This window comes from Panthera onca, chromosome A1, assembly GCF_046562875.1.
Source record: "Panthera onca isolate mPanOnc1 chromosome A1, mPanOnc1 haplotype 2, whole genome shotgun sequence".
Taxonomy (NCBI): Eukaryota; Metazoa; Chordata; class Mammalia; order Carnivora; family Felidae; genus Panthera; species Panthera onca.
In genome coordinates, this window is record NC_138339.1 from 238,582,118 (window position 1) to 238,716,898 (window position 134,781).

The 134,781-nt window shown below is 45.9% G+C and overlaps 1 protein-coding gene and 1 long non-coding RNA gene across 3 annotated transcripts; one reads left to right on the forward strand and one right to left on the reverse strand.

The window, feature by feature from the left end:
* Nucleotides 1–1,185: 1,185 nt before the first annotated feature.
* On the reverse strand, nucleotides 1,186–4,909 carry LOC144616656 (uncharacterized). The gene is made up of 2 exons (XR_013556124.2): nucleotides 3,340–4,909; nucleotides 1,186–2,691 (listed from the first exon to the last, which is right to left on the reverse strand). It is a non-coding gene; the product is annotated as an uncharacterized LOC144616656 (long non-coding RNA).
* A 245-nt stretch (nucleotides 4,910–5,154) lies between these two features.
* LATS2 (large tumor suppressor kinase 2) lies at nucleotides 5,155–81,248 on the forward strand. 2 transcript variants are annotated; one of them, XM_078447667.2, is made up of 9 exons: nucleotides 5,155–5,356; nucleotides 6,140–6,300; nucleotides 17,606–18,175; nucleotides 68,386–68,518; nucleotides 69,599–71,046; nucleotides 72,097–72,679; nucleotides 73,958–74,140; nucleotides 75,899–76,005; nucleotides 78,923–81,248. In XM_078447667.2, the coding sequence occupies exons 3-9, from the start codon at nucleotides 17,837–17,839 to the stop codon at nucleotides 79,415–79,417; spliced, it is 3,288 nt and encodes a 1,095-aa protein (XP_078303793.2). In that variant the 5' UTR covers nucleotides 5,155–5,356; nucleotides 6,140–6,300; nucleotides 17,606–17,836; the 3' UTR covers nucleotides 79,418–81,248. The 2 variants fall into 2 exon arrangements, with proteins under 2 accessions (XP_078303793.2, XP_060493541.3); XM_060637558.3 differs by lacking the exon at nucleotides 6,140–6,300.
* The last annotated feature ends 53,533 nt before the right edge of the window (nucleotides 81,249–134,781 follow it).

Genomic DNA, 134,781 nt, shown 5'->3' on the forward strand with positions numbered 1-134,781 from the left:
TCAGGTCACGATCCCAGGGCCGTGGGTTTGACTCCCATATCGGGCTCTGCACTGAGCATGGAGGCTGCTTGAGATTCTCTCTCTCTCTCTCTCTCTCTCTCTCTCTCTCTCTCCCTCCCTCTGCCCCTCCCCCCATACTATCTCTCTTTTTTAATTAAAAAAAATAAAAAATTTAAAAGAAAATAAAATTTAAAAGAACCCTGGTGGTAGAACCCATCAAGTAGGTTTGTATTAAATAAAGGCTTTTACAAAATAAGATATGAAACATTACTGGTCATTCATCTACTGCCTAGCAATCTATTACTCTCTTAAAAACAGTAATAATCTACTTGTATCGAAGTCTGACTTTCTACAATATAAACCCTTTGGGAAATGTCCAGAAACTGAAGAAGCAAATGGCCTTTTAACAGTTGAAACAGCCATCACAAAGCCCTCATTCCTCCCTGCAGAGGAAGACTTCTAGGAATAAGTTCTATCAGCTGTTTCTGTATGTACAGGTTTGATAAGCTAAGTAATCTTCCTTACCTAATAGCAGATTAGCAAAGCAATCTGCTAAAGCAGAAACCTAAAAGCAAAAAAATGAGTAAGGTATGGTACGTTACTAGAGACTGGGGTCTCGACAGCAGAGTTAAAATACAAGCTGCTCACCTAACAGAAGCAAAACAATTAACTGCAAAAAAAAAAAAAAAAAAAAAAAAAAAAAAAATCCCTCAGAACAACCCAAACAAACAAGGAGAGGAGGAATGGGACTTGTTTAATGGGTAAGAGCTTCAGTTTGGGACGATGACGTTCCGGAGATGGGTGGTGGTGATAGTTGTACGACGTGGAGATAATGTCACTGAACAATACACTTAAAATTGGTTAAAATGATGACTTTTATATTATGGATATTTTATCATAATTACAAAAAAGGGTAAAAAAAAAAAGAGTTCATCATTGAAACAGAGTCCCCAACTAACAGAGCTGAAATGGTTAATCCTTTCTTTGGACGTTGCTACAAGTTTGTAGAATGGAACAATCCAACCAACAACCAACCAGAGATGTCCTTGGCTGACCCAAAGTCTTGATTCGGAGAAAAAGGTGGTACTTACACTTTGATATTTGAGATATTAAAGTGCATTCAAGAGCACCTGGGTGGCTCAGTCGGTTAAGCGTCCGACTTCGGGTCAAGTCATGATCTCACAGTTTGTGGGTTCGAGCCCCGCGCCAAGCTCTGTGCTGACAGCTCGGAGCCTGGAGCCTGCTTCGGATTCTGGGTCTCCCTCTCTCTCTGCTCCTCCTCCACTCACACTGTCTCTCTCTCTCTCTCTCTCTCCTTCAAAATTAAATAAACATTAAAAAATTAAAAAAAATAATTCCGTAAAGGGCATTGAATACATTCAAATCGATAGTTAAGACGTTCTTTGCATGTAGTCTCAGGGGAAGAATATGGTTCCTGTTCCTGTGGAATTTATAAACTACTCAAGGAAACAAAATACCTGGGTATAAAACAAATTACATCAGTGTGCCTCATCTTCCAGTTTTGTAGGCCTTTTAGGACCGGATGCTGCTTTCCAGGCACTAAGGCATAAAGAGGCTGAGCCATAATCATTCAGGTTTCTTGCATTCAAAGCCTGGGGAAGGGGTGGCGGGCAGGTAGGTAGTCTGATGGCATCCTCCTCGGGTGCCTCAGTGAGAACCTCTAAAACATCCTGGCCTCACAACCGCGGGGGCCGTGCCTGGGAGTGGATTGCCCCTTGTGCTCGCAGCGGCTGCTTCTCTCTGCTCTGGCTGCTGCTGGAGACATGCCTTTGAGTTCTTGTTCCTCCCTCTAGAACGCCCGCCCCTCCTCCCTCAGATGAAGCATAAGGGAGTTATTTGATTTCAGCTTCCTTCTTTATAAGTACACTATAATCAAGACTTCCTGAGACCCGTGTTTTTAAGCTTTGGAGCCAGATCTACCAAGGTTTGAATCCCAGCTCTTAGATCTTGGGTGAGTCACTGGGACTCCGTGTTTTAGGATCCTCTTCCAGAAAATGGGGTTCATAACATAGTTGTCTAGAGGATTAAATGAGATAATACACAAATTTAGGGCAACAGCTGGTATAGAGTAAGGATGCACACATACATCTATATACATGGGATGTTAATTATCTACACATTGAAACATTGCCACTGCGGTAGGCCTCGTGCTCAGCTGGACTTGTGTTCTCTTCTTCTCCTCTTCTCAGCTCGATGAATTGTGTGGATGTACTTACTTAGTTGATTATTTAATTAAACACAATTTTTGTTAACTATTCTATTTAGAAGTATTAAGAACTATCAGACAGAAACCACCTAAAAGGGTGAAATAGGTGACCGAGATTAAAGAGTACACTTATCATGTTGAGCACTGAGTGATGTATAGAATTGTGGAAACACTATATTGTATACCTGAAACTAATGTAACACTGTGTGTTAACTACACTGGAATTTAAAAACTTACAAAAAATTTTTAAAAAATGGGGAATTGGGGTGGCTCAGTTGGTTAGGTGTCCAACTTCAGCTCACGTCATGATCTCATGGTTCACAGGTTCGAGCCCTGTGGCAGGCTCTGTGCTGACAGCTCAGAGCCTGGAGCCTGCTTCAGATTCTGTGTCTCCCTCTCTCTCTGTCCCTCCTTCACTCATGAGCAAGCGTGAGCATGCACGCACTCTCTCTCTAAAATAAAAACTTAAAAACATTTTTGTTAATTAAAACATTTTTTTAAATAAAGAAAAATCAAGTACATAAAAAATAATAAAATAAATGAAACAAAAATCACCCAAAATCACTAAATCCAGAAATTACAACTTTTAACATTGCTGCATATTTTTCTGGACTTAAAAAGAAAAAAAAAATACGTATGTACGTATGTTTAAGTTTTTTTGTATTACATGTTATATAATAGATATTTTTGTATATAGCTTTTGAAAATAAATATATATACTTATATTATTTTACAAAATTGGATAGTGTACTCTATTATGTCACTACAAGGCTGTCAGCTCCAGCAGGGGATAAATCATGTGGTTTTGCTCTCCATGGTATCCCCAGTGCCTGCTTTTAGCCCATGACTCATAGCAGTACTCAAAAAATAAAAAAACAAAAAACCCAAAGGAATGAATGACTCCACATCAATAAACACATACCCAGAAAAACAATAAACATGACCATTAATCACAATATCCTCCTGCATAGGTGTGTCAGTTTCCCTAAGCAAGCTTCCATTTAGAAACTTACTTGTTTCCACTTTGTTTCCCATATATATTTGAACATTTTCAAAAGATTTTTTTCAAAGAAAGGCACAAAGGATAACACAGCACGCATGATTGAACCTACTTGCCCGGAATCCACAAATTTTAAGGTTTTGACAGTTCGGCATCGCTTTTTTAAATACAAGAAGTAACACACTGGAGGTAAAGTTGAAGTCCTCATTCTTCCCTCCTCAGTCTGGTTTCCCTCCTTCCACGTAGGCAACAGCTGTCCTGAATTGGGTGCATCTTCTTGAAGTCTCCATGTCTATACTCATAAAAGTACGGGATTAGTATAGGTTCTGTGGTATTTATTTATGAATACGGTATCATAGTATATATATATATAGTTCTGCAACTTACTTTTTTCCACTCTCCAATTGAATTCTCTCATTCATCCTTTGAAAAGTATACAGCTAGTTCATTCACTTAGCTCTATTGTCATGTGAATATCTACCTTTTATTTTCCCACTATTCCCTATTGCTGGATATTTTACGTTCTTCTGGATTTTTCACTATTGCAAACAATGCTGTAACTAATTACAAAATTTTGTAAGGGTTTTTACACATAATTTTAAGGTCCACTAAATTCCTTTTATTTACAATATTTCTTTGACCAAAAAAACAATTTTTTTAAAAATTTAATTATGTTGACATCTTTGAAGACAGCAAGGGCGGGACCTTAAAACACACGCAAAGAAGAATGTCAACCAGCCCAGCCCGCTGGGGGCCAGGGAGGAAAAAGTAAGGTCGCTGTGGGAGTGAAGAGGTACACAGGTGAGGGCAAGAGGGATGTAATTACGGAGTATCCGCGGGGGACCTAACCGCGCAAGATGCCTGGATAGAGTGCGGGACAAGACTGAAAAATAAAATTGAATTCTAAGTTGCACAAGAATGGTTTCATTACCAGAGCTCAAAGCGGAGGGAAAACAGGAGGGCTATGTGGGAAGATCCCCTGGAAGAGCTAAGGCAGAGGCAGGGCTGGAAGCCTAGGTGGCAGTGAGAGAGGCGAGAGGCAAGAGGACAGGATGACAGACGGGGGACTGGTAAGGTCGTGAAAAACGTCCGGACACGATGACCTTCGTTACCGTTTCTTTTCAAATTAAAATTTAAAAACTTCACAAGAGTTCGTTAATGAAAAAGGAAACTGGATTTGCTTTTACAAGGATGCTAGTCCCTACCATCACCTGCCGCAGTCTGTGGGTGGCAGGCAGTACGAGCTCTCATCTCCGCACAATCCCCGCATAAGCCCTGTACCACATCCAGAGCTCACAAATGGAAAGGCAGTCGAGGGGCTGAACTGCACAAGTCACTGGCTGGTCTACGAGACCGTCCACATAGTCTTGAAACACGCGCATCGCGAGACACTTCCCGCAGACAAAATCGCCACAGCAGGGGGGCTGCACTGAATTCAAACCGATTACATTCGGATACACATCCGGACGTCCTTCTTTAGTACTCGATGCCACGGACAAACGGCTGTCTGTCCTCTTCTACCCTTACTCTCAGCAGCTGGCGTCTGCTCGGTAACTCGGTGGCTCCTTCAGGCCTGTTCACTTACTTTCTCCACCAAGGCTGGTCTGAGATGCCTAACGGCGGCTTTGAGGACGGAGTTACCAACTTTTATACCAGCGCAGTCGAAGGGGCAGTACTGGAGCCGGGGGCGGGTGACAGAGGGGCAGAAAGGTCCGCGAGCGCCGGCGGGGAGGCCGCGGGCAGGTGGCGGCGGGCTGGGGCGGCCGCGACCGGGAGGCAGGAAGCGGCGGCGGGGCGGAGCGGGGCGGGCCGGCCGCCGAGCAGCCAGGGCCGCAGGCGCCCCGCCCGGGCTGGTATGCGGCCGAGAGTGACGCGGGAGGCGGGGTCACGTGACGCCCGTGGAATGCCAACAATGTAGCGAATGTCCCACTTGGGTCTGCGCGCTGGAACCTCGGCGTGAGCGCCCCGGGAAGATGGAGCAGCCGCCGCCCGCGTCGCCGCCGCCCGGGGCTCCCCCGTCCCCGCGGGGCCAACAGCAGCTCCAGCCACCGGCGCCCGGTCCCCCGGCGCGCGAGGCCCCGGAGCCGCGGGCGAGGACGCCCCGGAGGGTGTAGACCGCGCCCCAGGAGGTGAAGGGGCAGGGGCGGGGGGCGTGCGGCCAGGGGCCGCGGCGGGGCGGCTGGAAGTTTCCGCGGGCCGGCGGGGCCCTGGGGCTCCCCGCGCCCACCCTCGGGCCGCCGCGGGCCGCGGCTCCGGGAGGGGCGCCCGACTCGGCGGGGCGGCCGGGCCGAGGGGCGGGGAGCGGGGCGGCCGAGGAAGTTTGTCCCGAGCGAAGCCCTGCGCCCTGCCCCCCCCCCCCACTCCCCCGCCCCGGCCCCCGCCCGGCCCGGGCCCGGAGCCGCCTCCGCTGGCGGCGCGTCGTCGCGGGCCGTCCGGCGTCCGCGGGGCCGGGCAAGTTGCGAGCGAGCGCCCGGCCGGCGGGGCTGCGCCGCTTTGTTGTGCGCCGGGCGGCGGCGGCGGCGGCGGCGGCGGCGGCGGCCGGGCTCCCGGCGGGGCAGGGGCGGCCCCGGGGGGAGCTGGGCTTTTACCCCCAGGCCGGGCCGGGCGCGGCCGCGGGGCCCGACAGCGCCGGGATCCCGCGTCCACCGCGCCGCCGTCTACGGGGGCCGCGCCGTCGTCCCTGCACAGGCCTCGGCGTCGTGGCCTCGCGGGCCGTGCGCCCGTCCCCCCCCCCCCCCTCCTCCCAGCGGGCCGCGCCGCCCGCACGGCCCCCGGCGACGCCCGGCCGGCGCGCGCCCCGACCTCTCCGAGTGTGCCTCCGGGTCCTCGCGGGTCGCAGCCCGAGCTTCAGGGGCGCCTTCTCGGCCGCGAGAGCGGCGGCCGTTGCATAACACGCCTTTCCTGCGCCCTAGTTTAGCCGACTTTCTGGAGCTCGTCTTTTCTGATGCAACCTCACGTGCAGTTGGCTCCCCTGCCGGACCCCGGAGGTGCGGATTCTGAGTTAAGGCGAGTTTTGCCAGTCGCTTCTGCGCAAGCCTGCCTTCGGAACCTCTGGAAGAGCATCTCCCTCGGGGTGAAGTCTGGCGCGCGGGGTTGGGCGGGAGTGTCAGCCTGGAGCAAACCTGTAGTTTGTTGATTCCGAGTCCCCAGTGCCCCAGGGGGAGGAGGGGAAGGCCGGTCCCCGAAGGAGGTGCAACTCACCTGACGGCGCGGGGGGGCCCCGGTATTCGAGGGCTGCTGGCCACCTGATCTGAGCCCTTCGAATTAGAAGTGTTTTTTTTTCTTCTTGCAAGCGTAACGGTGAAAGTACCCTTTATTTGTAGCTTTGTGATGACAAAATGTTAAACAAGAACTTTTACATTTTCGCACTATGTAGGGTATAAGTGAGCGTGCTCTCAATATAGTTGTAATCTAGACTTTAAAAAAATCGTTTAATAGTGCTGTTAAGCAGAGACTATGAGTTTGCAGGTAAAAATTCAGGGGCCAAAGAACGCATTTCCCAAAGTATTCGGCAAATACGTTACATTTTTACAGGAATGTTTACCCACATTTTACTAAGAAACTTAAATGTACTGAAATTTGACATGAAAGTCACAAAACGTGTGTTGTCTTTGTACAAGTGTTCGGTTTAAACTTAAAGTTTAGTAGATGAGGGGCCTTCCTTTAACAATGGCTTATTGTTAGGAAATTTGTATAAGTACATCTTGGTCCATATATTTAGTTGAATCTCGGGGTAAATCCCTCCACGATGGACCACCGATTTTGAGGGCTAAATCAAGAGACTAAGAGGCTTTGTATCTTTTAATTTTTTGTTTAGCGGCTGTTGTAGTAAGGTAGTAACAACAATCTTACAAAATAAGAATGCAGAGACTGTTTAAGAAAGTCTGTTTTAAATTATAATTAACAAGACACTACGTTATTCAGCGTCTCCTAAAATTTGGACTCATTATCCAGGTATATAGAACACTGTTTAATGAATACACCAGCATTCCTTTGAAATTAAAATTGCCGAACATTTAGTAAATCTCCAAATGTCAAGCCGTTTAAGATAGTATCTGCAGAAGACATCATGCAAAATTATTAAGGTCAATTACTAGAATCATGAAATTTTAGAATTGGAAAAGATTCTACTAGCCTCTGCATCTAGTTGGAAATAGTTTTGACCTGAGTGTAAAATGAAACTGTACTTGTTTCTTTCCTTAGCAAATCACAGGGTTGATGGGAGGGACTTTCCTTTGGTGGGAGGGGAGTGTTTCTACAATAATATGACTTGTTATTTTAAATGCTGTGTTGTAAATAGCCAGCCCTAGGCTCCTAGATCCCACTATTCTGGGGGGGGGGGGGGGGAGGTGTTGAAGCTGATAAATTCGCCACAAACACTGGGTAGGATTTGGAAAGCTTGGGGGCGGGGTGTTCTGCTTTGTATTGGAAAAACCAGACCAACACAGTTTCGAAAAGCCGTTTTTATATTTTATTTCATGGTGATGATGTAAAACTTCTCAACAGTATTCCTTCCTGACCTCTAAAAAATGGCTTGAAGAAATACAGAAGATAACTCAGCGCATTTAATTTGTCTAGACTGTAAATCTGTTTAAAAAGGAGCAAGATATCCCGATAGGCAGAGTAAAGGGGTCGGGCTTGGTAATCCCTAAAGTGACTGACTTCCAGCTGAAAAAAGTCTCTGAATCTCCTTCCCTTTTAAAAAAGCCTATTGCTCAGTAATTCCTCTGGACAGATCTGGGCCTCTGTGGCACAAGTCCAGGGGTCACCGCTCCTATTGGATGTCGGGTGGATGATGCTCTAGGAAGCAGGCCATTATTACACACGGCGCCTTTGAACGGCTCTTGGTATTTGACCGTAGCCCTGCTTGGACCACCAGTTTCATTAAGTGTTAGCTATTCTCTCAGGATTGTTTTTTTTAAAGCGACTGTTATTCGATTTATCGTTTCATGTGGAAGTATTATTCAAACGGGTTAATAGTGGAAATAAAGATAATGTTGGCGATACTAAAATTAGGACAGAAATGTGACATTGCTGAATGTTGGCCGGTCACCACATGAAAACAAAACCTGATGTTGCTTACCATCTAGACCATGGCCACCTAATGGTGACAAGCAGTTTTTTAAGCTAATTAAATACTTCTCGCTCATGTGCTAACGTTTGACATTCAGAGGAATTTCTCTGGAGGACAAGTGAAACATCTCGTATTTTGTAGCAGTGGTGTAAGTTTATGGACAGCTAGTTATTGTTCTATTTTGGCATAGTGTAGATTCTGTAGCCTCTAAGTTAGCAAGGATGGCAAAGATCTGACGGATGTAAGTTGGCTTTTGACTGGAGTGGGCCTTTGTTGGAGTATTGGCCTCCCTGCCTCCAGGCAGTTTTCCTGATCAGGAATGCTAAGGACCAACGGGTTCCATTACTAATTAACCTCATCCTCCCTCAGGAGTCTCACTCCTGTGTTTTCATTAAATGTACCCAGACGGTACCTGCGCCCTCCCCGACACTGTCTGCCTGTTCATCTTTCTCTTGTATGTTTGAGCCTTTTCACAGGAAGTTCCAGGCTCTAAGAATAGCTTCACACTTCCTTCATCAAATCATAGCCCTTTAGCCTTTCCAGTTTTGCTGAAATGATCCTTTCTGTAACAGATTTTTCCCAAACAGGCACATGTACTCGGATTCTTTGCACAGTCACAGTGTTACCTCTGTCCATAGCAGGGGCTCTCAAATGGGATGGGTGTCCCGACTCCCTAGCTGGCGTATGTCTGAAATTTGGAGGGGGAGGAAGTAGGGCCTTCCCAAAGATTGAAAACCCTTGCTCGGGTATGGAGTTGAAGATAAGGAGACCCATCCTGTACAGCTGCTTGCTTGCTGTTAGGAATGCTGCAAATAACGGATAATAAATTTATCTACAACCTGGTCGCTTGAGTAATCTTGAGTACAGACTTCTGTGGTTCCATTTTTTTTTTATGCCGTTGCTCATAATGCATACGTACATATCCTACAGATATCGGGTGCAGAACTATAGAGAATGTGATGGTTTGTTTTTCTTCTAGATAGTAAGCTTATTTAGAGGTGAGACCTTGTTCCATCTGGGTGAGACCTCATAATACCCAGCAAAGTTTTTGGCACACCTATGGCACTTCTCAGCCCACTACAGCCTTGTGATGGCACTGTTTTGGGGGGGAGTTTTCTTGGATCCCCAGAGGAATGTAATCATTGATTTCCTCCAAGACCCTCGTTATGAGGGGTATGGCCCCCGTTGTGTGGTTTCCTGGCCTGGACACAATGGAGAGGCCCATCAGCGTGGTGGTTTGTGATTCTGACGTTCAGCATCTGGTTGGAGGCCTGGCCCGGCCGTCTGATGTAGTTTCAGCTTTGCTAGTTAATTATGAGAAGGATATGATTTCAATTATAAGTGGAATTTTAGTCCCAAGAAATACCATTTAAAAAAAAATGCCAATGTTTATCATTAGTGTGGGTCTGGTGGATTCTGTGGTTGGTGCTTGACAGGCGTTAAGCAACCGTGGGTCTACGAAGCACTAAGAGAAATCAGACTAAAAGTTCGTGAACACCTTTAGCACTTTCCAGGATCGGGATTGGATTTGATGGCACCAAATTAATAGACGCTTCAGATAATCGCTCGTAACAGTTGTCTATGAGCCACCTGTACTGAAGTAGTTGTCTCAGCTCCAGGTTTGAAAATGAGGAGTTTTTGTTTTGTGGGTTGTGCTGTAGTTTTAAAATTCTGGAGTCTTATAGTTTCTTTTAAAGCATGTTCAAATCGATTGATGATACCAAACAAATTTCTAAAACCAGATCTACCTTACCTGGTACCCTCATTTCTTAAAACCCATATCCACGAGGCCCTAGGGTCGTCGTGTTTAGGAAATTCTTGATGAAAGAAGTTATTAAAATGATATGGCGGTGTGTCAGAGGAACTAATTTCCAGCTGCAATCTTAGTTTAGTGAGTATTCCCACGAAAAATTCTTTCCTAAGTTCATAATTTGGCCATGAAATCAATTGTCTTCAAACTAAAACCTAAAATACAAGGTCTCAGGCTGCGAAAATACTTTCGTTCTTTATGAGACTGAAGGAAAGTTTCCTGCTTTCCAGATTGTTCAGGCAGGAACACAGTTTACCCAGAGGTGCTATTTTACATATTGGCCTACGGAGACAGGACAGTGCCTGTGGTGGTCGCTGGGCCAGCGCTTGCTGTGAGACGACGGTGGAAGATGGAAAGAACATGAGAAGAGTGGGTGCTGACCTCCTTCCCTGCCACGCGGAGGGGCTCTCCTGGGTGGTGGGTTTATGGGGTGTCACCGAGTCATTCTTTCCACTTCTCTGTAGTTTGAAAATTTTCATAATAAGCTGTTGAGGGGCAAATAAGAAGAAAAGAAACCAAGACCTCTGATCACATTCTGTTTAAGGGTTCATCCACTTGGTATTTTCGGCTCAGGAATAAATATGGACGGCAACACAGAAATGCTGGTCTCACCTGTGCTGGTTGGCTTTATAACTGGAATGTTTGTGGGAAGCTCGAGTGCCTAAAGCTGCCAAGTGTCTTAGGAGCATGGCTCTGCAGAAGCTGTTCCCTGTCATGTGTTTCAGCGTCCTGGTGGCAGGGTGGGGGGGACGGTGGGGGAGACGGGGGGGGGGGGGTGGCCAGCATCCTGGCAGTGAGGGTGACGGTGGGGGTGACGGTCAGCATCCTAGCGGTGGCGGTGGGGGTGGGGGGGTGGTGTCCTTGCATGGGCGTGTGTGCCATCGGCAGATTAGACTTCACTCCGGGAGGGGACTTTGCCCTCCTGTCAGCGCCCCATCCTGAGGTCCAGTCTCTGCATGTGTAGCTGTGTTTAGAAAGGGAACCATTCTCCAAACGCTAGTTAGCTAAACGTGAATAGTTAGATGATTTTTCCCCATTTTTTATGAAAGTGAATTGTACATAGTACGTGTCATTTTAGCCACTCACAGTGTATAATTCAGCTGCATGAGGTACATTCACGTTGGTCTTGGAATCGCCACCTCCGTCTGCCCTCCAGGCTTTTTCATCATCCATACAAACACTCTCCCACTAGACGGTAGTTCCCCATTGCCCTGGGCCCTGGTCATCTCCATTTCCGCTTTGTGTCTCTCAGGTTGCCTGTTCTAGATGCCTCATTGTAAGCAGAATGATGCAGTATGTGTCCTCCTGTGTCTGGCTTATTTCACTTAGCATGATGTTCTCACGGTCCAGCCATGTAGTGGCCTGTGTCACAGCTGCGTTCCTGTTCTTGGCTGACTGACGGACTGTAGTTGTGCGACTTTGATCATAGTTATGTGTGAGCTTCTCTCGGGGATGTTTCGTTGGGGCCGCGTCTTAAGTCCCGGGGCAGAGCTCTGCTGTTTCCTAGGGGCCTCCCATGTGCACCGCCTTGTGCCAGCCGTGTTCCTGCACTGCCTGTACCCCACCGCAGGTGCTCCTGTCCCCCGGAGCCTCCCGGGGAGGTGACTCCAGGGGAGTCCCACACTATACGCTGTGATGGCACTGTGGGAAGGCTGGGAGTGGACAGCAGGGTCTCTGAGATCGGGTGGGCAGGAAGGTCCTTCTGCGGAGGGGAGTTTTAAGCTGAGAATTCTGGGAGGCATAAGTGAATCGGGCTGGGAATGGTATTTGTTCCTAGCAGAGACAACGGTCTTGCCAGGTTCCAGACGTAAGGAAGAATTTGTTGCTTTTAAGTTGCCCAGAGTCCTATAGATTGAACCGGATTCTGGCTGGTCGGGAAGCAGTCGGCTTCTCGAAACTCAGGTACTGCTCAGAACTGAACATCCTGGGCCCGGCTGAAGGCACGTGTTTTAAACATGAAGTCAAATGACTTAAGTTTTTCTCTCTCTGTGCTTTTCTTTTTTTTTTCTTTTTTTTTCTTTAAAAAGGAAGATACTTTAACTTTTGAAGCACGGTTATCGAATATTTAAAGAGGAGGCACACGGAGTGAGCATAAAATACCCGTGTTTCTACATTCAGTTTGGTGCCTTTTCCACTGAGCCCGTCTGCAGTTTGCCCTGGTGTGGTCTCTTGACTTGATTAAAGCCGTTTTTACTGATTCTGAGTCCTGAACTTACTAGTAACTCTAATAATTGGCCAGGGTGTTGTGCGTTACAGAGGAGAGTGATGTCACGGGCGGCTTTACCTGTGATCTCCCGAGCAGCCCTGTCAAGGAGACAGAGGGAGGCTTGTTGCCCAGCCGGAAACCGAAGCTCCAAGAGGGGAAGTGTTGGCCCAGCTCACGGAGCCAAGTGCCAGAGCTGGGGGCGGGAGTCCGGCTTCTCACCTCCAGCTGCTGTTTCCTTTGCACCGAATGGCAGTCTTCTGAATCAGCCTCCCCCAGACGTGTCCTCACTTCCCCATAACTGCCCTCCTCCGTCCCCACCAAGGCTGCTTTCTTGACGGTGCTCCCTGTGCCGACGGTTGTCGTGGCTCAGAGGACGGTCCTGCCATCAGCTCTGGTTTCCAGACCAAAAACCTGGCCGCCTCTTCCAAAGCAGTCCTCTAGTGAACGTCACCAACCCTGCAGGTTCTAGTTCTTAGCTGCTGTTGAACCCACCCACTTCTCTCCGTTCTCCGGCTGCTATTCTGTTTCAGATCCCCATAATTCTTTGGGAAGACTTTTACTGTCACATTAGGTAAGTAACCAATGCTCCCCTCTGTCTCCCATCTTAGACTCTGAGCGCCTTCAAGTCAGAGGCTTGTCATTATTTTCTGCTTCCCTAAAACCTAGTAATAGGACCGCCTTGTGTGAGTGTTCACGTTGTGCACGGTTCAAGGGCCTTGCACGTAAAAGGGCACGTCTCACGTCGTGTAAGTGCTCACTTCCGTGAGGGCGTGTGCAGCCTGTGTGCAGACTCTGGGGCACTCATAGATTACCTGAGCGGCAGCAGGGAGTTACCTGCCCGGGTAAAGTCACGTGATGCACACGATACGCACATATTCTGGACAGTACATACGATCACATCTCTCCTCTGTCACCTGCCTTGAAGAACCACCCTCCTTGTGGTTCAGACTTTACCTGCCCCCCTCACTCGGGGTGTGTGATAGATCGTGACATGTGTCCTCAGTATGTTTAAGAGCGAGCCGGGCCACTGTCCACAGAGCTCTGGAAAGCTCCCCAGGGCAGGAGCTGCTCGCGTTGTACGACAATACAGTCGCAAAGAACTTACTTGACAAAGGGGCATCTTTTTATGGCCCCGCAAAAGTACCGCATGAACCACCAAGGCTCTGCCCGCAGCTGCGCAAAGTACTTGATAGGGCGGTGGGAGCAGTGTCGTAGAGCGGGCCGCGGACTCAGCGCCTCAGATCTGGGGCCGGGGCCGTGGGGGCTCAGCAGCCTTAAGGCAGCAGCACAGTTTGCCGCAGCTCCAGACCGGGACCGACCCACACGTCCTGTGGTGGCAGAGTGGATGGCCAGGATGTTCACACAATGGAACACGACACGGCAGTGAAAAAGGGGCCCTCTTGCTGCATACCGGGTATGTGAATAGCCAAACGGTGTTGGCCCAGATAAGCTGGACAAAGAGTACGGAGCGTGGAATGCCGCGGACATGAAGTTCAAACACTGGCCAGGCTGATCCTTGGTGCTGGAAGTCGTGACCGCGGTTCCCCTTGAAGCGTGGGTCTGTGGGAGGCTGGGGGCTTCTGGAGTTGTCGTGACAACACTCCTTGATCTGGATGCTACGCATCAGGGTGTGTTCTCTGTGAATGTTCGTCGATCTTACGAGTTGTTTAGCTTAAGAAGTGATGTCAAACTTTACCCCCGCCCCAAACAAAGCCTTACTTCTTCCCCAGCTTTCAGCAGCTTTCCGTTTTTTTTCTAAGTTTTATCATTTTGGGAGAGAGTGGGGGAGGGGCAGAGAGAGAGAATCTCAAGCAGGCTCTACGGTATCAGCACAGAGCCTGACATGGGGCTCCGTCCCACAAACCACGAGGTCATGACCTGAAGCCAAGAGCCGGATGCTTCATTGACTGAGCCACCTGGGAGCCCCAGCTTCCCATTTTGAAAGTAAATTCCAGAGGTGGCTCTTAAGCCTCAGGACCAGCCAGGGCCTCCCTCACCTGCGTCTGGCTCCCCTTCCCTCTGCCGGTGTGGCTGGGCAGAGAGGGCGCCTTGGTTTGGCTTTCTCACGGCTCCTTTTTCCTCAGTCTGGACCATCTCTTGCGGCCCTTGCCCTTCTTAGCTGAGTGCAAAACACCTCGTACCTTCTCCTCACTCTGCTGATATCGCCTGAAGGTAAAATGAGGCTTATTACAGACCGCTGCTCCCTAAGACATGCCAGGTGGGAGGGATACGAGCTCTCCATTCACTCACCTAACTGCTCTCTTTCGTGGACAGTCACGAGCTACGTAAATGTCCCACCTGCTGGTGGCTCTGTTGATGTCTTCAAGCCCTGACACCTGGCCAAGGTGTAGCTAGCTCCGAGCCCTCTTCTCCTCTCTCCCTGGGGTTGCTGCCTCTCACCCAGGCTTTCTTCGTCTACCTGGTGTGTGTGGTTGTCCCTTCCAGTTAGATTCCAGACTCAGTTCTTTAAAAGGGCACTTCTGGCCATGTCCCTCCCGAGCTCAACCACAGACAACGGCTCGCCACCATCTGCAAGGAGTGCAGACAACGCGTCCACGGAGGTCCTTCAGATGGAGCCCTGTGCACCTCCAGGGTCTCAAGCCTCCATCACCCTCCAGGAAAAGCCTCCACCCAGACGTGAATGTGAGGGCGGGGCCTGCACACTTCCTGTCCCTCTGCTCCTTTGCAAATGCTGTTCCCTCTGGCTGGAGTTCCATTCCTCCCTACACTCAGGTCCAGTTGTCTCTGCTTCAGAGCTTTTTCTGGCTTTCTCCTTTCTTCACCCATTTCTTAGATGGTTTCTTTTTTTTCTCCTTTGGGCATCTCTTGTCCTTTGAAGCTGTTTATTTGGCTCCCTCACCCTCACCTTGCCGAGGCGGAGTTTTGTTCTTGTTTGTCCCAGCAGTGCCTGAGAGTTCGTAGGCTTTGGATGAATGTTTGCCAGGTGGGCAAGTGGGCGGATGGCACAGAGATGAGTCGGTGGCAGAGGAAGCTTGAGTACATTTCGACTGCGAAGAAACCCTCCCTGATTATGTGTTGTGAGAAGATAGTATGATTTACGTCTTCTGTATTTTAGTTTTCAAAGAAAGGGTAAGAAGACCCTAGAGATGGGAAACAAAGTGATCTGTGTAAATTCCCACAGGAAAGGAGCTAAGTCTCCTGCCTGTCCTCAGACCTATCGAATCACTCGGGACCCTCCATACGTGCTTGGCAGCTCCCTGAGAACCTCTCTATTTTTGCTGGAACGGGAACCCCTGGTTTTAGAAAGTTAGGTATTTCAAAACAGATGCTTGGACCACGAAGTCACTGAAAATGAGTGTGGTTACAGTATGCCCCATTTTACACCAATTAAGCAGAGCTCTGGGTTTCTGGCTCCCTGCCAACACTGTGGTCCAGGCCCCGGGGAAATCTCAGCAGCTCTTGGATCTAATTGTTCCCTGTCTGCAGAGTCTTACAACAGTCGTGTCAGGGACTGCTGTGTGAAACGTTGTGTATCAGAACATGAATTCCATGTTGGAAAATGTGTTGAGTCTGGTTCTTACTTCGTAAATAGACTCTTCCATCAGTTTCATTGAGAAAGTGATAGAACTTTTCAGACCTTCCACCTTCCCACCTGTAAGAAAAGAATAGTAATTTTGATGTCGTTTCTTCAGGTTTACGGCCATGTGTGGTTATGAGGTAGATCTACGTAAGTAAATTCACATAGAACTCTCAGAGCCCAGCACCTAGTAGATACCGGATAAATACTGGCCATCAGTTTTTCTTCGACGTGCAAGTGTCTGGGAAGCAGACTTCCATTTTGCAGTTCTAAAATTCCTCGCTGAAACAAAAAGTTCACATCCCGCCGCTCCTTTCCCTTTAAAGGGTGCTCTTTTTCGAGTCAGTTTTTCTTTGCTGATTAAAATGCAAAATGCTTATCCTTTACAGTTTGCTCCCCGAGTCCTATGGGCTAAAAGGAGTGGAACGAGTGAGGGCAAAACAGGAAGGAAAGGGAGCGGGCCCGCCGGAACTTGGGGTGTGAGCCCAGCGGCCGCGCGGGCCTTCGCTTTTGCCACCGTGGGCACCCGCGCTCGGGTCGCGAGAGCTGACGACATAAGCCGTGCTCACACGAGTGGCAGACGGCGCGGTTCCCCCAAGACCGGCTGTGCCGCCAGGGCTCCGGGGCCAGACGCATGCGCGCTCTTTCTCGCGCTCTTTCTCGGCGCCCCCCACCGCCCTCTTGCCAGGCTTCGTGCTGTGCCTCGCGCGGGGAGTCAGAGGACTCGCTCAAGGTCACCCAGCCGGCAAGTGGCTTGGGCTAGATCCTGCTTCCGGGGGAGCGGGCCGCCAAGGGCAGCATCTTGTTTTCTGAATGCAACAACAACGGAGTCAATTAGGCCTGGGGGAGGTCTCGTTCACTACCGGAAATGGCTTTGGGGTCTCTGGCTCTGCGCGTGGGGGCCGTTTCCGTGCTCAGGTGATCCACACGGATCACCTTTACCGGTACAGCCGCTTGTCGGTACGGTCGCAGTGCGCTCTGAGAACGGAATCACCCTCGTGATTTTACCAGTCCCCGTCCGCGTAAGGATCAGTGTCTCCAAGAAACGTATTTTTATTTTGGCATTTAGGTCAAAATGCTGACAAGAAGGTGACCGTTTTATAAAAAAAACCCAGGGAGTTGTTACCTTCAAAGTCTCATAACACATGGTGTTAGAACTTCTTTCACTTGCGATATAGGACACTTTGAATGTGACAAGTTTGTGGCGTCTTTCAGGAAGTCCGGGAGGGCTTTACACGGCAAGCTTTGCAAAGACATGGAAGGACCACAGGTTCGGGTCGGGGGAAGGGTTAGTAAAGCCACAGAGATGAGAGACAAAGGTGTGTGCCACGAACTGAGTGGTTATTAGGAACAAGCCAGAAATCCAAGACCTCACGTGGCGGGTTTAACCCTAAATACTCAAGCTGCAGGTTTCAAAGTGAAATTCTGTTATAATGAAGTATTTCGAGTGAACGATCCGTTAATACTACTTACTGTTCTTACTCTGAGGTGAATATTTGTAAGTAATATGAGCTTGTGGAGATTTACTTTATTACAGATTACATGTTACAGGAAACATCTTGGGACAGCCCTAGAGGTCATGGGCGCGGACTAGAGCTGAACACTATTTTTATCATTTCTGAGAGGTGATGTGTTCTTTCTTAATCCTTTCAAGTGGAATATTTTCAAGATCATTGCCCGTTTCTGAAAAGTATTGTCAACAGTATGTGAAGACCATCAATGAGTATGTTCTTTCCATTTTCTTTTTCAGATAGTGATGATCTTCGGAATGAAGTCTCTGGAAAATTTTAGGTTCTCCATAGGAACTACAAATATTGAAGGAAAGAAAATTTTCAAAAGGAAATTATTTTGAAAGTATGTTTACAACTAACTGATACTGTTGACAGTTTTTTTTTCTTTTTTCTTCTTCTTCTTTTTTTTTTTTTTATAACAAAACACTTTAAGAAGATTGTATTTATGGTAAAAGGAAACTGGACTAACAATGAGGCCAAAGACTTTTCCTGCCACGACTTATTCTGGAAACAGCCGCCAGCGACTGCAGGAGATCCGAGAGGGCTTAAAGCAGCCGTCCAAGTCTTCCGCTCAGGGCCTGCCGGTGGGACCAAACAGTGACGCTCCCCTGGCCGCCAAAGTCCTGGGGGGCAAGGATGCTGCCCGGCAGCAGCAGACGAGAGCCACCCCGAAGTTCGGACCTTACCAGAAAGCCCTGAGAGAAATCAGATACTCCCTGTTGCCTTTTGCTAATGAATCGGGCACTTCCGCAGCTGCAGAAGTAAACCGGCAGATGCTGCAGGAATTGGTGAACGCGGGATGCGACCAGGTGGGTGCACCCGAGGCTCCCGCGGGGGCAGTCACAGTAAGCCAGCCGTCGGAGCACAGTGGAGGCAGCCGAAGGTCCTGCGGTTGCCCCTCCAAGGCCCCGACTTAGCTACTAAGAAAAGTGTCTCCGGGTCAAAATCCAACGCCCTTCCGGGGTGCCGTTGTATTGTTTTCCACCTTCTCTCCAGAAGGGTCTCTTGGCTGCTTTTGCTTTGCAGGCAGGATCCAGACACTTGTGAACTCGACTGCAATGGTACCACGTGCATTCTCGGTTCTGTCCGTGTAAAGTGGTGAAGGGCTTTCACACTTGCCCTTTCTTTGGGGTTTATTTGGGCTTATTCTGAACGGTCATGGGGAAGACACTGGCTTCCCTTGTTTTTGGTCTGTGCATTTTTTTACTTAGTGAAGGGGAAGGTTGATTAACATGAATTGGCTCTTCTTAGACTCTGTTTTCTCCTGGTGTGTATACTGGTAGAGGAGATGTGGCTATGTTAGGGAAGTGAGCAGGCTTGAGAGGTCATCAGACTGGTGGCAACACGTGTGGTCTGACTGTTCGGTTGCTTAAGAATAAGAGACACCTTAATAAGGAAGGAGGTGGTACCAATAACATATAAGCACACAACCGACAGCTATGCATTTATGATCCTGTTGTGATTGGCATAGCTACGTAAAACCCAGGTTGAGGGGCAGGACCATGTAAGATGGAACTAGTGTCCGGCCAGGTAAAAATGTCTTTAGTAAAATGGAACTGGTAAAAATGTAATTGCCTTCTAAAGGGACATCTGAAGGCTAATGCTTTGTTACCATCTGTCGTCTTAAGAGTCACAGTTGCATGAAAATGGAAATAAGCTAGGCATTTTTGCTGCCTTGGAAAATTAGTAAGATTTCATGCTCAAAGCATATCAAGATGGCTTGAGCACTTTTAGTTTCTTAGAAATAACCTAATTACCTACTCCCGGCCTCACAGTCACAGGAAAAGGCTAACAATGCCCTCTTATTTCCAAAAGCAATCGCAGCCTTCTGGTTGCAGGTGATTACCATAGAACTGAGCTAGAGAATTTACATTTTTCAGATGATATGTTTGTGAAACTAATCGTGCTATTTTGCAGGGCACTTCCTTGACACTTTGGGATATGCTGGGATTAACTTGTGTAAAGCAAGCATTGTTGAGTTGAAAGTTGCTTTTATAAAGCACAGGATCATGAATAATGTGGTGCCGAGTGTTTTAGCAGTGGAAGCTGACAGCAGAGGCATGACCTTTCTCATTGTGAAAATATGAAGTTAAACACGCTGCCAAGTGCTATCCCCTGACAAACAGAACTTGATGGTTTTGAAAGTAGGAAGGAGCAGTCCTGGGGAAATACCAGTAAGATCGCAGAGACTTCTGAAACCCAACAGCAAAGCCTAAAATCTTCTGTAAATCGCTTGCAAACAAAAGAGGTAATCAGAGCAGGGTGTTCTTTGCAGTTGTGTTTCAGCTGTGGTAAAAAGAAACAAGTGAAGCAAATAATCCAAAATACAGGTGGGATCTCATTATGGCAGAATCCATTAGTGATAATTACAGTGCAAGAAATAATGGAGCCGGTGCTGTATCCAAGACAGTAAAATACAAATATAGTAAAATTAAGCATCGTGACACCAGTGAAGTTCCCATCAACATTTAAGTTATGTTAATTGCTGGCAGAAAGGACTCCATTTGCCGTATTTAATGCTCCTGAAATAATTCAATCACTTTAGTGTGTAGTGTTACTTTGTAAAGTAAAACAGTTCTGCCTTCACCCTCACAGTCCACTTTGGACCGTTTTGGGTCTGTATACAGGATGCATTTTGCTTTTAGAGAATTCCGGTCAGAAAGTCCTGACGGGAACCCAAGTAGCATGTGTGGAAGGGACCAACAGTAGCTCTAGAGTTCGGTCTCCCACAGCTCAGATGATCAGATCCGGTGTAATAGGCACAGAGACTTCTAGTGTTGCAGCTGTCCTTTTTCCTTTGTCTCCTACTATATTGCCTTTTAATGTAGGTTCGGTTATGTTCTCTTGTATTTTGAGTTTAAGTGTCATTTTTAGTCCTAATATTAATCAGAATGGCAGTAAACTCCAGGTTTTCCCGAGGTCTTACACACTTTTATATGCACCATTTTATCCATCGTATATGCATGCGCACACATTTTTCCCCATTTTACTCGACCTGAGACTAACTGGAAATATTTGCCCGACTGTTTATAAGGGAGTGTTTTCTTTTAGGCTTTTCGTAATAAAACAAAATTTACATAAGAGAAGTACATGATTCCTAAGTGTACAGCTGGGTGAATTTCACCCAGTGAATTACACCCATGTAACTAGCATGTACTGGGTATATATTTTAAAAAATTATTTTTTTAATTTAAGTTATCTCTGCACCCAATGTGGGGCTCAAACTCACGATCCCAAGAGCAAGAGTCGCATGCCAGCCAGGCGCTCCTGGGTATGTTTTTAATTGAAATGTCTTTAAATAGAAATTTCTAGAAAAAGACTAAGTATTTTCTGTGTAATGATATAGTGTATATGTCAAATGATAGTGTCTAAAATATTTCACACATACATGACTAAAGGCTTAGGAAAATTTCTATACAAAAAAAGGCCAATAGATTAATATTCCTTATGCAAGGAGCTGTTCTTTTTTTCTTTTCCTTTTTTTTTTTAGAGAGAGAACACGAGCAGGGGAGGGGGGAGCAAGAGAGAATCTCAAGCAGGCTTCACGCTCAGCACAGAATCCGACGAGGAACTTGATCTCAGGACCCTGGGATTATGACCTGAGCTGAAATTAAGAGTGGATGCTCAATTGACTAAGCCACCCTGGCGCCCCTGTTCTTTAACTATAGATTTAAGGGGTGCCAGGGTGGCTCAGTTCATTAAGCGTCGGCCTCTTGATTCTAGCTCAGGTGATGATCCCAGGGTCTTGGGACTGAGCCTCTCTCCCTCTCCCTCTCCCTCTGCCCCTCCCCTGCTTGCACACAAATGCTCTCCTTCTCTCTCTCTAGAAACAAATCAATTTAGATTTAAGGAATTGTAAAGATAAGTTTTTTGGTTATGAGTGTCATGTTTTGTATCATTGGATACTTTTAATATTGGCATAGGTAATTAAATTTAGCATTTACTTTATCTTATAAAATTTAGTTTCAGTTTTTCTTTTAATGGTTTCAAGTGATGATATATATTTTTTTAATATGAAATTTATTAAATTGGTTTCCATACAACACCCAGTGCTCATCCCAACAGGTGCCCTCCTCAATGCCCATCACCCACTTTCCCCTCTCCCCCACCCCCCATCAACCCTCAGTTTGTTCTTAGTTTTTAAGAGTCTCTTATGTTTTGGCTCCCTCCCTCTCTAACCTTTTTTTCTTCCTCCTTCCCCTCCCCCATGGTCTTCTGTTAAGTTTCTCAGGATCCACATAAGAGTGAAAACATATGGTGTCTGTCTTTCTCTGTATGAGTTATTTCACTTAGCATCACACTCTCCAGTTCCATCCACGTTGCTACAAAAGGCCATATTTCATTCTTTCTCATTGCTGCGTCGTATTCCATTGTGTATATAAACCACAATTTCTTTATCCATTCGTCAGTTGATGGACATTGAGGCTCCTTCCATGATTTGGCTATTGTTGAGAGTGCTGCTATAAACATTGGGGTACAAGTGCCTCTATGCATCAGCACTCCTGTGTCCCTTGGGTAAATTCCTAGCAGTGCTATTGCTGGGTTGTAGAGTAGATCTATTTTTAATTTTTTGAGGAACCTCCACACTGCTTTCCAGAGCGGCTGCACCAATTTGCATTCCCATCAACAGTGCAAGAGGGTTCCTGTTTCTCCACATCCTCTCTAGCATCTATAGTCTCCTGATTTGTTCATTTTGGCCACTCTGACTGGCATGAGGTGGTATCTGAGTGTGGTTTTGATTTGTATTTCCCTGATGAGCGACATTGAGCATCTTCTCATGTGCCTGTTGGCTATCTGGATGGCTTCTTTAGAGAAGTGTCTATTCATGTTTTCTGCCCCTGTCTTCACTGGATTATTTGTTTTTCGGGTGTGGAGTTTGGTGAGCTCTTTATAGATTTTGGATACTAGCCCTTTGTCTGATATGTCATTTGCAAATATCTTTTCCCATCCCGTTGGTTGCCTTTTAGTTTTGTTGATTGTTTCCTTTGCGGTGCAGAAGCTTTTTATCTTCATGAGGTCCCAGTAGTTCATTTTTGTCAAGTGATGATATTACCAGGTTTTTCCCTCTTTCTCTCCCTGACAGATTTTAATTAATTATTTATTTTTTAATGTTTATTTATTTTGAGAGGGGGGAGGGACCGAGAGAGAGGGAAAGAGAGGGTCCCAAGCAGGCTCTGTGCTGTCAGCACAGAGGCTGACACAGGGCTTGTTCCCACGACCGTGGGATCGCGACCTGAGCCAACATCAAGAGTCGGACACTTAACTGTGTGAGCCATCCAGGTGTCCCTCCTGACAAATTTTTAAAAACCACTGATTTGATTTTGCAGTGGTGTGAATACGCGTGACACGTCTGCTTCTCAGAAGCATGTGATTTGTGTGTTCTTACTGAATTGCGGCGGGTTAGCAGGTGGAAGCGTCTGACGGGGCAGGCTCGCCACACTCCAGGCTTCTCGGGGCGCATGGATGGACGGATGGCATGGGGGCCTCGCGGTGGCAAGGTTCCTGTTCAGTAGTAGCCTGCGCTCCGTGGAACAGCGAAGCATGGTATCACCTTGTGTCGTCCAGAGGAAGACTTCGATGAGAATTTTCTCTCAGAAGCGAGTACCAGGAGACATTTTTTGCTTCTCTGGAGCATTTAGCACGTGCACTTTCTCTGGGGACCGCCCCATATCCTGACCTTCAGGCACCTCCCTTGTTGATCCCCTGTGAGGGTTGCCAAGTCTGGCAGCTTCCAAGACTCTTTTAGGGCCCTGGCTTTTTATCGCTATATTCTTCTAGGCCTGAATTTCTGTGTTAGCATCAATTTCCTAATCCTGACTTAATCCAGTTTTTCCTCACTTTATTGCGAATGTTTAAGTGACTTAAATCTTTATTGGAATGAAGGTACGAAGAAATGTAAACAAACACATTGATTGATTACACCAAATTTGGCCTAAGAAAAAAGCCCACGGTCAGGCTGTATATTCAGAGGCAGGTTTCCTGAGAATAATGATCACAGCGCCAAATAAATCTGAGGTGATCTGGTTAATAGGAAAGGGGTGGGGGGAGTGAATTTCTTTGCATTCTCAAGCCAAAAAGTGTAGAAAAGTCCGGTTTCTCAACCCATTCCACAAGTTCTTCCGGGACCCTGGTCCTTTTGCCACAAGAGTGGCACTGCACAGGGGCAGGGCCTGGGGGCCTCAGGGACGAAGGGCAGACACTGGTGTGGACCCCTACCTCCTGGCCAAGTACTGCTCCGAGCACTTGCACAGCTAACCTCGCTGAAACTACACAGCAAACATTCGAGATGCATTCCCGTGGACCCCAGTACTGCCCAGGACACTGTGGTACGTGATTGGAGGTCTCTCCTCTGCCCCCCTCCCCTCCGCCCCCAGCTCCTACTGACCTTGTATCTTCGGTAAGGGTTGTTAGACGTGCTTATGACACACACTGGAGAGGACAGACTTCAGTGTTCCCTTAGTGTGGTCATGCAGAGCTCTGGCTTTAACTTGCGTGTTGCTGGCCATTTTCTGTGTTGGCTCCTGTGCGCCCGGTCCTGGTGGGCGTTTCTGCTCCGTGACTTGGCCCTCTCCTTTCCCTCGTGTCCTCTTGCTCTCTGGGGCTGGCGGCACTTGCTCAGCCCTTCCTGTCCCCAGGACCCCTCGCCCACCGGCCACAGGCCCCATCCGATCCTCTCCAGGGACGCCCCGCCCACTGTACGCACCGGCCCCGGATCCCTGGCCCCCGGATCCCTGGCCTGGCCGCCGCCGCCCGCACCTTCTGCTTCGCGTGTTCCGGGGGCCTTTCCAGCTTTTCTGTTGGCTGCTGACACCGGCTTCCACCTTCCCCTGCCTGGATCCGGGCACCTGGCGGTACGGTTCAGCTCAGAGCCCTCCTGCAGCGGCTTGAGTCTTCCGCCTGGGCTCCAGCTGGTCCTACTCGGACCTCCATAGTTACGCGGGGGCTCGATGCCTAGCGTTGTGCGGCCAGGTGGTCACGCTGTCGTTGCACTTGGCCTCTGGGGACCGCGTCCGCCGGGCGTCCCGGTGCCCGGGGCCGTGCGCGCGGGGCGAGTTTGCGCACGCGCCGTGGGTGCAGCCGGGCCGCTTTGCCGAGGCGGTTCCCCCTGGGCCGGCCGCGCAGAGCCCTCGCCGACTCGGGGCTCGTCGGGGCTGGAAGAGGACAAACACCACCCGGCCTCGTAGCGTGTTTCGCTCGGACGGGAGGCGTCCTCCGGAAAGCGCCAGACGTTGACCTAGAGAAGTGTTAACCCCGGAGTGCTGTTCTTTATCCTGGTGACAAGCCCTGCCTCGAGATCATTTCTCTGCAATACAGGGGTTTTGCTAATGAAAGAAGAAGGAGTTTAGATAACATGCACATTTCCTCCTTGTCCCTTCCTCTGGGAAGGGAACCACTTTTCAGGGTTACCAGCACCCACCCGGTACTGCCCAGAAATGTCAATAAGAGGAGAAGGAAAAAAGAAACACTTAAGTTTAGGAATGCCAGTAATGTGACAGGAAATTGTATTACAATGGCTTTTGGGTGTAGCAGTTCCTTGCTTTCCCCCTCTTTTTTTTTTTTTTTTTTTTTTTGCCTTTGCCTCTCAAATTAAATGTGGCCTTGCGAAAGATAAACTGTATATTTTATTAAAGTCGGCTATTTAAAATTCATTTGACAAGACGCAAGCACATCATACCCTTGTTTTATACCCTCCCCCCCAACACACCACACAAGCCTCCCCCTAGTTTTGAAAGTAGTATGTGTTCGTTGTGGAAGCTTGAAAAATACAGAAGAGTGTAAGAAGAAAAGAAAAATTGCTTGTAGTTCTGACAGCTCAGATATGATCACTCTGAACATTTTGGTATAAAAGTGACCAAGTTTTTTTCCGACTAAAGGAATTTAAGGAAAGGAGGGACGTGCCAGGTGGGAAAAACAGTATTTGCAGGATGATCCCACTTCTTCCTTTACAAAAAGCGTACGTGTATAATCTGTCTCTTCTCACCCCCCTTACCCATCGTCGCGGCCAGTCAGTTCCCTGCCAGACTGTGCCCTGCGTGTGCACACACCCCCGCCCCGTCCCCCCACCTGCCAAGCCTCCGCCTTTGCCTGATGGTGCTGCGGTACCTCCCGGCCCCTCCTCATCTGTTCCCTGCACAGAACCCTCCCCGTAGTCATTCTGAAAAGGAAAAGATCCTGTCATTTCCTTCTCGAAACCTTTCCACTTCACTTGGGATGAATTCCTGACCCGCAGGCAGGGCCCGTGTCACAGCCTCCGGTCACACCCCGTGTCCTGCAGTTGGTGCTGTGGCCCCAGGGCTTCACTGCCTTCCCTCCCACTTCCCAGCACTGGCCCTGTCTGGCCTGAGAACTGCCTACTCCTTTTGAAGCCTTGCCTTGCTGTCACAGATTCAGAAAAGTAATTTCTGACCCCCCTAGTCTAAACCAGATCCCTCTGTTTTATTCTCTGTCATTCCAGCAATTTCCCTTCATAGCGTTTATCACAATTTGTTCCTGAGTGTTTCATTGTGTATGTTGTGTAATATCCATTTGTCTCTTCAGAGTTAAGCCCCGTTAGGCAGTGGTTTTGTTCTGGTCTTCATTCTCCTGGACCTAAGACTGCAAACTCTCAAAAACATCTGCTGTTTAAACGGAGGGACGGATGATTTGTTATAAACGTTTCCATTTTCAACACCTATATTGTATTCCACTGTCCAAATGGAAGTTTTATAGCTCATTGTAAATAAATGGTGTGCACGGGTAAACCGAAGCACGTTAAACATTTTGGAAGCTGACCCGAGCAAAGATGACTCCGGTTGGCGGCCGCAACTCCGAAGTGGCTACGAGTGCTCCACCGACAGGTGCTCAGGGAGAGACTTTCGTGGGGGAAGAGGCTTTCGTGGGGGAAGACGCAGAAGCAAAGCAAGAGGAGTATTTGCGTGGCACACTTCAGCGGTTACCTTGTTCGGGAAAGCCCGGCCAGCTCTGGATGGTCAGTTGTCCTTAGGTTCCGATTCCCTCTCCTGGTGGCATCACGGGCACGGGTTTGCTTTGCTCGCATCGATGGAGGCACAGGAGCGCCTTGGTGTGATGGCTCCTCGTTCAGTTAAGGCTGTGATGAACAGCCTTTTGCATAAACCTCCATAGATATCCCTGACTGACTCAGAAAACATTTTAGAAACGGAAGGATTAGGACAAACAAGTACTCGGACAACTGGCAAATTCCGACGGTTTCTATTTTGCCAAGTTTCTTTTAAACATTTTTTAAACTGTTTTTCTGTTTCCTACCCTGCCAACAATGAGTTCTGCGACTCCTACAAAACGACACCTCTGTTTGTCAGGTTGGTGGTTTGTTCTGCATTCTTAACAGTGGCAGTAGGCGTGTGGTAATAGACAGTGGTGACAGTTTTGCAGACGTGAGTAGCGGAAAACTGCCATATTTTGAGGGGAGGCCCTTATTTAAGTGTCTGAGATTGGATCTATCGCCCTCTTTTTTTTTCTTTTCTTTTCTTTTTTTTTTTTTGCCATTTACTTATTTTGGGGGGAGACCAGACAGAGTGTGAGTGGGGGAGGGGCAGAGAGAGAGGGAGACACAGAATCCGAAGCAGGCTCCGGGCTCCGAGCCATCAGCACAGAGCCCGACACGGGGCTCGAACCCACGAAGTGCGGGATCATGACCTGGGCCGAAGTCGGATGCTCAACCGACTGAGCCCCCCGGTGCCCTGGTCCATCTTCCTCTTAAAACAGGATGCAGAGTCTAGTACATCAAGACCAAAATACATCTCTTGAGGAACACCATGTCTCTCCTCCCTGTGCGTGGCCCACCTGCTAGCCGACTCGGGAACTTGTCGTCCTGGAGAGTAGTTGGCGGACAGGTCGGCGAGGCCTGCCCTCTGGGGAGAAGGACAGGCCGTAACAAGCCCAGGGCAGCAACATCTGGACGTTCAGCTTGGTGTGTGCCCCACAGTGTGTTGCGTGCCGAGCGGAGCTCTCTGGCTGGGTTTCGGGAACGACGGGCTACGAGTTTGCGCAGGTGTTGGGTCTGGCTGCCCTCGGGGGCCCCGGTCCTGGCCTCCTCTTTGCACAAGCTTTCCCCTTTATCCAAGCATGCGGTACAACTATTCGTGTTCTCCATATGTGCCATAATGTGAAGAATGTTGGGAGTCACAAATAATTGTTTACCTAAAGCCAGCAGCTTCCTACCGGGGTGGTTATTTGCCGTTACAAATATGGCCGTGGCCATTAGGTGGCTCACGCCACCCTAGTAGGTGATCAGTGAGTATTTTAATATGTTCCATTGCATAGCGCTTTCCCCCGGCAAGTGCTACAGAGGATGTGGGATAATTCTACGGTCCTCCTTTTCCCTGCGCCCCGTGGGTTTCCAATTTGGGGAACGTTGGAAAAGTACTGCTGCCCAAGCCCCAGCATTAGAGATTGGATTCATTTGGTGAGGGGTGGGCCCTGGATATGAGCCCTTCCTGAGGCGCCCGGATGGCGACGAAGGCGCAGCCACTGCCTGCAACCTCAGCTCTGCGTGGAACTCGGTAGAGTGGGTCCTAGGAAGTGGCTCCGACATCCGAGTCTGATGTTTGCGTGCAGTCCGTTCAGGGCTCCCTCAACTGTCCCTGTCATTGCCAACCCGTTGTGAGATAACTCAACAAGGAAATTGAGGGCTTTTTTTACGTCCTTTGACTTTTCATGCAGTTATTATAAATTTCAAACTTAACGACAAAAAAGCCACATTCGTTATCATAGTCACTACCCAGCTGCTCCTTATTTTGGTGTTAACAGTTACCACCAGGGTTTCGTAGTTCTCAAGTTTAACGCAGAATACGTTCGTCATGCAAGTTGTATGGAAGTTCTACTCATCTTGGATTTTTAGAATTTTCTTTAGTAAGTATATTGGGAAGGGAGATGTTTTTCATAATTGTTTTTCAGATTGGTGATTTTCCACTCAACAATTTGAATTTTTGTAAGTGTACTTGATGTCTTTCCTGGAGATACGGGAAACGGTAGGAAGTTTCTCTTCCCTTGATGCCATTCTTTATGCCCTCCCCCTTACCCCGAGCGTCTAGCATAGCTGTGGCTAAACGGTGAAGGCTCAGCAGAGATCTCCAGCTATTAGAGTTGGACAGACTGGATTTCAGTTCAGACGGAGCTTGCTCGGAGTATGGTTTGGGAATCGAATTGAGCTGCTGGTGGCAGATCCCTAGCTACAGAGCTTAATAGCCATAGGGGACATGATGAAGGCTGGAGGTTGGTAGGACACGGCCAGCTTGGTGGTTCTGCAGTGTCCTCAAGGACCCAAGCTCCTCCCCTCTTTTGGTTCTGTTCTCCGTAATTCAAGCCTTCCATCTCCAGTCAGCGATGCTTGCGGGAGGCAGGAGCACAGCAGCCAAGATGCCCATCTGGCGCTGGCTCTTCCTTGAGGCGCGTTCCTCCACGCCTCACCTGCCAGAACCTAGTCACTTGGCCACAAGAGGTTAAAGCAGCCTTGGAAATGTGTACTTAGCTGGGCACATGGCTGCCCCTGATAGAACCGGGCTTCTCTTAGTAAGGAGGAAAGGATCTCGGTAAGTCAGGCGATGGGTTTGGTCAGGAGACCAGAACATAGCCACGTGTCCCGCTGGCCGTCACCACAGGCTAACAACTTACTTGTCTGAGCCCACAGTTCTTCATCTGTACGCTTTGGGTAACCATCAGTCCCGGGGTAGGAGTTGTGCTGCAGACCAGAAAGAACGTAAAGCGCCCGGCCCGTGGTGGGCACACAAGGGAAGGTGGCTGAACCACAGTGCTGTGTGTCATCGGTCTGGGAAGTGTGTGAGGTGGCTGGAGAGCAGGGTTTCAGGGAGCTTCCCGGGGACGGCGTCGCCCTCTCGCCAGCCTTAGTGGTAATCACACGGAGGAGGTTTGCTCTGACCTGTGCAAGGCGTGTGCTCTTGTGGCTTTGATATCTATCCGGTCAGTCACGACATTAGAAGAATTACCTTGGGCAGAAATAAAGGTTGTTTCAAAACAAGTGATTAACGGTACTGACATTTCTCCGGCCAACAAGTAAACATTCATTGTAAGTTTAAAGCAATTTCGTTGGGTTATGAAAGCTTCTACTGCACAGAGGGCCGTTGTAAAGCTAGTGGCGTTTGGCATCTAGAAGGCCCAGGCATGAGTGGGGTGCACTGGAGCAGATCGGCTTCTGTGGCAGCCGTCAGCCTCCAGGGCCTTAGAGGAGGCTTCTGGAAAGTGCGTGTGCCCCTGTCACCTCCTCCTTCTCCCTGGACGCCACGTGGTTCATTCAGCTCTGCTGCTCTGGCGTCCCCACTGTTCCTCCAGTGTTTTGGGCTGGAAGTGTTCACGTAAGAGGCCCCCTCCTGTGTCTGGCGATCTGTTCCGAAGTCCTGTGTGCTTGGTTCCAGTCTGCCATATTTGGTCTCCACCTTTTGGGCCAAGGGTCCTGAGATCTCCAGTAGAAAGAGGACTCAAGTCAGCAGAGATGCAGCCTGCCCTTCCTTCAGGATTTCACTGGTACTTTCAGAACTCTTCCTCCTACAACATGAAACGTGTGCTCTGTCTCTCCTTTTTCCTCTCGCTTTCTCTCAAGAAGGTCTGGGAGTGGTTCATCAAAAAAGTTGAGATCTCTGTCGTTGACTTCTCTTTGACTATAATCTCTACTTCAGTCACCAATGAATACTTTCCCCAGTTCCTATTTTTTTCTCCTGTGTAGCTTTCACATCCTTGTCATTGCAGTGCTAACACCCTGCTCTCTATCTAGATTCTTCTAATAGTCTCTTTGACCCAGTATCTCTTTCCTAAAAGGTGACAGTCAGCCACTCCCTTGGTATCCACTCCCGTCTTCTTCCTGCCGTCTGATCTCCACTTAACTTACCAGACTTCGTTATCTCTCTCGTTACCCGTACAGCCCGCCTGCTCCAGCTGTGTTTGCCTCTTTACACAAGAGGCAACTACCACCAAGCGGTGCGACTTTCTCCCACACTGGCTTCACTTGCTGGCTTCGCACTCCCTGCCAGCCCAGCCGCGTCTACCCACTCCCGCCCCACTTCTGCCATGATTCATCGTTGTGGCCTTTCCCAGCACAAGCGGGGCTCTCCCTTTTCTGAATTCCTGTTTCTCTCAGCACCATCCAGGGAACCGTGGTCTACACGGTCTTAGGGACTATCTAGCCCACAGGACTCTCTACACAGTTGAATTAACGGAGACCCAGAAAGATGATGTGGTCAGTTTAAGGCTATACAGCAGGTGAGGGGCAGACCCAAAGCTAGAAGTCTCTCAGTTTTACCCATGAAACTTGAAAGAGAAAGAGAGAAATAACTGTCACCCTGCCATTTATAAGAGGAAGACATTTTCATATAGTAGAGTTGACCCATCAACCCACTGTCCAGGGATAATCACTGTTATTTGGCCATATTTTATTTATTTATTTATTTATTTATTTATTTATTTATTTATTTTATTTTATTTTATTTTTTTAACGTTTATTTATTTTTGAGACAGAGAGACAGGACATGAGCAGGGGAGGGGCAGAGAGAGAGACACACACAGAATCTGAAACAGGCTCCAGGCTCTGAGCTGTCAGCACAGAGCCCGACACGGGGCTTTCAGTTCACAGACAGAGAGATCATGACCTGAGCTGAAGTCAGATGCTTAACTGACTGAGCCACCCAGGCACCCCTACCATATTATATTTCTTTTTTGTTGTTTTGGTTAACTCTTTATTTTGGAAAAAATTTAAAAGTACATTAATATTTATCTCTGGACAACTTTTTAGAAAGTACGTTACTTAATTGAAGTATAGTATCTAGGATATTTAATAAACATATCAGGCATCGTTTCATTTATCACTCATATAAGTTTTTATTATTTTTAAAAAATGTTTATTTATTTATTTTGAGAGAGAAGAGAGAGCACGGGTGAGCGGGGAAGGGGCAGAGAGAGAGGGACAGGGAGAATCCCAAGCAGGCTGTGCACTCAGTGTGGGGCTCGATCTCACGACCACGAGATCATGCCCTGAGCTGAAATCAAGAACCAGACACTCTACCTACTGAGCCACCAGGTACCCCTATCACTCATGTATACTTAAATGTATCTCTAAAAGACAGAAAAAGATACAAAACACAACAATAAAAAACATAATCACAATACTGTTAACACATTCAACAAAATAAACATGTAGGTTTAATTTTAACATAATTTTTATGACTACGTGGTTGGTATTTTAGAACTACTTTTTTTTTAAGACGAAATTTATTGTCAAATTGGTTTCCAGACAACACCCAGTGCTCATCCCAGCAGGTGCCCTCCTCAGTGCCCATCACCCACTAGAACTACTTGTCAATGAAACTAGTATATTTGAGCAACTACTATGTGAATATCGCTTAATCCTCTCATCAAGCCCATGCGGAAGGTTCTGTCACTGTCAGCGTTTACAGAGGAGAAAACTAGTTCACAGGTTACCGTGCACATGTCAGATAACGTGTCTACTAAGTAGTGACACTAAGAAATCCAGATCTGGCTGTTCCTTGTTTTGTGTCCTGAATTCTTTTCCCTCCACATTTATTTACAAAGCATTTCTTCATATCAATGAAAACATTAGTCTAAGACGTTTATATGCCGTCGTGGTGGACTGCCATCCGCCAGAATTTAACAGTTCCCCAGTTTTTGGGCAATGAGATTATTTCAAGGTTTTCGTTATTATCAACAAAAATCTAAGTGAAATCACTCCAGGAGTCTTGTTCTGTAATTGTTTCATGCGAGTTAGTTTTGCCCAGAGGTTGAGTAACATTCAGTAGTAGTAAAAGGCAGAATCAGAAGTGAACCCAAATCATGTCTGCAGTCCTTTGAGCACATATTTATTGAGCACCTATAAGGTGTCATGCACTGTGCTAAGCACTGAGGATTCCGAGAGGCCTGAGGCCTGAGGCCTGAGATCCTTCCTCAATGCCTGGTTGCTTCTGGCTGGACTCTCTCATTTACCAGAGCGCTGAAGTAAAAAGAAAAGCTGTCCACTGAGAATTCTATATGTAGCAGAACTGTCCTTCAGAAATGAAAGTGAAGACCTTTCTTTGGGGCGCCTGGGTGGCTCAGTCGCTTAAGCGTCTGGCTTCGGCTCAGGTCATGATCTCACGGCACGGTTCGTGAGTTCGAGCCCCGCGTCAGGCTCTGTGCTGACAGCTAGGAGCCTGGAGCCTGCTTTAGATTCTGTGTCTCCCTCTCTCTCTCTGCCCCGCCCCTACTTGCGCACTCTCTCCCTCTGTCAAAACATTACCATTAAAAAATTTTAAAAAAATAAAAAAAGTGAAGACATTTCCAGAGAAACAAAAATCTGAGAAAATTTGTAACCATTTGCACTAAAAGAAATACAGGATATACAGGGAGGAGTGAAGAGCACTTGGAATACTAAATATCAACAAGTATGAAAGACTAATTTATTCCTTTCTTTCTCTTAATTTCTTTAAAAGACATCAGTATTTAAAGCAAAAACTATACTGTATCAGTGGGTTTATCATACATATAGATATAACAGTACCTATGGACAAGGGACTGAGTGGAATTGTATTATTTTTTTTAACTTTTTTTTTAATGTTTATTTATTTTTGAGACAGAGGGAGCCAGAGCACCAGTGGGGGAGGGACAGAGAGAGGGAAACACAGAATCCGAAGCAGGCTCCAGGCTCCGAGCTGTCAGCACAGAGCCCGACGTGGGGCTCGAACCCATGAACCATGAGATCATGACCTGAGCCGAAGTCGGACACGTAACTGACTGAGCCACCCAGGCGCCCTGGAATTGTATTATTTATTGCAAGGTTTCTGTGTTTCGTCTGACATAATTACAAATTAACATTTAAGTAGATTGTGATAAATTAAAAATGCACATTGCAGTTTGTAGATTGCTCTAAGAGCAATTCAAAGAGCTAAAGCTAGAGAGCCAATTAGGGAATAAAATGGAATACTAAGAAAATTTTGATTACCATGAAGGTAATCATGAAGGCAGGGAGGGAGGAACAAAGGAACAAACCACAGATGAGATAAATAGGAATGACAGGCTTACATAAAGCCATGTTAATAATTACATTTGCTCAAAGGGGTTAAGCACTCCGATCAACAGTTAGAGGTTGTCCTACTGTATTAAAAAGCAACTATATCCTGTCTATAAGACACACTTCTCTCTCTCTCTCTCTTTCTTTTTCTTTCTTTCTTCCTTTCTTTCATCCTTTCTTCCTTTCTTCCGTCCTTCCTTTCTTCCTTTCTTCCTTCCTTCCTTCCTTCCTTCCTTCCTTTCTTTCTTCCTTTCTTCCTTTCTTTCTTCCTTTCTTCCTTCCTTTCCTCCTTTCTTTCTTCCTTTCTTCCTTCCTTCCTTTCTTCTTTCTTTCTCTTTCTTTCTTTCTTTCTTTCGTCCTTTCTTCCTTCCTTCCTTCCTTTTTTCTTTCTTTCTTCCTTTCTTCCTTCCTTTCCTCCTTTCTTCCTTCCTTTCCTCCTTTCTTTCTTCCTTTCTTCCTTCCTTTCTTCTTTCTTTCTTTCTTTCTTTCATCCTTTCTTCCTTCCTTTCCTCCTTTCTTTCTTCCTTTCTTCCTTCCTTTCTTCTTTCTTTCTTTCTTCCTTTCTTCCTTCCTTTCCTCCTTTCTTCCTTCCTTTCCTCCTTTCTTTCTTCCTTTCTTCCTTCCTTTCTTTCTTTCTTTCTTTCGTCCTTTCTTCCTTCCTTTCCTCCTTTCTTTTTTCCTTTCTTCCTTCCTTTCCTCTTTCTTTCTTTCTTTCTTTCTTTCTTTCTTTCTTTCTTTCTTTCTCCTTTCCACATGTTTATTTTGAGAGCAATAGAGCACACATGTGAGCACGTGAGAGGCAGAGAGAATCCAGGCAGGCACTGTGCTGTCAGTGCAGAGCCTGACGCGGTGAACAAAGATCGTGACCGGTGCTAAAATCAAGAGTCAGACACTTAACTGACTGACCCCCGGTGCCCCCAGACACACTTCTTAAATACAAGGACACAATTAGACCTCAAACAAAAGTCTGGGGAAAGATAAGCCATGCAAACAGTAAGCATAAAATAGATGTAGTGGCAACATTAATATCAGAGTAAGTGCCCTTCAAGATGAGTGCTACTTGAGACGAGGAGGACCACTTTATAATAAAAGGGCCCGTATATCGGGAAGATGCAGTAACGAGTGTGCATTTAAACACGAAGCTTCAAACCATGTGAGGTGAAGCAGACAGAGCAAGAGCAAAGGAAAAATCAGCAAAGCCCCAGTCCTATGTGGGGCCCGGCCCGCCTCTCAACAGGTGGTGGGGCAGGGAGACGAGTATCAGTAAGCGTGGAGGAGACCGGAACATCGTCAACCACTTGAACTTCGTAATTGACATTTGTAAACATCACAGTAAATGCAGAATCAGTGTTCTTTTCTAGTGCGTGTAGAATGTTCACAGGTGGACCACTTGTTGAGAAAGAAGTCTCAGTAACTTCTCAAAGATCGAAATCTTAACAGTATGTTCTCTGACCACAATGAAATTAGATTAGAAAAAAGTTAAAATCTTTAAAAGCCCTGAATATCTGGATGTTAAACAGCTCCTATCTAAACAAGTCGTGACTTAGAAAAGAAATCACAAAGGGGGGTGCCTGGGTCGCTCAGTCGGTTGAGCATCCGACTTCGGCTCAGGTCGTGATCTCACAGTTTGTGGATTCGAGCCCCGCATCAGGCTGTGTGCTGACAGCTTGCTCAGAGCCTGCAGCCTCCTTCAGATTCTGTGTCTCCTTCTCTCTCTCTGCCCCTCCCCTGCTCATGCTCTGTCTTTCTCTGTCTCAAAAATAAATAAATGTTAAAAAAAATTTTTAAAAAAAGAAAAGAAATCACAAAGGAAGTTGTAAAGTACTTGTTCTGAATAACTATATATCAAAATTTGTGAGATTTTGCTAAAGCAGTATTTAGAGGGAAATTCATAGTTTTAAGTGTATATTTTAGAAAAGAAGCCTAAAATCAATTATCTAACCTTCTCCCTTGGGAAGATAGAAAAAAAGAACAGTAAATTAAACCCAAGGTAAGTCAAAGAAAAGAAACAATAAAGAAAACAAACTATAAGAACAAATAAGTTGGTTAAACGTCCGACTTCGGCTCAAGTCATGATCTTACAGTTTGTGAGTTCGAGCCCCGCGTCGGGCTCTGTGCTGACAGCTCGGAGCCTGGAGCTTGCTTCGGATTCTGTGTCTCCCTCTCTCTCTGCCCCGCCCCCACTCACACTGTGTCTCTCTCTGTCTCTCAAAAATAAATAAATGAAAAAAAATTTTTTTTTAATTAAAGAAAAAAGAACAGTTGAGAAAATCAGTGGAGCCAAAAGCTGGTTCTTTGAATAGATCAATAAGATTGATAAATTTCTAGTCAAGCTTACCCAAAAAAGTAAATAAGAAAAAAACACAGAGGAAGCAAATGACCAATTTCAGGAATGAATGAAGGGATATTACCAAGGGGCCTAAAGACACTAAAAAGATTGTAAGGGAATATGTAAACAATAAATTCGTGATCTAATAAATGTGACTTAGATGAGATGGATGGACACATTTGTTGGAAGACAAAAACTACCAAATTAAAACCAGAAGAAATAGAAAAATCTGATAACCTAATACCTGTTTAATTCATATTAAAGTCCTTCCTACAAAGGGGTGCCTGGGTGGCTGTTAAGTGTCCAACTTCGGCTCAGGTCGCGATCTCACGGACCTCACAGTTCGTGAGTTCAAGCCCCTATCATGCTCTCATGTCAGCGCAGAGTCTGCTTTGGATCCTCTTCCTCCCTTTCTTGCCCCTCCCCCACTGGTTCTCTCTCTCTCTCTCTCTCTCTCTCTCTCTATCTCAAAACAAATAAGTAAATTTTAAAAATAAGATCCTTCCTACAAAGAAAACTACAGGCTCAGATGCTTCACTGGTGAATTCTCTTAAACAGTTAAGGAAGAAGTAATAGTAACATGAGCCAAACTTTCTCACAAAAGACAGGAGTAGGGAGTGGTTCCTGACTAATCTTATGAGACCAATATTGCTCTGATATCACGACTTGACAAAACCACTGAGGACAACTATAGACCAATATTCCAGTATCTTTTATAAATGCTATATAAAGGCAAACATCCTAACCAAAGTATTAGCAAATGCCATTCAGTAAACATATATTAGGACTGAATGGAATTTATCCCAGACATGCAGGATTGTTTTAACATTAGAAAATTGATGTAATTCACCATGTCAACAAAGTGAAGAGTAAAGCCATCTCCATAGATGCAGAAAAAGCATTTCACAAAATCCAATAGCCATCCATAACGAGACTGGGGATAAAAGAGAACTTCCTCAAATTCCCAAGGGGCACTTGTGTAAAATCTATAGCAAACATCACATTTAATGGTGAAATTCTGAGTATATTGCCTCCAAGATCAGTAATAAAGTATGGATGTCTACTTCTGTCTTCTATGGAGGTCCTGGCCAGTGCCTAAAGAGCAGTAAAAGAGAAAAGTACACATGGGTGCCTGGGGGGCTCGGTCGGGTAAGTGTCCGACTTCAGCTCAGGTCATGGTCTCGTGGTTTATGAGTTCAAGCCCCATATCGGGCTCCATGCTGACAGCACAGAGCCTCCTTGGTATTCTCTCTCTCTCCCTCTTTCTCTATTTCTCCCATGCTCTCTCTCAAGAAAAAGGAAACTTAAAAAAAATAAAAGTACACAGATTGGAAAATAAGTAAAATTGTCTTTATTTATATTTGACATGGTCCTTTTGTAGGAAATCCTAAGGAATCTATTACCAGAACTAATAATTTCCTGCAAAATAACTTAGCATGGTCACAGGAGAAAAGGTCAATATGTCAAAATCAGTAGTTTTCTAGCAACACTGGGAAATTGAAATTTAAAATGTGATTTCATTTACAATAGCATTTAGAAATACGAACTACTTAGGGATAAATTTAACAAAATGTGTACAAGACCTGTAAAAAATATAAAACAGCACTGAGTTAAAAAAGATCTAAATAAATGGAGTGAGATACCACGTTCATGGATTGGAAGATTTAACATTGTTAATATGGCAGTTCTCCTCAAACTTATCTGTACATTCAGCACAATTCCAATAAAGCCACAGCAGGCTTTTTTTTTTTTTTTTAATTGAAATTGACAGGCTGATTCTAAATTCATATGTATTACAAAGGACCTAGAATAGCAAAAGCTATATTAAAAAGAACATAGGTAGAATACCTAAACTATGTAGTTTCAAGACTCATACTAGTTAGAACTTTAGATTATAATAGATTCTAGAGCTATACAATAATCAAGACAGTGTGGTCATAAGGGTAGATAACACAAATGAGTGAAACAGAATTCAGAGTCCAAAAGTGGGCTCACACTTACATAGTGAACTCATTTTCAACAAGGTTACCAAGGAAATTCAGTGGGAAAGGAAAGAAGTTTTTTGTTTTTTCAGCAAATGGTCCTGGGATAAGTGGATAATCTAACGGACAAAAATGAATGCTTAACTCTACAAACTCTACACCATTCACAAGAATTAAGTCAAAATGGATTATAGACCTAAATACAAACTACAAAAACTTTTAGAAGACAACATAGGAGAAAATCTTTGCAATCTTGCAAAAGGTAAAGATTTCTCAATCTAATATAGAAAGCATGGACCACCAAAGAAAAATTGATAAATGTGACTTTTCTGAAATTAAAAACCTTTATTCTTCAGAAGACATCATTTAGAACAACAAAAAGTCAATCCACGGGATAAGAAAAAATATTCCAAGTTCATATATTGGATGACAGACTTATTTTGGGAATATATAAAGAATTCTTAGAATTTTTTAAAGTTTATTTATTTTGAGAGAGAAAGCATGAGCGGGGGAGGGGCAGAGACAAAGGAAGAGAGAGAGAATCCCAAGCAGGCTCCGAGCTACCAAAACAGAGCCCAACACAGGACTCGATCCCACAAACCTCAAGATCATGACCCAAGCCGAAATAAAGAGTCTGATGCTCAACTGACTGAGCCACACAGGCATCCCAAGAATTCTTACAACTTAATAATAAAATGACAAGCCTTTAAAAATGGGCAAAGATTTGAGTAGACACTTCACGAAAGAATATACAAGAATGGCTACTAAGAACATGAAAAATACTCAACATTATTAGACATCAGAGAAGTGCAAATGAAAACCACAATGAGATACAACTACATATTTGTTAGAAAGGATAAAATTTTACTTTTTAATTTTTTTCATGTTTATTCATTTTTGAGAGAGAGAAACAGCATGAGCAGGGAAGGGGCAGAGAGAGGGAGGGAGACACAAGAATCCGAAGCAGGCTCCAGGCTCTGAGCCATCAGCACAGAGCCCGACGCAGGGCTTGAACCCACAAACCACAAGATCGTGACCGGAGCTGAAGTCAGACATTTTACCGACTGAGCCACCCAGGCGCCCCCAAGGATAAAATTTTGAAGTCTGATAACACCAGTGTTGGTGAGGATGTATAGCAACTAGAATTTCCTTAAATTTACGGTGGAAATGTAAAAGCATTTCTTAAATGTATACCAACCATACGTCTCAGTCATTCCTCTCAATTATTTCTCAAAGAGAAATGAAAACCTACGTCTACAAAAAGACTTGTGCATAAATGTTCAGAGCAGGTTTATTTGTAATAGCCAAAAACAATAAACAGCTCAAATGTCCATCAACAGGCGAATGGATAAATAAATGCTGGCACGTCTGTACAGTGGAATACTATTCACCAATTAAAAGAAGCCTGTGGGGACCACTTACGTACGCAACACTGTGGGCAAATTTCAAAATCAGGCTGCATGAAAGATGCTAAACACGAAGTAGGATTATATAGGATTTTCTTTTCATAGTTTTTTTTTTTTCATTGAAACACCTTCAATAATTTTTTAATCTGTATGTTTACAAAGCTCTTGCAGGAAAGGAAGCCCTAACATATTTCTGTTTGGCAAATGAAGAATACAAAATTAGGAGAGGTAAACAAATTTAGCCACATAAGCTCCGAAACATAGTTGTGTAGTTTGAACCTAGTTCATACTGAAACTAGAGTCTGGGCTTTTTTTTTTTTTTTTTTTTTTTCTTTTTTACTGTAACACACTGCCCTGTGCAGTTTAGTGAGGATTTGGTCCTGAAACCACGTGTTGGGTTTTTTTGTTTCTTTTTTTTAATTTTAACTTGTTTTATTTTTTAAAATTTACATCCAAATTAGTTAGCATATCATGCAACAATGATTTCAGGAGTAGATTCCTTAGTGCCCCTCTCCCATTTAGCCCATCCCCCCTCCCACACCCCCTCCAGTAACCCTCAGTTTGTTCTCCATATTTATGAGTCTCTTACATTTTGTCCCCCTCCCTGTTTTTATATTATTTTTGTTTCCCTTCCCTTATGTTCATCTGTTTTGTCTCTTAAAGTCCTCATATGAGTGAAGTCATATGGTATTTGTCTTTCTCTAATTTCACTTAGCGTAATACCCTCTAGTTCCATCCACGTAGTTGCAAATGGCAAGATCTCATTCTTTTTGATTGCCGAGTAATACTCCATGGCATGTATATCTGATATCACATCTTCTTTATCCATTCATCCGTCGATGGACATTTGGGCTCTTTCCATACTTTGGCTATTGCTGATTGTGCTGCTATAAACATGGGGGTGCCTGTGTCCCTTCGGAACAGCACACCTGTGTCCCTTGGATAAATGCCTAGTAGTGCAATTGCTGGGTCATAGGGTAGTTCTATTTTTAGTTTTCTGAGGAACCTCCATACTGTTTTCCAGAGTGGCTGCACCAGCTTGCATTCCCATCTTTTCATAATATTTTAGAGAAAGAAACTAATTTGTAGTGACAGAAAGTAGATTAGTGGTTAATTAGGGTGGGGTGGAAGGAGGGAGTACCACAAAGGAGCACTCAGAAAATGTCAGGAATGATGAAAACACTGTGTGTCTTGTGATCATGGTTTTACAGTTGTATATATCTGTCACACTTACTGAGTTGTCCAGTTAAAATGAATGCAGTTTGTTCCTTCTCCCCCTTCCTACAGCCTAGAAGACGGTGGGGCAGCAGATGTAAGTTCCAGAGACCGTTATTGATCTTGGGGGCACTGCTGGTTTTGGCCAGTACTTTCAGAGGTGGCTTAAGGATGATCAGGCCAATTCTTGGGGAGTGGGGGTGGTGACAGGGAGAGATGGAGAAGCTCTTCCAAAATGTCAAGCAAAATTAAGGACAAAAGCGAGCTGTACTTTACAAAGCTTAAGGACAGGGGCACCTGGGTGGCTCAGTCAGTTAAACACCCAGCTATCAATTTCCGCTCAAGTCATGATCTCACGGTGGTGAAATCGAGCCCCTACATCAGGCTCCACACTGGGTGTGAAGCCTGTTTAAGATTCTCTCTCCTTCTCCCTCTGTCCCTCCCCCACTCGCATGTGCAAGCTCTGTCAAAAATAAAAATAAAAAAAAAATAAGAAGCTTAAGGATAAAGCCCTAATCCAATCCTTGCCGGAGTCAAGACTGATGGAAAAGCCCACCCCAGATCTACAGGGCCACATGGCCATCAGGGGCATGTCTCCACAGCTCAACACCCCTCTAGCCTGGAGCATTATGTGAGGCGTCATGGCAAGAATTTCAGTCCATCCTCCTCACCGTCCTGCCACCTATGAGCCAGCTGACCAGCATGCATTTACTACTGTTCTAGATGCTGCCATGAACAATGTCAAGACCCAAACCTAATTTTGAGTCCAGAGCTCACAAAAGCCAAGCAGAAGAATTTCATGGTATGCTACCTCATACATATGTCATGAATTAGAGGGAAACACCTAAATAATCATACATGGAGGAAGACTCTGAAAGGTAGTTATTGAACGAGATCGTTCCACTCATCTGGGTCCCTGTCCTCTCCAGGAACCCTCCCATAGGTGTTCCTGCCAATATGTCCATGCCTCACCCCCCACCCCCACAGCCACCAACAAGAAACTCTTCTCTGCCAGTGTATGTAAGTTATGCTTCATTAAAGATACAGGGAGTAACATGTATTATCAATATTAACAATATTGATAATAGTTGATAAGAATCTGTTAAATAAATAAGAACCTGTGAACAAAGCAGAACCAAACCGCGACTTGGGGAGAGTAGTCTGCTGGGTTCTGCGTAACTGTTGAGTGGCCTAGTGGACACGGCTGGAGCTCTTGGGCCACGCTGCCTGGGCGGGGCCTGAGCCACTCATGGCCGCGGAGCCCCGGGGGTGTGCCCCATCTGAGTTGAGATACGTGAGTCAATATATACCCGATTTGCAAGACTTCATGAGAGAAAGAGAATGTGAAACCTCTCTGTGTTTTTAATATTGGTTACATGCGGAAAGATATATTGCATGAAAGAACACACGTTAGCATTAATTCCATTTGTATTTCGGCTTTTCTTAAATGCGGCTACGAGAAAAATGGAAATTACCACGTGACAGTGCGGTGCTAGTCAGTGGTAACAGCGAGGTGGGGCATCCTTCGGTCACGCCGTGGTCGGGGCCAGCTCCCTAGGGCGCTCTTGCTTTGGACATTCTCCGCTCGGACCGCTTGCTTATAAGTGTCCTCGCTAAAAGTTCAACCATCTTAGAAGGGGCAGCTTTTATACTTTTATTGTCATTTCGTTACTTCTAAAACGGTAATCTCTATTAATTGTAGAAAACTTCAGGCACCGTAGGTGAATAAGACAAAAGCCATTGAAAACTTTACTTCTGACAAGCAACCACTGGTCAGAGTAAATTTTTTACCATTAATACGTTGATTTATCCCTTCAGTCTTTTTGTATGTATGCATTTTATAGCAAAACAGAGAAACTGGAATCGCATTGTTTCGCGGTCTCAGTTTACCATTTCCTGAGCTGCTGCTTCTCTCCATATTCCGCTTCCTTTTCTTCTTGGGTTTAAATCTGTTTGTGTTTTTTTTTGTTTTTGTTTTTTGAAACCGACGATTTAACTTTTCTCTGTGAAAATCTATACATTTGCCGTGGGGGCCCCTCCCTCACAAGGTGCCAGGCTGCCTGCTTGCCCTCTTCCCAGGCCCCCTGACTGTTTTCTTTCTGCCAGCAGCACAAAGTGTGTCGTCTGCTGGACCTCCTTCCAGTCCTTTTGGAATTTTAAGATCTTGTTTCATTGTTGACCCCCAACTTCAGAAGCCCGAGGGACCGGACGTTCTCCTCGGGAACAGCGGTTTGCTACCTGATGTGGGTTGGTTACGCCTCGCAGATGGTTCTGGGTGGTTCTGGGTGACGTGCTCACACCCCGCAGTCAAAGTCCGGTCAGTGAACTTGGCAGCTCGGGTTCCAGTCTGCAGAAAGCAGAGGTCACAGAGCGGAAGCCTAGGGATCTCCGTCTTCAGCAGTGGCGTTTTTCTTCTACTCCCACACACTACCTTACAGTTAAAAAAACCAAAAAAAAATAGGTTTCCAACTTTCAGAAACCAGGATGCTCCACATTAAAATTTGGAATTTTGGCTTCCCTGGAAAAGGAGAAGCCCAGGACCTGTCTGTCTTGTACAGAAGCTGGTCCCAGGGCTTCTGGGTGACCTGTGAGCCCTCTGTTCAGTGTTGAGCTCTGGGTCAGTGTTGACACGGCCGAAGTGTGGTCTAACGGCATCGAGACACGAAGCCCCAGAACGGCTGCTCGCCGGAGACAGCAGCGGGGGTGGCTTCGAGGCGGCACTGGCCACCACCAGCCACCTGCAGTCCTGTGTCAGGCCCCGTCGCTGGGGCCGGGCCAAGCCCTCTTCCCTCTGGCGGCTCCCTACTCCCCTGCCAGCGGTTCGAGGCTCAAAACCGGCCGCTCCGCTGCCTCCTGTGTTTGCTAAAGAGGGGAGATCAGATGCCTGGGGGGGATGTATGCCATCAGCCGTTGGCACGGCATGCAGAGTAAGAAGGGGAAAGTTCATGGCTTATCATGTTTTTAAGTTTTTTTTTAATTAGTACTTATTTTTTAGAGAGAGAGAGACAGAGCATGAGTGGGGGAGGGGCAGAGGGAGAGACGGAAACACAGGATGTGAAGCAGGCTCCCGGCTCTGAGCCGTCAGCCCAGAGCCCGACGCGGGGCTCGAACCCACCAACCGCGAGATCATGACCCGAGCCGAAGTCGGACACTTACTGAGCCACTCAGGTGCCCCATGACTTTAATTTATATGTGATCAAGATGATAGATGCGTCTCAGAAAAAGTGATTATTTCTTTTAAAGCCAGGATATTATGGCCCCTCCCGCCTCCCTGAAGAGTAGCTGGAAAATCCCTTCGTGAATATAATGAAGACCTTTTACTCTCTATCACGGTGAATAATTCTGTTTATATCAAGTTCAGTTTCCCAAAAACCAGCGAATGAAACTCCCATTTTCATATCTAAATTGGTTGATTGTTTAATATCTTCAATACCTCTCATCTCTGACCCCCGCTTGCTCAAATGTTCAATTTCTCGGACTCGGGTGGCAAGCCCGGGATTCCTGGAAGCACCTGGGATGAAAAGCTCAGTTTTGCCTTTGGCAGAACTCACTTTGCCTCTCGGGAAGGGGGCGGCGGTTTGGACTGGGGCACAGGGGAGCAAGGGCCACGCGGCGCCTGCTTTCCGACAGCGCAGTCTGAAGGTGGGGTGTCAGGGAGCTTAGCGGCAGCGCCAGTGGGAGAGAAGAGGTAGAGGGTGTGTTGGGGGAAGGGTAGAACCTCAGGGCAAATGCTGGAAGCAACAGTTCTCAGCCGTGAGCAGTTAGACTCACGGGGAGCTCTGGGAACATGTGCGAACACTCGCGCTCTCTCTCTCTCTCTCTCTCTCTCTCTCTCACACACACACACACACACACACACACACACACACACACAGGCTCGCACACCCAGCCCCAGAGGTTCCGATTTCATCCGTCTTACTTGGGTTCCGGGCCTTGGTATTTTTAAAAACTCCTCAGCAAGCGTGGGCACCCACGGGGCTAGTCTTCTCGGCGGTCCTCTGTTTCCCGCCGGGCTCAGCACCCTTTGCTCTAATCGCTTTGGTGTCACAAATGAAGTCCGCTCTTCTGATGTGGGGACGGCAGTGTGGAAAGGCAGTCCAGGGGCGCATTTTGGCTATCTCGGTGTGCGGAGCTGAGAAGGCTGGGAGGAAGGACCTTTCACCTTGCGCTGCTTGGTACCCCGGCTGGTTTCTGGGGTGCTGTGCAAGGCGCCCTGGAGCCCTGTCGGCGGCCGGTGGACGGGAGTGTGCGGGGTGTGTGTGGGACCAGAGCAGGCCGTGCCCCGCCAGCCTGCTTTCCGGGCCCAGCGTCAGGGGCCCTGGGACCTGGTTTCGCTTTTCCAGGTCAGTGCCTTATCACCTGCTGCTAGTGAGTTCCTTCCGCATCATTGCAGACCCCACAGGTCACAAGAGGCTCCAGATAGGGTCGTCTGTTCCCAGTCAGGAAGGAACTCGCTTCCCTGCTTCTCAAATAAATCCTCACTCTCGCTGACCTCTTAAGTCCTTGTACGTGCCCGAGGGAACGTCCTAGGGTCCACAGACCTTTCTGCCCTGTGAGTTTGCAGATCTGCTGACCGACTAGCTGATGGTCCTCCGTGGGAGTAAAATTGATCCTGGAGAATCGAGCCAGCCCAGCCGATGCCTTCCCACTTCTACGTGGCGGCTCGAACGTGAGAAGATAGGAGAGGACTGTGGCACCGACACTGAAGGGAGGGCATTTTCAGAAGTCTCACGTCACTGGTATGAAGAAATGACTGCTCCTTTTGGTGGAAGGGTTGCTGATGGCCCCCAAGCATTTTTGGTCAAGTGTCTTTCAAACTGCAGAGCGAGATCCTCGGATGGATCAGACAAGCATTTTGTGGCCTGTGAATCACAATGCGGAGAATCGCATCACACGTAGATAAGGGCACCTTGTCGTGAAATTGTGAGTCCCGGTGTAAACAAAATGGCAACCATACGCACTTCTGTGTAGAGTGCGGACGGTGACGCGGGGACGGGCTCCGTGTTTTACTCCATCACCCAGCTGCTGTTCAAGTGCTGGGCACTCTGCTAAGGGCTTTCCTGATGGTTTGTCCCCTCCCGTGACTACTCCGCTGCTTCACTTTCCTTAGAAACCTGAGAAAGAAGGAAAGAAGCCCTTCCAACGAAGACGAATTTGTTTCCGGTTTTGCTATATTCCACGGGGCGTGTTTCTTTCTCCGGAGTAATTTGGTGTCCCACTTAGGCTTCTCTCTGAGAACAGATACGTGGCCAAGGGCTGGGCAGGTATTGTCCTTTGTCCTGGGGCCCCTCATGTCAGGGAGGTGGATTGGACAGGAAGCAAGGGGGCAGTCATGGGCCCTGCTGTGGTAGACAGTTACTTTAGGTTTTCTTTTTTTTTTCTTTTTTTAACTATTTTTTTGATGTTTTACTCATTTTTGAGACAGAGGAGAACAGCGTACGAGCAGGAGAGGGCAGAGAGAGAGGGAGACACAGAATCCGAAGCAGGCTCCAGGCTCCGAGCTGTCAGCACAGAACCTGATGCGGGGCTCCAACCCACAAGCTGTGAGATCATGACCTGAGCCAAAGTCGGACGCTTAACCGACTGAGCCACCCAGGCGCCCCTACTTTAGGTTTTCTGTGGGGTTTTACGAGCAGGAGGTTTTCGGCTCATTTCTCAACTGTGAAGTGAACAAACCAGTCATTTGCTATTGGTGTGGAGAAACACTTGTTTTTACTCGAGGTCACAAGAGAGGCTGTGCTTCGTGTCCTAGTATTTATGGCAGATTGCTGATATTTCCTGGTTGTAGGACAAGGGTGAAATAAGAAGAAAGATCGTTTTTTTCCTGGCTACTTTTAAAGGAATGAACTGGTATAAAAAGGGAAACTGCTGATCCTAGAAAATTGATTTTTTTCTAAAGATTTTATTTTTAAGTAATCTCTCCACCCGACATGGGGCCTGAACTCACAACCCCGAGATCAAGAGTAGCGTGCTCAACCTCCGGAGCCAGCCATGTGCCCCCAGAATTAATTGTTGACAATCCCCGGAATTCTGTTTATAGCACCCACCTTGGAAAATGTTTAAAGTTGGGCGTCAGCAAAGCCAAAGGTATTTTGCTTGTTGTCCTCTTCCAGAAGTTTATAAGTTTTATTTGGGTTTTAGGTGAGTTACTGTGCATCATGTGGATTACTGTGCAGGTCTGCTAGGTGTCTTTCATTATGTGTGGATGATTCCTTCACCACGTCTCAGAAGTTGTGCAGAAGAGAGGGTACCTTGTCTGCTCTCTGCCAGAGTCCTGGTCCTTGCCGTGTGTGAAACACAGACCTTCATCCAGGGCAGGGTCCTAAGGGTTACAACCACCAGCACAAAGTGAAACGCACCAAACACAAGCACCCTCCCGCGGTCGGTCCTCCGGCTGGCTGTCCCTTCATCTCTACAGCCGACGTGGACTTTTTCCTACCAGCATCTGACGTCTGAACTCCGACATGAAAGAATAAAGAAAGTGCCAAAACCACGCTTGCCGAAGTTCGCTATAGGTCATTTCACGGTAACCTAGATGTTACTGGACCAAGAGGGTTAGACAGTTTTAGCTAGAACACCAGGTGTTTGAGCCTGAAAATAAATTCCTAATGTCACTGATGCAGCGTGTATTAGGGAGGGCCTGCTGTGTGCCAGGCACTGTGTTAGGCCCCCAAGGGTACCGTAGTGAACATACTAGACCTGATGGCCCCTCTTGGGGCTTACAGCCAGCCAGCCGACAGATGCATTTTCAGTACCTTTTTCAAAACTAAACTGTCACCGGGGCGCCTGGGTGGCTCCGTCAGTAGAGCGTCCGACTTCGGCCCAGGTCGTGATCTCACAGTCTGTGAGTTCGAGCCCCGCATCGGGCTCTGTGCTGATGGCTCAGAACCTGGAGCCTGCTTCCGATTCTGTGTCTCCCTCTCTCTCTGCCCCTTCCCTGCTCATGCTCTGTCTCTCTCTGTCTCAAAAATAAATAAAAACATAAAGAAAAAAGAAATTAAAAAAAAACTAAACTGTCACCAAACAGACGAGATCTTAGAAGAGCTCAGATTGCCCAGCTGGGTAAAGACTGTTACGTGTTGTTTGTGAATTTCTGAGAAAGGAGTGTTCATGTGGTTGAGTCTCTAAAGTTAAACCACTCCACACACATTTTTTAGAGGATCGTTTTCATCCCTTGCCTGGCCCCGTGACGTTTGTTTGTGTTGCTCAGCTTGGATAGCGGCAGAGCTGGCTCCAGAAACGGACCGTCCCAGTTCAGCGAGGCCAGCAGGACGCACATGAGCGGACGAGCTGCTGGCGTGTGCCTTTCTGACGCCCTGACCGCGACCAAGGCGGGCATCGCTGGCGAGGGTGCTGCCTCCACAGCGCCCTGAAAGAGCTACCGTGAAACCCTCCCGGCGTGGAATTTTGTAATACACATCAAACATATGCCTTTCATCCGAAAATACTTCCTTCGTGGCCGTTCCTTAGCAAAGGTTACGCTGTATTCATACTCGCGTCTCGAGCTAAGCCAAACCATACGGCAGTGCAAACGGGCTTTTTTGGTTTGTCGAAGCAGACTGCGTGACTGCTTTCTTTGGCTGCTGTGTCTCAGTCCTGGAACTTGTTTCAGATAGATCATTTGACCTGAGAGGATAGCCGCTTGAATTGCTAATTGTCCTCTGCGGTTTGCTCCCATCTGAGAGCACGAGTGAGAAGGAAGGCCGCTGGGCTCGCGAGCGCCACACACGGCCCATCCGTGTCCCCGTCCCCGTCCCCGTCCAGGGAGCGTCCAGGGATGCTCACCGGCATCACAGACTTCGTATTGTCCTGTTCTGGTTTTTTAGAATAATTCTCTTCTTATCCGTTTGCTCCCCCTAAAGCGTTTAGCCTTTTAAATCCGCTCCCTTATTTCATTTTTAAATGAGCTACACAAACTTCATGGAGGACAAGGACAAGGACGTTTCAGAGAGTAAGAGGAAAGAGCATTCCAACATAAATGTGAAAGGCGAACCGCTAAAATGGAACTCTGCTGCGGCCTTGAAAAAAGGTCAAGACTTTGTATCACAGACTTCCGAGTGCAGCTTTTCAAACAACCCCACCTTTACCTTTTGCCTGCCTGTTTTAGATCTTGTCTACAGAGAATTCGACTCTTTCCATGCGTTTTGGAATTAGCACACGCTGGGTTTCGCTTTTCCGAGGTATGATAGTCCTGGCTCAGGCTCGTTGCTTACACCCTGAGGATGGGCCTATGACTTGGCCATCAAGTGAGGACAACGGTCCAGGTCCCACCGGACCAACCTCATGCTTCCGTAACTCTAGCGAGTAGTTACCAGTAACCCCTAAAAGCAGCCCCCACTGCACCTAAGTGCTACAGCTGGTTGACGTAACTGGCCTGAGTGAGCAAGCAACGAGAATCGTTAGGTGTAGGAACGTTCCCCACCCCCAGAATGGAAGTCCCATGAGCAGAGGGACTTTGGTCTGCTCTGTCACTGCTGCAGCCCCAGTACCCAGAGCAGGGCCCCTTACTGGTTGGTGGTTTAGTAACTGTTCTGAACAAACGAAACGTTAACAGCTGAAATCCCGAAGTCGTTGGCTTGAACAAAACCCTGGACCTCAACTAGTTGTTCTGTAACAGAAACAGCACCAGCTTCTAAACACGAGCCCATCCACGATCAGGCAGAGAGCTGTGTTGTCTCTGTCACTCTACGTGAATTACTGATCTGTTCTAGTCTCGGTTTTTCCGTCTCAGAACCGTGGTGGGTAATTCTCATTTCACAGGGTAGTTGTGGGGTTGACGGGAGATGATTTAGGTAAAGGGTCCTGTACAGCACGTGGCCCTCTGCCAACGTCATCCTCTCAAGCTGCCCATTTCCTTCAAAAATCTACCAAACTGCTTATAGTTGTGGGCTGTGGCCGGTGGCATAAATGGCATTTCCTAAGAATTCACTCTGAGGGTCGGAGCACTGTTAGGTAGAAAACAGGAATAGAAAATTTCCTCGTGGGAGGGCTGACGCTTCTGGCAAAAATTAATAAGTGCAGTGTTCTATCATTTTTGGAACTCTTAGCCCTGTCCTAGCCTGCTGGTGGTATTTTGCCCCCAGATTGTCGAGACAGAAGCACAACAGATCTTGAAATTCCTGGACCGGGGCAGAGCCTCCCAGCAGTAGCGTGTACTGAGAACTGTTTCATCATCCATCACATGGGGTCACCTGCCGTTCAAAACCGCTGTTTTCTCAGAGAAAATGTTAATGCGCCTAAGAAGTTGTGCATTTTCTGATTTTTTTTAATCCGCTTTCTGCCACTTGTGGGTCCAGTGACCAGTTTAAGAACACGATCCTCCCTGAAACGAGAAACATTACTTCTAGCCACGTCTTTTGCAGCCACGGGTCAGCGTGCCTTCGCATTTGGCGAAGGTCTGAGACCCACGGGGGGGCGGAGACGATGTGGCGATTCTTTCAAGCAGAAGTTGACACACATTCGCCGCGTCGACAAGTCCGTGTCGGCCTTTGATGGGCTGAGTGAGGGGGAGCAGACGTTTCAGAATAGTGGCCAAAGGAGAAGCGAGAGGAAGCAGGAAGGGTCACAGGTCCCCCAGGGGGTGTTTGGCGCACGTTTATGGAGAGTCATGCTGTTGCCACCGCGAGGCGGCTACCGTGAACGTGTGGGATAAGCTGTGATTTCGTAAGGTCTCACGAGAACAGGGTCCTGTCGCAGATACTGTTTGATTTGTGTTGACTTCCTGTTGGAAGACTTTCCCGAGGGTCTGGTGATCGGGGCTGTTCATATTTGGGAGTGACGCACTGAGATGCTGAGTGGAGGGACTGTGGGGTGGGGCCTGTTGATGGGCTCTTCACTGTAGGGAGATCAGGCAGAGAGCCAGTCCCTCAACTGTCTGTTTCTGGAGGCTCGTCTCGGGGACACTTGGGTTTTTCCAGGGGAGCCCCTCAAGTCTGTGAGGTGCAGGGGGGATGGGCAGTGGCTCTGGGAGGTCTGTCCACAGGACAGGAGAGGGTCGCTGACGGGCCATCGTCGATTCAGCATGTGTGGCCCAGTCTCTGCTTCCTTCTGGTGCTTCCTGTCTGCCCCTGGCTACGGTCTCCGATGCCCGTGCTTCTGGTTCAGTGCCTCCTGCCCAGGGTGGGGACCTGAGGACACAGGTGCCCTGCATATGGACCTCCAGCAGAGCACCTGCTTTCTGCTGCACACCTCACCCTCCCCTGCCCTGTGGGCTCACGTCACGCGCTTGGGCATCTGTGGGGTCCGTAGCTCTTCTGCATTTAGTTCTGTGTTCTACCAGCTACTGAGATCCCTTCTTCACCGTGATTGTCGTGTAAGAGCTACGACGAAAACGAAACGTAAACCAAGAGTAACCAGACTTGCGGCTAATGCACCAAGCATGAGCTGAAGTCGTATATGTATCTTTGTTACCATTTTTTGTTTGTTTCTAATATTTATTTATTTTATGGAAAAGGTGGGGGGGGGAGGGGGGCAAGGGACAGAGAGAGAGGGAAAGAGAGGATCCCAAGCAGGCTCCCAGCTGTCAGCACAGAGTCAGACGCAGGGCTTGATCTCAGCAACCCTGAGATCATGACCTGAACCAAAATCAAGAGTCAGACACTTAACCGACTGAGCCACTCAGGAGCCCCTGTTGGTTTATTTTTACTTGGCAGTATAGTATAAATGTTTTCCCATGTCATGAAATTTTATTCCCTCACATTATTTTTTTTAAAAACGGTGTTGTAGTTCACTATATGAATGATAGACATTAGTTTATTTTGGGACACTCAGTCCATTTGTAATTTTTCACTCCATAGGCAACACCCAGATAGATATACTTCTAATTAACTATTTCATTCCTAGCCATTATTTGCTGGGCCAGTTGTCCACAGACAATTTGAATTTGAACCAATTTGCAAGAGGGATTTCAGACAGTTGCCTGAGAGGAGAAGGTGAGAAGATAGGAGCAGGTGCAAAGGAAGAATGGGTTATTTGAAAAGGTCTCAAGGACACTGACTCGGATGTGAAATGGTGCTTTTTTCCTGCCTTCCAAGAACTTGCAAGGTGGGGGGGAAACCACGGGATGAAGGGCTGTGCTTTTGCACATGTGTTCGTTCACTCGGTACTTAACCAAACAGTGAGCAGTCCCTGTTTGCTAAGCACAGTGGAATACAAACATGAAAATGACTCAGTTTTTGGCCCCGAATGCTTACAGGATAAGGAGGCAGGACTGTGAAGAAAGACCGTGGGACAAAGAGAAACTGGGTGTTGGTTTTATTGTTCAGTATATTTGGTGATGATTGATGATGATGATGTAATCTTTCAAACATTTGTAAAAGGAGAATAAGAGAACATTTCCCCCCATTTGTCTCAGAGCCTTTTTTTTTTAGTTTTTATCTTAATTCCAGTTAGTTAACATACGTGTAATCCTAGTTGCAGGTGTGCCGTCTAGTGCTTACCAGTCCCATGCCTCACGCAGCACTCATCGCAGCAGGAGCACTCCCCAGTCCCCTCGCCTGGCGCCCCGTTACCCCCCCCCCCACCTCCTCTCTGGCAACCCTCAGATTGTTCTCTGTAGTTAAGAGTCTGTTTCACGGTTTGCCTCTCTCTGTGTTTCCCTTTGCTGCTTTGTTTTGTTTCTTAAATTCCACACAGGAGTGAAATCACATGGTATTTGTCTTTCTCTGACTTGTTTCGCTTAGCACCATATTGTTGTAAATGGCAAGATTTCATCCTTTTCTACGGCTGAACGATATTCCATTGTGTGTCTTTGTATATGTGTGTGTGTGTGTGTGTGTGTGTGTGTGTGTGTGTATCTATCCATGATAGATCACCTCTTCTTTATCCATTCATCTATCGATGGACACTTGGGCTGCTTCCAAAATTTGGCTATTATAAATAATGCTGCTGTAAACATTGGGGTGCCTGTATTCTTTTGAATTAGTGTTTCTGTATTCTTTGGGTAAATACCCAGTAGTGGACTTACTGGGTCATGGGGTAGGGTAGTTCTACTTTTATTTTTTGAGGAACCTCCATGCTGTTTCCCAGAGTGGCTACGCCAGTTTGCATTCCCACCAGCAGTGCAGGGGGCTCCTTTTTCCTCAGTATCCTCTCCAAGACTTGCTCCTTGTGTTGTGGGTTTTAGCTGTTCACAGGTGTGAGGTAACATGTTGCTGTGGTTTGGATGTGCATTTCCCCAGTGGTAAGTGATGTCGAGCATCTCTTCATGTGTCTGTGGACCATCTGTATACCTTCTTCAGAGAAATGTGCATTTGGTGTCTTCTGCCCATTTTTTAATTCGATTATTTGTTTGTTGGGTGTGGAGTTGCAGAAGTTTTTTTCTGTATTTTGGACACTACTGCCTTTTAGTTTTACTGATTGTTTCCTTCTCTGTGCAGAAGCTTTTTTATTTTGATGTAGTCCCAATAGTTTATTTTTGCTTTTGTTTCCCTTGCCCCAGGAGACATCTCTAGAAAAATGTTGCTACGGTTGATGTCGGAGACATTACTGCCTGAGCTCTCTTCTGGGATTTTGATGGTTTCCTGTCTCACATTTAGGTCTTTCATCCATTTTGAGTTTATATTTAGGTGTGGTATAAGAAAGTGGCCCCGTTTCATTCTTTTGCATGTTGCTGTCCAGTTTTCCCAGTACCATTTGCTAAAAAGACTGTCTTTTTCCCATTAGATACACTTTATTACATATTATTCATCTAATAATTGTGGATTTATTCCTGAGTTTCCTATTCTGTTACAGTGTGTCTGTTCTACGTGTCTATTCTTGTACCAGTACCATACTGTTTTGGTTTCTACAGCTTTGTAATAGAGCTGAAGTCTGGAATTGCAATACTGTTTCAGAGACTGTTAAAGGAACCCTGCATTACATACGTAGTCAAGCTTCTCTGGCTTCTCCAACCTTGATCTGTCCCCTCCCTTCCCTCGCATACCATAACCAATCTACGCTGTTGTTTTACAAATTCAAAAAAACTCTATACGATATGATTTTGCAACTTGCTTTTTTTATTCAGCGTGTTTTTGAGATTTTTCCTTGTTGATAGAAGAGGCTGTAATTCATTTTAATTGCTCAGTATTGCACTGTGTAATTAGATCATCCCTTATCTATCCATTACTCTGTTGACGGACATTCAGATTGATTCCAGTTTTCTTTTACCAACAGAAGTGCAGTGAGCATTCTTCTGTATGTCTCCTTATGAACGTGGAAATTTCTCTGAAGGATGTTAGGATGTTAGGGTCACAGGATTTGAGCATCTTTAACTTTCCTGGATATCGTCAAAGTACTCACCTACATGGTTACACCAATTCGCACTTCTTTCCTCGGTTTATCAGGGCAGGTCTCTGTCCTTGCCAATACCTGGTGACATCAGACGTTTTGTAAGTACCACGCGCTAACCAATTGCACCACTGGAGCTCCCAGACATTTTAAATACATGTCAATCTGAGGGGTGTGAAATAGCCCCTTGTTTAAAAAAAAATGCAGTTTCTGTGATTACTAAGGACATCGGACTTTTTGTTGACTGCTTGGGTTTTGAACCACCGATGGCATGAACTTGAGACGTGATTACTCATTCCGAGCCTCAGTCTCCTGGCTTTCATAAAACGTGAGTGCCGACATTTTGGAGTCATTCTGAGGGTTGGAGACCACATGCACAGTTCCTGGCTCTGTTTCTGTCTCAGTCTTGAGTCATTCTTCCAACAACACCCAGAAGGCTGCCCCCACATTGAGGAAGACAACCCCCCCCCCCCCCACCACCAAGGGCTGTGGTCTGGAGCCAAAGGAGCCAGTAACCGAGGCCCTGTGGGAGCTGAGAGGACCCTCCTGAGAGCCCAGCAGGAGGCCCAGCAGAGCCCCTGCCGCCGGGCAGAGCATGTGGACAGCCAGTCGGGTCTGGGGTGTCGGCCGACCCCCTCTCTCCCTGCGTACCGTTAGAGTCCGTTCGCACAGTGGCCGCAGCGACCCTTTTAAAGCAGAAAGCAGGTCTTGTGCTCTCGGGTGGCTTCTGATCTCACTCGGTGAAAGCCAGGTCCTCATCGTGGCCTGTGTGCGCGGAGATCCTGCCCGGTGGTTTGTCAGCGCTGAAATGCCGAAATGAGCCTGGGGGACCAGGTCCCGCACGTCGGAACCACGACGTGGAGGGGAGAGGAGGGGAGGGCAGGGTGCCGCTGGCAGCTGGGGTGAAATCAGTTGGATCGGCTGGTTTCACGTAAACGCACTGCTTCCTGTGAGCAGCGTCCCAGTAACTCGGGGCCTGAGTCTCAGCACCCTGACCCCCTGCTCTGTTCCAGCCACCCCGAGCCTGCTTTTTCCTCAACAGTCTTTTGCCTGCCTCAAGGCCTTTTAGTCACTGTGCCCCCTTCCTGCAGAAACCTTTGGGCTCCCTCCCTCCCGTCCTTCAGATCTCTGTCCACATGTTGCCATAATAGAGAGGTCTGGGAACATCCTTTACTTATTTTTGAGATAGAGACAGAGTGTGAGTGGGGGAGGGGCAGAGAGAGAGGGAGACACAGAATCCGAAACGGGCTCCAGGCTCCGAGCTGTCAGCCCAGAGCCCGACGCGGGGCTCGAACCCACGGACCGCGAGATCGTGACCTGAGCCCAAGTCGGACGCTTCACTGACCGAGCCATCCGGGCACCCTGAGCATCCTTTATAAAATAGCAGCCCGCTACCTCTGACCTGACCTCACACACTCCCCATCAGCCCCACTACCCTTGACCTGACATCACCTTCTCCCCATAAGCCTCATTTGACTTTTTCCCCTTAGCGCTTGTCACCGTCGCAACACCTACACATTCGGTCGTCACTTTGTGATCTTCCTCAGTTTTGTTCACCTCTGTCTCCCCAGGGCCTACGATGATGCCTGGCATGTGGTGGGCTCTCAGTAGGTACGTTTCTCGAAATGACTCAGTAGTGGGCTTTCGTTCAATGTCCCCACAGTCCAGTAGGGGCAGACGGCATACGAACCAGTAAGTGCAACTCAGGGGCATCAGTTCGACGGTGGCGTGTACAAGGCATTCTGATACGAGGAGACAGAAGTCAGTTCTCCCGGGTGCTGGCTGCAGGGTGAGGGGACGGGGGTCGGGGAGTGCCCATGCTGGGATAAGGGCTTGAGCCTGGGCCGCAGAAGTGTGTAGGCAGTTGTGAAGCTGGAGCTGGGGGCGGGCTGACACTCCCGCATCGGAAGCCGTGTGAGCAAGGGTCCCAGGACATTAAGCCACAGGGCAGATGTCTGTGGTGCATTTCAGAGTGGCCCGCCACTGAGAGTACAGCCCACGTGGTGGATCGTAGCTCGGGGGGAGGGGACAGAGGCCAAAGAGGGCAGGAGTGTGCAGGCGGGCCCTGCGAGGAGGAGATTCCAGCCAGAGTGAGAAAGGCCAGGGGGAGAGGAGCACCTGAGTTCAGGCATTACCGGTGGGGTGTTTGCGTATATGTATGAGAAGGTGGGGTTGATGCATTTTTAAAAAATTTTTTAACGTTTATTATTGAGAGACAGAGAGAGACAGACCGTGAGCAGGGAGGGGCAGAGAGAGAGAGAGAGGGAGACACAGAATCTGAAGGAGGCTCCGGGCTCCGAGCTGTCGGCCCAGAGCCCGACGCGGGGCTCGAACCCACGAACCGCGAGATCATGACCTGAGCCGAAGTCGGACGCTTAACCGACTGAGCCACCCAGGTGCCCCTGGGGTTGATGCATTTTTATTGAGACTTTATTTTCTAAATACAAAAACAATGCAAAGTCATTACAGATTTGCAAAGTGTAGGAAAAGTATGAAGGATATAAAATTCACACCTGATCCTACCACACAGAGATAAGATGCAGTGTTAACATCTCAGATTGTTTCCTTCACTATGTAGTTAATTATATATCCTCACTAATAAGGATAATTTTTCTCCAATTACAAAGTTTTGTTTTGTTTTTATTTTCGAGAGAGAGAGAGCGAGGAGGGGAGAGGGGCAGAGGGAGAAGGAGAGAAAGAGGGAGAGGATCTTAAGCAGGCTCCACGCTCAGCATGGAGCCCAGTGTGGGGCTCAGCCCTATGGCCTTGGGGTCATGACCTGGGCCGACATCAAGAGTCGGACCCTCTATGGACCGAGCCACCCAGGCGCCCCACAACTTAGTTCCAGTTACGAAGTTCTGTGAGACGATTAGGCCGGCAGGATTGAAGGCGCTGAGGGGTGATGGGGACAGTTACTGGCGTTGAGAATACTGGAACCGGAGCTGTGTGTTCTTGAGTCCTTTTGCAATTTGAAAGGAAGGCCCCTTTTTAGGTTTTGGGTATTTAAAGATTCTACATATATGTGAGGCCATATAGTATTTGTCACTCTCTGGCTTATTTTTTTTATGGCCGAATAAGATTCTGTGTGTGTGTGTGTGTGTGTGTGTGTGTGTGTGTACGTAGATGTGCACACAACATTTTCTTTATCCATTCATCCATCAGTGGATACTTATGTTGTAAATAATGCTGCAACAAACATGGGGATGGAAATATCTTCTCAAACTAGTGTTTGTATTTCCTTTGGATAAATGCCCTGAAGTGGAATCCCGGGCCATATGGTATTCCTATTTTTAATGTGTTGAGGAACCTCCGTGCTGTTTTCCTCAGTGGCTGCACCAGTTTGCATTCCCACCAACAGTGCACAAGGGTTCCCTTTTCTCCACATTCTCGCCGAACAGATATGTATTTTGTTAACATAAAATTTGTAACGCTATTTGGCAATGCATGTCCTGGGATTTCACTGTCAGCAGCATAGAATCCAGAAAAATTATAACTGGTAGTCACAGCCAGATTTGAAACAAAATGAGTGGATTTTAAAACATTGTTGGAAAATGAAAATTGTTACAGAGCTTCTGAGCCCTTGAAGATGTGAATTAAAAGTTAACTCTCCAATATGTATCCATTTCAAAGTTATACTGTAACTTTTTGTGAAAAATACATAAAAAGTAGGGAATTTTAGTTTCCACTACCATGTTTCATATATATTTATACATTTTAGTAAACTATAGCATATTTAATATCTTACACTGTATCCTTCAAGGGTACTTTGTAAAAGTAGCAGATTACTGTCTTCTTTCTTAAATGAACCTTAGCTTTCTAGACCTTCCCATTTACTTGGTAATATTAAAAAAAAATAGTAACCACAGGGAGGAGAGCTGTGGGTACACGGCATGAGACACCCCTGCCCTTGATGCTTGTGGGCCGACCGTCCCCAACAACGTGAGACAGAGGCATTGAGGGCCCGGAACACACAAAAGCAAAAACAGCTACTGACTCAAAAAGCAGAGGAAACAAGCTGCAGGTTCTGTGACAGAGGCATGTGCCAGCTAAGTAGGCCCATGTGCTGCCTTCAGATAGGTGGGTCGTGCAGAGACAGACCAGGGGAGAAGTTCACGGGCAGCATTTGTCCGCAAGTGAAGAGAAGCCAGGCTTCCCACGTATTCCGTGGACTTAATTTCAAGAGCCAGGACTGGCTTGGAGCCCAGGAGAAGAAATCTGTTCTTGCAGAATCACGTTTAAGCTGTTTGTGCTTCAGCTTCGGTGACTCCGGCTCATCTGTCGGCCGGCTTGATGTCCAGTGCTGGCACAGGCTGGTCCTTCGTCACAGCACGGAAACTTTGGTGGCAGACGGTCCTTCATAGAATCGAACCGGCCACCCACTTATCCTCTTCAAGTGTGTATACAGTGGGCGTTAGAGACCAGGGATGGGTAGTGCCGTCTTCAGCAGAAATGTGCACATCTCGGGCAACAGTTTTCTTTTGCTCACTGATGACAGGTTTCCATGCCTCACTCACTGGTCTGTCATCATTCTTGCTCTGATGTTTCTTCCTAAAGCTTCACGGGTTGAGGTAGAGATTGAGTCTTTTCCTTTTTGGAGACATTTTCCTCTCAAGGTAGAGTTCCCACCAAGAGTGTGAATCAAAACTCCAAATTACCGGGGCGCCTGGGTGGCTCAGTCGGTTAAGCGTCCGACTTGCGCTCAGGTCATAATCTTACAGCTCGTGGGTCCGCGCCCCACATCGGGCTCTGTGCTCACAGCTCAGAGCCCGGAGCCTGCTTCTCGGGTCCTGTGTCTCCCTCTCCCTCTCTCTCTGCCCCTCCCCTGCTCACGTTCCGTCTCTCTTAAAAATAAATAAACATCTAAGAAATTATTTTTTTAAAAAATCTCCAAATTACCTTCCTTCATCCTTCTCTTTACCACTGAGCAAGGCTCCTCTAGGCCGCAGAACATGCGTGACAGGTGGCCTTTTGTCTTAACTTGCCTTTGGTATCTTACCTCCGTCCCTGTCAGACCGTGGTGGAGGTTCAGAGTTAGGTCTGTGGGCGAACTGCACGCACGGCAAGCCCTTCCCACTGCACCTTCGTCCTGACGTCTGAGCCTACCTCGAAAGGAAGAGAAAGGCACGGGAGAGCCTGCGGTCGGTGCGGCCCAGGCCAGCCTGAGCCCTGTGCGGCCGCGGGAGTCGGGAAGGCCGGCTTCGGGTCTCGTAGCCTCTGCCCAGCGCTCCGCCCTGTCTCTGCGCATCACCTTGTCCTGTCTCCCGCACAGTTGCTTCATCCATCTTCCCAAGGCCACCTGCACCCAGCCCCACCCTCCGCCTGGCAGCCTTCAGCTCGTCGTTTGAACGTGTGCGGCTCCACTTAGGTCTTCTTTTGTGTTGGGAAAACGTGGACCTCTACCTGCCTGTGACCTCAGACCCTCTGGCTAATGGTGCCCGGAGCTGTCCCTACAGTTCTGCCTTGTGTGGGGCTCCCGGCCTCATTGCTTCCACCGCACCGTTCCTGGGCCGTCGGCCAAAGACGTCTTGCTTCCCCAGGCACGAGAAACACTGGGGTCTGTGCTCTGGAAGGGGCCGGAGCCAGTTCTGCCTCATGAGGCCCTTGGGCGAGCTCTCTTGGGCCTTGGCTCTTACTCCTTGGATCAGGATGCTGCTGGATTGTTCCGTGGCGCTGCTGGGGCCAAAGGGCTTCCTGCCAGAGCTCAGGGGTGCCCGCAGGTCAGGGGCTGGGGCTGGGAAGCCCAGTGCAGTACTCATTTCCTCAGCCCGGGCGGCGGGCTGTGTGCACACACAAGTTCATGCCTATGCCCACGTATGGTCGGGACCCAGGAAGCTCTCCCACAGCAGACACTGACACAGTCGCCCGGGGGCCCCTGGCTGACTCAGTCGGTAGAGCAGGCAATTCTTGATCTCGGGGTCGTGGGTTTGAGCCCTTCCTGGGTTAGAGATTACTTAAAAAAAAAAAAAATTCATTGGCCCATTCTTTCCTGAAGCACTTTAATTCTCTTTAATGTTTATTTATATATTGAGAGAGAGCACGAGCACAAGCGGCTGAGGGGAAGAGAGGGAGTGAGAACCCCAAGCGGAGTCCGAGCTGTCAGGGCAGAGCCCCGCGAGGGGCTCGGCCCCGCGACTGTGGGTGACCTGAGCCAGAATCAAGGGTCGGACACCCAACAGACTGAGCCACGCGGGCTCCCCTCCCGAACACACTTCGTGTGTTACATCTGTTTTCCTGTTACTTCCGTTACCAAAAAAAATTGTATATTTTTTCTCAAAAAGGGATTGGACCTAAATTATCATAAGTCACACCCAGGAATTTAGTACCCTTGAGAGAACAGAAACATTTAAAGGTATAATAATAATTTTGTGGTCAAATAGTAACCCAACCAAATATTTATTTGAGGGCCTACAAAGTTACAAGACTATGTAAAAAGGCAGTACTTACTGCTGAGTATGCAGCCCAGTTACGATAACCAAATGCAAAACAAGTATTTTATTATTGGGGCCATTACAGAAAACTAGACCGACCTAAGGGGATATACTAAAATAAAGATGTTTACGGAAGTTCTCAAACTTCACTAAGCCTACCAGCAATCAGTATTGAGATCATCTCCTCTTCTGATGAAGTTTTGTTTCTTGGCATTTTGTTAGGTTCCCGTTAATAGTAATAATCTTATATTTCTGCAAAGTTAAACTGTTTAAAAGTTTAGCAGACAAACCGCTCAAAGTTTAAGGCGAATAGGTGAACATACTTTCTCAGATTACACGCTGCAGAAGAAGTAGCCTCGGACCCAGTTTTTTAGTGTCGTGTAACAAACCATCCCGAAAAGTAATAATGTGTTACTTATGACGACCGTCTGGCTTGGCTGCTGGACAGTTCCTCTGCTCCGCGGGGCTTCTCCCGGGGTTCAGTGTAGCTCATTCCGCTGGGGGCTCAGCTCAGGCTGGAGCATCCGAAACGGCGCCACCCACACGCCAGGGCTGCGGCAGGACAGCTGGAGCCACTGAGGCTGGACGGGGCTCTCTCCAGCTCCACAGGGAGCCACAGAGTCAAGACGGAAGCAGCCCGGCCTCTTAAAGGCCAGGCGAGGCTCGGGACTGGCACGGTTATCGGTGGTGGTTCATTCACTGGAGCAAATCCCAGGCCGGCCGCGACCGGAGGGGAGGGCGAGGGACGCGCCTTCCTCCGGGAGCTGCAGCCCGCGTGTCCAGGCGACAGGCGGCTGTCGGTGCTTACTTCTGGACACAGTCACCGTGTGTGCGTGTGTGTTTGAAAACCAAAGGGAGTTTTGCTATGTGACGTTTCCATGGAGTGTGTGATACCTCTCTCCACCTATCTCCAAAGTGGCAAAATTAAACATCTTTAGCATTTTAGCAAATATCCCTCAAAACCGAGGGATTCCCTTGTGAAATCTTGCTCTTTCACTGGACTCAACTGGGATCTGAAGAATTCGGTCATCTGCCCACAATGATGTAGCTACATAATACCGGCACTTTTACTTTAATGGAACGTGGCTGAGGCATAAATAAATATTCTTACTGTGACCTGTCTTTAACAAAAACGCGTCAACATAAAACAAAATTAAGTCAAAACTTTTTTTTCTCATTTTTTTTTAATGTTCATTTTTAAGAGAGAGAGAGCATGAGCAGGGGAGGGGCAGAGAGAGAGGGAGACACAGAATCCGAAGCAGGCTCCAGGCTCCGAGCTGTCAGCACAGAGCCCGACGCGGGGCCCGAACCCACCAACCTGGAGATCATGACCTGAGCCGAAGTTGGCCGCTTAACCGGCTAAACCGCCCAGGCACCCCTAACTTTTGATACTTATTAACAAACATTCACCTCAAAGGAGAATTATGGTTTCTATTTCACTGGCCCATTTATCTTTATAATGACTTGTTTTATTTTGGTGCTAGCTCTAGTTATCAAATGCTATCGTATTCATGCTTCTTTCGTCATTGGCTGGGTTGCAGCTTTTTCATGTTTGTTTAATTTTAGGCTAAATTTATTCTTCGTTCCCTACCTCCGAGTTTCTTTTCCCTCTAACGTGCTGAGCAGTTACCCTCCCCGGAGGCACTTGCTGTGTAACTGAGGTGTAGGTGCCGTGGCTTCGTCCAGCAGACCTTTAAGAGGCCACCACCAGGGGCTGATGTTTCTGTGAGTCACACGGATGTGCGGTAGGAGTTGATTTTCTTTTCTTGTACACACATCACCTTTCTAATCTAAAGGTTGCTCCCGTTTGTTCCGCGCCCGACTTTCCAGCCGTCGTTGGAGCGCACACGCACAGAAGCTCTCCTAAGCCCGCGGAGAGCGTGCTTCCTTCTCTGGGAAGTACATACCGTGCAAAGAATGGTGGGAGGTGGGAGGCCGGTCCGCGGGGCTGGCTGGTGATTCACATCCATCCCGCCCCAGGCCTGTGTTTCTGATTAAGGCTTGACAGACTGGCGGCCGGATGCGCTGAAACACTGTGTTCCGCTTTGTTTCCAGAAGAACTCTTGGAAGCATCTGGTTCGGGGAGTGAAAGGCAACAGCAGACCCTGCTGCAGTGTGTGGGCCTCCCAGGAGCGGCTGTCACTTCCCTGCTCACCCAGGCACCTTCCCTCCCCTGCGGGCAGGCTTCTTCCAAGGCTACCTACCCTGCTAGCATTTCTGGATCTTCCTCCCGCTGTTCTCTCAGGAAATCGAGTCTTCTGGATCCCATTCCTTTTTAAGGTGGAGAAGAGGAGCACCGCCCAGCTTCAAGGCTGGCTGTGCCGTCTTCTTCCTTGGCAAGCTGAGCAAGTGCCCGTTGGACTTCGGGAGAGAGCGGGTGTTGGAGTCCCAGGACAGCAGTGCTCGGGTGGCCAGAGATGGGGCCTTCAGTGAGCGACGGCCAGACCCTCTCTCCCTCCGTTTTAACTTTGAACTTAAATTGATAGTGGGTATGGGAAGGACTGAGACACAGGCCCACATAGACCCAGCAAGGCCTGAGTTCCACATTTCTAGTTTTTCAGCCAAAATTCATAGCCGGAATGTTAAAATGTTGGGGATATGGCTTTGCTAATGTTTCAAAAATGCTTCCTTACCAGGAAGGAGGTGGGGGAAAGATCTCCGTAGGAAATTCCTTCCTTCATACATAATAACTTTTCACTGAATTTCAATTACTCTCAGTCTTGTGTCGATGCCCATAAAATAATCGAGCTATATAGAGTGTGTGAACCCAACTTTCGTCTTCCTATGAGTTATGAGTCAGAAATTGCAGGAGCATGACTAGGTTTGCAACAGCTCTTCCCCAGAGGACCTGTGAGTGTGAGTGGTGGAGAAAATGCACCCATTTGAGGGTGACCAGGTCAGGAGAGCAAAGGCAGGTGGGGCACATACCTGGCCAGACCACAGCCCCTTCCCCGGACCGAGAGCCCATGCGTCTGGGGCCGAGGGACAGCAAAGCTGGTTGCCAGGGAGCCGGTCCCTGGGCAAGGCTGCTGGGGAGGAGGCTCAGAGGGAGGGGCAGGATCTGGACCAGGTGGCGGGGATGTCAGGTGGTGACGCAGCTGCAGTGGAGGCCCTGGCCGATCCCAGCGGACGCCGTGGGACGGTCCCAGCGTGGAGCCGCCCCAGGTCCTGCCGGGGCAGTGGGAGAGCGGTGTGGCCACGTGCCCCACCCTCACCCACTTGGCCACTTGTTAAACTGCCTCACCGCAGCCCGTTGCACATCAGACAAGATGTGGGAGATTCCCCCTTTCCAGAATTTGTTGTGGCTAGACGCCGTTTTCAGTTCTCAACAGTTTGCTGGTAAAATGTAAGAGGAGAAACCCCTTGGGAGAGACGCCTAAGGTGGAATGCTCTCGCCTTCAGAGCACCGAGCGTCCACCACCCTGGTGTGGGTAAAGCAGACAGGCAGAGCTTCTAGACTGGGTGCGGGACGCGGAGGTCGGGGGGAGGCCTGGAAGGGGCAGGTCGAGTGCGCACAGGTTGGGTCTGCAGCAGGGGGCACGGAGCAGTCGCCGTGAAGCTCGTGGGGACCCTGGAGGCGTCTTGTGCCGCAGCTAGCGCGCCTCGTACGACGGCTCCCATCCCAGCACGCGCGGCCGTCTCGAAGGGAAAACTTCGTCCCTGCTGGCGGAGCGTGCCTTTCGTGTGAGACGTTCATTCAGCCCTAACTGAAGCCTTCTAGAGTGTTTTCGGAGAATTCAGTTGTACGTAAGATCTTCTTGGTGCGTGGTGATGGGTGACATAAAGGCATCAAAGTCTTGTCGACGGACGTACCGCTCCGTCTGCGAGTGTTAATAATCAGTGAGTGGTCAGCGGTTCAGAGACACACAGTGGGACAGCTTTAAGATTTGTGAACTTCCGTAGCAGAGGCTCCTGAAGAAGGGCCCAGGTATGCAAATTGGGTCACAGAGTAAAACTAGGGAGACAGGTTGATTATCACATTCCCAGCCTGCTTTTGGGGGTAGCCCTCGTTGGCGCTTTCCCTGTCTTCCCACACAGCGGGAGGCAGCCCGCCCGGGGAACCCACGGCCTCTCCCGTCTGTCTCCCAGCTGGCGGCTCCTTCCTCCTCGACTGATGTCAGGTCACAGTCCCACTCGGCCGTTCCATCACTTAGCCGTCTCTTCCTAGTGTCAGACACAGGACCGGATGCCTGACTGTCCTTCCCGTTAAACCGGGGCCACGTGCTCGCTTCAGGGCAGGGCCGCCCAACCTCGGTCTCATCTCCGCACCCACAGAACGTAGTTACTTTTGAGGGGCAGCCCGAGGTGAAGTGGAGTGGAAGAGATCGGAAGTGTCCGTCGAGACTTGCTGAAAAGAACGCGTTCCCTTCCTCTTTAGAATTATGGGAAGAAGAACAAAGCGTAAAACCTTGCACTTTATGCCTTTATATCTGTCCCGGGGCAGATCGGTAATAGCACGAGGGACGGAGGAGCACGTGGGGTGGGGCGCAGGGGTGGCGTGGGGACAGGTAAGAGGAAGAGACAGTTCAGAGGCCCCTGGGACATGCGTGTGTGCTGCGGGAGGAAGGGCCAAGGAGGGCCCGTGTGCGCCAGCCCGTGCAGGATGCTTGGAGGTGCAGGCACCTGGCGCACAATATGCTGATGTTTGAGCGCGTACCGTCCCGGAGAAGTGCCCGAGCACTGGGGCAGGATTTGGGCATTCTTGGGGGCACTTTGGTCTGCTGTTGGTGGAATGCAAACTGGTGCAGCCACCCTGGAAGACAGTGTGGAGGCTCCTCAGAAAGTTAAAGAGAGAACTGCCCTATGACCCAGCAATTGCACGACTAGGTATATATCCAAAGGATACAAAAATCTAGACTTGAAGAGGTTGCATGCACCCCAAGGTTTATAGCAGCACTTCCAACAATAGCCAAATTAGGGAAAGAGCCCAAGTGCCCATCAACTGATGAATGGATAAAGCAAATGTGGTTTATATATACACGGGAGTACTACTGAGCCATCAAAAAAATAAAATCTTGCCATTTGCGGCAACGTATATGGAGCTAGCGTGTATTATGCTAAGCGAAATAAGTCAGGCAGAGAAAGAAAAATACCGTATGATTTCACCCGTGTGGAATTTAAGAAATACAACAGATGAAAATAAGGGAAGAGAAGGAAAAACAAAATAAAAGCAGAGAGGGAAGCAAACCATAAGAGACTCTTAGCTCGAGAGAAAAAACAGGGTTATGGGGAGGTGTCTAGACGGGTGATGGGCATTAAGGAGGGCGCTTGTGGGGAAGAGCACTGGGTGTTGTGTGTAAGTGATGAGTCTCTGGATTCTGCTCCTGAAGCCAAAAAAGGAAACAGAAAAAGAAATGCGGTATGTAATGGCCCCTTGGCTCCACTCTACCCGCTGACCTGTGCCAGGAGGGGCATCCGACCTGCAGGGCAGAGGCCCAGGCCTTCTCCCACCAGGCAGCCCGTCCCTCCCCTCTCCCTGCACCTGTCCCCGCGCAGCCCCAGGGCCACTGCCCGTGGCGACGTTCCAAGCTGCCGGCCTGATGTCTGACAAGCGGAGTCCCCTAGAGCGGGCGAGAGGTCACACAGAGCGACCGCGCGGGCAGCAGGCGGTGCCGGTGGCTGCGTTTAGTGCTCTCTGGCTGGCGTCTGCTGGGGTCTGTTCGCAGTCCGCGGCTGACACTGAGGCTGGAGGAGAGACGGCGCGCGTGTCCCGGTGGGTTCGGAAATGACCCTGGATCTCCCGCAGCTGTGGGACCTAGCGGTGCCTGCACGCATGGTGGCGTCTCCGAGAGTTGGTGTCGAGGCACCACTGACCTGCTAGGCGAGCACGGGGAGCAGACGTCGAGGACGGGACACAGCCGAGCGGGATTAGTTGGTGGTTCTTGACAAGCAGGTTGTCTCATCGGTGTCGCTTGGGCTTTACGAGTTGAAGCACTGCCGTGACCACAGTCGTCGTTTGTGGTCTCCCGTTGATCTTGCTCGGTTCAGTTCCTGGATTCAGAGCTCGGTAAACATTTAACCGTGGGAGTCGCGAGTGCCCGGGCAACAGGCACAGGTGGAGAACGTGTTCATTTGGACTCGGTCGACGGGCAGGCACCGAGGTGGTGCGCGTGTCTGGGGTCCCCCCGAAGGGCGCGGGAGCCGGCGCCCGCGCTTCTGACCCGGCAGGTGGCGCGGTCGGTGCTGACCGAAGGGCTGCGGTTCGGGTCGGCTCCCCCAGTTTTTAAATGGGTGCCAAGAGCTCCAGGGTCATCCTGAGAAGATGCGGCCCTATACCGTGTCTCTCTCCAAGCCGCCGAGAGCTCTCTGCAGCCATGACCTCATCGCATAACATAGCTGTGAAGCGGGGGGGGGGGGCGCAGCGTTGCCTCCCGTCTGCGGGTGGGACATCGCCGTGCTCACCCCGCACCTCTCTCTCCGCAGCCCCGCCGCACGTCAGGCACTCGCCCTGTCGGTCCGAGCTCTGCTTCTAAACCGGGAGCTCTGTCCTTACTGCCGTGGCCCCGTCCGCCTCGCCATGTCTCTTCGGGCCCCTCGGCCCCGGACGCGGCCCCCTCACACGCACCCACACGTCCCACTGCCCGTCCTGCTCTCCGGCACGGCCTCGCTGGGCCCCCCGTCTCGGCCCCTCCCGCCCCCCACTGTCTTGCCGAGTCTCTTGGCATCACCAAGAACGTAGGCACAGGTTACAGCCAACGTGTTTTGTCCTGCCACGCGCTGGGGATATGGCCAGGAACGGGAAACTTGATTTTGCTGTTATGCAAGCACTCAAGTTGTCCCGGCTGATGCGTTGGGTGGGTGGCTACAGCCACGAGTGACGTGGAATCCAGGCCCCAGCGGGTTCTCCCGGTCCTAGAGGAGGAGGAGGCAGACATTCAGACAGACAGATGGGGCCGGTAAAGGTCACGGGTGTGTGATGCCTCGTTCCCGGGGCCGGCAGGAGCACAGATCCGAGTCAGCCTGGACAATGCTTGGCTTGGAGGGCAGGGAGACTGGTGCATTCTCGGTGTCGGGGACAAGTGCGGTTTCCCCAGAGTGGCCCTTGGCCACAACAGCCACTCTCTGCCCACAACAGCCCCAAGCTGCCTTCTCACTGTCCTGGGGTCTTCCTGCACCCTCAGCCCTTTTCTCTCCTGTCTGAGCCACGGGGTCCCCTTGGCCATGCTCTCCCGCCCCTGAGACCCCCTCTGTGTGTTCCGCCCTCGTCTCCAGGAGGCTGGCCTCCGAGGTGTTCTCTCTCCTGTCCTGTCCATCCTGTTTGCCCACAGCTCTGCTGAGCCGACTCACAGGTGTGTGTTCCCTCCTGTCTCCCGTGCACTCTGGCCTGTCTTACGCCTCCAGTTCTGCCCCAAACCGATCTCGTGGCTCCGTGTCCCTGCCTTCCAAGAGGGCCAAAACCCGGGGACAGTCGGGCCCAGCCTGTGGCTCCCTCTCTGCTGTCTCTCATGTCCCTGCTGGCCCCTCAGCCTGTTCTCCACGCACCGCCCCCCCCCCCCCCCCCGCCCCAGGCCTCTGCTGCTTTGACGGTTCCACCTGCCAAGAATACCTTTCCTCTGCTGTGCCTTCCATCTGCCCAATTTCGGGCCGACCTTGGGGAGCCAGCTGTATTGCCGTCTGTTCCACGAACAGTCAGTCCCTGGTGCCCTCGCTCTGAGCCGGAAGAATCCGTCTCCTCTGACCCTCTTTCCTATTCCCCGACCCTTGTCTGCTGTGTCTCCCGTGGCGGGTCCAGCTTGTCTCCTGTTCATCTTGCAGGCAGTTTTCGGAGGCCGTGTCCTGTGCTGGGCACTGCTCCAAGGGCTCTTTCGGGGTCTGTCTCTCTTTCTCCCACTAGACCAGGGGCCCAGCCGCAAGTTCCCAACTACCAGAGCGAGCACTGGGCACTGTGAACAGTAGGCCTTCAGCCAGCTCTTCATAAATGACTCTGGCAACCCTCCCCTCCCCTGGGGGCGGGTCACTCCCTCTCCCAGTTAGCCTGCGGGTGGGCTGGAGCTGCAGCCAGGGTCTCTGACTTCAACTAGTTTTCACGTTAAACTGTTCTAGTCATAGGTTTACCCACAGAGCAGAACTTATCAGTCCAACCGGAAGTTTCCTAAGGAGAAGCAGAACTTAGATTCTTTCTGGTCCACCATCAGAACACCTGTTTGTTCGTCACATACTCTCTATAGCCCATGGTTCAGTGTGCGTTAAGCATTTGTCGTGGGCACCTGAGGGCATCTCATGCAGACATTTCACGGTGCAGGCCCCCAGCAGGCACAGAGAGGTGAACACTGCAGCATCGGAAGTCCCCGAGGGGCTCTGTGGGAAGATGTCATGCGTTTGTACCTCCCAGTGAAGCATCTGTGTGCTTCCCCCGCCCCGCCCAGGAGATGGCCGGCAGGGCCCTCAAGCAGACTGGCAGCCGGAGCATCGAAGCCGCCCTGGAGTACATCAGCAAGATGGGCTACCTGGACCCCAGGAATGAGCAGATTGTGCGAGTCATTAAGCAGACCTCCCCAGGTGAGCTCAGACCCGCAGCCCTGGGGGAGGGAGATTTGCCATCGAAAAGCACAAATCCGTTTGCAGGAAGGGAGGTTCAGTGTGGCCCTGGTCAACAGATTGTCTCTTGGCACATTGCCCTGCTCTGCACTCAGGGCCTAGAAGGGGAGGCAGCGGGGGCAGATCCTGGGACTTCCCTGGGTGCTCCCTCTCCCCGTGTGAAGTAATCTGGGGTACTTCCTGCGGCCGGTGGCTGAGGACAGGTCTTGTGTTACAGAGGTTGGAAAACTCAGTGGATATTAAAGTTAGGCAACGCGCAGAGTGAGACCTAAAGTGGGCTTTTTACTTTCTCTTGGGCCTGTGAGGGAGTCTGTTTATTAAAAGGAAGGTTTATTTCACGGATTTTTAAAACACGCCTTTTCTCACACCGGAGCCTCAGAGCAGGCTGGCAGGCGCCTCCCTGGGCTGGACGCCACAGGCAGTGGCGCTGGGACAGCCCCCTTAGTGACCCCCGGGAAGGGCCAGAGGCACCAGCACCAAATGCTCTACCTCACTGGCTGTCAGTGAATGTTCCTCTTAGAGGATGAACAGATGGGAGAATTTTTGGTAGCTGAGGTCCTGAGTGTGATAAGGGACTCACGACATTCAGCCAAAGGAGCTTTCCCACTTCGTCTGTCGAGTGAGAAGTTGTGTCTTCGTTGTTAAACTTTTGTTTTCTCGTTGATAGGAGGCTCGTATTAAACTGCTGCCTGCTGGCAGTCCATTTCCAGATTCTTGGAGTCCCAGGGTCTGTCTTGCCGCAGAGCCCCAAAGGGAAACTGCAGACCCACATCTGTAACGATTCTCTCCTACGTGTGCCTTTGACACATGTTCTTAGCCCAGGAAAACAGGTTGTGGGCTCTGCCGGGTCCCCCCACGAGGGGCTCTGACCCACAAGGCAGCCCGGGTTTGCCAGAGCAGAGTTCAGCCTGCGTCGGGCGGCCTCGAGCGGCGGAAGAGCCTGCGCAGCGGTGTCCGCCCCCAAGGACGCGGCTAGCGCCGGGAGCCGGCCCGCGAGAGCCGTTCCCCTCTAACGCCGTGTCCGCGTTCTTTCCGCTGCAGGGAAGGGCATCGCGCCGGCCCCCGGGCCGCGGAGGCCGAGCTTCGAAGGAACAGGCGACCCCTTCCCGCCCTACCATCAGATGAGCGGGGCAGCCTACGAGGGCAGCGGTCCCCTGGAGGAGGTGCCCCGGCAGTACATGGACTTTCTTTTCTCCGGAAGCGCGCGCAGCGTGCCCGGCGGCCATCAGCACCAGCCCAAAGGCTACGCGGCCAACCTGGAGTCCGCGGGGATGAGCTTCCCGGTGGCCGCGCCGGCGGGCCAAGCCCTCCCGCTGCAAGGCCCCCCCTACAGGCCGCACCTGCTGGTGCCGGGGGAGCCGCTGGGCTACGGCCTCCAGCGCAGCCCCTCCTTCCAAAACAAGGAGGCGGGAGCGTACGCGAGCCCGGCCGCCAAGGGCCCCGCGGTGCAGGTGCAGGTGCAGCCGGGCGCCGGCCACGCGTTTCCGGCCGCGGGAGCGGCGGCCGGTCTGTACCTGCCCCACCCGCACCACAAGCAGGCCCACCAGGTGCACGTGATGGGCTCCCGGGGCCAGGTGTTCGCCAGCGACAGCCCCCCCCAGAGTCTGATGGCGCCCTCCAGGAACAGCCTCAACGTGGACCTGTACGACCTGAGCGGCGCCCCGGTCCAGCAGTGGCCGGCCTCCACCCTGTCCCGCCGCGACTCTCTGCAGAAGCCGGGCCTGGAGGCACCCCCCCGCCAGCACGTGGCCTTCCTGCCCGAAGGCCCGGTCCCCAGCAGGACCAACTCCTTCAACAGCCACCAGCCGCCCGTGGCCGTGCCCATGCGGGCGGGCGTGCCCGGCAAGACGGAGCCCTCCGTGCCCTCCCCCAACACCATCACGGCCGTGACGGCCGCCCACATCCTGCACCCGGTCAAGAGCGTGAGGGTGATGCGGCCCGAGCCCCAGACGGCCGTGGGGCCCTCGCACCCGGCCTGGGTGCCCGCGCCCGCGCCCGCACCCGCGCCCGCGCCCGCGCCCGGGGTGGAGGGTCTGGACTCGAAGGACGAGCACTCCCTGCCGCTGGGGGGCGCCGGTGCGTACCCGCTGGACGTGGAGTACGGCGGCCCGGACCTGAGGTGCCCGCCCCCGCCCTACCCCAAGCACCTGCTGCTGCACAGCAAGTCCGAGCAGTACGACGTGGACGGCCTGTGCGCCGGCGTGGAGCAGAGCCTGCGGGGGGGCCCGGCCGCCGAGCCCGCCGACCGGAGCGACAAGAGCCACAAAGGCGCCAAAGGGGAGAGGCCGGGGAAGGATAAAAAGCAGATCCAGACCTCTCCTGTCCCCGTTCGGAAAGCCAGCAGGGACGAGGAGAAGAGGGAGTCGCGCATCAAGAGCTACTCACCGTATGCGTTCAAGTTCTTCATGGAGCAGCACGTGGAGAATGTCATAAAAACCTACCAGCAGAAGGTCAACCGGAGGCTGCAGCTGGAGCAGGAAATGGCGAAAGTAAGCTCTCCTCGGGTTCCCGCCGCCGGCCCGGCTCTTCTCTAAATTGGCGGTGGCGCTCACAGCGGAACCTCTCTTTTGCTTCTGCTTTGCCCCGTTATTACAAACGGTTCGCGTCCCGGGGCGATGGTGTGGTTATGGGGCCAACAACTTGGAGGGATGACCGGTGGTGCAGGCTCCCTCACGGGTCCCCCCGGCTCTGTAGGGGGGCCGTGAGCACTGCGCCTGACCCAGCCGGTGGGCACGTGACCACGGCGATATTTTTATTTCATTTTCTTTCATTTCATCTTGCTATTTTATTTTACTTATTTGTTTTACTTCCTTTCACTCATTTTATTTTATTTTTTGAGAGAGAGAGTGGGAGAGCGTGCGTGCACATGCAAGCAGGGGAGGGGCAGAGGGGGAGAGAGAGAATCCTAAGCAGGCCCCGTGCTCCGTGCGGCAGCCTAAAGCGGGGCTCAATCCCACAACTTTGGGATTATGACCTGAGCCGAAATCAAAAGTCACACTCAACCGGCTGAGCCACCCAGGCGCCCCAGCAAATAGTATTTTAAATATACCTTAGTTGACACTAAACTGCTAGAGAAGGTAATTAATGAAATGATTTAAATTAAAATCTTACAGTAAATTTAAATCACACAAAGCCAGCGATTTCAAATTCTAAAAATCAGATCTGTGCTCTTACTTTCTGCTGCCCCATTTTCATTGACTTTTCTTTGTTCCCATTTTCCCTGAGCTGTTAAAATATTAGATTGCGCCGAGAGTCCGGGGAATGCTGTGGTCTGCTTTGCCAACGGTGTTTGTTTCTAGAGGTTTCCTGAGAGCCTAAAGTCGCCGGTTTTGTCCTCCCTTTAGAGTCCAGATTTGTGTCTACATAAGTAGATGAAGAGCAAACCCAGTTGTTGTCTTGCTTGTAGTATACTGGACCCATACGTGTTCTTGGTTCTGTAAATCGAGTCAGGACCCTCGCGGTTCTCAGCTGTCCCCCGCCCTGGCTGTTTCCTCCCGTGGGCTCCTCTGACGTGACTTCCTTGTTCCCCTTCTCCACAGGCTGGACTCTGTGAAGCTGAACAGGCACAGATGAGGAAGATCCTCTACCAGAAGGAATCTAACTACAACAGGCTGAAGAGGGCCAAAATGGATAAGTCCATGTTTGTGAAAATCAAAACCCTGGGGATCGGTGCCTTTGGAGAAGTGTGCCTTGCTTGTAAGGTGGACACGCACGCCCTCTACGCCATGAAGACCCTCAGGAAGAAGGACGTCCTGAACCGGAATCAGGTGGCCCACGTCAAGGCCGAGAGGGACATCCTGGCTGAGGCAGACAACGAGTGGGTGGTCAAGCTCTACTATTCCTTCCAAGACAAGGACAGCCTGTACTTCGTGATGGACTACATCCCGGGGGGGGACATGATGAGCCTGCTGATCCGGATGGAGGTCTTCCCCGAGCACCTGGCCCGGTTCTACATCGCAGAGTTGACCCTGGCCATTGAGAGCGTCCACAAGATGGGCTTCATCCACCGAGACATCAAGCCAGACAACATTTTGATAGACCTCGATGGTCACATCAAACTGACGGATTTTGGCCTCTGCACTGGGTTCAGGTGGACTCACAATTCCAAATACTACCAGAAAGGTATTGTCCTAGATACGCCGCACCCACCTTCTACGTCTAGATAGGACCAGACTCAGGCAGCTGTTTCGCCTCCTGGTGGCTCCTGGGCATTTTGAAATTATCTGTTCAATATAACTTAGCGTGACCTCCTTTTCTCCCTAAAGCAGTAGCATGGTACGTGTAAAAGAAGTGTTTTGAAGTTAACGGATTTAAGTTTTACTGTAGCATTTTTAGGACAATAGTCTACGGGGTGTCATGGGAACGTGGTTAGGAACCATCGCTCTGCCCTTATAAAATGAGCCTTAAAAGTCTCACCACCTCGCAAAAAGTCCTAATAGCGAACGTGAATGTGTCCATAGGCGTCAGTAAGTCCAGGTGAAGGTATAGACTAGGCAGGTTGGGTGTAACTCCATCTGCTGTAGGTCTGCCGGCCGTTATCTTATTTATGGCTCAGTTTCTGGAAGTAGTGCTCTTAATGCCATGGCTCAGGCTTCTGTTACTTTTTTTTAACCTTACTTTTTTTTTCTCAGTAATCTCTACACCCAACGTGGAGATCAAACTCACAATCCCAAGATCAAGAGTTGCACGCTGTACGGACTGAGCCAGCCAAGAGCTCTTCTATTTTTTAACTCAAAACTAATTCTATACGTTTAACTCGTTCCCATTTTCTGGTATTTCAGTCACTTTTGTTTATCTTTTTTAAACCCTCTCATGCTTTTGCATGGTTCTCTTGAAACACGTCCTGTCCAACAGGTAGTAGGCTTCTGAGACTGGCCTGAGTGTTACGCATGACGTCCCCAAGTTACGTGAGCCTTTTTCCACAGCATCACACTGCTACCCCGCGTAGCACCCAGCTCGTCATCGCTTCATCTGTCTTTTTTTTTTTTAAGTTTATGTATTTGTTTTTGAAAGAGAGAGGGAGAGAAAGAGAATCCCAAGCAGGCTTTGTGCTGTCAGCGCAGACCCCGACACGGGGCTCGAACCCACGAACCGTGAGATCACGACCTGAGCTGAAACCAAGAGTCAGATGCTTAGCCAGCTGAGCCACTCGGGCGCCCCTCGTGTGTTCCGTCGTAGTGTTTGTGTTTCCTCACGGCTCCTCACGGCTCGAGTCTCAGACCCAGGAATCACAGGCCACCCCTGCAGAGCAGTTGGGGAGGATTCTTTCTCTTAACATGCGGGGAGCTGAACCGAATTACTTTCCCCTTTGAAGTTGTGGATTTGCTGCGTTGTTGAACAGTGCAAATTCACCTGGGTTTTTATTCTCTTCTTTGACTGCCGCTGATTCCGGGGTGAAAGGGAGCCACGTCAGACAGGACAGCATGGAGCCCAGTGACCTCTGGGACGACGTGTCTAACTGTCGATGTGGAGACCGGCTGAAGACGCTGGAGCAGAGAGCCCGGAAGCAGCACCAGAGGTGTCTGGCCCACTCCCTGGTTGGGACCCCAAATTACATCGCACCGGAAGTGCTGCTGCGAAAAGGTACGCGCTTCCGGCCACAGCCACGACCTCTAAGAGTCTCTAGCTCCAGCTTTCTGAGACTCCGAATAGTCTCGTTGTATGTTTATCCTCATGGAAGCCTGAGAGGGAAACGATTTCCTTAACAAGCAGGCCTCCAGCGCACCGCGCGTCGGTTCTGTAGCTGCTCTTGCTTCCGGCGTGAAAGACGACGTCCGCCATTAGGCCTGCCTCGCTAGCCCCTCCTTGGGCCGGGAAGGGATGGAGTGGGTGTAGGGTGTGGAGTGGGCGTGGGCTTTCCGTCTAGACCCCAAGAGAAATCTCTTGGCACCTGGTTTTTAAGAACCAACCGTGAGGTCACCCGGACGCTTCTCGGTCTGCCTGAGCCATACTCTCGCTTTGACTCTTCCTTGCCCGGGCTCCCAGCTGCTCCTACCAAATTCCACTGGTTGTCCAGTATGTCAGAACACAAATAGTGTCTCCCTCCGCTTCTCTCTGCTAGTCCAGGATCGCTGGAGGGTGACATTTGGGGACGGTGGTGCGCATAAAAGTACAAGTGTTCGGTAAGATCGGCCTCCGTGTGGATGCTGTGTTCTACCAACGACGGCATTTGGTTGAGTACAGGAGGAACCTTTCAGTGATCAGTCGCGTGGCTCACGGCCACGGTGTGATAGTCCAGGGATCGGTGACCTGTCCTTTCACACGTGTGGTTTCGGGTCTATGGAGTCTGTTCGGACCCGAGTTTTCTCGGTCGGCCGTGGAAATCCAAGGCAAATCACCTAACCGCTCACTCAGAGCCACTGGCGTCACAAGAACTGCCTTGAGAGGTGGTTGTGATGATCAGCCTCACCGCCCAGTAACGGCCTCATTCTCTCCTTCCTGTGGCAGCGTCTCCCCCATCCCCTTCCCACTGTCTGCAGCACCCCAACACGTGCAGGAGTCCGGGAACTAGGGGGCAGATTTCCCCTTCTCCCCCACCCCCACCCCCCTGCCTCCAGTGCCAGGCTGGGGTGGAAGGCGTGGGACGGAGGGAGAACAGAGTTGGCAAATGCTGCTGGCGGGTCCCAAGGCCCAGTTCAGGTTAGCGGGGACGAGGTGACACCAAGACTGGAGCATAGCTGGGACTGGGATGCAGAGCTTTGAAGGAAAAGTGAGAGAAGATCAAAGAAAAATGAGCCTGTCCTCCTGCCTCGGTGAGGCTGGTCCTGTCCAAGCCGCAGGGTGCCCCGGCCTCAGCTGCCGCATCTCGGGAGCTCCGTGACCAAGGGCCTGGCTCTGGTAGCGCCTCATGCTGGGTCTCAGGGGACAGTTGTTTCCTTTGCCAAAGGGCACTCTGTCTCTTCCTCTTCTCGTCCCTCACCTCCTTCCAAAACTGACTTCGCCAGCGTCCCCGGGAAGCCCTCACGACTGGCCGCAGCTGACCGTTCACCAGTGTAGCACTGTTTTTCAGTCAGTACTCTTTTCATTTGTGTCTTTGTGTCCTTTAAGAACCTAAAATCCCGGTTGCAATGTTACTAACAATAATAATAATCTTTTAAGATGAAGAAGTCTTATTACAAAAGCATCCCGTGTGTATCACAGACGAATGAGAGAAAATAAGAGGAAATCTGTCAGGTCCCTGGCAGGTGTCCCATCCAGCCTTCTGTTCTGAGCCACAAAACATGTACGCTGCGTGAACGCGCTTTCCCCTTCACAGCAAATTAGTATTGGAGACTTTCCCCAAATTCTTCTCTACGAGTCATGCATGCCCGTGTTGGAATTGAGTGAGCCTTTGTCTTTCAGGGTACACGCAGCTCTGTGACTGGTGGAGTGTTGGCGTGATTCTCTTCGAGATGCTGGTGGGACAGCCACCCTTCTTGGCCCCGACTCCCACGGAGACCCAGCTGAAGGTAGGAACGAAGCAGCCCCGTGCAGGAGGCATGCACCTGCTTGCTGCAAACACGCGTGGTTTTCTGATGAAGCCCCGAATGTCTGGTCAACGTTGGACCTTTTATTCTGAGTAGCGTAGGAGTGTCAGTTGCATGCTGTCAAAGTGTTACTGTTATCAGCTCTATAAAATTTTTGTTTAATCAAGTGAAGCCACACCGTTAGACCCGTGTACCTCCATTTTCTGTCGCCACCTGTGCCTACCGGGCAAAAGACACTGAAACCTTTAGGAACTGGATTTAAAGAAATCAGTTGTTTGGATGTTTTATCAACAGTAATCTGTTCGCAGATTATCAACTATGCGGTCAGGCTTGCAGTACGTATTTCTAATATTAATTTGAAATAATTAAGTCCTCTGTCCATCATTTAATACTAAATAGTTTTAGAATGGTAGCTATTTAGGAGCACCTGGGCGGCTCAGTCAGGCATCCGACTTCGGCCTGGGTCATGATCTCACGGTTCATGAGTTCAAGCCCCACGTTAGGCTCTGTGCTATCAGGGCGGAGCCTGCTTTGGATCCTGTGTCCCCCTTTCTCTCTCTGCCCCTTCCCTGCTCGCCTGCTCGTGCTCTCTCCAAAGTAAATAAGCATTTAAAAGGAGTGATAGCCATTTGTCCTCTGATATAAATGAGTTGATTACTTAAGAAGGATTGAATTGAGAATCTGATGGAATCTTTGGAACCTCTTTTTTTTTTTTTTTTTTGAGAGAAGAGCATGTGTGTGTGAGCAGGGCAGGGGGAGAGAGAGACAGAGAGAGAGAGAGAATGAATCTTAAACAGACTCCACACCCAGCACAGAGCCCAGTGCGGGGCTCCATCTTGAGACCTTGAGATCATGACCTGAGCCAAAATCAAGAGTCGGACACTTAACCGACTGAGCCGCCCAGGCGCCCCTGGTACTTCTTTGAACTTACCCACCAGCATGCGTGTTTACTAACAATTCCGTGAAGTATTCGTGTGTCCCAGAGTCTGTGTTAGACCCTAAATTAATGATCCCTTATTTAGCAAAACCCTAAATGAAGGCTTAGTTTCCACTCTGGTAACAATAAAATTGGAATTTGACATTATCTGCATCCTAATTGAATTGCCAAACCAGCCACTAATTTACTAATTTGCCTGCGTGATGATAACCCAATATTTTTATTGTGATAAAATTTACCACTTTAACCAGCTTTAATTTTACAGCCCAGTGGCATTAAGTGCACTCACAGTGTTGTGCGACTCTAACCGCTACCTGTCTCCAGATACTTTGATCCTCCCAAACAGAAACTGTACCCAGGGAACAGCAGCTCCCCATTCCTGCCTCCTCCGGACCCCGTAACCCCTCTTCTGGTCTCTGGGAAGTTGCCTGTTTGAGGCACCTCATTTCACGACTGGCTTCTTTCCCTAAGCATCATGTCTTCAGAGTTCATCCACGTTGTAACATGTGTCACAACTTCCTTCCTTGCTGAGGCTGAGGAATATTCCGTTGTGTGTGTAAACCACATTTATTTACCCGTCATCTGGTGGTGCACACTTGGGTCGTTTCTACCTTTCGGCTGACGCGAAGAACGTATTCAAGAATCTGCGTCCCTGCTCTCATTTTTGCAGCTTTATACCCAGAAGTGCGATGGCCAGATCACAGGGTCATTCTGTGTTTAACGTTTTGAGGAGCCACTAAACTGTTTGGTACAGTGGCTGCCTGATCGTACACGTCCGTCACCAGTGCACAGGGTTCCAGTCTCTTCCGTCTTCATCGACTTCCTTTAAGTTGTCATCCTGTGGGTGTGAGGTGGTATCTTATTGTGGCTCTGATTTATATTTCCCTGATGATTAGCAACTGAGCCTTTGTTCGTGTGCTTATTGGACATCTGTACATCTTCTTTGGAGAATGTCTATTTAAGTCTTTTGCCCTGTTTAAATCGTTGTTTTTGTTGTTGAATTGTAGGAGTTCTTTATATATTCTGGACATTAATCCCTGATCAGAGAAACACTTTGCAAATATATTTTCCCATTCTGGGAGTTACCTTTCCACTCTGTTCATGGTGTCCTTTGGTGCATAAAAGTTTGAAATTTTGCTGAAGTCCATTTCAGGTACTTTTTTGTTGCCTGTGCTTTTGGTGTCTTCCAAGAGATCATTGCCATATCTAATGTCATGAGTATTTTCCCATTTTCTTCTATGACTTTTACAGTTTTCTGTTACAGTTCTATGACTAGAACATCTACTCAAGTTCAGACCAGCCCCCCCACCTATACACTCAGCTACCTCCATGCCTCACCCAGTGCCCCCTCACCCCGGCCCGTAGCCCATTAGTTTGGCCTTGCTTTACCCCGACTCTGAGTATAGATGATAAAGAAGGCCCTTCAGTTTCCTCTTCACGGTAGCCACGTTTCGTAACCAGTATATTTGCCGAACATGTCGATGGCTAGTCTGTGCAGTTGACTGTGAACATGAGGCGAAGGCCACAGGGCCAGCACCTTTATTCTCCTTCTCTGTAGGGTTGCCTTGTTTGTTTGTTTGTTTAACTGACACTCCAGCTGAACATGTCTCAGCCGGAAGTACTGAATGAGAACCGTGATGATTCTCCCAGAGGGTCAGCCTCTTCGTTCTTACGGAAATCACAAAATTCTCCCGCTGACGTGTATTCCTGATCCAAGAAAATCCGTGTCTTTTGGTCTGTATTTGGCTTCATGCCCCTCTGCCTTAGCCGGTGAGCCCCCTCCTCGGCGGCACTGGCCTTTGACAGCTGCTCAGGGTGGCGCCGGTGCTCCTGTTCTAATCGTTCTCCCATCACGAAGGTGAAAGTATTTAAAAGCCACCTCGTCACGTAGGCTCACAACGGCCTCACGTTGACCGTGAAAAGCGCCCAGAGAGGAAAACTTTGGTTCTGTCGTCTCTGCAGGTGATAAACTGGGAGAACACGCTCCACATTCCAGCCCAGGTCAAGCTGAGCGCCGAAGCCCGGGACCTTATCACCAAACTGTGCTGTGCTGCTGACCAGCGCCTGGGGAGGAACGGGGCCGACGATCTGAAGGCCCACCCCTTCTTCGGGGCCATCGACTTCTCCAGTGACATCCGGAAGCAGCCGGCCCCCTATGTGCCCAAGATCAGCCACCCCATGGACACCTCCAACTTTGACCCCGTAGACGAAGAGAGCCCTTGGAACGACGCTAGTGAAGACAGCACTAAGGCCTGGGACACGCTCACCTCTCCCAACAACAAACACCCTGAGCACGCATTTTACGAATTCACTTTCCGGAGGTTCTTTGATGACAACGGCTATCCCTTTAGGTGCCCAAAGCCTTCGGGAGCAGACGCTTCACAGGCCGAGGACTCTGACGTGGAAAATTCCGATACGGGGGATCAGACCGAAGGGTGCCAGCCAGTGTATGTGTAGACTCTGCTCCGCCGACGCCCTGCCTCCGCGGGGGCCCGGGGGGCCCGCGGCCGTTCTCCCCGCAGGCCCGGTGGACAGCTGAGCTCAGCCGCGTTCAAGGTGGGTTGAGTCTGGCAGCGGAAGTTCTGGTCTTCGCCAAAACCCCCAAAAGAAACAAGAAAGCTTTTTACGCGAGGACTCAAGCCTAACAGGTTCCGAATGATGGGGGTGGGGGGCGGGTGTCAACATTGCTTTCAATTGGCTTTCGAGGACCTTCACTGCATTAAAACAATATTTTTAAAACTTAGTACAGTTTAGAAAGAGCACTTATTTTGTTTATAGCCATTTTCTTACTAAATTATAGGGATTAACTTTGACAAATCATGCTGCTGTTATTTTCTACATTTGTATTTTATCCATAGCACTTATTCACATTTAGGAAAAGACATAAAAACTGAAGAACATGTGATAAGAAATCTCTGTGCAATAACGTGTAAAAAAAAAAAAAAGATAACACTGTTCTGATATTACTGATGCCATTTTATTCACACAATGGTTTTTGTTTTATATTTTTTCCCACATTTCAAAATTGTGATATAATGTTAAAAGCTGCTTTTTTTTTTTTTTTTTTTTTTTTTGCTTTTTGCATATTATAGTATAATAGAAAGTGTGAGCAAGGTGATCATGTGGGTGTGATTTCAGATGTCTGGTGTGTAGAGAGTACTGCATGAGCAGGGTTTTTCTATTATAAAATTACCATATCTTGCCATTCACAGCAGGTTCTGTGAATATGTTTTTACTGAGTATCTTTAAATGAGATGTTCTAGACAGTGTGCTGATAATGTATCGTGTGGGTGACTTCTTCGCTATGATTGTAACCCTTACTGTTTTGTTAAAGAAACGCAGATGTGTAACAGAAGCGATCTTTGTGTGTGTGTCTTGGGGGGCAAACTTCAACATTTGTCATATACTAAACTCGTATACATCAAAAGGGATTAATTTAGCCATGCCAAAAATTTTAAGTTCATCCTGGGACTGTGTCCGTTTCGCTCGTCCGGACACTCTCACTGGCATCGCTGACACGTGGAACCCAGTGGCTGCGACCTACTGCCACTGAGAGGTTTCGTGACGTCGTTCCTCCTGTGGTCTTGGACAGCTGAGGTGTTGCTACCAGGATGAAATTTAGTTCTTCCACATTTGTGTGTGTGTGTGTGTGTGTGTGCGTGTGCTTTGAAGTATCAAACTTAACTGGGTTTTAACAGTACATTTTTCTAATCTTTGTAAAACAGCAAGGATTATTCAAAGTGACATTGGAATAAAAAAAAAAAAATGAAGCCATACATATTTTCTTAGAAGTGTAGATGTATATATAACTACATAGATAAACACACCAAATATTCCTTTTTTCAAATTAGTATGGTTCCTATTTAAAGTGATTTATATCTGAGTTAAAAGTTCAATTCTTTTTTGCTTTTTAAAAACCTGACGCATCGTATTTTTCATTATATTATTCCACATATTTTTCCTCGAAGTTTTTAGCATAACGTATCCATTATTTAGTGTATATCTAGGCAACAACACTTATAAGTTTATCAGTGTCTAAACGAAACAAACAAACAAAACTGTACTGGTTTACATTGTATGAATGGCAAATTCTGAAGTCTGCTGTGCTTGTACTGTGACTCAGTATTTTCGCTATTTTGTAGTAAAGCCCGTTATTTACAGCGCTCTGACATACTTTCATGTGGTAGGTTCTTTCTCAGGAACTCAATTTAACTATTATTTATTGATATATCATTGCCTTTGAAAAGCTTCTACTGGCACAATTTATTATTAAAAGTTTGAATCCAAATCCCTTGATGTCACGTCGTGCTGAATTTGTAACTTCCCGCTTTAATCTGTGACTTGCTTCCCAGTGACCCGTGTGCGGCTAGGGTTGCCAGCTGCTGGAGGCACTGTCACGAGAGGGGAGGGACGGGCGCCGCCCAGACCGGGGTTGGGGGGGGGGGGGGAAGCTGGCTCAGGAAGGAAGGGTCTGAGGTGTGGCAAAAATGGGCTTTCAGTTTATACACAAGAAGCCGAAGCCCAGCGGATCGAGTGAGATACTGAATGTGTCTGGCGGGTGATGAAATCAATCATAATACGAGCCGATCCCCCTGCATGAAGTGCTCAAATGGAGAGGGAACAGTGTAGTGCCCTGACCTTAGGTTTAAAATGGTTGGTGGAGGGGCGTCCGGGGGGCTCAGTCGGTTGAGCCTCCGACTTCGGCTCAGGTCATGATCTCGCGGTCTGTGGGTTCGAGCCCAGTGTCGGGCTCTGGGCTGACGGCTCGGGGCCTGGGGCCTGCTTCCGATTCTGTGTCTCCTCCTCCCTCTGCCCCTCCCCTGCTCATGCTCTGTCTCCCTCTGTCTCTCAATAATAAATAAACGTTAAAAAATAATAATAAACATTTAAAAAATTAAAATAAAATGGTTGGTGGAATTTCAGAAAAGATAATAGTTTCTTTTCTTTGGGTTAATCTTTTGAGTAGGTACAATCACATGATTTAAAAATCAAAACATGTGGGAGCACCGGGGTGGCTCAGTCGGTTAAGCAACTTACTTCGGCTCAGGTCATGATCTCATGGTTTGTGAGTTCGAGCCCTGCGTTGGGCTCTGTGTTGTTGGCACAGAGCCTGTTTTGGATCCTCTGTCCCCCCCTCTCGCCCCTCCCCCACTCGCACAAGGGCGCGCGCTCTCTCTTGAAAATCGATAAACGTTAAAAAAAGAAAAAAAATCAAACGTGTTAAAAGGATATACGATGAAATGTCTCCTACTCCTTGTCTCAGCCATTGAGTTCACCTCTCAGTTTATCGTGTCCTTAGAGAAAGGACACCTGTCATGCACACACAGCGCAAGGAAACACATATGCACGTATATTTTGCCCCACCTGCACAAATGCGAGAACGTTTCGTGTACTTTTCTGCATCTGTTTCCTTCACTCGGCAATCCGAGCCCGCACTTACAGAAACTTGTCATGCTTTATTATACCGCATGGTACTTCTCATCACAAGTGTACTGTGAGTAATAAAGTCCTGTGTGTCTGATCCTGGAGTCCCTTGTCTGATTTCAGGATTCATGAAGGAGTAATAGACTGACTTCTTAGCATATAAGTAGGGTAAAAGCAAATCTTTCACCTGCCAACAGGTATTATACCAGTATGTACTCCCAATAAAAATACACAAGGGTATTTACTTACTGCCTTGCCAAATGCACTGTGTATTACCAACCTTTTTGATCTTTGTCCATTGACTAGATTAAAGTGTGTGTGTGTGTGTGTGTGTGTGTGTGTGCCTTTGATAGACTTTTGCTTGATGTTCCTCTTATTTTGAAAGAGGTAGAACATATTTGTGTATGCTTAATATTCATTTGAATAGCCTTAAAAAGCAGTGGTCCTAATATTATGCACTTTTCGAGTGGCGGCCCCTAAGGGAATCCCAGAAGATTTCCATTCGCTTCTCACTCTTCAACTTCTCCTTCCTGCTCAGCTAAAGTGAATTGTTTAACTGGGCTGATGGCCAGATAACAGATTACCGCGAACAGACTGCTTCAGTGTTTTTGACAAATTCCATAGGAAGTGAATACTCCGCTCAGGATGTTGCAAGGACACAGCCAGGCCCGGCTTCAGTGCGTCCGTGGTCATTGCTGGGTGTGATTGGAGTGCATTGAGGGAACAAATACCACATTCCTTCGAAGTTTCCTTCTTCACACTTGGCACGTTATGTGTCCCTTGGTAAATCTAAACACAAATCACGGAGAGAAAGACGCTATCCAGCGTGGCAGACTTCCTCCGAACGTCCTGTGGTCCAAACCATTATTCAGTTGGAAATTTTTAAGGTGGAGTTTATCAAACTCATCCTACGTCTTCCAGATTTTACTTACAAACCACCTTTAAAGCCCCGGTACTTCATTAATATCTTATTTCCACTGGCAAAAATTCAGCATAATATAAAAAAAGATCTTTGTGCATGTTTGTAAGTAGTACTATGCTGGCGTTATTAACCATTAATTATATCGTTTTCCATCAGTAAAGAACTTTTCCTTAGTAAGAGAATTTCAGTTTGCAAAAATGGCAGCTTAAAGTTACGGGGCAAAATGTGCTTATTCATTGTAGAAAGGAAGAAACATTCTATTGTTGTTGAACATTGAGATGAAATACATAGGGCCCACGGTTAAAGGGAACACATTAGCTTGAATGGCAACTTTGTTTTTCTTTTGCAACTCACATCAGACAATTGAAAACTGTTTTCACCATCAAACATACTTTAGAAAGCTCCAGAAGGAAAGCCTGCTGCATTTACCGATAGTTTTGCTGACCGTGTCTTTCCTCCCGATGTTCTGAGGTTTTTTTATTTTTTCCTTTCTTGTTAGAAAATGTCCTTTATCCACTCTTTTAGGGTTAGGTCAACTGGCGACATATTTTCTTGTTTCCTTCGTCTGAGAATGTCTTCCTTTCCCCTTTTGCTCTGAAAGATATTTTAGGTATGTCTAAATTCGAGGTATAATGCTATTTTGGATGTAGGATTCTAGATTGATAGCTGTTCTTTCAGCATGTGACAAAGAGCGTGTCACTTCCTTCCAGCCTGCATGGTCTCTGATGACAATCTGTTGTCATTCTATTTTCCTTCTAGACACCAGGTGTTTTTCTCTGACTGCTTTCAACATGTTTTCTCTGATTGCTTTTCAGAAGTTTAATTATGATATGTGTTGGCTTGGATTTCCTTGGGTTTACCTGGTTTGTGGTTCACTCAGATTCTTTTTTTTTTTTTTTTTTTTTGAGAGGGAGAGAGGGAGAGAGAGCTGGGGAGGCACAGAGAAAGGGAGACACAGAATCCGAAGCAGGTTCTAGGCTCCAAGCTGTCAGCACAGAGCCCCGTGTGGGGCTCGAACTCACGAACAGTGAAATCATGACCTGAGCCGAAGTCAAAGGCTCAACTGACTGAGCCACCCAGGTGCCCCGCGCTCAGATTCTTGAGCATGCAGGTTCATTTCTCTTGCCAAAGTTTTGAGTTCCTGGCCATTGTTTCATTGGTTGCTTTTTCATCCCTGCCCCACTTCTCATCTCCTTACAGTTCTCCGAGGACACAAGTATTACATCTTTTGTTATCCCCGAGGCTCTGTTCCTTCCCCACCCCCATCTCTGTGCAGTTGTTCAGGTTGGATAATTTCTATTGTTCTATCTTTTAGTTCACAGGTTCTTTCCTCTGTCCTTCCATTCTACTCTTGAGCCCATCCACCGAGCTCTTTATTTTAGTTATCGTATTTTTTAGTTCAAAAAGTTCCGTTTCATTCTTCTTTATATCTTCTACTTTTTTGCTGAAGCTTTCATTTTTTAAGAAGCGTGGTTGCTCTTTGAAGCGTTTATTATCTTAGACAAGTCTGATATCTCAGTGTTGTCGTCTATTGATTTTTTTTTAAAGATCTTACTGTTTCTTGTTGTGATAAATGATACTCCTCTGAAACCTGGCCATTTTGCATCATGATCCGAGACTTTGGATCTTCTGTGTGGCTGTCATTGACACTGCTCTGGTAGGAAAGAGGGCCATACTGCCTCCTTATTGCCTGGTGGAGATAGAAGCCGCCACTTGGCCTCTTTGGATGCTCAGGGACAGAGAAGTCTCATCGTTACTGCTGAGCAGGGGTGCAGTACCTGCCGTCCAAGCTGTGTCCGCTGACATCACGTCAGGGTGGCTGCATTAACACCAAGCAGTCCTGTCGCCGGCAGGAGGCCTTCTCTGACACCACCCTAGTGACAGAGAGAAAAGGGTGCCTCATTATGGTGACATAGGTATCGAAGTCCAGTGTCCCCACGTTTTCCACTTAGACTGCCAAGTTGGGGAAGGCGTTACCAGCCAACGGGGATGAACATCTCAGCATCCTGCTAGGAGTTCTCTGAAATCACCCCAGCAGGAAGCCTCATCTCAGTCTTGCGAGGGTAGAACTCCAGGCTCCCCCACTCTGCCTTTGCTGGCATGGCATTTTAGGATAAGTATGTGGTGTCACCGTTTTTTCTGTGGCAGTTGGCTGGAGTAGAGCAGTTATGGTGTAAAAGCCGTCTTGCTAGTCTACCCTATTCTTTCTCCTTTGGTGGAGAGAGCAGATCCTCGTTGGGACCCTTTTTGTCTGTGCTTGTTGGCATCCCAATTTGCTGACTTCTTTAGCTTCAAGTCTGGATCATTGAGGCAGAAGGAAAACCAGGGAATTCACCACTGTGTCATTCCTTGGGTACGAGGTCCCTAGCTGTTCTTCCTCCTCCTTTCCTCCTTTCAGTGTCTTTTGTTTCTTTTATATATAATGTCTAAGAGTTTTACTTGTACTTAGTGGAAGGAATAGGGAAAAGTATGTCTACGCCATCTGGAAGAGGAAGTGGGTTGCAATTGCAATTTCAGTTTTAACCAGTGAAAACTCGGTATTCAGTTCCTCGGTCACGCCAGCCACATTTCACATGCTCAGTAGCGACGTGTGGTTAATGGCTGCCATATTGGATAGCTCAGATCCGAGAGAACAGTTCTCTAGTTTTGCATTAATCCCCGCATGGACAAACATCTTGCTGAATTTTAAGATAGGTAAGTTGCCCTTCATCTCTTACGTGTCATTTACACTTGGGCAAGGGAGAGACCACATTATTCCTCAAGGAGCAGAGTTAACTAAAAATCTACAGTGCGTCCCAACTTGTCTTTGGTTCATCAGCATCATTGCCTATTCCTTTGCTGCTTTGCTGCTCTGACTATGTGGTACTTCCCAGCATCGCTGTTTTCCTATTTCTTGAAGCTGGTGCCTAATGTCTCCAAAAGGATCATGACAGTTTGTAGAAATAAGACAAGAATAGCAGATACGTAGCACATCTACCACAGCAATCTCTTACTTTTCTTGCCAGACGTCACTAATCAATCAAGATACACCTTCCAGCTGAACCCAGACTCGGCCTCAAAATCCAACTCAGTGCTTGGAGTAAATCTTATCGATTGATCAAACTAGGTACTTGAGATAATACCTAGTTGCCACTCTCGGCGTAATAACGCCAACCTCTTAACTTCCTCTCTTTCTCCTTTGACCTTATCGTCCCTTACCTCTTGTGAAAGCCTCGACACTCATTTATTTCTTTCCACTGGCCTCTAACTCCTACACCAACAGGATTAAAGGTGTCTACATTTTCCCTGTCTCTAAAAATGAACTGGCTTTAATTGATGCCTCTGTCTCTTTTGTTTTTAAATTTCTGAAGCAGGAGCATATACGTGAAAGAGTCTTAGGTAGGGAGTCTGGGGTTTTTTGATTCTAAAGCCCAGCTTTGTATAACTTTGGGTAAGTTAGAACTTCTGCAGATTTATTAGTAACATGGGTCAGAGAGAGTCCAATTTTTAAATTCTTCTTAAGAATGAGTGGCTTCTAAGAGTTGTCTCAGAGGCTGCTAGGGCAAGAGGGCCTCTGCCCCCTGCTTCTGTCATATATTAGCTGTGCTTTTATCTTGCATGAGATTTCCCAAAAAAGCAGTCTGAACAAAACAAGTTTTAAGACCACTGGTTTCAATGATGAGTACTGCCTTTTCTTTTTTGTTTAAAGCTAATTTTAAATTTTATAGACAATAAATGTGTATAGTTTTTAAAAAGTTGTATGACTAAAAAAAAAGTCTCTGTCCACCTCTTGCCATTTCTTGCTCCCCAAACACAACCCCCATGTCTTCCATGTTATTTCTTCTAGCATTTCCATCATTTGTAATAAACTTTTAATGCTATTGCTTGACTTACTTATTTCAACTGTTTTTTATCAATAGCATTTCCTGCTGATTCTCTTACAGTCCTCTTCCCAACCTCTGTTTCCTAATAGAGTTCGATCACAATTTTTAAATCAATTGTCAGTGGAAATATTACTACTAAGACTACGCTAAGTAGCCTTGGAGCCGAACACTATATTGTGACTGTGTTTCTCTTCTTATAGAAATTTTGTCCCCTCTTGTTCTTAATAACTACCTCACCTTTCCATTTGCTTTGTTTTCTTTGAACCTACAGGTGTTTTTGTCTGTCCATCCGCCCTTTTCTCCTCCCTCCCTTCCTTTCTCCCTCCCTCGCTCCCTTCCTTCTTCCCTTCCTTCCTTCCTTCCCAGTCACTGCAACAGATCTGCCAAATGCCAGCCTGTGTTCCAGGAGCACAAATGCTTTGTCCACCTCCTCCCAGTCTGCACCGGCTGCTCTCCAAACCCGACAAGCGGCTGTCGTCTTGGGAGTTCTCTTTGTCACTTTCCTGTGCCGGATCCCATTTTTGCCAAAAGCTGTATCTTCGTTTTGCAGGATTTATACCTAAAAAACGTTCAGAGTCCTTGCTTGTCTGAAAATACCCCTTTGGCACTTGATTGAAAATATGGGTACGCATAAAATTCCAGGATGAAAATTCACACGCATTTGGAAGGCGTTCATCCTTTGTTTCCTGCTTCAGCTGTTGCTGTCAGCAGTCTGATGCCGTTGGGATTCTCAGTCCTGTATGAGTGGCCTTCTATCTCTGTCTCTGGAAGGATTTAGAGTCATGTCTGTATACCCAGCGCTCTCCACTTGATGATGACGTTCCTTGATATACGCTGTTTTTCATTGATTATCCTGAACACATGGAGCTTTCAACCTAGAGGCTTGTGCCCTTCCGTTCTGGGAAGTTTCCTTGTGTTACTGTGAATTTTATTCACTTTGTTCTCGAACTCCCATATGTTGGGACTCCTCAATTTATCCTCCGATTTTCTTGTTTATATGCTGTCATGTCTTTTGATTCCACTTTCTAGAAGAGTTCATTGACATTATCTTGCAGATTTCATATTAAACTTTGGGGGGGGGAGGAGCAAGCAATATCTTTTTAATTCCCAAGAGTTCATTCTTAATCTCTAAGAAACCTTTTCTTGTTTTATGTCTTCAGTATTAGTGTTTTTTTCTAATGTTTATTTTTGACACAGAGAGACAGAGCATTAGTGGGGGAGGGGCAGAGAGAGAGGGAGACAGAATCCAAAGCAGACTCCAGGCCCCCAGATGTCAGCACAGAGCCCAACGTGGGGCTTGAACTCATGGACCACGAGATCATGACCTGAGCCAAAGTCGGACGCTCAACCGACTCAGCCACCCGGGTGCCCCTCAGTATTAGTGTTTACTAGCCCTCTTATTATTCTCAGGGTTTTCTGTGGTTTCCCAAGCTGTCTCTGGGTGCCTTTTTGCTGCTTGCTTCTTTGTTTTCCTCTATTCTTTCTCTTTCATGTTGGAAGCTTTCCTTCTGACTCTGGCCATCTTTTTTTTTTTTTTTTTTTTTTTTTAAGTAGCTTTAGAGGCACCTGGTGGCTCAGTCAGTGGAGCATGCGATTCTTGATCTTGGAGTTGTGAGTTCAGGCCCCACAATGGGTGCAGAGACTGCTTAAAGTCTTTAAAAGCAAGTCCCCCTTAATGAAATATAATTCACATAAATCCATAAAATCCACCCATTTAAAGTCCAAAATTAACGTTTTTAGGATATTCACAGTTGCACAAACGTCGCCATAATTTCGTAACATTTTAATTTTCATCGCGAGGGAAACCCTGTTCCCTTTGGCGATCACTCCCGTTTTTTGTCCCCATTCAGGTGCCCACGCTCGGCAATCACTAATCTGCTTCCTGTCTCTACGGCTTTGCCTGTTCCGGACATTTCATGCTAATAGAGTCATACAATCTATGGCTTTTGGTGACTGGCTTCTTTCACTCAGCATAATGCTTTAAAGGTTCATCCATGTTGTAGTACGTGTCATTCCTTTGCATTGCAAATAATGTTGCATTATGCAGATTTACCCCATTTTATTTATCCTGTTTATCTATCAGTTGATGAACATTTGGGTTATTTCTACTTTTTGGCTGTTTCGAATAATACTGCTATGAGCATTCGTGAACAAGTTTTTGTGTGGATGTGTGGTTTCATTTCTTTTGGGTATGTGCTGGTGGTGGAAAGGCTGATGCAAATGGTAAGTCTGTAATTGACCTTTGGTGGAACTGCCAGACTGTTTTCCAAGCCACTGCGGGTTTCACGTTCCCACGGGCAACGTATGAGGGCTCCAACTCCTTTGCAATGTCATCAATACCTGTTACTATCCATCATTTTTATTATAGCCATCCTGGCAGGTATGGAGTAGTATCGTTGTGGGTTTGATTTGTAGTTCCCTAGTGACTAAGGATGTTAGCCTCTTTTCACGTGCTTAGTGGCCATCTTTTTATCTTCTTTGGAGAAGCGTCTCTTCAAATTTCTCGCCCATTTTAAAATTGGACTATTGCTTTTATCTTATTGAGTTGTAAGAGTTCTTTATTATATTCTAGAGACAAGAGCCTTATCAGAAATACGGTTTGCAGATACCTTCCATTCTGGGAAATGTGTTGTCTTTTCACTTTTTAAAAAAATTTTTAATGTTTATTTATTTTGAGACAGAGAGAGAGGGAGGGAGGGAGAGAGAGAGCATTAGTAGGGAAGGGGCAGAGAGGAGGAGACACAGAATCCGAAGCAGGCGCCAGGCTCTGAGCCGTCAGCACAGAGCCCAACGTGGGCTCAAATCCATAAACTGTGAGCCCATGACCTAAGCCGAAGTCGGACACTTAACCATCTGAGCCACACAGGTGCCCCTGTCTTTTCACTTTTTTGACGGTATTCTTTGATGCCCCTAAATGTTTCATTTTGACGAAGTTCAATTTATTTATTTTTTATTTTGGTGGGTTTGCTTTTGGTGTCGTATCTAAGAAGGCTTTGCCTGGCCCAGAGTCATGAAAATTTACTCCTATATTTTCTTTAAATTTTTTTTTAATTTAGCCCTTACATTTCGCTCTATGATTTATTTTCAATTTATTTGTGTGTATGGTGAGATGAAGGGGTATGATTTCATTAGTATGCTTGTGAATGTCAACCATTTGTTGAAAAGACTATTCTTTTCCCATTGGATTGTCTTATTAGCATTCTTGCCAAAGATTAACTGACCATAAATTTAAAGATTTATTTTTGGACTCTCCAGTATATTTAAAGAATGATGCACCTTTCCTTTTGCTATCCATTCTTGTTCAAAGTATCAAGCACTCCTGAAATCATTGTTGCACCATGTGCTAACTTGGATACGGTTATAAAAAGAAAAATGTTTTATTTATTCTAAATTATAGGAAGAAAATTAATTCTAAATTATGGGAAGAAAAAATAAAATAAAATAAAGTATCAAGCACAGAGGGTGACTAGGAGCTCCACTTGGGGTGTGTGTGTGTGTGTGTGTGTGTGTGTGTGTGTGTGATTTATGACTCTGAGGTTTTTCTATATTTGCAGAAAAGGCTTCACTTGCCTTGCCTGTTGGTGGTTATACAGCCAAGTGCAGGCATTCTGTGGACCTAGAACCTAGCAGAGATGGCTCAGAATGTGCGCCTCTCTCTCTCTCTCTCTCTCTCTCCCTTGAGATCTCTACCTCTATTGCATGTACATTGGCCATATTCTCCCTCCTGGGTCAGGAATCTTTTGCAGTGAGGAAGCTTGAAGGCTCTCCATTACTCAGCATCTGGCAGGGCCAGGATATTTATTATCCTGGATTCTCACGCAAACCATCGGACCCTCTTTAGTGAGTATCTATTCCTTTGCCCTCAGCTTGTACCAAGAGGCCTAGTTATTCCCTCAGGGCCAAAAGTAACCAGCTTCTTAGTGTTTTCCACCAGCCATCGCTCCTTCAACACACTTCTCGGTTTCGGTGTAGCATATTGATTTAGGCATCTAAGAATCAACTCTGACTGTGTCTACGTTTTCTCTCTCCCCTGACACCACTAAAATGGCAGAAAAGAGATTTTTTTAAATTAATATGCTTTTTTTAAAATTTTGATAGAGAGACAGAGCACAGGTGAGGGAGGGGCAGAGAGAGAGAGGGAGACACAGAATCCGAAGCAGGCTCCAGGGTCCGAGCCGTCAGCACAGAGCCTGATGTGGGGCTTGAACCCACGAACTGTGAGATCATGACCTGAGCCGAAGTCAGACGCTTAACCGATTGAGCCACCCAGGTGCCCCTAATATGCCTTTTTTTTTTTTTAGAGCAGCTTTAGGTTCACGGCAAAATGAAATGGAAAGTACAGAGGTTTCCCATACACCCTGCCCCCACGCGTGCATAGCCTCCCACGTTATCAACACCCCCACCAGAGTGCATTTGTTGTAATCAAAGAAGTCATGCTGACACGTCGTTCTCATTCAAAGTCCATGGTTTACATTAGAATTCAACTTAGTGTTGTCCATTCTATGGGTTTTGGCAAATATCTCGTGACATGTATCCACCATCACAGCATCATACACAGTAGCTTCACGCCCTGAGAATCCTTTGCTTCACGGACTTAACCTCCTTAAGCCTCTGGGAACCACTGGCTTTTTACGGTCTATAGTTTTGCCTTTTCCAGAAGGTCATAGAGTTGAGATCGTACAATATGTTTAGTCTTTTAAGACTGGCTTCTTTCACTTAGTACGCGTTTAAGGTTCCTCCGTGACTTTTCATGACTTGATGGCTCATTCCTCTTTGGCACTGAATAATATTCCATTGTCTGAATGTACCATGGTTTATTTATCTACTCACCTGCTGAAGGACATTCTGGTTGCTTCCAAGTTTGGGCAGTTATGAATAAAACTGTTTTAAACACCCACGTGCAGGTTCTTGTGTGGACATACGTAGTCTCCCCTTATCCGTGGGGGACGTGTCCAATGTCCCCACTGGATGCCTGAAGCCTCAGATAGTACAGAACCCTATATATGCTATACTCTTCCTGTACGTGTATACCTGTGATACTGTTTAATTTGTCAGTGAGACACTGTAAGACATTAACAAGAACTAATAATAGAACACTTATAACAATATCCTGTAATGACAGTTATGTGACTGTGGTTTTTCTCTTTCTCAAAATACCTTACTGTACTGTGCTCACGCTTCTTGTGACAGTATGAGGTGGTAAAATGCCCATGCAGTGGGACCGAGTGAGGTGAACGACCTAGGCATTGGTGGTATAGAATTAGGCTAATGCTAACCTTCTGACAATAAGTTGGAAAGAGGATCTTCTGCTTTAAGCCGGTGGTTGATGGTGGGTAACTGGGCCGTGGGAAGTGAAAGCACAGATAAGGGTGGACGGCTGTACTTTTCACCTCCGGGTAAATCCCAAGGAGCACGATTGCTAGATCATACGGTGGGAGTATGTTAGTTTTGTGAGCCACTGATGTGGCTGAACCATTTTGCATTCCTATCGGCAGTGAATGAGTTCCCATTGCCCCACATCCTCACCAGCATTTGGTGTGGTCGGTGTTTGGGATCTTGGCCCTTCTAACAGGTGAATAGTGTGATATCTCACTGTTTCAATTAGCGATTCCCTGATGACATATAATGTTGGACATTTTTCCATATGCTAACTTGCCATCTGTATATCTTCTTTAGTGATGCTTCTTTTCAGATCATTAGCCTATTTTAAAATCAGAATACTTGTTCTCTTATTGTTGAATTTTAAGAATTCTGTGTATATTATGTCCTTTGTCAGATGTGTCCTTTGCAAACAATTTCTCCCTGTGTGTGGTTTATCATCTCATTCTCTTGACATTGTGTTTCACAGTGAAGAAATTTTTAATTTCAATAAAGTTCAGCTAACCAATTCTTTCTTTCTTTCATGGATCGTGCCTTCAATGCTCTATCTAAAATGTCATTGCTAGGGGCGCCTGGGTGGCTCAGTCAGTTAAGCGGCCGACTTCAGCTCAGGTCATGATCTTGCAGTCCGTGAGTTCGAGCCCCGCGTCGGGCTCTGTGCTGACTGCTCGGAGCTTGGAGCCTGTTTCAGATTCTGTGTCTCCCTCTCGCTGACCCTCCCCTGTTCATGCTGTCTCTCTCTGTCTCAAAAATAAATAAAAAGTTAAAAAAAAATTTTTTTTAAATAAAAAAAATAAAATAAAATGTCATTGCTAGAGGTGCCTGGGTGGCTCAGTTGGTTGAGCATCCGACTCTTGATTCCAGCTCAGGTCGTGATCCCAATGTCATGGGATCCAGCCCTGTGTTGGATCTCCCCCTCTGCCCCTCTCCCCTACTTGTGCACATGCTCTCTCTCTGTCTCTCAAATTAAAATAAAATAAAATTAAATAAAATAAAATTAAATTAAATTAAAAATAAAATAAAATAAAATAAAATAAATAAAATGTCATTGCCAGACTGTGAGCCCAACACCTCTGCAAACATGAGAACCCGGCACTAGGAGCAGTGTGGAATTTGGAGGCTGCGACCCTGGGGGCTGGGGGCTGGCACCATCGGGGAGCAGTGTGCGGGCTCCGCTCTGCTCTACATGCATAAATTCACAGACAAACACGAATGGGTAACAACAGAAAATGGAACCGGAACAGGGGGAACAGCAATTTTGCACAGGAAGCTTTGGGAGATGTTGTTTACTGTAGTCTGCCTGAAGTTGGGACAAAATTGAACAAGCAACATGAGTTTGGTCTTTAGAAAGTGTGAAAGCTGCTAGGGAACTCTATTCTCCTCTATCAGGAGAAGTAACTGAAATTAATGAAGCTCTTGCAGAAAATCCAGGACTTGTCAACAGATCTTGTTATGAAGATGGTTGGCTGATCAAAATAACACTCAGTAATCCTTCAGAACCGTGTGAAGTAACGAGAAGTAGTGAGAAGCATATGAGAAATACATAAACCCTACTGAGGAGTGAAAACGGAACCCTAAACAAACTACTGTGAAACAACTTAATCTAGCATGGATGTCTTAAATTAGTGGTACATAGAGGATTTTAAAATAGCAATTTTTAACGATACCAATGGACAAAGAACGTACTTGCAACAATGCTAATGGAAGAAAACACCCCTTACCTCTCTAATGACTGCAGATAAACACAGCGTGCATTTATTTTTGCAAAACCTTATGAATTTTAGGCTAGGTTCCGTTTATTACATTCAGAGGCCTGAAAGTATCCGTGCTTAAAAACTAGTTATAAAAATTATGTAATTCGAGGATAACATTGTTATCTTAAGTCTCAGGGAATATTGTAACTTGCTTACATGTATTCCTGGATTGGAGTGGAAATATCTAAATGATCTTCCGCTTGGAAATAAATGGCCATGGAGAAAGGTTTCTTAGCTGTACAGTGTCAGATAAAGAGCAATTTGGCAATATACTGCTTCCTGGTACCATTTTTAACATTTTTCTTTATTTTTATTTTTGAGAGAGAGAGAGAGAGAGAGAGAGAGCGAGCATGAGTGGGGGAGAGGGATACAGGGAGAGAGAGAGACAGAGACAGAGAGAGAGAGACAGAGACAATCTTAAGCAAGCTCTATCCTCAGCATGGAGCCCGATGGGGGGCTTGATCCCATGACCCTGGGATCATGACCTGAGCCAGAATTGAGAGTCAGATGCTCAACTGACTGAGCCACCCAGGTGACCTCCTGGTGCCATTTTTATACAACACAGCAACAACCTTGCAGGAAGATAAATAGTTTAATGCTAAAACATTTAACTTTTTCTTTAATCGTTTTTTTTTGTTTTGCTGTTAATATTTCATTGAGTGACCCTGTTAGTATTGGTAAAAAAGCTAATCGTAACTTACGGAAAGTTATTTTTTAAGAAGAAATTTAAGCCATCACAATGACAAGTTCCAAGAAAATGTTCTCAGTAAATAAATAAATAAATAAAATGTCATTGCCATGCCTCAGATCACCTAGGCTTCCTCCTGTTCTAGGGCTTTCCTAATTTCGTGTTTTACATTTAGGTTCATGATTTTTTGTGAAAATATTCTTTGTGAAGGGTGTAAGGTGTGTGTCTAGAGATTCTGCCTGCGGATGTCCAGTCGTTCCAGCACCATTTGTTGAAAAGATTATCTTTGCTCCAATCATCTTTGTTAAAGATCAGTTTACGATATCTATGGATTTATTTCCAAGGTCCCTATCTTTTTACATTGATCTGTTTGTCCACTTTTTTGCCAGTATCATATGGCTTTGATTACTGTAGCTTTATAATAAGTCTTAAATTCAGGTCGTGTCAGTCCTCCAAATTTGTTATTCCCCTTCAACATCGAGTTGGCTATTCTGGGTCTTTTACCTCTCTATGTAAACATTAGAATCAGCTTAAAAATACCTACAAAATAACTTGCTGGGATTTTGATTTGGATTGTGTAGGTCCTTTAGATTAAGTTGAGAAGAACTGACACTTTGGTAACATTGTCTTCCTATTCACGAACATGGAATATTTCTCCATGTATTTAGTTCTTTCATCAGAGCTGCGTAGTTTTCCTCTGTAGCTCTTGTATATGTTTTGTTGGATTTATACTTATGCACTTCATTTTTTGTGGTTCTATTGTAAATAGTAATGTGTTTTTAAATTACAAATGACAGTTTACAAATTATGCTTGTTCATTGTTGGCATATAAGAAAGTCATTGACTTCTTGGGGCGCCTGGGTGGCGCAGTCGGTTAAGCATCCGACTTCAGCCAGGTCACGATCTCGCGGTCCGTGAGTTCGAGCCCCGCGTCCGGCTCTGGGCTGATGGCTCGGAGCCTGGAGCCTGTTTCCGATTCTGTGTCTCCCTCTCTCTCTGCCCCTCCCCTGTTCATGCTCTGTCTCTCTCTGTCCCAAAAATAAATAAAAAACGTTGAAAAAAAAATTAAAAAAAAAAAAAAAGAAAGTCATTGACTTCTTTTGAGATATAATTGATATATATGCATATATATAATTGACATTTATACATTGTATTCATTTTAGGTTACAACATAATGATTTGATATATGTATATGTTGGGAAATGATTAACACAAAAAGTTTTGTTAATATCCATTACCACACATAGTTACAAATGTTTTTCCTTGTGATGAGAACTTTTAAGATCTATTGTCTTAACAGCTTTAGAATATGCAATATAGTATTGTTAACTATAGTCACCATGATGTACATTACATCCCCAAGACTTATGTATGTTACAACTGGGAGGTTTTTACCTTTTGATCACCTTTACTCGTTGACTTTTGCATATTAACCTCGTATTCTGCAAACTTCTGTAATTACCATTGGTTCCACGAGTATTTGTATAGATTTTTTTTTCAGATTCTCTACATAGACCATTGTGTCATCTGTGAACAAATACAGTTTTTTTCTTCCCAATCAGTATAAATGTATTTCCTTTTCTCATCTTTTTGAATTAGCTAGAAATTTTAGTATGATGTTGATAACCAATGGTGAGAAGAGATATCCTTGACTTGTTCCTGATCTTAGCGGGAAAGTTTTGAGTTTCTTACCACTAAATATGATGTTAACTGTAGGTTTTTCGTAGATGTTCTTTATCAAGTTGAGGAAGTTCCCTTCTATACCAATTTTGCTGAGTGTTGTTGTTGTTTTTATCATGAATGGGTTTTAGATTTTGTCAAGTGGGGGGTTTTTTGCATCTATTAATATGATCATGTGATTTTTCTTTCTTAGCCTGTTTGTGTGATAGACTACTTTAATTGATTTTTGAATGTTGAAAAGGTCTTGCCTACCTGGAATAAATCACACTTAGTTGTGATGTATAATTTTTTATACATTGTTTGATTTAATATGCTAATATTTGTTGAGAATTTTTGCATCTGTGCTCATGAGAGATGCTGGCCTGTGTTTTCTTTTCTTGTAATGTTGTTGTCTGATTTTGGTATTAGGGCAATGCTGGCCTCATACAATAAGTTAGGAAATTTTCCTTGGTTTCTATCTTCTGGAAGAGATTCTAGAGAATTGGTATAATTTCTTCCTTAAATGTTTGGTAGAATTTACCAGTGAACCCCTGTGGCCTGGTGCTTTCATTTTTGAAGCTTAACTATTGATTTGATTTCTTTAATAGATATAGACCTATTCAGATTATCAATTACTTCTTATGTGAGTTTTGGCAGATTGTGTCTTTCAAGGAAATGGTCCATTTCATTTAGGTTACCAAATATATTCTTTTAATGTCCACCCTCTATTGATGTCCCCTCTTGCATTTCTGATATTGGCAATTTATGTTCTCTCTCTTTTTGTCTTAATTACTCTAGCTGGAAGCATACTGATTTTATTAATTTTTTTTCAAATAACCAGCATTTGGTTTTGATTTTCTCTTCTGATTTTCTATTTTCAATCTCACTGATTTCTGCTCTATCTAGTACTTATCATTTATTTTCTTCTGCTTACTTTGGACTTAATTGCTCTTCTCTGTCTAGTTAGGTTGTTGGTGTTATACTTTTTTCTTTTCTAGTACACACATTCAATACTCTACATTTCCCTTTTGCAACCTCCCACAAATTTTGATAAGTTGTATTTTCATTTTCATTTACTTCAAAATATGTTTATATTTCTGTTGATATTTCTTCTTTGATGTATATGTTATTTAGAAGTGTTCTGCCTAATTTCCAAGTATTTTGGCATTTTCCAGCTATCTTTGTGTTACTGATTTCTAGTTTAATCCCACTGTGGTCTGAGAGTTATGATTTCTATCTATTATTTTAAATGTATACAAGTCTGTTTTATGGCCCAGATTGTGGTCTATTTTGATGAATGTTTCATGCTAAAATAAAGAGAATTGGCTGAAGGTTTATATTAAAAGCTACCTACATCATCTTTCCAACTACCCTTCCCCCAACTGGAAAATGTCAGAAAATTATTCTCTGAGTATGACAAGCTGGAACGTTGTGAGGTTACAAGGCGTGGTTTTGGACAGAACCATGGGACCATCCAGAGTAGGATGAAATGGATGTATGTCCTGTTCTCATTCGGTTCTCCAAATACTGGCCACGAAGCCATTGTCCTCTGGGCAGGAAATTGGTGGTCTTCTCCAGGTCCTCTGAACAGCCTGGAAGGAGAGACTTGAAAATATTTATATCAAGATTCTCCGACCAGAAAGCCAAGCCAGATTACAATGAAGCTTCACCACACACTCAGAGCTTCCAGTCAGCATTTTAGTGTTTAGCTCTCAGGTATGAACCTTTGAAGAATAATGTGAGCCTGAGGAAAGCTTATAACTTGGAAGATGCAGACGAAAACACACAGATGAAAAGGCAGCCTAAATAAGAGCTTGTGTGAATAAACTATCACTAGTATTTTCAAAATGATGAGAAAAGATCTTGCAACCTTGAAATAAAAACATCATACTATATTTAAAAAAAAATTCAGAGAATAAAAGAGACCTCTTTGGAATTAAAAAAAAAATAAGAGTGATAGCAAAAATTTCAAACTCAGCAGAAAGTTTGAAGAATAAAGTCAAGGAACTCTCCCAGGAAAAAAAAAAAAGGAGCCCAAAAATGAGGAAATGGAAAATAAGAGTGAAACATAAGGGATTGGAGGATAAGTCCATGTCTAATTTCTGGATCATAGGAGTTCAGAAAGAGGAAAAAAAAATTTTTTAATGAAACTGAGGAACTCCTCAGTGCAATAATTTAGGAAATTTTCCTAGAGCTAAACAATATGTTTCTAGGTTTAGAGGACCTGAAGTGCACAGAACAATGGATAAAAATAGATCTATACAAATGTACATCATCTCAAAATTTCAGAATATTTGGAACAAAGTGAAAATTCTACAAACTTTCAGAAAGAAAAAATAGTTCATATACAAAGGATCAAGAATCAGAATGGCTTTGGGGGTGCCTGGGTGGCTCAGTTGGTTAAACATCCCACTTTGGCTCAGGTCATGATATCACAGCTCTTGAGTTGAGTCCCACGTTGGGCTGTGTGCTGACAGCTCAGAGCCTGAAGCCTGCTTCAGATTCTGTATCTCCCTATCTCTGCCCCTCCCTCACTCGCACTCTGACTCTCTCTCTCTCAAAGTAAATAAACATTTTTTTAAATTAAAATAAATAAATAAATAAATAAATAAATAAATAAATAAAAAGAATCAGGGGCACCTGGGTGGCTCAGTCAGTTGGGCATCCAACTTCGGCTCAGGTAATGATCTTGTGAGATCGAGCCCCACATCGGGCTCTGTGCTGACAGTTCAGAGCCTGGAGCCTGCTTTGGATTCTGTGTCTCCCTCTCTCTCTGCCCCTTCCCCACTCACAGTCTGTCTCTCTCTGTTTCTCAAAAATGAATAAACATTAAAAAAAAAAAAAAAGAATCAGAATGACTTTGACCATAACACCAATTCTAGACATTAGAGAATAATGGAACAAGGTCTTCAACATTTGTAAATTAATTGTTTCCCATTTTAAATTTTATACCCAGATTATTAATCTAATGTGAGGGTAGAATAAAGACAGTTCAGATAGTCAAGCATTCAAAAGGGGAGGGGCCAAGATGGTGGAGCAGCATGGAAATTCACTGCTTCTTTCATCCCTGAAATGCAGCTAGATTGGCACCAAACCATTTTGCACACATAGAAAATTGATCTGAGGACTAACACAACAGTCTGCATAACTTAAGCCACAACTCAGTAGGTATATGCGGAGGGAAGGTGAACTGGGGGAGAGAGAAGCCACAGAGGGTAGGAGACTGTTTTTGTTTGTGGAGAGAGGATGGAGACAGGAGGGGAGAGTTCAGGAAGAGCACTCCCCCCAAAAGCAGTTGGAGAGAAAAAGAACGGAAACACCCACAAGGAACTGAACAAGAAAGGGCGAAAGGAGAAGGGAGAAGGGTTCATTACCATTAGAACTCTATAAACAGATGAGCACAGAGTTGGAAACTCCTAGCTCTGTTGGGAAGGGTGAATCCCCAGGAGAAGACAGTGAGGTCCTCGGGGTCCTCGGGACACAAGGTGAGAGGCAGTTCCCTTGCCAGGAGGACATTTGGTAAAGCTATACATTTTATCCACAGGAAAAGGTCCCAGCAGACTCCAGATTACAGCCATGTTTTCTGGTGTTGGAACAAAGATGCAAGGATGTGGTGAAGCCTGGTGCCAGGTGTGTGTTGTGATTTACCATAGTCCCTGAACTGGTGCTGGTACACAATCACACAAAATTTTTCTGAAGTGGGCTGGCACCCAGCCAGTCTCTGGGCCCCTGCCGTGGCGTGGTCGCATGAGCGCTCCCAGAATGGTCTGGCACCCAGTCATTGCTCAGGGAGACCATCCCCCAGATGGTCTAGTAGGTTCAGCCAGAGGGCCTTCAGAAGTGAGGGGTTTGGAAAGAGAGCCCCATCTGAGATAAAATTTGGGAGGGAGGTGCCACTTGGCAAGCTGACCGTTTGGTTGTGGACAGTATAGAATCGGGGAGGAGATGGAGAAGCTGAAGACAAAGGAAGGGTGCTTGATTGCTGGCCAGGAAAGCAGAGTTCTACTACAGACGGGGTAGCTGGGTGCCGCCGTTTCCACCTCCCCTGCACATGTGCATACAAGCACATGCGCACCACACTGATCCACCCCAGTAAGCTATACAGTGCCACCTAGTGGAGAACGGAGCCATTACAGTAAGCCCTGTCCAACTGCGCCAATCAAACCCTAAAGGACGACCACAAGTCTCCTTCATAGTTTGTGAAGTGCTTCATAGTTTGTCTTCTAGGGGAATCTGGATGTAATTTCAATCATATTTCATTCTGTTCAATGGTCCATATATTCTTTCTTTTTTCTCTTTTCTCATTCTTGGATACAGAAAGAGAAAAAACATTTTCTGTTTTTATAAAAAAGATTTTTCCTCATTTTTCTAACATATTTTAAAATATTTTTGTAAATTTTTTAGTCTATTTTACTTTCTTCATTTAATTTTGTTCTATTTTATTGTATGCTTTTTAAAAAATTTTTAATATTTACTTACTTTACTTTTCTCCCACCCACCCCCTTTTTTTCTTTTCATTTTTTCCCCTTTCTTCTCTATTCTATCAAGCGTCTTTCAACAAGCAGACTAAAACACACCTTGGATCTTGCTTCTTTCATTTGAATGTTTTTGTGTTGTTTTTAATTTGTAAAATTTTACTTTTTATTCTATTAATTCTTTTTCTTCCTCCAAAATGATGAAATGAAGGAATTTACCCCAAAAGAAAGAACAGGAAGAAATGGCAGTCAGTGACTTAATCAACACAGATACAAGCAAGATGCCTGAGCCAGAATTTAGAGTCACAATAATAAGATTATTATAAGCTGGGGTCGAAAACAGGCATAGAATCCCTTTCTGAGGAGATAAAAGAAATAAAATCTAGTCAGGATGAAATTAAAAATGCAATAACGGAGATGCAATCTCACATGGATGCCATGGCGGTAAGGATGGAGGAAGCAAAGCAGCAAATCAGCGATGTAGAGGACAAACTTATGCAGAATAATGAAGCAGAAAAAAAGAGGGAGACTAAGGCAAAAGAGCAGATCTAAGAATTAGAGAACTCAGTGACTCATTAAAAAGGAACAACATCCAAATCAAAGGGGTCCCAGAAAACGAAGAGAGAGAAAAAGGGTAGAAGGTTTATGTGAATAAATCATAGTGGGAAACTTTCCTAACCTGGGGTAAGACACAGACATCAAAATCCAGGAAGGACAGAGAACCCCCATTAGATTCAACAAAAACTGACCATCAACAAGGCATATCACAGTCAAATTCACAAAATACACAGACAAGGAAAGAATTATGAAAGCAGCAAGGGGAAAAAAAACTCCTTAACCTATAAGGGAAGACAGATCAGGCTCAGAGCAGACCTATCCACAGAAACTTGGCAGGCCAGAAAGGAGTGGCAAGATGTATTCAATGTGCTCAGTCAGAAAAATATGCAGCCAAGAATTCTTTATCCAGCAAGGCTGTCATTCAAAATAAAAGGAGAGATAAAGAGTTTCCCAGACAAACAAAAGTAAAGGAGTTCATATCCACTAAACCAGCCCTGCAAGAAATTTTAAGGGGGACATTCTTTAAGGGAGAAAAGATGAAACAAAACAAAAAAGACTAAAGCAACAAGGACTAGAAAGGACCAGAGAACACCACTAGAAACTCCAACTCTACAGGCAACACAATGGCAATAAGTTCATATATTTCAGTACTCACTCTAAATGTCAGTGGACTAAACAATCAAAAGACAAGGGTAGGGGCGCCTGGGTGGCTTAGTCGGTTGGGCAACCGACTTCACCTCAGGCCATGATCTCATGGTCTGTGGGTTCGAGCCCCATGTAGGGCTCTGTGCTGAGAGCTCAGAGCCTGGAGCCTGCTTCAGATTCTGTGTCTGCCTTTCTCTCTCCTTCCCCACTCTTGTGTTCTATCAAAAATAAATAAACATTTTAAAATTTTTGAAAAAAGACATAGGGTAATAGAATGGATAAGAAAACAAGATTCATCTATATGCTGTTTACAGGAGACCCGTTTTAGACCTAAAGACACCTTCAGATTGAAAGTAAGGGGGTGGAGAACCATCTATCATGCTAATGGTTGCCAAAGAAAGCTGGAGTAGCCATACTTATATCAGACAATCTAGATTTTAAAATAAAGACTGTAACAAGAGATGAAGAAGGACATTATATCATAATTAAGAAGATCTAACCAAGAAGATCTAACAATTGTAAACATTTATGCCCCCAACATGTAGCACCCAAATATAGAAATCAATTAATTACAAACATAAAGAAACTCATTGATAATAATACCATAATAGTAGGGGACTTCAACACCCCACTTACAGCATGGACAGATTATCTAAGCAGAAAATCAACCAGGAAACACTGGCTTTAAATGACACACTGGACCAGATGGACTTAACAGATATATTCACAACACTTTGTCCTAGGGCAGCAGAATAGACATTCTTCTCAAGTTCACATGGAACATTCTCCAGAATAGATCACATACTGGGACACAAATCAGCCTTCAACAAGTACAAAAAGATTGAGATCATACTGTGCATATTTTCAGACCACAACACTATGAAACTTGAAATCAACCACAAGAAAAAATTTGGAAAGACAACAAATACTTGGAGACTAAAGAACATCCTACTAAAGAATGAATGGATTAACCAGGGAGTTAAAGAGAAAATTAAAAAGTACATGGAAGCCATTGAAAATGAAAACATGACAACTTAAAACCCCTGGGATGCAGCAAAGGTGGTCATAGAGGGAAGTATATAGCAATTGAGGTCTTCCTAAATAAGGAAGAAAGGTCTCAGGTACACAACCTAACCTTACACCTAAAAGAGCTGGGAAAAAAAAAACACAGCAAATAAAACCCCAAACCAGCAGAAGACCAGAAATAATAAAGATTAGAGTGGAACTCAATGCTATCAAAATAAAAAACAAACAAACAAACAAACAAAACACAATAGAACAGATCAATGAAACCAGGAGCTGGTTCTTTGAAATAATTAACAAAATTGATAACTCCCAGCCAGACTGACCAAAAAGAAAAAGGAAAGGACCCAAATAAATAAAATCAAGAATGAAAGAGTAGAGATCACAACCAAAACTGCAAAATGCAAACAGTAATAAGAGAATATTATGAGCAATTATATGCCAATAAATTGGGCAATCTGGAAATGGACAAATTCCTAGAAACACATACCAAAACTGAACCAAGAAGAAATAGAAAATTTGAACAGACCCATAACCAGTAAAGAAATTGAATTAGTAATCAAAAATCTCCCAAAAAACAAGAGTCCAGGGCCAGATGGCTTTCCAGGGGAATTCTACCAAATATTTAAAGAAGAGTTAACACCTATTCTTTTGAAGCTGTTCCAAAACATAGAAATGGAAGGAAAACTTCAAAACTCATTCTATGAGGCCAGCATTACTTTGATTCCAAAACCAGACAATGACCCCACTAAAAAGGAGATCTACAGAACCATTTCCCTGTTGAACATGGATGCAAAAATCCTCAACAAGATACTAGCCAACCGCATCCAAGAATACATTAAAATATTTATTCACCATGATCAAGTGGAATACCTGGGATCAAGGCTGGTTCAATATCCACAAGTCAATCAATGTGATACATCACATTAATAAAAGAAAACACAAGAACCACACGATCCTCTCAATAGATGCAGAGAAAGCATTTGACAAAATACAGCATCCTTTCTTGATAAAATCCTCAAGAAAGTAGGGATAAAAGGATCATACCTCAAGATCATAAAGGCCATATACAAGAGACCCACTGCTAATATCATCCTCAATGGAGAAAAACTGAGAGCTTTCCCCCTAAGATCAGGAACACGACAGGGATGTCCACTCTCACCACTGTTATTCAACCTTATATTGGAAATCCTAGCCTCAGGAATCAGACAACACAAAGGAATAAAAGGCATCCAAATCTGCAAAGAGGAATTCAAACTTTCACTCTTTGCAGACAATATGATACTCCATATGAAAAACCCAAAAGATTCCACCAAAAAACTGCTAGAACTGAACCAGGAATTCAGCAAAGTGACAGGATAGAATATCAATGCACAGAAATCGGTTGCATTTCTATATACCAATAATTAAACAACAGAAAGAGAAATCAAGGACTTGATCCCATTTACAGTTGCACTAAAACCCATAAAATACCTAGGAATAAACCTAACCAAAGAGGTGAAAAATTTATACACTGCACACTATAGAAAGCTTATGAAAGGAATCAAAGAAGACACAAAACAATGGAAAAATATTCCATGCTCATGGATTGGAAGAACAAATATTGTTAAAATGTTGATACTACCCAAAGCAATCTACATGGGTTCTTTAAAATTTTTTTTAACATTTATTTATTATTGAGAAACAGAGAGATAGAGCATTAGCATGGGAGGGACAGAGAGAAGGGGAGACACAGAATCTGAAGCAGATTCCAGGTTCTGAACTGTCAGCACAGAGCCCAACGTGGGGCTTGAACTCACGAATCATGAGATCATGACCTGAGCTGAAGTCAGACGCTTAACTGACTAAGCCACCCAGGCGCCCTCAGCAATCTACATATTTAATGCAATCCCAATCAAAATAACACCAGCATTCTTCACAGAGCTAGAACAAACAATTTTAAAATGTGTATGGAACCAGAAAAGACCCTGAATAGCCAAAGCAATGCTGAAAAAGAAAACCAAAGCTGGAGGCTTCACAATCCCAGATTTTAAGATGTATTATAAAGCTGTAATCATCAAGACAGTATGGTAATGGCACAAAAACAGACACATAGATCAATGGAACAGAATAGAGAACCCAGAAATGGACCCATAAACGTATGGCCAACTAACCTTTGGCAAAGCAGGAAAGAATGTCCAATGGAATAAAGACAGTGTCTTTAGCAAATGGTGCTGGGAAAACTGGACAGTGACATGCAGAAGAATGAACCTGGACCACTTTCTTACACCATACACAAAAATAAACTCAAAATGGATAAAAGACCTAAATGTAAGAGAGGAAGCCATCAAAATCCTACAGGAAAAAGCAAGCAAAAACCTGTTTGACCTCAGTCACAACAACATCTTACTCAATACATCTCCAGAGGGGAAAAAGCAAAAATGAACTATTGGGACCTCACCAAGATAAAAAACTTCTGCACACCAAAGGAAACAATCAACAAAACTAAAAGGCAACCAAAGGAATGAGAGAAGATATTTGCACATGACATATCAGATAAAGAGTTAGTATTCAAAATCTATAAAGAACTTACCAAACTCAACACCCAAAAAACAAATAATCCAGTGAAAAACTGGGCAAAAGACATGAATAGACACTTTTCCAAAGAAGACATCCAGATGGCCAACAGACACATGAAGAGTTAATACCTATTCTTCTCAAGCTATTCCAAAAAATAGAAGAGGAAGGAGTGATTTTCATGATTTCATGGCCAGCATTACCCTCATACCAAAACCAGACAAAGCTAATACAAAAAATAAAATATAGGCCAATAGCCCTGATGAACATAGAAGTAAAAATTCTCAACAAAATATTAGCAAGCTGAATTCAACAATAAATCAAAAGGAACAGTCATCATGACCAAGTGCGTTTTTTAGTCTAAGGATTCAAGGATGGTTCAACATCTAGAAATCATCACCATTATACATCACATTAACAAAATAAAGGACAAAAATCATATGATAACAGTGGGTGCAGAAAAATCATTTGACAAGATTCAACATATATTCATGATTAAAAAAAAAAACTCTCAACAAAGTGTATATAGAGGGAACATACCTCAGCATAATAAGGGCCATGTATGAAAAACTCACAGCTAACATCATATTCAACAGAAAAGCCAAAAGCTTTTCCTCCAAGATGAGGATCAAGGCAAAGATGCCCATTCTCACCACTTTATTACACATGGGACTGGAAGTCCTGGCCACAGCAATCAGACAAGAAAAAGAAATAAAAGGCATCTGAATTGGTAAGCAAGAAGTAAAACTTTCACTTGACATGAAACTATATATAGAAAACCCTAATGACTCTAGCAAATAACTACTAACACTGATAAATGAATTCAGTAAGGTCTCAGGATACAAAATCAATATACAGAAATCTGTTGCATTTCTATACACTAATAATGAAGCAGCAGAAAGAGAAAGTAATAAAGTAATCCCATTTACAATTGTACCCAAAATAATAAAATACCTAGGAATAAACTTAACCAAGGAGGTGAAAAACCTGTACTCTGGAAACTATAAGATTGTTGAAAGAAATTGAAGATGTCACAAGTAAATGGAAAGATATACCATGCTGTTGGATTGGAAGAATTAATATTGTTAAAATGCCCATACTACCCCAAGCAACCTACGGATTCACTGCAATCCCTATCAAATTATCAGTAGTATTTTTCACAGATCTAGATTAAAGAATCCTAAAATTTGTATGGAATCACAATAGACTTTTAATAATCAAAATAATCTTGAGAAAGAAGGACAAATTTGGAGGTATCACACTCCCAGATTTCAAACTACTACAAAGCTACAGTAAACAAAACAGTATGTTACTGACACAAAAATAGACACGTAGATTAGTAGAACAGAATGGAAAGCCCAGAAATAAACCCACACTTATACAGTCAGTCAATTTATGGCAAAGGAGGCACAAATGTGGAAAAGACAGTCTCTTCAATAAATAGTTCTGGGAAAACTGGACAGCCACATGCAAAGGAATAAAACTTGACCACTTTATCACACTATATACAAAAATAAACTAAAAATGGATTCAAGACCTAAATGTATGACCCCACACCATAAAACTCCTGAAAGAAAACATAGGCAATAACAGTTGGGCATAGGTCTTAACAATATTGGGGCGCCGGGGTGTTGTAGTCAGTTGAGCCCGTGACTTTGGCTCAGGTCATGATCTCATGGTTCGTGAGTTCGAGCCCTGTGTTGGGCTCTGTGTTGACAGGTTGGAGCCTGGAGCCTGCTTCAGCTCCTTCCCCACTCGTGCTCTGTCTCTCTCTCTCTCAAAAATAAACATTAAAATTTTTTTTAAAACAATATTTTTTTGGATCTGTCTTCTCAGGCAAAGACAACTAAAGCAAAAATAAACAATCAGGACTACATTAAACTAAAAAACGTTAACACAGCAAAGGAAACCCTCAACAAAAAGGCAACCTACTGAATGGGAGAAGATATTTGCAAATGATATATCTGATAATGGGTTGATATCCAAAATATATAAAGAACCCGTATGACTCAACAACAAAAACAAACAATCCAGCTTTTTAAAAAATGGGCAGACGGCCTGTATAGACACTTCTCCAGAGAAGACATACAGATGGCCAATAGATACATGAAAAGATTGAAAAAGTGCTCAACATCACTAATGATCAGAGAAATGCAAATCAAAACCACAACAAGATGGCACCTCACAGCTGTCAGAACGGCTTGTATCAAAGAGACGAGAAATAACAAGGTGGACAAGAATGTGGAGAAAAGGGAAGGCTCGTGCACTGTTGGTGGGAATGTGACTTGGTATAGACACGGTGGAAAACAGTATGGAGTTTCTTCAAATAACTAAAAGTAGAAATGCCGTATGATCCAGCAATTTCACTTTTGGGTATTTACCCGAAGAAAACAGAAACACTCATTCAAAAAGATATATGCACCCCTATGCTCATTGCGGCATTATTTACAGTAGCCAAAATACGGAGGCGGTCGGTAGGAGGATGAACAAACAAGACGTGGTGTACAGATACAAAGGAATATTATTCAGGCCTGAAAAAGGAACCATTCTGACACATGCTATGAAAATAGATGGAATGGGAACACATTCTGCCAAAAGACAAACACTGTGTGATTCCACCGATGTAGGTTACCTATAGTAGCCAAAATCACGGAGACATAAAGTAGAGTGGTGGTGGCCAGGGACTAGAGGGAGGGGACATGGGCAGCTGTCCCTTCCTGGGTGCAGAGTTTCAGTTTGGAAAGATAAAAAATTCTGAAGATGGATGGTGATGATGGTGGCATAACCGTGTGGGTACACGTAAGAGGACCGACCCGTATGCTTACAAATGACTAAGGTGGTGAACTTTATATTATGTGTGTCTTAGGACAAGTAGAAATAAAATAAATAAATAACCCTCCAGGGGACACGGGTCTGGAGGAGGACTTGAGGCCACCTACTTATGGGCCACGCTCGTCAGGAGCCTTCAGCGGGGTCCGGTCATCCCGGGTCAATGTGTCAGCGTTGCTGGTTTCCGGCGTCTGACACTGAAGGGCCACGTCTTTCTGAGCTGCTCAGTCCCACGCCCAGGCCCCTTCAGAAGCTCAGACCACATTTGTGCAAGAGCCACGCAAGGGAAGTGTCCCACACCACTGCTCATGAATGGGGACCCATCTGCTGTGACTTCATCAGGATTAGTGGGCAGCAAGGGGAGGAAAAGCGAGCAGAGAAGATGTGCACGGGCAAGAGTGTGCTTTACGCTCAGGCAACGGCTATCTCAGTCTGTTTACCTCCTTGTTTTTCCCAATCAGCAGTGCCTATTCTGAGTGCAATACCAGAAAAGTCTCCCTACCTCCTCGCTTCGATCTTAGCATCCAACTGTCCAGCCAGCCTTCCTCAGTCTCTCCTTGTGTCCTTTCCTCCTTCCTTGGGGTTGATCTCAAGAGAGCAGCCTGTGCTTAACTGTGTGTCCTGAGAGGCAATTATTAAGGCTGTGTCTGTGTACAATAAAGAAGGAAGCATTTTCCTTTTCTAAACAAAATTGTTGTGAAAGACGTTGGAACCAGGATATTTTGACTCAGATCTCAGATCTGCCACTTATTAGTTCTGATGCTAAGGGAATCACTCTATTATCAGAATTTTCTGTCAGCATTTTTGTTCATTTTATTGCTTCTTTAAAATATCATTTTAAGGGGGCGCCTGGGTGGCGCAGTCGGTTAAGCGTCCGACTTCAGCCAGGTCACGATCTCGCGGTCCGTGAGTTCGAGCCCCGCGTCAGGCTCTGGGCTGATGGCTCGGAGCCTGGAGCCTGTTTCCGATTCTGTGTCTCCCTCTCTCTCTGACCCTCCCCCGTTCATGCTCTGTCTCTCTCTGTCCCAAAATAAATAAAAAACGTTGAAAAAAAAAAATTTAAAAAAAATATCATTTTAAGGATATTCGTGTTTTCAGTTCAGTTTAACAAGCGCTTAATGATCACCTACTATGTGACTGGCATCACCCAAGGGAAGATGTCCTCCCTTCCTTTCTTCATTCATACAATAAATATTTTCTTGTGTGCCTTCTATGTGCTACATATTGAGGACACCCATGAAGAAGGCAGATGTGCTTCTTGTCCCTCAGGATGCACAGTGGAGTAAAACATTTAGAAGATTACAATGGGACAGTCTATAAAAGGTGTGACGGGGCGGTACAGGCTGCTGTGGGAGCACCAACAAGAGGTACCTGGCACCTGAGCCAGACTGGAGAGGAGAGAGAAGGCAGCTCAGCAGAAGTGATGCCCGCGCTGAGACCTACTAACTAGATGATCAGGTAAGGGGGGCACGACAGGTGGGAGGCATTACGGCGGATTATAGCTGGAGCTCTGTGGTGCCAATGGAGATTTAAGGCCAGAGACCTAGGCGGGCCCGGACCCTGCAGGGCGGTATGAGCTTTGTTAAGGAAACTGGGCAGGGTTCGCCAACACGGGTTTGTGTTGCCACTCGAGAACTCTACCGGATTCAGACTGACTCATGGATTCACACGTCTCAAAGCCAGAGAGGAATTCCAGACATCGTTGGTTTGGAACGCAGCCTTCGGGCCGGTAGACGTGGAGGGGCGGCTCCAGCAGAGGAAACGTGTGTGACCCGTCCCACGTCGCAGTGAGTGAAGACAACAACTCGGGCCCCAGTGGCTCAGGATGGAGTGCCTCCCCCCACCGCCACCATTTATTCATCACATGTGTTTTCCAGGACAATACCTTGCTCTGACAGACAATCGCTTTAGTAGAGATAGTAATACAGGATTTAAGCATTATTTTCAACTGCAAATAATAGGAGAAAAAAAACCACGTTCGCTGGTAAGAGAGAGGAAGTGCCAAATAGTACTTATTTGGAACAACATTTAGAACAATATTTAGGACAACACTTTGGAATTTTTTTTACACACTACCCACCCTCCGCACCATGTTAAAAAGATAGTTCTAATCTTTCTTAACTTTCCTTTTTTTTTTTTTTTCGGCAATTAATGCCTCCTCATAACCAAAAGATTCTTTTCTTGCGTTGAACCACCCAAAGAAAGTTACCCTCAAAGGACTTCAGCAGCTCATGCACCGTGAAGGAACCAAAGGCCCGGGGTGGGTCCATCTAGAAAAGCCTGGGCTGGGAGCCACCTTGTGGTCAGAGTAGTGCAGAACATGGCTGTTTAACGAGGCAAACGTTTTTGGTTTAAAAAAGGAACAGGCTGTAAAGCTAAAGCATTTTTCAAAGTAATAAAAATGTTCAAAGGAGTTGTGTGGTTTATAGCAACTCCCGGGACACCCTTTTTCAGACAGAATTAATCTCCAGTCTCTGTTGAGTGCAAGCAGTATGGGTTTCTGCTAAGAGCATTGTATGATTGAACAACTCGTGACTTAGGCCAGAGCGGTAGTTCTCAGAGTGGGGTCTGTGGGACTCAGGAGGTCCACGAAGTCACCTTCTCCGACTACATTTCAACTATGTCATCCAAAAAAAAAACATATCACAACAGGTTGAAAGTGGAGGAAGAGGGGCGCCTGGATGGCTCAGTTGGTTAAGCGTCCAACACAGCTCAGGTCATGATCTTGCGATTCGCGAGTTCGAGCCCTGTGTCAGGCTCCATGCTGACAGCTCAGAGCTCAGAACCCGGAGCCTGCTTTGGATTCTGTGTCTCCCCCTCTCTGTGCCCCTCCCCTGCTCACACTCTGTCTCTCTCTCTCTCAAAAATGAATAAACTTAAAAAAAAAATTTTTTTTAAGAAAGTGGAAGAAGAAATAAGAATCCAGCTGTCTTCTATTAAAGCAGACATTTCAAGAGATTTGCAAAATGTAAAACAATGATACCCCATCACCATAACTTTTGAGGGGTTTTTTCTTGGAAAAGAGAGTTATTTTGCAAAAAGCATGTTGTTTATGGTAACACGTAATTACTTTTCAATTAACAAATACTTTTTAAATTTGTAAGTTTTAATTTCTACATGATAAACACTGATAGACAGAACCCTTTTGCACTCCCTCCACACCCACAAAGTTCCATGGGGTCTCCGCTAATGGTTAAGAGCGTCAAGGGGTCGTGAGCACAAAAAGTTGGAGACCAGCTGGAACAGAGCAACAGGCCGTCCCGAGCGTTCAAAACACCACAGAACGTGGACGGGTGGGTGACTCAGAACCGCGTGAGGGTGGAGAATCAGGTTAACTTGCACTGGTCTTTCCATCAACCTCTGCTTTGAAGGCCCAGCATCTCCTGCTTGTGAGGTTGTAGGAGACACCTTCTGTGTCCCTCTAGATGTTTGCCCTTCACTGTCTCTGGTGCCTTCGGGCAGGCGCTTCCCCTGCACCGCCACCAGGAGACTCCACGGCCCCATGCGGCACCACCAATGGCCCTCACCTCACACCAGCACCCTGGGACTTCTGGCCCCCGCACCGGGAACCCAGGAGGGCAAGGAAGTTGAAGCCTGCGGGGTCAGCCTTGGACCAATGAGATTTGGGAGCAAGCAGACGTGTCTCTCTCCTCCCTGCCTGCCACGGGCCGTGCTGAGGCCCAGCCTTCTCTGCAGCCCCCCCAGGAGCCGGAGCAGTGCGGTCGGTGCGCTGGGGGCCAGTGGCGACTAGCTCCTTGGCCCTTGCGGTCAAGGCCTCTCTCGAAACTGTAATTCTGCGAAGCGAGGCCCGGGCAGAGTTGGCCGTTTCCCCATATTCTCAGCATCCACCAAATGATCTTCAAAAGAGAGCGGCACTTTTCGTGAGTTATTTTGCCATTTCACTGGACTCAGAGCGACAAGAGGAAGTCAAAGCAGCCGCTGCCAGCACCGCAGTCTCCCGAGAACGAAAGCCTCAGGGTTTCCCAAAGTGACGTTCTTTTCTACTATGCAAAATGTTATTATTTACCGCGCAGGGTGTTCAGGCTCTCTCAAAGCTCTCAAGATACAGGGGCGCCTGGGTGGCCCCGTCAGTCAAGCGTCCGACTCTTGGTTTCAGCTCAGGTCATGACCTTGTGGCTTTGTGGGTTTGAGCCCCTCGTTGGGCTCTGTGCTGGCAGCATGGAGCCTGCTGGGGATTCTCCCTCTCTTCTCTCTCTGCCCCTCCCCCACTCGCGTTGTCCCTTTCTCCCTCAAAATAAATACATAAACTTAAAAAAAAAAAAAACTCTCAAAATATATAGTCTGTATGTCTGTATCCTTAAAGGAATTTGTGTAAAATTGTGTATTGACTCAAGTTCATCTACTACACATGTTACATAATAAAGGAGAAATCAGGAATTCCCTCTTTTTGAGTTTTTACTTATCCCATTCAAATTTTTTGAAACCTTGAGATGTAACTTCTATAATTGTCATGTCATAAAATTCACACTTAAAAAATATAGCACTGAGTGCTTTTAAGTAAGTGTTTCTACTGTGCAACCATTACCCCAATCCGGTGTTGGGATATTTCCGTTACCCTAATGAGATACTTCACACCCATTCACCATTATCCAGCCCCAACCCCAACCCCAGGTCCATCCGTGTCGTCTGTGTCACAGTATCGCCTTCCTTTTTACTGCCCAACAGTATTCCATTGTGTGAGGATATCACATTTTGTCCCCTCACCAGCTGACGGATATTTGCGGGGTTTTTTCCTGCTCTTTTTGGCTATTAGGCACAATGCTGGCTGAATATTCGCATGTGAGTCTGTGTGCGGATGTACGTTTTCATCTCTCCTGGGAGTGAAACCGCTGGGTCGTTTGGTGGGTTTACGTTGAGCCTTCTAAGAAAGTGCCCAACCGTTCTCCAAAGTGGCTGCCTCTGTCATTATTTTTAGCTAATCGCCTTCGTAGTCTTACTGCCATCCTCACAGCCTCCTCAACTTACAAATCAGGATGCTGTGTTCAATAGCAAGCAACCTGGCCCATTTTCAGTGCAAATCACAGTCTTGCCAGGAAAACAGAGGTGAGCTGAAGAAGCTGTGGCCGGCTTGCATGACAAAGGGGACCTGGTATTTACTGTCGCATGAGGGGTTCGAGAAGGGAGAAGGGAGAAGGGAAGTGTCATTCAGAAGGATGCCACCACCGGCCGGTGTTTCTTGCTTTCTCTTCCCCAGCCCTTTCACCTCCAGGCCGGCCGCAGTCCAGGGAAGGGACAGTTCCTATGAGCACCGAGGACAACTGCGGGAGCTGTGGCCGCCAGAAGAGCTGTCTCTTAAGACTCTTCAAGGTCACTTCCAGGTCGCTTGCCTCAGCACCAATGAGCCTACTCCCCCCTGCGGCTGAAGAGCCTGCGTCCCTTACCGATGCCCCAAGGAGTAGAGTGCCCTTCTGTCTGACTCAGGTCGGCCTCTCCCGGTCCAACTGCTCTGTGCCAACGCACCCCCTTCAGTAAACGGTGAGTCCCTGGTGGGCTCAACCATCCAAGACCGTTTGCTGGACAGCCTTGCTCAGTCCTCAACAGGCCCCCTTTTTCTTGGAAAATAATTCATTCCTCTCCCCCTTCTCCGTCTTCCTGCTCCTCCTCCCTCCTCTGTTTCCCCTCTCTGCACTCCCCCCCTTCCCCACTTCCTTCTCTCTTTCAACAAACCTGCACAGAGCACCCACCAGTGACAGGCCTTGTGCAGGAGACAAGAAAACAAAATAACTAAGGCATGGTCCTGCCGTCAGGGAGCTCACACTGTAGGGAAGACAAACACATAGACAGCTACTCTTTTTTAATGTCATAAATTCTGGGATTAAGATAATCAGGCCAGGGGCGCCTGGATGGCCCAGTCGGTTAAGCGTCAGACTCTTGGTTTTGGCTCAGGTCATGATCTCACGGTTCGTGAGTTCCAGCCCCACATCGGGCTCTGCACGGATAGCATGGAGGCTGCTTGGGATTCTCTCTCTCTTTGTCTCTCTCAAAATAAATAAATAAACATTAAAAAATAAATGGATAAAATAAAAGAACCAGGCTTTTATGGAGAGAATGAAAAACATTTTTAACATTTTGTGATTTGCCTTTTAATTTTTATTGGAAGAATAAGTGAATAATTTTTTAGTGTACAAAAATTTTAGATTTTTTATAAAATCAAATGTGACATTATTTCCTCTGAGATGTTTAAATGTGTGTTCTCATCTATCCAGAAATTGGCTATTAATCTTTTTTCATTCTAGTGTTGCTTTATTTTCATGTTTACATTTCACTCATTAATCATCTGAAACATATTCTCATGTATGATGTGAGAAGACACTCCGACTTAAATTTTTTCTAAGAGCTTATGTGTTTAGTATGCAATGAACACCTACAAAGCGACAAGAATAATTGGGACACCTGGGTGGCTCAGTCGGTTGAGTGTCCGACTTCAGCTCAGGTCATGATCTCACAGTTCGTGGGCTCGAGCCCCGCATCAGGTTCTGTGCTGACAGCTCAGAGTCTGGAGCCTGCTTTGGATTCTGTGTGTCCTTCTCTCTCTGCCCCTCCCCCACTCACACTTTGTCTCACTCTGTTTCTCAAAAATAAATAAATGTAAGAAAAAAATTTAGGGGCGCCTGGGTGGCTCAGTCGGTTAAGCGGCCGACTTTGGCTCAGGTCACGATCTCGCAGTCCATGAGTTCGAGCCCCGTGTTGGGCTCTGTGCTGACAGCTCAGAGCCTGGAGCCCACTTCAGATTCTGTGTCTCCCTCTCTCTCTGCCCCTCCCCTGTTCATGCTCTGTCTCTCTCTGTCTCAAAAATAAATAAAATGTTAAAAAAAATTAAAAAAAAAAAAAAAGAAAAAAATTAAAAAAAAAAGAATAATAACAGCATCCTGATATGAAAAATGGGTGAAGATTATGAACAGGAAGTTCACAGAAGGGAAACAAGGCACCAATAACGTATGACATATACTTCACCTAATCTTCACCATTAGGTGAACAAGTGCAAATTAAAATACTGAGGTACCATTTTCACCTAACACTATGGCAAAGACTAAAAACGATGACGTTCTGATATGGTTACATTGAAATGGACACTCCTGTGCTGTTGATGAAAATAAACATGGTTACAACTTTTCTAGAGAATGATTTGGCGATCATTTCTAAGGAATCAATGAAAACTGAGGACAAACATTTATGCACACAAGTATTTATTTTAACACTTTTATAACAGTATTTTTAAAAAGCAATTTTATGTCCAGTAATATGATGACAATGAACAATATTATGATCTAATTCTACTGCCATATTGACATTTTATGAATCTTTAGATCTCTTGTTTCCAAAGAGGTTTTTTTTTTTTTAATTTTTGCTTAAAGTCTCTTTTTTTTAATGTTTGTTTATTTTTGAGAGAGAGAGAGAGAGAGAGAGAGAGACAGCACAAGCAGGGGAGGGGCAGAGAGAGAGGGAGACAGGCTCCAGGCTCTGAGCTAAAACCAGAACCACAGAGCCCGATGTGGGACTCGAACTCACGAACTGTGAGATCATGACCTGAGCCAAAGTCGGGTGTCTAACCGACGGAGCCATCCAGGCACCCCTATTTTCCAAAGAGTTTTTAATGGCAAGCTAAATAATCAATATATAATGTTAAGTTTAAAAATGCTATATGTATTTATTTATATGTAAAATAAGGCTATATGTATACTGTGATCTCAGTTATGGAAAGTAGAGAGAAAAAGAAAGTGAAATATATCAAAATTTTAAATGTCTGAAAAGAAATATGACAAAGTTAAAAAATGGTTGCCTTTTTGGGGTGGTGTAATCGTGGGTGCTTTTTTGTTCCTTCTTCTTTATATTTTCTATATATTTCTAAATTTTCTGCAATGAAAGTATGATGCTTTATATAATTATAAGAAGGTAAAAATGTGGGGGGCCTGGGTGGCTTGGTCGTTGAAGTGGCCGACTCTTGATTTCAGCTCAGATCATGATCTCTCCGTGAGATCTAGCCCCGAGTCTGTGCTGTGCTGCCAGTATGGAGCCTGCTTGGGATTCTCTCTTTCCATCTCTCTCTCTGCCCAGCTCACACTTGCTCACCCTCTCTCAAAATAAATAAAAGGGGCTGGGCTCTAAGGTCACTAGGTTACTTTGAGCTATAATTCACAGTGTATTCTTTTTTTTTTTAAGTAAGCTTTACACCCAATGTGGGGCTCAAACTCACGACCCCGAGATCAAGAGTCACATGCTCCACCGACTAAGACATCCAGGCGTCCCCAGAGTACATTCTTATCACTAGGTTTTTTGACCTCCCCCCCCCCCCATGGTAACAGAGTATATTACAAGTTTGCAGTGTTGTTCTGGCATGTCATTGCCTCAGATTTCTAAATCTTGGACAAGACTTCAATGCTGTCTGTAGAACTTAAGTGCAAGATTGCGATCTTTTAAGAAGTTTGTCAATGCTGCCAGAAGACGAATCCTTAAGATAGTAATACGAGTAGAAGATGATAAAGTTTTACTTATAAATGTGACATTCCCGGTAATATAACAGTTAATGCAGCCATGAATCATCCAAGAGACGTTTTGATTTTACTACATTATAATAACACGTGTAATAATTTCTTTAAGACAAGGAGATAAACCCAGTCTGCTCAGAATGATAAACAACTATGTATAAACTAGTGCATTTGGATGTGTGGCCACGTGCCTGTCACGCCCAAAGTCTTGTGCTTTGTTCCCTCCTGGGGAGAAGGTGTCCAGAAGCAGGGAATGGGGTGTCTTACCTCTGGGCCTGCCGTCTGCTCAAGGGAAGGGTAGGAGGTCCCCCAGCTGGTGAGGGAACTGTCTGGGGCATAGTCTCTGGCACTTAGCTGCGGGGCAGACATTCCCTTCTCTGGGTCACTGTGGGAAGAAGTGGTTGAGGCCCTGGGCTGACTCCCCAGAGTGGCTCTTGCTTAAGTCAAAGCAGGGCATTCGGTCAGGTCCTGGCGGGTTTCAGGTGCAAAGCCCCTCAAGTTCTTGCCTATTGTCCCTCACAGCGAGGCCGCTCTTCGCCACCACATTCAAGAGAGTGGGGGCCCCTTCTGGAACAAGTGTCCAGGTTTATGTCCCAGGCCTTTGGTGACCCAGCCCAGCAATTCCTGATTTGTCCCTTCTCTCTCTCCAGCTGTCCCATCCTTTTGTATCTTCCTACACAAAAGGCCCTTTCTTTGTCTTCTTTCACAGCAGTCCTGTAGATGATCCCTTAAAACCAGAACCCAAATCTCCTACAATCCCCTGCCATGTCCCCGCCATGGGTTCCTCTCTCCTCCTGAGCAAAGATGGCTCAGTCTTGTGGGCACATCCTTTGCGATAGGTTGGTACTGACTGCTACTCAACCCAAGGTTACAGCCTAGCGTGAAGGCACAAGCTCCCTGTGTGCCTGTCCGGTGGTTCCCTACTGAAGCCCGGACGGCCCAGCCCACCGCTGAAGACTGGTCTGTAGCTCCCACTGCTCAGGCCACTGGAAGGTTGGCTGTTCTCCCACAGGCTCTTAAGTAGAAAACAGAAGTAAGGGTAACAGAAAACGAATACTTTCTAAAAAACAGAAAAAGGCGTATCTTCGTACACAAATCTTTTTCTGCATCTCTAATTATATCCTTAAGAACATTTTTAAGGCTCTTGGCACATATTTTCAACTTGACTTTCCAGAAGGATTGTGCCGATTTATACTCCCACGAGAGTGTTGACTTGATAATATCTCTTGTGAATGTTGTCTTTATCTTACTCTTTAAATATTTCATTTCTGGATTTTGAATATGCACAACATGTATATACATGAATATATACAACATGATGTTTCACATAGGCTTTTGTTTTTCATTCTGGAATTGCGGCTGACGCCCAAAGCCATGCACAAAGGATGCTAAAAACTCCACATTCTATGTTCAGGGAGACTTCGAGACCCCTCTGGGCTTCCTGAGAAATGCCAGGGGACAGCCCACCCCATCACCAGTCAGCTCTCCAAACCCTCTCACTTCCCCAGTCAGGATAAAGCTTTTTACTCACTCGTTGGACTTCGGCTCAGCTGGAGTTGTTGCTCATCAGGAAACTGTGTCATCTAAGCAGGGAAGGACAACAGGGAGGGGATGAAGGGTGAAAGAGGGAAGGCAAGAAGCAGTTCACGGTGATCACGTGGCTAGATTTCTGCCCTTCCGTGAAGTAAGATTGTGTGAGTTGAGTGGATGCCGTGGGTGAGAGCCGTACCTGACAAGCCGAGCCAAGAAGGCCGCCCATCGAGCCAGATGCAGCAGGTGTGGAGGGCCGAGGGGAGCAGCAAGCCTGTACAACAGGCCAGACAGGAGCTGGACCTCCCAGGTCAGGGTCTTGTCCAGATTCACCGCTCCTGGCGTGTGAATCTCCCTCCACGGGTCCCCTCCCATGCTCCCAAGGAAGCGCCAGCCTTGGGGGACGACCTCACAGAGCTCACGTCAATCAGGACTGGCCAGAGAGACAGGGATGACCAACCGAAGGAGGAACTTAGCATGAGACAATGAAGTGAAACCCCAGGGCCCCTCACCTGCATAAGCCCATTTCAACTTTATTACTCAAGTGTCTCCAACGTTTCATACGTTTTTATAAGCTTTAGCCCTAAATCCTGGGTCTGCACCTGACAGGCAGTCACATAAGGAGACCTCTGTCTCTTACACTCTTCTTTCTTTCTCCAGCATCAAAGGTGCCAGGACAGAGGAAAAGGTGGGGAGGTTGATTTCAGGTTCATTTCAGGTTCCTGCCCATTTCAGGTTCCGAGGCATTTGTGCAGCCTGCATCGAAAGTAAAGAATCCGCCCAAAATGTCTTCAAGGGACCAGCTACCTGCTGGGAAAGGTAACTTGATTTTGGAAAAAACTGCTGGGGGAGAGGGATATATATACTATATTTTATGTTGCATTCTAATGGATTTAAATGAACTAGATTCAGAAGTTACGAAAAGCTATAGGGGCGCCTGGGTGGCTCAGTCGGTGAAGCATCCAACTCTTGATTTTGGCTCAAGTCACAATCTCTTGGTTCGTGAGATCAAGCCCTGCGTTGGGCTCTGCACTGACTGCACAGAACCTACTTAGGATTCTCTCCCTGGTTCTTTCTGCCCCTCCCTAGCACGAGTGCATGCATACTCTCTCAAAATAAACAAACATTAAAAAATTTTTAAGTCATGGGGGCGCCTGGGTGGCTCAGTCGGTTGAGCGTCCAACTTCGACCCAGGTCACGATCTCGCGGTTCGTGGGTTCGAGCCCCGCGTCGGGCTCTGGGCTGACGGCTCGGAGCCTGGAGCCTGCTTCGGATTCTGGGTCTCCCTCGCTCTCTGCCCCCGACCTCCCACTCCCACTCCACCTCTCTCTCCTTCAAAAATAAACAAACGTTTAAAAAACTAAGAAAATTTTAAGTTGTGAAAAGGTGTTTAACTGTGGTTCTCAAACTATATGTTGAGGTACCCTGTGCAGAGTCAATTCACAAGGGCAGTAAGAGATGTTTTGACTTTTTTCCCTTTAACTCACAAATTGATAGGAAAACGGAAGTAATGTCTGTTGGACACCATTCTACTAATTCCGGGTAGCTCCTAGTTTCAACATCAGATCACACTACTTTCCTTGCAATGACATATTTCTTTGCAAAGCTGGGATTTTGTGGGTGCCATGATAAGAAGCAAGCACCTTGTGAAGATCACTCTGGAATGGGAAAGGAGTGGCAATGGCATCTGGTCTTGTTCCAGGATTTGAGGAGTTGTGCAGTGCCCAAGAAGCACACACGTCCGATTAGCAATTGTGGTTACTTAAGGATAAAATAAAAATTGCGTTTTTTCTTTCAGTTTAAATGATTTTTTTTTTTTCAAACGACTACTAGGTTTTTGGGACACAAATACTAAGTTGCTTAGAACTAACTATATAATAAATGGAAGTATCAGGTGGTTGTTTTGGCATAGGAGCACTGAGAAAATATTACTGAAACACCAGAGTACACAGACTAGAATGTTCAATAGTAAGTAGGTCTCCCTCTCTGCCAGTAAGTTCCCACCCAGGGAGGCAACTACAGATGCTTATTTCTTGTATGTCCTAGAGATATTTAATGCACATAATAGTAGCTAACATTTATTTAAATTTCACTTTGTGTCAAGCACTCTTCGAAGCTTTGCATTTTTTAATGAATTAATCCTCTAGGATACAGATGCTGTGATGACTCCTGTTTTATAAACGAGGACACTAACACTCGGAGGCTAATTAACTGCCCAAATCCACACCCTCAATCATGCCTTCAGGGTCAGAGCTCTTAGATTTACTCTATATTACCTTTGTGCCAGCTTTAGATATTTAGGATTTTGTTTTTAAGTAATCTCTATACCCAACATGGGTGAGACCCAACCCTGAGATCAAGGGACACATGCTCTACTGACTAAGCTAGCCAGGCACCCCATGTATATTATCTTTATATATATATATATATATATATTTATATATTTATATATTTATATCTTTATATATATAAATATATATATATTTAATATATTATATATTATATATTTATATATATATTATATATTTATATTTATATTATATTTATTATAATATATATATTTATATTATATTATATTTTTATATATATTTATATATATTTATATATTTTATTATATTATATTATATTTATTTTATTATATTATATTATTATATATATATATATTATATATATATATTTATATTATATTTATTATATTTATATTATATTATATATTTATATATATTATATATTTATATATATCTTTATATATATATATTTATATATTTATATATACCTTTATATATATATATCTTTATATATATATACCTTTATATATATATATCTTTATATATATATATATATATATATGAAGGTAAGCATTTTTTGTACATATGTTTAGTGGTCATGTATATTTATTCTTTCCATGACTTTCCTTTTATATGAACCTCTTTAAGCTTTCAAAATGTCACTTCTTCCTAGGATGTCTCTAAAAAAATTAATGTGTTCATTATTTTTGAAGTAACCATTCAGACAGAAAGGCCAATTATTGTGCTAACTGGAATCTCCTACTCTTCTAAATTTCAGCAGGTCAAATTCATTTTTTAAAATTACAAGCTTACTTTCAGGGCCTGGGTAGCTCAGTGGGTTGAGCATCCAACCCTTTGGCTCAGGTCATGATTTCATGGTTTGTGAGTTTGGGTCCTGCTGTCAGGCTCCATGCTGACAGTGTGGAGCCTGCTTGGGATTCTCTCTCTTCCCTCTCTCCCCTCTCTCTCTCTCTCTCTCAAAAGAAATAAACTTAAAAAAAAATAAAAAAATAAAATTAGAAGTTTACTTTGTAGGGACGCCTGGTTGGCTCAGTAGGTTGAGCTTGTGGCTCTTGATCTTGGGGTCATGAGTTCGAGCCCCACGTTGGGTATAGAGATTACTGTAAAAAATAAAATCCCAAAAAAATGGTTTTAAAAAAAGTTTACTTTCTAGAGACCTAATCTTGCGTCTTCCTTCATCACTTCTAGGTTAAAATGGTTATTTGAGAAAAATAAAGAGAACAATCTCTCTAACTCATAAAAGAAACCTCAAAACGTTTGTGTCTGACAATCGATGATTGCGAATGCTACAGAAATCATTTAATGCTACTTGTTTCTTTTTTTTTTTAAGTATGTATGTGTGTACGTATTTAGAGAGAGTTTATACCAAATAAATACAAATAGGTAACTGTTGCAAGTCTTTTTTCTTCACGATAATAGGTTACGTTATGTGATCACAGCTGAAACAAAAACAGATATTAAGATAATAAGAATGCGTGTGGAAATACTCTTAGGCAAATATATTTAGTGGTTTGATTTCCTTTACTCTAGAATAGAGTACAGAATATACTGATAATGATATACTTGTCTGTGCCTAATCCAGTAGATAATTTATCCTGAATTCTATTCATTATTTAAGCCGATACTTAGGGGTACTCAGTCCATACTAAGTACCATAGCTTCTCGGAGTTCCAAATCAAACCAACAAACAGCAGAGGGAGCTGGTGAAGTACTTTTGCAAGTGAGATCTGTGTTCACTCCAAGGGTCTATAAAATTTCTTGGCAAGCTATTTTCATGGAGAGGAAAATAAGAATTCTTTGTCAAATCACCTGTGAATTGCAATGTTTTCTTTTAGGTTTTTCCTTCTATATTTATGCATTCTAGGAAGGTGCTGTTGAAGCTACATAGTCAGAAACAGGTTTCTATAACGTTAAGGCAAATCTACAGTATATGCAACCCCCCCCCCCAAAAAAAAACCTGGAGAATTGTTGAGGGACCCTTGAATGGCATGACTTACTCTGTTCTTGAGCCATTAGGGACACCTAATATTTGTTCATTCCATACTGAGTCAACAAAAATATACTGAGCAGCATTATGTCCAATGTAGGTATTGAGCATCACTTTATACAGATTGATTGAATGCTTAAAATCAAAGCTTGAATGTAAAATCCCTGGGCATTTCTACATAAATTTATCACGAGTCTTTGCAGAACAACACAATAAGGCAGGTAGGATTATCTGATTCCATTCATAAGCTCTAAGGTCTTTACTTTCATCAAAGTTGAAATTAGTAGGGGCTGGCTCAGTTGGTACAACGTGTAACTCTTTTTTTAAAAAAAAAATTTTTTTTAAACGTTTATTTATTTTTGGGACAGAGAGAGACAGAGCATGAACGGGGGAGGGGCAGAGAGAGAGGGAGACACAGAATCGGAAGCAGGCTCCAGGCTCTGAGCCATCAGCCCAGAGCCCGATGTGGGGCTCGAACTCACGGACCGTGAGATCGTGACCTGAGCTGAAGTCGGATGCTCAACCGACTGAGCCACCCAGGTGCCCCTAGTATAGTGTGTAACTCTTAATATCAGGGTTGTAAGTTCAAGCCCCGTGCTGGGTGTAGAGATTATTTAAAATAATGTTTTTTGTTTTTTTTTTTAAACATTGAAATTTGTAGTAAGTAATACCTTCCAGATTTAGATGAATTTAGAACTCTGGAGAGAGAATTACTTTAAGATTACAGAAAGAACACAGTTTTACTTCAGATATGACTCTTTCTTTCTTTTAAGTAAATGTGTAAGGAGGACTGGTTGGGGCAGTCTTTGACAAGAAGTAGGCTTGAGCTTTGTTGGAAGATAAATAGAAGGAAAATCATTGCAGGAGACAGGGATCCTATTACAGGTGAGGCTACAGTCAGAGGGCAGAGGCCCAAATGCAGCTGCTGTGGCTGGTCTCTAAGACAGGGGAACCAGCCTGGCTGAGGTAGATTATGACTTCTGTAGTTCAAAAACAAGCAAACCAGCTCTTGCCAAATACCATGCCCTAGCATCAGAGGATGCTATTCCAAAGAGATGCATTCCCTAAAGCAGCGGTTCTCAAAGTTTTTGTTTTGGAACGCCTCCACATTCTTTATTATTATTATTATTATTATTTATATTTATTTATTTTTGAAAGACAGAGTGAGACAGAGCACGAGCAAGAGAGGGGCAGAGAGAGAGGGAGACCCGGAATCCGAAGCGGGCTCCAGGCTCCGAGGCATCAGCACAGAGCCCGACGCGGGGCTCGAGCTCACGGACAGTGAGATCATGACCTGAGCCCAAGTGGGACACTCAACCGACTGAGCCACCCAGGCGGCCCTTGAACGCCTCCACAGTCTTAAAGAAAGTATTCACAAGGGACCCACTGAAAGCTAAGAGGCCCTCTCTCCACTGAAGAGATTGCTTACAGAAGCTGAGGGGTTTTCCCCACTCTCCTTCAGGGTGTCTATCAGAAAACTGATAACAACCGCTCTGTGTTCCTGTTGTTCAAAGAACCGTGTCTTTGTTCCAGGTCCTTCTCAGTGCCTAGGTGACCCGGAGGCTTGAAGGACCAGGATACTTTAGGATGCTTGGCAAAAAAGGTGCCATCAATAACAATACGTTCTACTCAGGCCCACGGGGCCCAGCTGCCAGTGTTCGTATTACGCACTTGGGGCAGAAGGTGCTTTCTGGGCCACGCCGCGTGACGACAGAATGCTGAAGGCCGCAGAACCACCTGAGGCGTCTCTAGGGACAGCCACCTACTGCGGCGGCTGCTCGAAGAAGACGCACTGCTCGAGTGTACACGAATCTGAGGACGAGGCCAGAGCACCAAGAGTATGAACAGAAGCTGCGGGAAGAACTTCGGAAATTAATCCCACTTTTCTGTGACCATCCACGGGTTTAAATGTTAAGAATTAGGGCAAAGCAACATCACTGCAGATTCTCCCTTACAGGGAAGTGACAGTCCCCACAGACATCTGACAGCGATATAGGCCTTCACTCACCCACTGGTTTATCAAAATCCAGCCCGGTCATTCCTCTCAGCTCTTGCGGCCACGGAGCACGGTCCCCTTTGTGGGGAGGGCAGAGACAGAGTCACAAGAGACTTGTCGCTCTCAGACAACCCAACCTTATCCCAGGCGAGCTTCCTCCTTTCTCCAGCCCTCCACAACATCCAGGGACTGGCCTGTGTCACCTCCTCACAGAAGAAATTGTGTCCCTATCAGGGGCGCCTGGGTGGCTCCGTTGGTTAAGCGTCTGACTCTTGGTTTCGGCTCAGGTCGTGATCTCGCGGCTTCGTGGGTTTGAGCCCCGCATCAGGCTCTGTGCTGGCCGTGCGGAGCCCGCTTGGGATTCTCTCTCTCCCTCTCTCCCACTTGTGCCATCTGTCTCTCTCAAAATAAACAAATAAGCTTTAAAAAAAAAAAGAAAAGAAAGCATGTCACTATCATCCTCTGCCCACTGGCGAGCAGCACTGGCTTGGATTCTTCTCGACAACCAGAGGAAATCGCAGGATTTCGTCCCCTTGCTATGACTCGAAAAGGCTTAGCGGGCTTGCTTGAGAGGAACTTCCAGGCCAAGAACAAGCCATCCTTTTGCCCACCCCTCTTCCAAACCCTCTCACGCTCCACAACCGCCAATGGCCCAGGATCTGGATTCTGACACGCTGCAGCATCCGCTAACACCCCCTCTCTCAACGGCCCCTTTCCAGTCTTGCCACGGACGCTCCGTTTCAGCAGATCCAGGCTGTTTAGAAGTCATTCCATTTTCCAGGTCGGGACGCTCCTGTTGGGGAACGTCATCAAGGAGACACGACTGCCAATTGGCCTATGAGCTGGGCCCAGGCACCCCTCCTGCCTCCTCCCCTGCCCTTGGAATGTGGGTTCCACTTGCTTTTCCCACCCCCAGAGGCTGCTCCAGGGACATAGCCTTGAAATGATTTGGTGCCGAGAACAACTGCACCATATACCTGACAGAGCACTTAGAAATTTTTTTTTAAATGTCTATTTATTTTGAGAAAGAGAGAGAGAGGGCATGTGTGAGAGAGAGCAGAGGAGGGCAGAGAGAGTGGGAGACAGAGAATCCCAAGCAGGCTCCAAGCAGTCAGCATAGAGCCCGACGTCGGGCTCGATCTCACAAAGCGAGAGATCCTGACCTGAGCTGATACCAAAAGTCCTTCTAGGGGCGCCTGGGTGGCTCAGTCGGTTGAGAGACCGACTTCGGCTCAGGTCATGATCTCATGGTTTGTGAGTTCGAGCCCCGCCTCGGGCTCTGTGCTGACAGCTCAGAGCCTGGAGCCTGCTTCGGATTCTGTGTCTCCCTCTCTCTCTGCCCCTCCCTCACTCATGCTCTGTCTCTCTCTGTCTCAGAAATAAATAAACATTAAAAAAATTTAAAAAAAATAAACAGCTCAGTGAGTTGGCTTCTCAAAAAGCAAAAAAAAAAAAAAAAAAAAAAAAAAAAAAAGTCCTTCTAAATACTTTTAAGATTTGGCAGGTGGGTATGGAGATCCATTTGTCTTGCTGCTGCCCAAGACAATCTTGAATGTAAGTTCCCTTTGCTATTATTAAAAGTGCTACCTGCTCAGGTCATGATCTCACGGTTCGTGAGTTCAAGCCCCGCGTCAGGATCTGTACTGACAGCTCGGAGCCTGGAGCTTGCTTCTGATTCTGTCTCCCGTTCTCTCTGCCCCTCACCTGGTCTCTCTCTCTTTCTCTCTCAAAAATAAGTAAACATAAAAAAAAAAAAAAACCCTGCTACCTACCAACCCTGAAGTGACCTCCTTTTTCTTCAGTCTCTCCCTGCCCTCTGCTTATGGGGACCAGTTTCCATCTATATCAGAGAAGCTCCTGAGGGTGCTGCGAACCCAACAGCCCCCTGCCCTTGCATGGCCTGGCTGTAGCATCATGCACTTGAACTGCACAGCAAACCCCACATCAGCTAGTAACCTCTTAGACTTGAGTCTGTCATCATGTCACAAAGCAGTTCTGGGAGGGGTCTCCTGCAGCAGGTGGGTTCATTTAGAGCCCGTGAGAATCTGTGAATAACTCATGTCTTCAGGTTGTTGGTGATAGGGTTAGTCCCAGAAAGTTCTCTGGAAAAATATAAAAGGTCTTTATCACAATCTCAGAAAGTTTTGATTTGATGGATGCTTTCTTCTTCCCCTTCCCCTCCCCTCCCTCTTCTTCCTCTTCTTCTTCCTCTTCTCCTTCTTCTTCTTCTTTTTTAAACTAAGTAAACTCTACCCCCAACCTGGGGCTCGAAGTCACACACCCAAGATCAAGAGTTCCATGCCCTACGGACTGCCCTAGCCAGATACCCCTAACTGATGGCTTCTAATATTGAGCTCTACATACAAGCAATGTGGAGTGTTCTATCCGGTTATTGGTTAGAAGCATTTTTCTTCATAGGGGAGTCACTAAGTTTTTATATAAGTGAAGAAAAAAAGAAAAAGAAAAATAGACTACAAAATTATTGTACTACAGAGGTCAACGGCAGGAGAAAAGTCCTGATTTTGCATTCTAAAAGTTAAGGTGGTTCAAAAATAAATTTCAGGATGGTAGGTAGTGACAGGAGGAGGGATACAGCCACTCTCCAGCTACTTCTTGCTGATAACTCACACGCACACACACCAAAAATGCGCTGTATCTTAGTAAAGTATTTAATATCTGAGAACTCCAAATATTAACATTTCACAGACACATGATATATGCAGAAATACGCTTTGTGTGGAAAAGAAATATTTTAAAGAGATGTTTCCCTTTGGTCTATCATGTTTTTATTTCTGGGGAAATATATTAGGTTCCTATAAATTTGGTACTGTAACTCTTCTGGTTCTGTACTGCTGCCTTCAAAGTTTTCAGAAATTTGAGTTATAAGATCCCTTAACATTTTCTGGATCAAATATCTTCTATATCAAAGGGAATCATTTTTATTAAGTGTTCTCATTTAATTTGGGCTTTACAGATAGATACCTGCTAAAAAGAGATTTTGTTCTTCTCTTGATTCTCAAGTAAAATAGTATAATCCCTCTGTTGCATAATTCATGTAATTCATCTGTATTTCTTTTTTTAAAGTAATCTCTATGCCCAATGTGGGGCTCGAACTCACGAGCCCAAAATCAAGAGTCACATATTTTACTGACTGTGCCAGCCAGGTGCCCCAATTCATGTATATTTCTCGTCAGGGCTTTTTTTTTTTTTTCTTTTTTTCTTTTAAATTTACATCCAAATTAGCATATAGAGCAACAATGATTTCAGGAATAGATTCCTTAATGCTTTAGCCCACGCCCCCTCCCACAACCCCTCCAGGAACCCTCTGTTCTCCATATTTAAGAGTCCCTTCTGTTTTGTCCCCCTCCCTGTTTTTATATTATTTTTGCTTCCCTTCCCTGCGTTGATCTGTTCTGGGTCTTAAAGTCCTCATATGAGTGAAGTCATATGATAGCTGTCTTTCTCTGACTAATTTCACTTAGCATAATACCCTCTAGTTCCATCCACATAGTTGCAAATGGCAAGACTTTCTGATTGCTGAGTAATACTCCATTGTATATACATACCACATCTTCTTTATCCATTTATCCATCGATGGACATTTGGGCTCTTTCCATCGTTAGGACTTTCATATATAGTAGGGCACAGTGCTATCCTAATGATATGCCTCTTAACTGTGAATGGACTACTTACTACTACTTGTTAGTGACTTACACCAACAAGGCATTCTCCGGTTTTTAGCAAGGTCAGTAATGGCTTTACGGACATCCGTCAGAATTCCTGGCTCTATGTCCCTATGACCTACAGCGCTGCATTTGCAAAACAAATAGCTGGATCTACAGCTAGATCTACACGGTGGCTCCTCGGCCAACTTACGTAAGCCGTTTGGCACCTGATGTGGCGATGTGCACAGCAATGGGATAGGGACGGGTGACAGTTATGTGATGATGAGAGTTGGCAGCTGGTCCAGAGTGGTCTTCCCAAGCTTCTCTTTCACTTGGAAACACTTTAAGTGTTCAATTCCTGGCAATTCCTTTATTTTTCATGACAGCATATTAGACTATAATTTTTGTCTTATTTTAATCATTGGAAAATGCAGCATTTTAATTTTAAAAAGTTAAAGGGCACCTGGGTGGCTCAGTCGGTTAAGCATCCGACCCTTGATTTTAGCTAAGGTCATGATCTCACGATTCAGTTAGTGAAATCGAGCCCTACAAGAGCCTGCTTGGGGCTATCTCTCTCCCTCTCTCTCTCTTTGCCCCTCTCCCACTCTCTCTCTCTTTCTCTCTCTCTCTCTCTCAAAAATAAGCATAAAAAAATTTTTAAGTTAAAATTATGCTCCCCTCAATAATCTGAACATTAAAAAAATCAAGCATTAAACCAATTAAAATGAAAGGGAAAAAAACTTAATGATGATTCCAAAGAGTTTTGTACATGTGAATTATATTTATTGGTATCTACTATGTAAAGAAATTAAAATTGGCAAATTAAAGAAATAATAATTTATTTAAATGAACAATAGTAAATCCCCTACAAGGTCACATTACACATTTTTTGTGAAAAATAAATATTTTAAAACAAAAATTCAGTGAGATAAGTGGCATTGTTTTTACATTTTTGCAGTTTTCTTTAATGTTTGTCTTAATGGAAGACAACTACATTCTCATATGTGTCTTCATACTCAATACATGGGGACATCACGTATCATGCAGCCTTTGGAAAACCCCACTGTTCACACTGAAAGAAAGAGAGTAAAAAGGCAAATAATATCTTAGTTTTATTATGAAAATAATTTTCCAATTATTTTATTTAAGCAAAGTCATCAAATTTCACATGAAAAATCGGATGTTTATATTGATTTTTTATTTTTTAATTGATTTTTTTAATGTTTATATTTGAGTGACAGAGAGAGACAGAGAGACAGAGCATGAGCAGGGGAAGGTCAGAGAGGGAGACACAGAATCGGAAACAGGCTCCAGGCTCTGAGCTGTCAGGAGAGTCCGACATGAGGCTTGAACTCACAGACTGTGAGATCATGACCTGAGCTGAGGTAGGACACTTAACTGACTGAGTCACCCAGGTGCCCTATATTGGTCTTTTAAAAAAGAAATTGGTGGGGCGCCTGGGTGGCGCAGTCGGTTAAGCGTCCGACTTCAGCCAGGTCACGATCTCGCGGTCCGTGAGTTCGAGCCCCGCGTCAGGCTCTGGGCTGATGGCTCGGAGCCTGGAGCCTGTTTCCGATTCTGTGTCTCCCTCTCTCTCTGCCCCTCCCCGGTTCATGCTCTGTCTCTCTCTGTCCCAAAAATAAATAAATAAAAAAAAAAAAAAAAAAAAAAAAGAAATTGGGGTGCCTGGGTGGTTCAGTCAGTTAAGCGTCTCCCGTCAGCTCAGGTCATGATCTCCCGGTTCCTGGGTTCAAGTCCCACGTTGAGCTCTGCGCTGACAGCTCAGAGCCTGGAGCCTCCTTCAGATTCTGTGTCTCCCTCTTTCTCTGCCCCTCCCCTCTCATGCTCTATCTCTCTCAAAAATAAATAATAAACATTAAAAAAAAACTTTAAAAAGAAAAAGAAAAAAATTTAATTGTGGAAAAAAAACACTACAGTAACATAAAATTTATCCTTTTAGCCATTCTTAAGTATTCAGTTCAGTAGTGTTAAGTATATTAACAGTGTTGTGCAACAGGTCTCTAAAACTTTTCAATCTTAAAAAACAGAAACTCTATGCCCTAACCATCAGGCAATCATCATTCTACTTTCTATTTCTATGAGTTTTTCTGTTTTAAGTACCTCTTATAAGTGGAATCAAACAGAATTTGTCTTTTTTTTTAACTGGCTTATCTCACTTGGCATAGTCTTCAAAGTTCATCCATGTTATACTATGTATCAGAATTTGCTTCCTTTTAAAGGCTGATTGATATTCTATGTCTGTGCTACATTTTGTTTAGCCATGCATCCACTTTCTTCTAAGAGTTTTATACATTTGGTCTTCAATCCATTTTAATTTTTGTTTATAGTGTAAGAAAGGGTCCCCCAGCTTTATTGAGATATAATTTACATATAATGCTGTGCAAGTGTACAACATGGTGATTTACGTATATATTGCAAAAGGTTTACCACAATAAAGTTACATAACACATCTATCCCTCACATACTTACAATCTGTGTGTGCATGTGTGTGCATGTCCAACTTCCTTTTTTTTTTTTTTTTTTTTTTTGCATGTTTCTCCAGTTTATCCAACTCCGTTTGTTGAAAACACTGTCCTTTCCGCATTGAATGGTCTTGGTACTCTTGTCAAAAATCATTTGTGCATATGAAAGCTCATTTCTAGCCTTTCTATTCTATTGTGTTGGTCTATGTGTCTTTATGCCAGTACCACACTGTTTTGATTACTGTAGCTTTGTGATAAGTTTTTGAATCAGGAGTGTGAGTCCTTCAACTTTGCTCTTCTTTTTCCAGATTGTTTTGGCCATTTGGGGTCCCTTGAGATTCCATATTAATTTTAGGATGGATTTTTCTATTTCTGCAAAAAAAAAATCCCATTGAGATTTTCATAGGGATTGCATTAAATCTGTACATCACTTTGGGTAGTACTGACATCTTAACAATAATAGATCTTCCAATCCATGAACATGGGCAGTCTTTCCATTTATCTGTGTCTTCTTTGCTTTCTTTCAGCAATGTTTTGTAGTTTTCAGAGTATAAATCTTTAATTTCCTTGTTTAAGTTTATTCCTAATTATTTTATTCTTTTTGATGTTACTGTAAATGAAGTTGTTTTCTTAATCTCCTTTTCAGGTAGTTCTTTATTAGTACATAGAAATGCAACTGATTTAACTTCTAGTACTATGTTGAGCAGCAATAGTGAGAGTTGGCGTATAGTTGGATCCTGTTTTTTTTTTTGTTGTTGCTCGTTTGTTTTTAATTCATTCAGCCAATCTGTGTCTTTTGATTGGGGAGTTTTATTCACTTATATTTAAAGCAATTACTGGAGCGCCTGGGTGGCTCAGTCGGTTAAGCGTCCGACTTGGACTCAGGTCATGATCTCAGTTTGTGAGTTCAAGCCCTGTGTCGGGCTTTGTGCTGACAGCTCGGAGCCTGGATTCTGTGTCTCCTTCTCTCTCTGCCCCTCCCCCACTTGTGCTCTGTCTCTATCAAAAATAAATAAATGTAAAAATAAATAAATAAAAATAAAGTAATTCCTGATGGGGAAGAACTTACTATTGCCATCTGAAAATAGTTTTGACCTATAGAGCCTCGAAAGGATCTTAGGGACCAACTGATATTCTGGGACCTACTAGGTGTCCCCAGGCCACACTTTTGAGAACAGCTGGTATTTCATCTGTGTGCTTATGTAGACAAGATGGTTATGACTTGACAAATGGTTTTGCAAAAACACACGATGGGCCCTTGGTAAACACAAAAACAAAACAATATGCATGTTTCATTTATTGTGAAAAGGTTAAAAAATGCAAACACTATATTACGGATTGTATAGACATAAGGAATCTGATAGTGGTCCTACATTACTTTGCCATATTTCGTGATTTTATCTGAAAGACTCAGATAATGTACTAAGCTGCAACCAGTCAACTTTTTCACAGAGGGTATAAATTTGAAGTCACTGAATATCTGAGCACTCAGTAGTGCACTATCAATGGATACACCAAATTTCAAGACATTTCTAAAATAAGCTTTTAAAAAGGAAAATCTTCAGACTTTCTATAGGCAGTTTTACTCTACTTCTTACATATTTCAAGTATGACATAGATTTTTAATACAGTGTTTACAGTATACATAACTGGAAAAGTTGGCATGATAGCTTGAAATTTATCTCCTTAAGCTATAATAATTCCAAGTGACTTAGTCTTTACCTGGAAGTAATATCCTAGAGTTAAAAGCATGGAGTATGGGGCTTGGAAGGCTGGGCCCAAATCCCAGTTCTACCATTTCTGAGACAAGTACTTAAGTTGCTATATGCCTCAATTTCCTCAATTTGGGATAATAGCATAATTATATTATATTGGGAGGATTGAATTAGTTAATAGATGAAAAGAACTTAGTGTCCTTCATGTGGTAATTGTGTGTAAACATTAACTATCATTTGGTAGTATTCTCAAATTGATTGGAATGTTTACTATTTTGCAATATGCAAATTCTTATATTTAAATAATCCATATGCTGATCTGATTCTCAGACACCAACTGTGTCCTATCATTCAATTCTGACACTAACTACTCTACAAATGAAGGGCTCAGTCCCACAAGACTGCCTCCACTTTAGATGCCTGGTTTGGAATGCCTGGATGGCTCAGTCAGTTAAGCATCTGACTCTTGATTTTGGCTCAGGTTTGATCTCACAGCTTATGGGTTCAAGCCCCATGTTAGGCTCTGCGCTGTGTGGAGCCTGCTTGGGATTGTCTCCCTCTCTTTCTGCTCCTTCCCTGCTCTCTCTTCAAAATAAATAAACTTTAAAAAAATCGTAGATGGCTGTTTCAAGTGTTAGGAACAACCCATACTTCTGACCCACTGGCTATAAATCAGGGATTGCCACGACCCCCTGCTCACATTTGATAATTTGCTAGAATGGCTCATAGATCTCGGGAAAACACTTTCCTTACATTTTCCAGCTTATTATAAAGGATACAAAAAAACAGCCAGATGAAGAGGTACATGGGACAAGGTCCGGAAGGGTATCAAGCACAGGAACCTCAGTCTCAGTCTCTCTGCAGGTGGACACATTCACCAACTTGGAAGCTTAGCAAGTCTCATTATTGAAGTTGTTAACATCTCCAGCCCCCCTTCTTCTCCCTGGAGGTTGGAGAGTGGGTCCCAAAACAAAGGAACCAAAGGTTTCTACCCTTTGCCCTTTCAGGAGACCAGCCCCATCACGGGCCATCTGGGGGCCCCACCCTGCTACCTCATTAGCATAAACTCAGGTGTGATTGGAAAAATCATCGTTATGATTAACGAAAAACACTCCTATCACTCAGGAAATCCAAGGGTTTTAGGAGCTTTCAGATTGCCGGAACGAGGAAAAAAGACCAAGTGTATTTTTTATTGTACCAGACTTGGAAAGGAGAGAAAATTGTTATTTTAAATACATAGTCATATCTTTTCAAGTAGCCCTCAAATTCTTCGGAAGCAAATACCAGGACTTCAATTGTCCTACAGTATCAAGCATGGTGCGAGGTAAGTGCTCAACGGTCACTGTACTACCTTGCATTCGTAGAACGCTTCATAGCTCTACAAAGTTGTCTCGTATGAATTATCTTCTTTGAATCTTACACACTTGTGATGGTCAACATTTTACAGATGATCAAACTGAAGTCCTGAGATGTTACGTTACTTACCCCATAACATCTTTTAGAAGAAGCAGAGATACAATACAAACTCAGTTCTTCTGATTTAAATTCTAGCCTTGTCCACTTCACCACAAAAGATATTATTAACCTGTAAGATAGGTGACTGTTCTATCTAACTTGGTCCTAAAATCATCTAATTTCTCTGGGTCTTATTTTCTCCATCTGAGAAATGGGATTAAAGGATTTTCATTTCCAAAATCTTAAGATTCTATAATCTCTAAATTCTCTTCTACTTTTAAAATATCATTACCTGTGATCCACAACAGTTGCTTTTCTTTTGCACTGGAATGTCAACAGTGGAGATAGTCAGCAAATGTATTTTCACTTAACAATGTTCTTAGAGGGGCACCTGGGTGG

Bases quoted from the DNA above. Each gene is read 5' to 3' on its own strand.
- LATS2 (XM_078447667.2), top strand. From the start codon at position 17,837: ATGAGGCCAAAGACTTTTCCTGCCACGACTTATTCTGGAAACAGCCGC. The intron at 68,519-69,598 runs GTGAGCTCAGAC...TTTCCGCTGCAG, and splicing joins CATTAAGCAGACCTCCCCAG to GGAAGGGCATCGCGCCGGCC. The intron at 72,680-73,957 runs GTATTGTCCTAG...CCGGGGTGAAAG, and splicing joins TTCCAAATACTACCAGAAAG to GGAGCCACGTCAGACAGGAC.